This window comes from Vulpes lagopus, chromosome 1 (genome assembly GCF_018345385.1).
Source record: "Vulpes lagopus strain Blue_001 chromosome 1, ASM1834538v1, whole genome shotgun sequence".
In the NCBI taxonomy this organism is placed as follows: Eukaryota; Metazoa; Chordata; class Mammalia; order Carnivora; family Canidae; genus Vulpes; species Vulpes lagopus.
Genome location: NC_054824.1, coordinates 94744857 through 94889035, shown reverse-complemented (window position 1 = coordinate 94889035; position 144179 = coordinate 94744857).

Genomic DNA, 144179 nt, shown 5'->3' with positions numbered 1-144179 from the left:
TTAAACCTGTAAAAACTAAAGAAAATGTGTTTGTGGTATGTTCTTAATTTCTGTTGTTTTAGTTTTCCTAGTGTAGGGAAGGAAAATGTCTTCCCCAAAACTCTTAGGGTCCCTAGCAGGCCCTGAAAATTAAACTGACAAAGAGATTGATGGAGAAAATGTGACACGGGAGCTCTCATTAGGAAATGAAGACCCAAAGACACAGGTAAACCTAAGTATCTTTATACCAGGCTTGATGAAGAGTGGGTAGTTATGGAGAAATATGATAGGGCAAAATATGATGTAGGTATAGTAAACTGTGGAAAACTTAGCAAGGACTGTTTGGATTCTTCTCAGAGTCCTGTCTTCCAAGACAAAAATGCTTCTCTCCTCTAGGTGTAGGGAGGACACCTCACACAAGTCTTAACCATCTGCTTCAGGAGGAAAGGGTTAGGGGAAAACTAGGATGATCTTCCTACTTATGCTATTTTCTCAAACTTTTTCATCTTAAAATATTCAACATGCTAAGCTGCCATATTTTGGAATAGTAGTTCTGAAATCCCATCACCAAGGGATTGCATATGATTCCCCCAAGGTAAACTAATTTATCTTGTGGCATTTGGTTGCTTTCCACAAGAGATTCAACTCTAAGCCATTTATTCCATAATATAATTTCAAAACATTGGAGGTGATGGGTGGTTGATGTGGCCATTGTGGTTAAGCGGTATTAAGAAGCAGCGTGAATAAAATGCAACCACTAAACCTTCCTTGTGGAACTTGGGAGGATAGTTCATCTTTGGATTTTATGCCACCTGCCAACACTGACTTTATTCATTGTAGCTTTTGCTATCCATTAAAGCATCATTAAAATAAATTCTATGGGAAAGCACTCTCATCTTTGCCTCTGATTACAAAGACTGAAGACTGTATATCAATGCAGATTTTAAATATTTGTATCATAATTGGACACAAGCTGCTCTGAACATCTGCTTGTTATCAAGAACAAGAATGACGTATCTCTTGCTCTAGATTTGTTTAATGAACAAATTCAGAAATTATGCCCACAATATGCTAAGACATTGAGCCAGGCCCTCCTTTTTTTATAAGAAGAAGTTGTAGGAACTTGATCAGTGAGAAAAAGATGCTGCCTCTAGCAAATATAGCCAATTTCATTCTACGAAGTTATCATTTAGGACAAAATTTTGACTTTGAATGTTAGTCCATGTTTTAACACATTTAGTCACAAAAACCATGTTGGTATTAATGCCATGTGCAAAACCACTCATTATTATCCTCTGCATCTATTAAAGTTGCTGCTATTAATTCATTTTATTGTTTATTTTTATCAGTTTTCCATGCCTCAAGTATTTTTTTCATTGCTTTAACAATTCATCACTTATTACTTAAGATGTATATTAATCAAAATACTCTTTTGAAAGTCCCAACTATATATTACAAATAGATTTACCCCACCATCAGTGCTATTTGGAAATTTGTTATTGCATAGTCTTTTAAAGTATAATTTCATTCACTTATTCAACAAATATTTGCTAAACATTTGTGCATATGTATGTGTGAGAAACATGTTAAACATGAAAGAATCAGGGATAAACAATGTCATGTCTCCTCTTTCCACTGTTGTTTCATGTATTATCCTTTCCAGGCAAATGATTTGTTACCTTAGTCTGATATTGATATGATTTGCCCTTGGAACACTATAATATTTTAGTATACACGTTCCCAAAGTGAGCACTGGCAAAATATAATAGATAAGTAAATTCCTTGCATTTTTAGGGACACCATAGATAAATAGAATGTATTGTTATTATATTTAGTAAGAAATGTAAGAGATAAAGTGTCCCTGAAGAGTGCAGGGGTAGCTCACTCAGTTGAAAATCTGACTCAATCTCAGCTCAGGTCCTGACCTCAGGGTTGTGACTTAAAAAAATAAATTGACAAAAAAAATTAAAAAGGTCAAATGTCCCTTAAAAATTTCACCCCTGATGGCTTATTAAAACACCTGTATTTTTTCCTGTAATGATTTCTTGCTATGAATTTAGATTATAGAATATTTGTAAAATGTGCATTCTATAATTGTCAGAACTTTGAACTGTGAGTTCCTAGTGGTAACTATGGTATTGATATGTCATGCATCTGGTAAATCATATAGATAAAGTAAAATTTTATAAACGAAAAAGTTCTCAAAAGAGACAAATATGATAACAGTCAACAAATCCAGTGCCTAGCATATGCTCATGAGAAGGGGCAAAAAAATGCCAGAAGTCTCTGTTGGACAACTATAAATAAAGACAAATTTATAAAAATACAGTGGGGAGAATTCAGGTGACAATAAACTCATCTTTTGCTGATAACCTCATATTTTCACACCAACTCCAAAGGTTGAATTTACCAGTTGTTAACTTTTTTTTTCCTTCTCTTTGTCAAGAATCAGAAGATCAAAAGGCTGTATTATTAGTAAGGTCTGGACTGTTGGAGAAAGTATCTCTCCATCACCAACAGATTATGGCTCATATTCAATGTTCTTTTTTCATTCTTTCTCAAGACAGTCACTGCAGTGAGCATTTATCAATAGAGTATCTAGATTTATTACAAAAGAACAGTTCCATGGCAGTCAGCTAGTTAACACATCAAAGAGCCCATGATATGTGAAATTCTGTTTAGAAACAGATAACTATGCTAAAGTAAAGGGGTCCTGTTTTGTGTTGAGATGAGCCAATTCTGCTGTTATGCCATTCAGGCATCCCATTGTGCTCTAAGAGGGAAAGTTAAATCAGAAGTATTATATGAAGTACTATGTCTGTCAAGTACTGAATCTTAATTTGCTGAGTTAGCTCAAAACTCTGTAACAATGTGGGAGGTCGGTATATATATATATATATATAAAATATTTGTTCATTTGACTTCCTCACTTTACTGAGAATAGCTACTGAAAATACAAGAAAATATTGCTTCATGTGTTTATCTGTTAACATCTTATGTAACAGATGTTAGCACCATAACCTTTTGTTGGCTTTTATGTCTTTCCAGCCAAGAATCCTATATCCTCTGTATTAGTCAGCTTAGGGCTACCATGACACTACCGTGTAGACTGAGTTCCTTAAACAAGAGAAATTTAATTTCTCAGGTTTCTGGAGCCTGGGATTGTAAGTAAATGGTGTCAGCAGAACTGGTCACTGGTGAGAACTTTCTCCTTGGATTACAGAGAGTTATTTTCTTGCCTGTCCTCCTCTGGCCATTTATCTGTGCATGAACACTCCTGGTGTCTCTTCCATTTGTTATAAGGGCAACAGTCTTATTGGATTAGGGCCTCACAATTATGATTTCACTTAACATTAATTACCTTCTTACAGTTACCATCTCCAAATATACTCACTTGGGAGTTAGGGCTTCATGTTTGAATTCTGGGGAGATATAATTCAGTATACAACATTCCCCAACCCTATCTCAATTTTTTGATTGAAACAGAAGTCATTCTTGAACAGAATCCATAATGGCAGCAGAAGGAATATTATCTCAGTGTTTGAAAATAAAACTATGAAAATTATACCATGAATTTCATTATATCCTTTCTGTTTTTCCCTTTCAAACAATTCAAGTATCAATTCAATATCCTGTGCTTTCTAAACGAAGAAGTACATCTTCTTCAACATTTACATATTTTTAACAAAATGATAAAGCCACGTAATAGACGTGAATGGTATGAATCTCCCTTGGAGATCCCTAACTGTCCATAGTTTGACCAACCTTGGAGGTTGAAGCTTTTTTGTTTGCTGTTTTACCTCTAAGAGCATCACACAGATTTAAGTGAAAGCCCATACCATACACGGCCACAGAGATAAAATGTGCTCTTTCTCCTATGTGATAACTACAACTATGTAATTTTTTGATATTTATTTATAGATCACCATAATCAGGCACACTTAGGAAAAAACCCACAATTTACAAAAAGACAATTTCAATAAAATAAATGAAAAGCAATATATATTTCATAGCTCATAAGTAAAAAAAAAATAAGTTATTTGAATTGCTATAAGTCCCAAGTCCATCCATTCACCGAAATATTTGCCATTATTAGGTAGATTCTTTTATGCTCCCTAGATAATTCTTCTCATGACAGGGGTTTTCTTGTCTTACACACACACACACACACACACACACACACACACATACACCTTTAGAATATTATCTACTGATAGATTTAACTTTTTCTGTAATAGGAATACCTATATTAAACATTACCTGGTTAAGAAGTCTTCCTAAGTTCTGGCCATGGAAGGAAGAAAGTCCCAAGTACTGAATATATTCCTCACTCAAATTTTAATGGCTTGTTTAAAAACATAAAGACTTGGTAATCTCTTCCACAAAAGGACAAGTCACATTTGAACAGGACCTAAATAATACCTCAGTTGTGACCCCCAAAACTCACTTTGGGTGCTTTGGGCAGGATTCAGTCAGACATCCCTGTCAGTGGCAAGGGTGAGCACATTACTTTGATGATACTGTGCCTTCAGCATTCATACATTTACCGGGCTTTATTGTATGCTCCTTGAGTTTTACTAAGCAAAGGGAAAGATCAAAGATTATAATCCTTGCTCCAGGTAAACTTATTGCATAGACTTCATTCTAGGCCCCAAATTTTCTTTCCTTTGAAGACGAAGGCTTACAGTTACTATTATTTGTCACACACTTAAATATTCCTTGTCAAATAACATTACTATTACAGTAATTTTAGATTCCCTCAATTTAATAACAATTTTCAAGAATGACCAGTTTGTTTTATGAAAACCTAAAACTTCAAAATCTCCATACTTATTTTAATTATGGAAAGGCACAGTTTTGAGTAACTACTAAAATAATTAGTAATTTTAAGCAACCAATATTTAAATAATATTCTCAGAGACTCATGATTTAACAGAATTAAATTGATTTTTTAATTAACCATAGTGAGAAAATATTACTAAGTTTAAAAGCACTTTAAAAAAATGAATAGAACCTTACATCAAAATTTTCAAATTCCTTTATGTATAGTCCAAGAAGCACATGCCAGAGAATAACAGAGAAAATCTAAGGTCATATGAGCAGTTGACATGAAATTGTATTTATATCATTTTAGCAAATTACAAATTGAAGACTATTTCCAAGGCTCTAGAACATATTTTTTGAAGAAAATATATCATAGAATTTTTTAATGTTTTAAAACATTAAGTAACTTAGTTTATATTTCCCTACCGAAGCATTATTTTTGTAAGTTGTGAGAATTAGAAAAGACTACTAGATAATTAGAATTTAGTTTAAAACTATTTACAGAAAACTTTCAGGAAAGCATCCTTTTTATCTATTTATAAAGGCAAAGGGATCAAAAGAAGAGCAGTATACAGGAATGACAGGATCATATTTTCATTTAGAAATATCTCTCTGGAGACAACACAGAAAGTGAGTTAGAATAAAAATCTATTGAATACAGGCATAGCAGTTAAGGTTGTGCACCATTCATAAAAGAGTCATTCTTTGTTGTTTTTGTGTTGTTTTCCTGAAAATAATTATATTTAACATCTACTGAGATTTTTCTTTCTGGCATAGTTCTAAGCACTTTGCCAACATTATATCATATCATCCCACATAATGTTGTAAGGTGTCACTATGTCTAATTTGCAGATAAAGAAACTTAATAGTAGAGAATAAAGAGGCTAAACTGGTCAAGATTACAAACAGTTGGTTGTGGTTTCTGAACTGGAACCCAGAGCACCAGATTCTCATATCCACTGTTGGGATCGCTGCTGTCTACTACCAGTGAGAAAAGTTTTCTGATCTTTGCCTGTAACAGTCCCTGTAGGAGGACAGCACTTCATGTACTGACATAATGCATTTATTTAAAATTCATTCATACTCCTGAGGTATACACTATTATAAAATTATGACAAGTATAGCATGGACAATGGAAGTGTATTAACTGGGTATTTTTGTTGTTTATGGACAGCCATCAGTTATAAAGAAACTCTAGTTTTAGATACAAGTAGGACATGTCAAAATAAGGTTTAAAAATCATATGATACATTCTTATCAAATATAATAGTAGTTATTTCTTAATACTGCTACCTTTTTTAATTTGTTTTTCAGGAAAGATAAAATAGCAATTAGAAGACAAAGACAAAACAAAACTACTTGTAACTATAGGGATCCCTGACCAATAAAATTACCAAATATTAAGCCATATGATACAGGTTCTGGTAGAGTTATAAACCAAATGCACATGAAAGTCTTCATACCATCACGATAACAATACAGATATATGTTTTGATCATCCTTCTCTTAAAAACTGTGGGATGGCTATGGATATGAAGAAATCTAAAAGAACTGAATTGCATAGGAATGAGTCATTCCTAGATGAGCAAGAAATGAACAGGCTTTGATACTTGGAGCCAGATGATAATGTTGACTGCTGAGCAGGAAAAGCAGGCCTAGCATAGAAGAATACTTTCTGCCTAGATTAGGAAACCCCAGCAAATCCTGACAAATCAGTTGGTTGGCATGTTGGATCTAGAGTAGCCTGAAGCAAAGACTATACTTTCTGTAAGATTCTCCTACATGGGAATTTTGCTGAGAAAGCAGAGACCCCCAGACAGGCCTGGATGGTAGGAACAAGTCATAGGATTTTGTAGTCGCCAGTCTTCTGACATCTGTATCTCAGTCTTATACCATCAACATCTAGCAATCTCTAAGTTACATGGCACTGCAAGTCAGCTATCACTTTCTTTTTTTTTTTTTTTTAAGATTTTATTTATTCAAGAGAGACACACAGAGAGAGGCAGAGACATAGGCCGAGGGAGAAGCAGGCTCCTCACGGGGAGCCTGATGTGGGGCTAGATCCTGGGATTCCAGGAACATACCCTGAGCCAAAGGCAGATGCTCAACCAGTGAGCACCCAGGCATCCCCAGCTATTACTTTTAATCTGTACTCGTCTCAAAATATTATGATCTCATATTCTTGAGGTCTGCAGTTTCCAAGTCTAGCATCCTGATAATCTTACAGTTTTGAAGTCCAACTGATTTGTATTCTTACTGTTTCAAGATCAGTCAGTTCCACAGAATTTAGTAAGAGAGCTTTCCCAGAAGAAAAGTCCTAACTCATCCTTAAAGTGCAGATGAACATAGGGGAAGTGAAGGAAACATAAAATAAGATAAAAACAGAGAGGGAGACAAAACATAAGAGACTCTTAAATATAGGGAACAAAATGAAGGTAGCTGGAAAGGAGGTGGGTGAGGGATGGGCTAAATGAGTGATGAGGTTTTTTTTTTTTTTTTTTTTTTTTTTTTTTTTATGAGTGATGAGTTATAACGAGGACATTTGCTGGGATGAGCACTGGGTGTTATATGCAAGTGATGAACCACTAAATTCTACCCCTGAAACTAATACTACAATGTCGGTTAACTAATGTGAATTTAAATAAAATCCTAAAAGAAGAAAGAAAGTATTTGAAAAATGAGGTGTGCTGTCTAACCAAAGTTGCAATGATAAGCAAATCCAGATCAACTTTCAATATGATCAATGATATTAACCCAGCAGAGGTAGAAGAAATTGCATACTGAGCTGAAATTCAGTCTTCCCAAGTTTCCTATATTCTGAAGTCCTGTTTTAACTGCAACCTCCAACCTCCATTTCTGGCCACCATGATCAGTCCTTCATTCTAACTGCTTAGAATAAAGAATGCTGACTTTTGGAATAAAAGGAGAGAGAGGGAAAAAAATATGTGTGTGTGTGTGTGTGTGTGTAAATGTATAGATATAGATATAATTTTGACATCTACAGCTCTTTAAGGAATAATGGTATGTATAATATGATAAAAATTATAAGACATACAAAGAATCAGGGATATGTAACCCACAGCCAAATGAAACTTAGACACAGCCACATTTATTACCTTAATTTAGTCTAATTTCTATCACCTGGTCTCCATAAAACATCCCTATGACCAGCGTACTATGATTACATTCCAATTCCTGGGGACTGGCATTTGCTCAGAGCCAGTGTCTAGTGGTCTATTCTTTCTCCAGTATTCAGTTATATTTTTAGATGGACTTTGATCAGTTTAAGGAATGCTGGGTGGAAATATTAGAGAATATATTTAAAGCAGTTGTAAAAGAGCCCTTTCTCAAGACATACAGTTTCTTCTTCACTCCAGGGGCCAGGCTCTATGAAATAATTCTAACAATTAGATCAAAGTCCATGATTACCACTGGAGTGAATCATTTCAGAACTCTATTCAGAAGTGAATTTTACTTTTAGTTTTATAAGCAAGTATCCCTTTAGTAGGCCTATCACCTATTTCAGTCCTAGGGAAAAATATGATCAAATAGGTAAGATGAAAGATGACTGAATATAAAAATGTTTTATTCACCACTGTGTACCAACTAACCATTTTGATGATCAGCCCCAACCGTACTTGCCCTCTGTTATTCTGGGATTACATGACCCCCATTATAATCAAAGATCCTATTTCAATAGCAGTATTCATACTTTTGTTTCCGTTTGCAGAGGACGGCTACAGCATCTTGGTCTCCTGAAGGGAGTGTTCTCTGGATCTTCTTGGAGATATATTTATCAAAGAGGTGAGCACATGACAAATCTCTTCAGCAATGCTTTCAGCCTGCCTTTGGACTCTTTCCTTTTCATTATAGCAATGAATTTCTGGAATCTCCACTTCATTTGGTGTAGTGCACCACTGGGTCCAAACCTCTTGCCAAACAGCTGAGCAATCTGTTAGAATCTTTCCCAGAATCTGAGTAAGTATACCCACACTAATGGACTTGGCTTAGTTTAAAGTTATATATTTTTTTTCTATTTAGTCTAGCAATATTAAAATATATTGGTGTACATAGTTATCAGGTTACTTCCTAAATAAATTATCAACATTTAACACTTACTTTTCTGTATATGCTTTTGCCTCCTGGGTAATTATTCTACATGTGCCTTTAGAGCAAGCTTAAATCTGAATCTAGTTATTTATTTCTCTGAAGGAAATAAGAAGTGGCAGAGATTAGCCAGCAGGAAAATTGGGATCAATTTGCTAAAATGAAACAAGAAAACAATTAAAGAACAAAAATAACAATAGAACACTGCATGATCAGATGAGGTCTCAAATATACAAGAATAAATGTATCAGGCAAGGAATTAGGCATTTTGGCTAGTGTTACTCAGTGTTTTGTGAAGAGGTCAGGATGTTCAGAATAATTTGATATCACACAAATATCTTCATTCCAATTAGCATGCCATTTCCAAATCAATTATTTTAACTTTCTCATAAGGGTGAGAATTCCACCTATAATAAAGCAACACATATGATTAGGCTCTGTTTCTTCTTCTATTTTTTTTGTATTTTCAAGTTTTTATTTAAATTCCTGTCAGTAAATGTACAGTGTAATATTAGTTTCAAGTGAAGAATTTAGTGATACATTACTCACATACATCACCCCGTGATCATCACAAGTGCCCTCCTCAATACTCATAAGCTCCTCAAATATGGCCCTGCCCACTTCCCTTCCAACAACCCTCCTTTTGTTCTCTATAGTTAAGAGTCTGTTTTATGGTATGCCTCTCTCTCTCTCTCTTTTCCCCATATTCAATTGTTTTGTTTCTTAAATTTCACATATGAATGAGATCATCTGGTGTTGGTCTTTCTTTTAGCATAATTCTCTCTAGCTCCATCCACATCATTGCAAATGGCAAAATTTCATTCTTTTGTATAGCTGAGTAATGTTCCATTATATATCCATCCCATATTTTCCCATATTTTCTGCCATATTTTCTTTATCTATTCATCAGTCAATGGACATTTGGGCTCTTTCCTTAATTTGGTTATTGTTGATAATGCTGAAGGGAGTGTTCTTGGGGTGCGTGTGCCCCTTCAAATCAGTATTTTTGTATCCCATGAGTGAATACCTACTATTGCAACTGCTGGGTCATAAGGTAGTTCTATTTTTAACTTTCCGAGGAACCCCCATACTGTTTTCCACAGTGGCTGCACCAGTTTACATTCCCACTAACGATGTGAGAGAGTTTCCTGTTCCCTGCATCCCCACTAACGTCTGTTATTTCATATGTTGTTGATCTTAGCCATTCTGACAGGTATGAGGTGATATCTCAGTGTGGTTTTGATTAGCATTTCCCTGATGATGAGGGATGTTGAGCATCTTTTCATGCGTCTGTTGGCCCTCTGGATGTCTTCTTGGGAGAAATGTCTATTTGTGTCTTCTGCCCATTTCTTAACTGGATTATATGTTTTTTAGATATTGAGTTTAGTAAGTTCTTTATGGATTTTGGATACTAATGTTTTATTATGAGGTATGTCATTTGCAAACATCTCCAATTCCATAAGTTACCTTTTGGTTTTGTTGATTGTTTCCTTCACTCTGCAGAGCATTTTATATTGATGAAGTCTCAATACTTCATTTTTGCTTTTGTTTCTATTACCTCAGGAGACATATCTAGTAAGAAGATGCTATGAGGTCAAAAAGGTTACTGCCTGTGTTCTGCAAGATTTTCATGATTTTCAGTCTCACATTGAGGTCGTTCATCCATTTTGAATTTATTTTTGGGTATGATATAAGAAAGTGGTCCAGTTTTATTCTTCTGCATGTTGCTGTCCAGTTTTCCCAACATCATTTGTTGAGGAGACTATTTTTCCCCATTGGATAGTCCTTCCTGCTTTATTGAAGATTAGTTGACCATATAGTTGTGGGTCCATTTCTAGGTTTTCCTTCTTCCCATTGATCTATGTGTCTGTTTTGGTGACAGTTCCAGACTGTCTTGATTACTACAGCTTTGTAATGTAGCTTAAAGCCTGGAATTGTGATGCTTCCAGTTTTGCTTTTCTTTTCCAAGATTGCTTTGGCCAGCTGGAGTCTTTTGTGGTTCCATAAAAATTTTGGGATTATTTCTTCTCTAGAGCTGTGAAAAATGATGGTGGTATGTTGATGGGGATTGCATTAAATGTGTAGATTACTTTGGGTAGTGTAGACATTTTGACAATATTTGTTCTTCTAATCTATAAGCATGGAATTTTTTCCCATTTCTTTGTGTCCTTTTCCATTTCTTTCATTACTGTTCGATACTTTTCAGAGTACAGACTTTTTACTGTATCTGATGGGTTTTGGCACAATTGTAAATGGGATCAATTCTTTGATTTCTCTTTCTGCTGCTTCATTATTGGTGTAAAGAATGCAACATATTTCTGTACATTGATTTTGTATCCTGTGATTTTACTAAATTCATAGGCCAGTTCTGGCAATTTTTTGGTGGAGTCTTTTAGGTTTCCTACATAGAATATCATGTCAGAAAATAGGCTCTCTTTCTGGTTTTTTGTTTGTTTGTTTGTTTTGCTGTTGTTGATCGTGTTCCTATAAGAACTATGAGTATTTGTCCAACTGGCTTCACAGTGTAGTTATACCAAATATCTAAAGAAAAGTTAATAGTATTTTTCTCAAACTCCCCCCCCCAAAAAAAAGAGGAAGGAGAACTAACAAATTCATTCTATGAGGTCAGCATTATCCCGATGCAAAATAGCAGAGAAAAATGGAACTAGTGCCCAATATAACTGATAAATAGGGATGCAAAAATCCTCAATAAAATATTACCAAACTAAGTCTAACAACACATTAAAAGAATCATTCACCACAATCAAGTGGGATTTATTCTTGGAGTGTAAGGGTAGTTCAATATTCACAAATAAATTAAGATGATATATCATATCAATAAGAGAAAGGATAAAAAACATATGATCATTTCAGTAAAGTATTTGACAAAGTATAACAGCCATTCATAATAAAATCCTTAACAAAGTAGGTTTAGAGGGTACATACCTCAACATAACAACTTCATATGAAAAAACAAACAAACACAGCTAACATCATACTCAGTGCTGAAAAACTGAGAGCCTTTCCCCTTAGTTCAGGAACAAGATAAGAATGTGTACTCTCACCAGTTCTATTGAATGTAGCACTAGAAGTCCTAGCCTCAGCAAACAGAAAACAGAAAGAAATAAAAGGCATCCAAAATCAGTAAGAAAAAGGAAAACTTTCAGAATTTGCAGATGACATGATACTATATATAGAAAACTCTAAAACTCCACCAAAAAACTACTAGACCTGAGAAATTAAATCAGTAAAGTTGCAGGATAAAAAAAACCAATGTACAGAAATCTGTCGCATTTCAGTACACTATTAATGAAGCAGCGGAAATAGAAATTAAGAAAATAATCCCATTTACAAATGCACCCAAAATAATAAGATACCTAGGAGTAAACCTAACCAAAGTGGTGAAAGACTTGTACTTTAAAAACCATAAAACACTGAAGACAGAAATGCAAGATGACATAAAAAAAATGGAAAGACATTCCATGGTCATGGATTCAAAGAATTAATATTTTTAAAATATCTATACTATCCAAAGCAGTCTACACATTCAGTGAAACAGGTATTGGCAAGGACATGGGCAAAAAATAACCTTTGTGCACTGTTGGTGGGAATGCAAACTGGTACAAGTCACTGTGGAAGACAGTATGTAGGTTCCTCAAAAAATCTAAAATAGAACTACAATCCAGTAATATCACTATTGAGTATATACCTAAAGAACATGAAAACACTAATTCAAGGAGATATATATATACACACCTGTGTTTATTGCAGCATTATCTACAATAGCCAAACTACAGAAGCATCCCAAGTGTCTGTCAATAAATGGATGGACAAAGAAGATGTGATGTGTATACACATGGAATATTATTACACCATAAAAAAGGAATGAAATTTTGCCATTTGTAACAATATGGATGAATCTAGAAAGTAAAATGCCAATCAAAAAAAGCTACTCAGAAAAGATCAATACCATATGATTTCACTCATATATGGAATTTAAGAAATAAGTCAAATGAACAAAGAAAAATAATTAGATACCAACCCAAAAACAGATTCTTAACTATAGAGAACACAGATGGTTACCAGAGGGGAGACGGGTGGGGAGTTGGATGAAACAGGTGAAAGGGATTAAGAATACACTAAAACTTGGTAAGCACTGAGTAATCTATGGAAGTACTGAATCACTATGTTGTACACCTGAAACTAATATAACACTGTATTGTTAAATATGCTGGAGTTAAGAGAAGAAAAGAAAAAAAAAAGATGATGAATGTGTGTGTGTGTGTGTAGTCACAAAAATATTGGTATAATTTTTTCTTTTTTCTTTAAATATTTATTAATTTATTTGAGAGAGAGAGAGAGAATGCAAGCAGTGGAGGAGGGGAAGAGAGAAAGGGAGAGAATCTCAAGCAGACTCTGTGCTGAGCTCAGAGCCTGATGTGGGGCTCAATTCCCACTGAGATCATGACCTGAGCCAAAACCAAGAGTTGGACCCTTAATAGATTCGGCCACCCAGATGCCCCCCAAACACTGATATTCTGATCATATTTTGATCTGTTAATTTAAAACTCTAAACTTGGGACACCTGGGTGGCTCAGCGGTTTGGCGCGCCTGCCTTCAGCCCAGGCCGTGATCCTGGAGACTCGGGATGGAGTCCTATGTCAGGCCCCCTGCATGGAGCCTGCTTCTCTCTCTCTGTGCCTGTGTCTCTGCCTCTCTTTCTGTGTCCCTCATGAATAAATAAATAAAATCTTAAAAAAAACCTCTAAACTTTGTCTTTCCATCAGGTTTTCAAGCTTTCAGGTTCTCCTTTCATTCTTGTCTTCATTACCCCATCTTCAGTATCTTTTAACTATCCATCAGGTCTACCAAAGACTTGCCTTAGGTGCTTTATGCCAAATAACTCTAGATTATAATTTAAGTAGCTATTTTGCTTCTATATGTGATGTATTAATACTATTCCATTTTTAAGTCTTAAGAAATACTCCCTGCTGTCTTACCCACCCAAGGTTCCAATTATTAAAGACTGGTACTCAGTTATAGTATATTGTAATCAGTCAAAATACAGTATAAGAAAAAGAACAGAACAAAAAAAAAAAGAAAAGAAAAAGAACAAAACCGGGTATTCTAATCTAGATGAAATGCAGAGAATGAAGTATTTACAGAATTACTAGAAGGATTGGATGAACAGTGGGCCTTCCGTAGTCTCACACTCCAAGAATGTCTCTCAGAACTGACCCACCAGGAAAACTCCTCTGACAACCAGAACTTGAATTCAAGACTAAATAAACTCCGTGCCCATAACTGTAATCCAGAATAAAAAGCCATTACTACTACTATTCCTATCTTTCAATACCTAGAAAGCTGGAAAATAGACACTGGGATGCAATTTCAGGGAATCTTAATATTGATAAAATTTTTCTTAGAAGAAGGAAAAACTAAGAAACCAAACAAAAAGTAGATGGCTTCTTTTTTTCATCTACCTCCATCTCTCAAGTTCCATACAAATGTATTTGATAGGTATAATCTAATTTACTCTTTGCAAAAGAATAGGTTGATGCTGAGTTACCCAACCTAGAGTATCCACCACTCTGCATAGGAAAAATCAAAGCATCTAATCAGCATTCAAGCCTCTGTGCTATAGAATGATAATTAGAAAATGTATATAAATGCACAGGTGGATGTATAATATATATGTAGATTTTTCCAATTTGTAACCTTGTAATACAGTGTTAAAATATAGCTTCACAAAGACATTTTGCATATATAGAAATAATTGAAATAATATGAAGATATTGTCATAGCATTCCTTTGAAGTATGTCAATAATTTCATCTGTATGTCACTAATAAGAACATATGAGTGAGTTCACCTACCAGCATGTTAAGTAACTTTTAATTAAGCCAGAATTCTTATTTATTTACTTACCTAGGCACAATATCAGATGGGTAACTTCTCTATTTTAATGAGAGAAGAGCTGAACTTCTACATTTTTATACTCATGTAAATTATTTCTTTATAGTAGAATTTATGTAGCTGTTATCGACCTCTAGAGAAAAAAAAAAAAAAAAAAAGGTTCCCTACCTACTGTCTTATAATCCCTGAGGTTCTGGACACCATGATTGTTTTATAAGAATCTACTTAACTGGGATGATAATAGGTGGATTAGTTTATTGAGGTTTTTTTCTACAAAACATATCACTGCTTTTAAGAGATTTCAAGATCTCAAAGAACAGAGATTATGGGTAAAATATGGGATAATGAAGATTTAGGATTCTGGTTTTGTGTCTGTATGACAAGGGTACTTTAGAAGAGACCTGTTATGGCTGAACTATGTCCCTCCAATAATCATAAGGAAGTCCTATTCTCCAGTATCTCAGAAGGTGGCTGCATTTGGAAATAGAGGCAATTAAGGTGTAATGAGGATACTATAGTGGGTCCTAATCCCATATGATTCATGGCCTTATAAGAAAAGGAAATTGGGATACAGATGCACAGAGAGGATTCTATGTGAAAACAGGGAGAAGAAAAAAAAAAAACAGGGAGAAGATGCTCAGCTATAAGCCAAACAGAAAGACCTCAGAAGAGATCTATGGTCACCTCGTCTTTGTTGTGGCAGCTCTAATAAACTAATAAATAAGTTTGAGATATATACAAGGGAATTGGGAATTGAAACAGCTAGAACATTGAGCAAATTTTTCCTTAAGTTATTAGTGTAATGAGGCTGAAAGAATCAGAAACTTTGCATTTAGCAAAATTAAGGTCAAGTCGACTTACCTTAGGACTATTTGCTTAGATACCATATTTAATATACAATGTAGCTTATATTTCTTAAGTTCATCCAATAAATTATATCACATCTAAAAGAATTTCAATACTATTTTCATTACTATTCCTCCTAAAAAAAAATACTAGATTTAGACACACACACACACACAGGTTCATACAAGTACAGACAGATTTACTTAAAAGCTGAAAAAATTAAACTTCAGGGCTATCATACCTTCATGATGTTTTCAAGACTCTATACCTAATTTTGCATTTGTAATTTTATGTTATTTTCATAAATTAGTACCAGTTCTCCTCCCCAAAGTGGAATGTCCCTCTATGTGTTTGCATATGTGTTTTATCACCTATGCAAAGAATGACAAGATGACTAGTGTTTACCCACTCCTTCCAGGCTTCTCAGTGGTTGACTGAGGATAGCAAAAACCATGTCATAGGCATTGTTTCCTCAGGGCCTATCAGAATACCTGACATATAACAACATTCCATAATTATTTGTTAGTGAAAGGGAGAGGGGAAAAGAAGATAGCATAATCAAAACAGACAAATAATTTCTCAGAAATAAAGGTGCCATAAACTTTTAAATTAAAGAAAAAGAAAAAGAAGAGTTACAAAAATGCAAAATAAAGGTTTAAGTACTAGTTAATACTATCTACTATTTGGACAAGAGGATCTCATGATGGAGATTATATAGTGTCACTTATGACACTGAGATTTTAAATTATTTACTTCTAATAAGTAGAAAAAGCAATATACTGAATCTGTTTTGTTCAGTCACTATTATTTCATATTTAAATTTTAGGCAGATTTCATAGAAATACCATTAAGAATCAATATTTATTGTCTTTCCAATATGATAGAACATTCCTTCAGGCAAAAGCTAAAGATATCCACTAGCTTCACTGATGCCTGCTTCTGTGTGCACTTTATTTGATTTTGTCATCACATGAGAAAGAATCAAAGAGACATATATCTAAATTCAGGAGATCATTAATGGAAACCCAAACCTGGCTTACCATGTTACAGTCATAAAACTTGTGTGCAAATTATAGCTACATCTTTTATGATTCAACTAATAAGTCAGATGAGGAGACAACCATCGAGTTCAACCTTGATAGAACTCATATTTCCTGAGCATAATAAAGAACAGACATGAAAATAGCATATCAGCTGCCAAGAAAGACTGGAAAAACTTGGCATGTAAGAATTATACTTTGTAAGATTATCTGCTTCCATTCCCTGGTCTCGTTTGATAAGTAAATAAGTAAATGAATAAATAATCCCCAAAACTTGGTTTCTGCAATCCTATTTTTTTTATTTTAAAAAGATTTTTTTAAGAGATGTAAAAAATGTAATCTTAATTTATGAGCATCTGGAAACAAGGATCAGAATGGAAAATGTTCACTTGTCAACAGAGCTATTAGATTATACTGGTTAGTTTTGTTTTTATTACTACTACTCTCAATATGTAGGGATGATAAGGAGATGGTGATTAGCCCATTCACTTATTTTATTTATTATTTCTCTGATCCAGAAGTCATGATATAAAATACTGGGGCTACATATGACATTTTATGTTCCAAGCCTATACTTAGCCTTCAAAAGAGGCCGAATTACATGATTACTAATAAATTATGTTAATTATTTTGATTTTTCAACAAGGACTTTCTCACCAAAAGGGACTTCATGGAAAAAAAAAATGTGGGTAGCAGGCAATGTGGTTATCCAACCAATTCCTATTCTAGCACAGAGCTGGATTTGACCACTCACATGGGAGTGAATTACATACTCACATATAAATACACAAGCATTACTACTGTCTCTTTTTTTTCTACTTACTTTGCCTTTCCACAAAATAAATTTTCTATGATATAAACTGGTGAACATTTTGAAGAATCATCAAATTCTCTGCCAGACTTCAAAAGTTTAGACTGTAAGAGGTAGAATAAGGGGCATGAACTTTGAGGGAGAGAGAGAATGGTAGACTGTTATACCGGCCTGCATCCTACACTCAGGATAGGGCTGACTATTATTGAAGCAACAGAGTTACCAAAAATTCAAAAGGTGGAGTTACACCCAAAGTTTTAGGCTAAATGAAAGCAATAGATACAGGAGAATATTTGAGGATGTTAGTCTACAAGAGCACGCATATCTCTAGACTCTCAGCAGGAAAACACTAGGGGTGAGGGTAGATTTCAAAACATGTAAGAAGGAGCAGAAGTCAATCAATCAAACAGGAAAGACGTCTATAGATGGACTTTACCTTATGTTTAAGCCATATCACCAAGAAAGTAGTATTATCACCAAACATAAATGTGTAGATTAAAATTCATTCCCTTTGATAAATGGAAATGCCAACCTCTTCAATCTTAAACTTTATTTACCTGGATTAATAAAAGATTCTGAATTAAGTAGTTCCAAGTAAGCTGTCATGGTATACAGAACGACTTACAAATTTTAGAGAATTTCTCAGAAAAATCAAATCTAAAAGAAACTATTTGAGAAAAGACAGCATAGTTTGAAAAATGCTTTATTTTTTTGAAAAATACTTTAAAAGTTATTTTTTGAAAAATACTATTAAAAGTTATTTTTTCACTATATGAATGATATACAATTGTAAAATATTCTTTAAAATTTTATTAGATTTATTTCATTTTAATTTATTAAAGTTGATTTAATTTTAAGATTAAATTGAAATTTAATGACAATTTAAGTAAAATTTTTAAAGAGGTAAACCTTCTATTTTTTTTATTCAAGATAAATTAATTTAGGCAATGTGAATGAATTCAAATGGACACTAAATCTATTCATAATATGTTTAGAGATTTAAGAGTCAAAGATACTCCCATATGGTATATATTTCAAATAAAGTATATCACTTCATGTAATTTATTTGTCTAAGCCATTAATCTGAATGCTATTACTGACAGAGTATTATTTTTCCCTCTTATTTTCTTATCAAGCTAGGGGGACTATCACAAACAAAGCAAAATGAAGACATAATAATTCCACCCTGTATTTTTGCCTGCTCTTGCTCCTCCTGATTCTCTCACATTTACTATTCCATTTTACTTTACTGGCAAATCTCATCTATTATTTGATTTTATTCTCCTACCAGACTTGTAATAGAGAGCAAGTAATAGCTGCCTCGCTTATAGACATTACTGACACACTGATTAAAACAAAGTTTACATCTTTTATATGGATAATTTCCTTAACATGGAATAATTCTTACAACATTTTAGAAGAATATGGAATTGACTACTGCCTCCATCCCTGGAGGAAAAAAATATACATGTGCGTGTGTGTGTGTGTGTGTAAAAACACACACACACACGCACATGTATATATGTATACACGTACACATGCCTGAAACCCACAAATTTGACCTTACTTGAGAAAGTGACTTTGCAGATGGAAGTAAGTTAAGGATCTTGGGATGAGTTCATTCTGGATTTAGGGTAGGCTCTAAATCTAATAACAGGTGTTCCTCTAAAATATTGTAAGAGGCAGAGGGAGGTTTGGGAGACAAAGATATAGAGAAACAAATCATGTGAAGATGTAGGCACAGAGATTGTGGAATTATGCAGCTTCAAATAAAAGACCATAGAGAGCCACCGGATATTGGAGGAGGCAAACAAAAATTTTCCTCTAGAGCCTGCTGTCAGGTTGATTTTAGACTGTTGACCTCCAAAACTTTTAGAGAGTAAGTTTCTGCTGTTTTTAAGTCACCTAGTGTGTGCTAAGCTGTTACAGAACTTAGGAAATATGAAGTGAATTACTTAACATGGAAATTTGTAAGTCATCATATATCATCATTTTTTTCTGAGGATATTTCCCCCAATATTTGTACAAATAAGTCTTCTACTTGTCTGGGCTAAAATCTATAGCATTCAAAATGTTGGATAGAAAAATTGTCCATATTCTACAAAATATGCTTATTTTTCTTTTTTTTTTGCTTATTTTTCTATTACAAATAATTTATCATGTTTATTCTTATATTCTGAAATACTTAGTTTGAAAAATCAAACTAACGCTCATAGGGCATGGATGATCATATTTTGCATGCAAAAATGGATATTTGAAACCTAACTGCAAATGAATATTAGACAATTTCAACCCATGTGTGTAATTACCTGCTTTTGTGGTTCTGAGAAAGCAACTCTGACTTAGAGTATGTCAACTTTCAGCCATTTCTCCCGTAAAATTTTTGCTCTAGCTGGAATAGACAGGGCTTTCTGAATAAAATTTGTCACACCATACTAGCATCTCTCATCAATTGTCTTCATGTGGTCAAATTCGATAAAGGCAATTATAGCCTGAGCAATGATAATCATTTCCTATCTAATAAAACAGAGTAAGTGAACATTACGACTCAACAATAATTTATAGCATTGGGCATAATCTGTGAGGTCAGGTGCAGGGGACACTTCTAACTCAGGATGATTGAGTGTTCAGCTGGAGCCAAGGAATACCATTTATAGAGCCAAATTCAGGTAGCAACTTGAATGTCCTGAAAATTGAATCTTTCTTATATTCAGTGTAAGTGTTAATGATTTCACAGAACACTACTGAGCAGAATATCAGCAACAAACACATACTATATTGTATTTCATATAGGTTAGGGTACCTTGATCATGATTTAAAAAGTGATTGTCTTAAACTTAATAGATTCTTCCACAGGCTTCACTGGAGTGCAGAGGTTTACTGGTGTCCCCTGAATCGATTTTATCAGTCTGTAAATTGGTAAGAACTGTCTCCGAGGGGCATAGAGTTGTGCACAAAGCACTGTTTCTATTTTACAGAAATACTGTAGACCTGTACATGCTATAGCCTTGTAGAATTGAAATATGATGAGGTCAGTTAACTTGTATTCATTATTCATGCACTGCGTACTCCTAGAGAAGTTTTAAGCTTCTAAAGTAATTTTAAATTGCATTTTTGCATAGTTGTCTATGCTGAACTGGTGTCTAATTTTTTGAAGACTAATGTTTTTATCTTCCATAGTGTACTTCTGCATCCTAGACTATTTTTGCTTGAGTATCATCTCTTTTGATCCTTATAATTACTCTGTGAAAGAATATTTTAAAAACTATTATAATCCACATTTTTCAAATTCGTAAATGAAGACTAGAAGTTTATAACATGCCCAGTAATATGATGAGACAATCTCATCTCTGATGCTCTGTCTTAAATCCTACTTTCCTCATTAGAACATTCTGATGCGATTAAAAGATATCTCTGGAGTTTAAACAAAAACTGACATGATGCTTGGAATTACCTGGAGGGATTTTTATTGGCTGCCCAGTCCTTTGATACAGATTTTTATATATTAGGATTTTAGATATTCATATTTAGATATTAGGATATGACAGGAAACATGCACACTCCTACCAAATCTGAATATAGGACCATAAATTATTTATTTTAAGATTTTATGTATTTACTTATTCATGAGAGACAGAGAGAGGCAGAGACACAGGCAGAGGGAGAAGCAGGCTCCACGCCGGGAGTCCGATGAGGGACTCGATCCCAGGACTCCAGGATCACGCCCTGGGTCAAAGGCAGGCGCTCAACTGCTGAGCCACCCAGGTGTCTCCATAAGTTATTTTTAAAAAGAAGATAAAATAAACTTCAGGCAAATACTATGTTGATCAGAATAAGTTAGTGCAGTTAAAATAGATAGATGATAGATAGATAGATAGATAGATAGATAGATAGATAGATAGATGATAGATAAATAAATAACCCTCCAATGTGGTGGCTTAAAACAACAAAAGTTATTTCTCATTCACCAAATAACGTTCAACATGGGAAGGAGGAGGGACCAGTTGGCATTATTCATTGTCATCATTCAAGGTTTCAGCCTGATAGTCTCTACTTTAATATATTGTTTCCATGAGTGTCATGGCACAGAAAGAACATAGCTAGAAGGTCTCTCTTCTGCAATTAAATACTTCGTCATGGAAGTGATTTGTATCTTTTCTCCCTATAAGTCATTCACCAGAACGAGTCATACTGAACTTCAAAGGTCTGGGTAAAGTACAATACTCATGTGTGACTAGGAGAGAGAGGCCAGATAGCATTTAGCAGTTGAAATGTATGATATAGATGTAAAGGTAGTCTTTTCTTAAAAGGTTACACAGTTAGTCTTTTGGAATGTAATGTGATTCAAAGTAAGATAATACTTGTAGGATTTGAGAAGTGAAAGAGGCCTTGGCATTTATTGGGGTTTGGCATCTCTAATCAATGCAGAACTTCCTTCTTAAATACTCTTCATGAATTCTCTCTGAACATTTCCAGTGTTAAGATGCTATTTGACCTAGTAGTTGTTATTCTACTGGAAATTCTACTGGACTTTATTATTGAAGCTTATGTATGTTGCCCTAGGCCTAAATCTATGAAACTGAGGCTCTCACTTATCAGCCCTCGTTCTGCCTTCTGAGCATCATATAACATTACAAATGGATTTGCAAACAAATCACAACACTAGCTGAAGTAGTATTTCAGGAACTGCAGACTGTAGAGCTAATCCTTGACAGCTAGATAAAACATCTGCAAAATCACAACTGGATTTTAAGACCGATCTTATTTCTCTACCTTATCACCTCATAAGGTCTGCACTCCTCACGTTGTTAATTCCACAAAGGAATGTTTAATTTGGAAATACAATTTATCTTACATCTTTATACTCTTAAAACCCAATTCTGAAAGCAAAATCAGATATCACATTACAACCAGTAGGGTGGCTATCAAAAAGTTTAAATAAATAAATAAATAAATATCTTGTGGAAAAACTGGAACTCTTGTACATTGCTAACGGGAATGAAAAATGGTGGAGCCTCTGTGGAAAAGAGCATGGTGGCTCCTCAAAAAATAAAATATAGAATGGCCATATGATTCCACAATTCTACTTTTATACCTAAAATAATTGAAAGCAAAGATTTTTTTAAAAAATTTATTTATTTATCCATGAGAGACACGCACACAGAGAGATAGAGAGGCAGAGACACAGGCAGAGGGATGAGCAGGCTCCATGAAGGGACTTGATCCCGGGTCTCCAGGTTCACGCCCTGGACTGAAGGCGGCGTTAAACCACTGGGCCACCCAGGCTGCCCGAAAGCAAGGATTTTTAACAAATATTTGCACATCCACGTTTACAGGGACACTATTGACAATAGCCAAAGATGGAAACAAACCAAATTTCCATCAAGAGATAGAAAATAAAACATGGTATGAACACACACATACATACATATGTAGTGCATATGGTATATATATATGTGGTGTATACATATATGCCATATATATTTACACACACATACAATGTAATGTTATTCAACCTTAAAAACGAAACCCTTACATATGCTACAACATGAAGGAACATTGAGACATTATGCTAAATGAAATAAGCCAGACACACACACACACACACACACACACAGACATATATAGTATAATTCCACTTTTCTGAGTTGTCAAATTTGTAAAAACAGAAAGCAGAAAGTCACCAGGAGCTAGGAGGACTAGAAAATAGGGGGTTATTATTTGATGAGCATAGTTTCAGTTTGGGAAGATAAAAAATGTTCTGAGATGGATGGTGGGAATGGCTATACCACAATGAATATACTTGGTGTCACTAAACTATATACCTAAAAGTGGTTAAAATGATAAAAATTATGTATGCTTTCCAACAATAAAAAAGAAGAAAAAATGCAAGTCTGGTTCATACTGAAAGTTATTTTTAAAGGCTTTAAAAAGCAATTTCCCAAGAGACTTAATCAGATGTGCTTGATTCACACATGCAAAATATACATGCAATTAAGTAGAGGTCCAAAGAAACGTCAGCTTAAAAATAAAGATCTAATAAAATAATTAGTGTTAAATTCCAAAGATACTTGATCATCCATGACAGAGTGGGAAATGGATCACCTATTGCTAGCGTATGCAAATAGATGTTTATAGGGTCTACTCAAATTAGGCAAGCTTCTCTAAATTACTAACATATGCAGAAAGAGATAACAAGGATAAGGTTTACTTATTAGATTATTTATTTAGAGTCTATCAGTTTCACAATATCTGTTAAATAAGAATATTCAATTTGAAGTGAAAATATTGCCCACAATACTAATACTTTACCAGATAACTCAGTTCTAATATTAACACACTCATCATTTCCTCTCTTGACTGAAAAATGCTGCTGTTATCTATCTTTTTTCCCCCAAACGGTGTACTGCATTGGTATTTTATTGCTTCAAGAGGTAGGAATCCAAGAAATGAAGCAACCTGCAATCATCTGTCCATACAGAGGATTGATATTTCATATGACCCCAATTTGCCCTCATCTCTGGCTTTCACTTTCAAAGTCGAGATGCCTGATACTCTTGGATTCATGCCTGATACAAGTTTGATTATCGCCATCAGGAAAGCAAATCTCTCCATTCCAAAAACACCAGAGTGAGAAAGAGCCACAAGGTGAAGTGATGCTGCAATAAAAGAAATGCTTAAATCCTCCAAAAGAAATGTTTGTGTAAAATGGTAATTTGGAAAGGAGGGAGCAAGGAGAATGCAGAATGCAGACCCAAAGGCTCAGCCAGAAGGCTTACAGATTCTCCATGGAAATTATTAGATAGAGAATGTTTGGAATTAAGGGTTATTTCATAGGTGGGTTCTCACAAAAGATTTTCCTTCATCAGTTATGCTTATTCCACTTTTGGTCTTTTATCTTTACACTGTATTTCCACCCTTTTATTCATCTTTCCTTCCTTTCTTCATTATTCTTTTTTATCTTCCATTCCTTTGTTCTTTTTAAAATCTCCCTTTTAAATTATTTGCTTTCATTCATCATTATGCATGTTTCCCCTTGCCCTGATGTTACATTAATTCTACCCTCTACCTCCCACCAACCCAACTCCATGACCCACTGATTATATTGTCTTTCCCTATTCCATTACACCACCCAGTCTCTGGTGTTCTACAAAGCTCTTCATAAGCATGGCCATTTGGGGATGCCTGAGTGGCTCAGTAGTTGAGTGTCTGCCTTTGGCTCAGGTCGTGATCTCAGGGTTCTGAGATCGAGTCCTACATCAGGCTCCCCACAGGGAGCCTGCTTCTCTCTCAGCCTATGTGTCTGCCTCTCTCTGTGTGTCTCTCATAAATAAATAAATAAAATCTAAATAAATAAATAAATAAATAAATAAATAAATAAATAAATAAAATCTTTAAAAAATAAGCATGGAAACTTTACTAACGCTTTAATTTGAACTTACCTTTAGTGCCTATATCATGTGCTTTCATAAGTATTTTTTTCAGTCTCACATGAGGAATATTTCATAAACCTGATGGTTATTTTTCTTTATGTGCCATTTCACAATGGTGGCTTCAATTCAAAGGAATCCATTCTGTATTAGTTTTCTATTGTTAGTGTAACAAATTGCCAGAAAGTTAACAACTTAAAACACCACAAATTTATCATCTTACAGTTCTTTAGCTCAGAAGTCTAACATTGATCAAGCTAAAATCCAGGTATCAGCAGGCTGCATTTCTTCTGGAGGCTCCAGTGGAGAATCCATTTTCTTGCTCATTCAAGTTGATAGAATTCAAGTTGTTGCAGTTGTAGAACTGAGATCCCCATTTTCTTGCTGGTGTTCCCCGCTTTTAGAGGTTACCACATTCCTTTGCACGTTTCCCTTCCTTCATCCTGAAAGCCAGCAATGGTGGTTTGAATGGTGGTTTGAGTCCAAAACTCTTCTGCCTCTTTTTTCCACTGTTGCTTTTCTCTGACCTAATCTTCTACCTCCCTCTTCCAGGTTTAAGGACTCAAGTGATTAGACTGGGCCAATTTACCTAATCCAGGATGGATTGATAGCTCTCCTTCAAGTATCTCAAGTTTCTCTGCTCTACTTATCTTCATTATAATTTTTATTCTAATAAAGTATATCATACTCAAAGACTAGCAAGAACTGTCAGGCTTCATGATTGTGTCAGTCAGGAGCCAGACAGAAGAGGGATTTTAAAGAAAACCCGTTGAAAGAAACCAAGATGTGAGGTTTCAAAGAATGCACGAAAACCTCGGGCCTAAAGAAGGGGAGAATGACGTGCTTTAGGTGAAGTGGAAAACTTGGATGAGGGGCTGCTTAACCTGAGCTGTTACTGTGGGCATACACAGCTACTTTTAGAATTATGGCAACAACACATTCTGGTGGGAGGTAGAGGGGAGAAAAGGTATCTCCACATCTCTCTCTAGCACTCTGATATTGTCAGCTTATTCCTTTAGCCAGATCATATCAGAAACTAGAAATAAGAAAGTATGGCAATGAAGCCTATGAGGGTTAGAAGCTCTTTTGCCCCAGGCATCCTATAGTAAAAGGATGGAAACTACATACGTGTGAGAGTGGTGGACTGAAGGAAACAAACAAGATTTTTTAGCCTAAGATAAAAGGATACATTTTTTTTCTATAAATGACCTTACAGTACATACTTAGGCCTTAGTGGACCACAGAGTCTCTGTTTCAACTACTCAACTATGCCTCTATAAAGAAAAAGCAGCTCTAGATAATACATAAGTGAATAGGTGTGGCTGAGTTCCAAAATGATTTTATTTACAAAAAACAAAATGCTGGACAGATTTGGCCCATGAGCCATAGTTTGCAAGACCCTGATTTACTGCACAGGCATTGGACTGAGGTGGAAAGTGTTAAATCCTTGTCCCACAAATTCATACATAGCTCGGACTGTTTATTAACACCAAATACCTATTCTCTCCTACTGTCAGGTAAAGATGATATTTTCTAACTTTCCTTCTATAGAGGAATAGTTTTGTGGCTAAGTTCTAGCCAGTGGGGTATACAGAAGTGAGATCTACAACTGCCACATGTTTTTCTTAAGAGAAAAGGGTATGCCTTCCTTCCTCTTTCCTACTAGTTTGATTTTGGATTTAGTAGATGTGATGGTGACTCATCTTCGACCATGCAGAGAAAAACAACTTCCTAGAGGATAGTGGAACAATAACATATAAGTGGGTGTTGCTAGCATCTTGGAGCCACCCTGCTAGTCCCATGGTTAGTTATTCTGATTTTAGAGAAGTTAATGTGTCTCCTATTTAAGCTAGAATTCTTTCCAGGCTTTGATTCAGCAGTTACTTTTATCATTTGAGTTGTCTCTAAGACTTTGTTTATTCTCCTATAAAATAGGAGCATGACTCTCATATTAGGTTGTGTGCAGCCTTAGTAGCTTTGTCAAGGCCATGGGAACATATCAGACATTCACTGAAATATTCAAGGAAAATGATATTAAGAGCTCATTATTATATTAGGCATTGTGAGAAATACAAATTAAATATTGGAGACTATAATCTAATTTGGAATATGATTCTATTATTATTCATTCTTGTGCCCTCAGAAGAGCTCCTTATAAGTTATCTGGAAATCAAACAGGAGGGCATATAATTAGAAATCAAAATTAAATTGTATGTTTTACCAAATATCCTTGATTTTCTTCATGATAGGGTTCTGGAAAACATGTTACAAGAAGATTATCACAAAGCTAATCACACTCCAACAAATAAATAATTGGAGTGTTTAATCACTGCCAAGGACTGAGAGTAAAATAAATCATAAATGTGATCAGCACATTTTTTTCTTAACATATAGTCCAAGACCTGTAAGGAATAAAATGACTTCTACAAATCAAAATCTTCACAGGCATTAGAAATCTAATCTATACTCCCAATCTCACAAGTGAGAAAACAGATCTAGGGAGTTTGATAAGCTTATATACTTTCCAACTGAGTATCAACTCCCTTTCAGAGTAAGACAGCAATTCTCAAAAAGCAAAAATGGTCTTGCAAAGGAAGATCTAGGCAGAGGAGTAACAGATGGACTACGTATGCAGGTTGTTGAGTAAATTTTCTTTTCCCAGCTCTGCAAAGAATCTTGAAGCTACCCATTACTTTATATTTCCAAATCACTTTTAATTGCATCTTCCCTAAATCTATTGATCTATATTGGTATAGTATTAGAATAGTTTAAATGAACTTTAGAATACAATGGTTAAATAAATAATAAATTCTTTAATCATTCCTCATAGCACATGAGAGTACACTAAATTTTTTTAATATTCTTTCCAAGTATACTGTGAACAACTTCAGATCTATCTCATTGCACTCCCTTTCTTTTTCACAACCCTTAGTCCAATTTGGTTTTGCAAATAGATGTACTTCTCTGTAGTTTTTCTTTCTTTCTTTATTGTCATGCCCCCAAGCCTTTGATAACACATATATCTTTTGCTAAAATGTTTTAGCCTCCCACTACTCCCCTGATTCATTTCTATCTGCTCCTAAGGACTTAGTTAAGTATCTTTTTCTGGTCCTTCATTTTTAACTAGTAGATTAGGTGCCCTTTACATATTCTACTGCAGCATAACACTCTATGGTATGATAATTTCTACTTGTCCCCACTACTGTCTTTTATCTGAGTATTCTCAGATAAATAGCAGATGCTTACCCAATTTTCAAAGGCACAGCTCTAATTAGAGATTAGAATCAAGGTGTTTTTTTTTTTTTTCATTTTCATCTACTTTTCATTCTGCGACACTGTCTTATTGGAGCTCTATAAAATAAAAATAAATGCCTTCTCAAGAGAATCGAAATGATATGCATAAAGAATGTAATTCTATTTCATGTCTAAGCATTTTAATGCTAGCTATAAATCAACAATAACTTCACTTCACTTAGACTTCAGCAGAAATTGGGGTAACTGCCCCATAAGTCAGTTAGGGAAATTTGCTATATATAAACGTATAAAAAGTAACTAATGACTTAGGGCCATTAATAATAAGTTAAACAAGTGGAATAAGCCAGTATGTTCTATAGTATACAAGGAAAGAGAGAAAAAGCTTCAGCTGTGATGAGTGGGAAAGACCTAATGGAGAAAGAACCACTGATTTAACTGAAAGCTTTATATACTTTCAAAAGCTCACAAAAGGGTATACAAGTTTCAAGAATTTGGTGGTTCCAAAAAGAAAATGAATAGAAGAAAAAAAAGGTGAGAGGTAACAAAATCTCTTTTTGCAATATACTTGATCTGAAAAATGTTTAAATCATTGTGGTAAATAATACCACACTATGTTTTCATTCAGTTAATTAATATGTGTTTACTGAAGACTTCTTTTTGGGGCCTGGGTCGGGTTTTGCATTGCAGCATGTTTGTCCATAGGGCTTATGCAGAAATAAAGCAAATGATCTTAACATTATCCTGGCATACTCCTTTATCTCCAACTATTTTTGATTTCTCTAAATTCAGATAATCTCTTTGACTCAGATTTATCATTTGTTATAAAAGATAAGCAGTTATCCTTTAAACTCAGAGGTGGTATGTTAAGATTTTATCCAATCCAAGAGAAATTCTAGGAGACATTTATTCTGAATACTGACTTTAGGACACATCCAAGCTGGGGACATTGAGCATCAAATAAAATAGTACAAAGGCAAAGCGATTCATTTGAAATCACTGTGGTGATGAGTCAGAGGATTCAGTAAACTATACTTAACCCATATTTAGTGAGCACTTAATATACGTCAGTACTGTGCCTGGTTTAGAGATGAAGAGGGCAAGCAACACAAGCCCCTGCTTCAACGAGCTTACAGTACAGTTGGTGAAAACCTGATGTTAAAATAGTGAACAGGCATGGGTTCAAGCTTCAGGCTATACATTTAGTTGCACTCTGGGCTTTAGCTAACCCAGTAGAACTTTTCTAGAAAAAAAAAAAAAGTACCATTGATCACAAGGCTGCTGCAAAGTAAGCGTGCAGTTAGTTCAGTTTACAGAGGTCATTGTCAATACAATGGCAGAGGAAATAGATTCATATCTGAATGAGTCTGACTCCTTATTAAGTTTGGCACATGATAATCCAAAAATCAATCAGATTTTTTCTAGGCCTGGTTAAAAAAATCAATTCTGCCACTGAGGTGATCTAATATGTTAAAACAAATATTGGGCTGGGTGACAGGAGACTGGCTGTCTAGTTCTGGGGCTGCTTTGACTCAATAAGTGATTTGGAGAAGTATAATTAATCTGGATTTCAATTTCTTCTGAAAAAATGGTTAAGGGTTTGTTATATGAATTCCTATCTTACTTCTTTAAAAAATATTGTAAACCTTGAGATTTTCCATGTTATTCTCTATCCCAAAGGTCTCCTCTGTTTAGGAATTCTTAAAAGTTTTTGTTAATCTCACAGTAGTCCTTTTATGCTTATAGAGGCTACTACGTGTTCGATTTCAGAGTACAGCGGAGGTATTCTGAGACTGGTCTTTTTACATCTCCCATTGAGCGAGATGAAAAAACAGAGGCTCTTTTAAAAGGGTAAAGAAAATGCAGAAAACTTTTTTTTTTTTTTAATTAATGATTGAGTGTCTTGACTCATCAATAAAACAGTAAGCAACTAGAGGTCAGGGACCCTGGCTTTTACTTCCTTTTATTCTCCATAGTGATGAGTACGCTAATGGAAGTAATCAAATCTTAGTAGAGTATGAGCTACTTAATAACATTAAGAGCTATTAAAGATAACTCTAATAAAGGAGTAGGAGATGCCTGAACCCTTAATGAAATAAAATTATTTTTAAAAATAAACACCTACTGCCTATCTCTAATATGCCAGAAGACTGTCCCTATGATATCCTTTGTCTTCATTCAACAGTTGGAAATACTTACACCAGAGCCTTTAATGCATTTCAAAATTGATTTTTAAAGAATGGACCTATGTAGCAAATCTAAGTCATATTTTGCATGAGCTGTTATTATTTTGTTTGTGAGAATCTGGTTGGTAGAATTTATCTGGAACAGATGCAATCTTAACTTTGAAATCTTTTTAATCTCACATAACCAGAAAATGTGTTTGTTGATTCAGTTCTACAAGATATGTTCACTGTTATCAACCTGTATGTCTGATCGTGATGTCTAGAGAGTAAAACCTTAATCTGCAGTTACCTTTGGGGTGCAAGAAATTGAGTGTTGAGGTGGAGGCTGCACCCAGAGCCTCTAGGTTGGTGATTCAATTCAGTGACAGGAGAAACTCCGTGTAAGGTTATGTGTCACTGTCTTTTTCTCATGTATGTCTTATTGTCATTATAAGATACAGAACTAAAGTGGTGCTTATTTCCACAAGAGATTCAAGCTCAATTTTTAGTAAAATATGTGTCAATTTGGAGATTAAAGGAGAAATTCAACATACACTGGAAAAGCATTGTGCAGCCTGTCAAATGCAGATCTGTTTAAATTCCAAGTGACCCCTTTGCACCTGAATTTGCCAATCCACATGATGCCATGATTAAATTTTATAAAGAGTTCAATTTAAATACTACATTAATGCAACATTAAGGTTGACATTTTTAATCATTAATAGTTCTAAGCCAAATAATTCAGAGTTACCTTTCACAGCCACTGTCACCAAGGCAAATTTATACCTCACTTATTTTTCTAATCAATTCAGCACAAAAATTGAGCATATGCACACAAACCAAAACAGTTTTTCTCCTCAAGAAGCATGTAATTACCAGGGCTTTTCAAGTATAGTACAAAGCAAAAGGACAATTTCACATTTATCAAGTTCATTTGATGAACACAGATGAATCCAGAAAGCAGATATGTGGGAACCTGATTTCATTTCTTAAATTTACCAAATAATTAATAATATTTCCGTATTTTACTAACTATGGTGACATAGGTTAAGTAACCCTTGTTTTGGTTAATTTACATTTAACTGGGCAAGGTAGTAAGACATAGGTTTTAACATGGAAATAGAAATGATTAGTATATGCTTATAATCTATTTTTGAAAGTATTAGTTACAGACTATGGAAGCTACAGGGTGATTGGTTCTCAGTTCTTAACCAACTGATCATGAATTCATTTTCAAATTACTTTTGAAACAATCCATTTTCAGTAAATTTACTGAGTATTATTGGTTGTTTAGCCATGATCCATTTGCCCCAGAGTTCTTCCTAAATAGTTACTGAATTTTGAATGTTTTCCTTCTCCAAGTAGTCTACATGCTTTAAACATGTGCTATGCGATGCAGTAGCCACTAGCTACATGTAGCTATTAAATTTAAATAGACTAAAATTGAATAAAAATAAAAAATATTAGGCACATTTCACATGCTCGATAGCTACATATGATTAGTAGCTGTCCTACTGAGCAGCACAGATATAGAACATTTCCATCAGTGTAGAATACTCCATTGACAGTGACAATTTAGATCTCAATGTTAGCTCCAAGGAAAAAACTACATTGAATTAAGTCATACATATTCTCTCTCTCTCTCTCTCTCTCTCTCTGCCTCTCTCTCTCTCTTCCTTTCTTTCCCACCTTTACATACCAGCATCAAGGTAAACGTTAGAATTCTTGCTAGAGACGCTGGCAAGGTAAAACCGAGTCCTTGATAACATCATTGAGCATTCTGAACCAATAAACCCTGAAGCCTGCCCAAATGTCTGGACTTTCCAGAATGATGACTCAATCAATGCCCGGTAATGTTTAGCCAAGTTTGAGATTTGTTTTGATTTTAATTACTTGCTACAATTAGACATTTCAGTGGTATAGTCTGTAACTACTTACGTAATACCTAATTTTATTATCATTGTGCTGGACAGTGTTGAAAATTATAAATGTAAAACAGGCATAGATATACTTTCAAAGAATTTGCCCTTTATCTGTAGAAGAAAGATATATTACATATTTAGATATTAAATTCTATAGAACAGGGTATGAGTACATTTAAAATTCATAAAGAAAGGTCACTGGGGGCTGAACTGTTCATAAATATCTAAAGATTGAGGTCTGGCTTCACTCAGCCTTGAAGGATGGCATGGGTTGGCTGGGAGCAGATGAGCTCATCTAGTCCACTCTCAGTTGGCAGTTCTGGCTGATAATTAAATGGCCTGTTATGAGCGCCACTAACAGAAAGCATTACTTCTGTATTCATTACCAGTTCAAATTTCAAAAATATGAAACGTGTGCTATAATTACTCACCTTCATGTTAAATGTGAATGTATCATTAAATATGATGAAAGCAGAAAGAGAATCAAGGTTCAGAAGTGGAGAAAATGCAAATAAAAAATCTTTTTTTTTTTTCACTATCACAAATCTGTGTATGGTGGCAACCATACACAGAAAGAGCAGCAGTATTAACATTAGTGATAATACCACTATAATAAAATGTAACATATATAATAAATATGAAATATATAATATATATAATAAGAACATTTTAAAATAGTGCTCATTGCTTAACAAGTCTTATTTAATTATGAAATATATCCAGAGAAAATATCACAGATAAGGAGACTGAGACTCAGAGTTTAGTAAATTGCCAGAGACCACACTTTTAATAAGTGACAGAGACAAAGTTTCAATCATACTTATGGCAACAAAGCAAACATATTGAACTATTATGCTATAAAATTCAGATATTTCATTCTTTGTTATGAAGATTAAAGTGTCTACATAATGAAAAGTAACTTCAGTAGTGGAAATATTAAGAAGTTTGAGTATTTAGAGCTTTTATTCTACTAAACATATGTTTGAGTCAAGACAACTTTACTCTGAAATATGATTTTAAAAATTTATACTTTGATTCTTTAAAAGCTTATGCAGCACTTTTACCTATATCTTTGTAGTGGACAGACTTTAAGGCAGCCCCAGTGATCCCAGTCTCCTATGTTGACTTGGATAGAAACTTCCTTCTAAATAATATGTTATAGCAAAAGTGGCCGGATGTTACTCCTGTGAGTAGGCTACAAGAGTTGTTAATTCTGTTTTGCTAGTAGACTCTCTCCCCTGCTGGCTTTGATGAAGTGAGCTGTCTCATGGGGAGGCCCATCTGTCAAGAAACTGAAGGTGGTTTCCAGTCAACAAGTGGCAAGGAGCTAAGGCTCTCAGTCTTCAAGAAATTGAAACCTACCAACAGTAATAACCACATCCTACAGCCACAGTCTGGATGTGGATCCTTCTCCACTTTATTCTTCAAATGAGATCTCAGCCCTAAGGGACACTTTGATTGCAGCCTTGTAAAAGACCCTGAAGCAGAGGATCCATCTTAGTCACGCCTGGAATTCTGATGCACAGGAACCATGAGATAATATGGGTGTTGCTTTCAGTCACTAAGAGTGTGTTAACTTACTATACAAAAATAGATAGCTATCATTATCAGTTTGATTATTAACAAAACATGGGAAGCAGGTCAAGAAATACTTTCTATTTAACAAAGGAGAAGACCAAGTTTCTGATAAGTTATGTTAATCATCCAAGATGTCAAAAATAAGGTTATGATTAAACCCAGAATTATTTTTAATATTCTTTCCTACTCCTGTCAATAAAGCAATGCCTTGCACTAGATTTACACGGTTAGAAAAGTAGAAGGGTATGTTTTACCTTGCCTTTGGTGGAAAACATCTTTATTTGTATGACCTAAAAAAAAATGCAAATGGTTTGATTTGAATATCTGATCTTGGTTTTAAATTGGTTCATCATAGTCATTTCTTTCAATGTCCAATCTCAGTGATCAGACATTCAGATAAACACAGCTGCAAGGTTTAAAAATGGATTTTACAGATAGTCTTGACTCCTCTCATTGCAGTCTTCCACCTCAACACCTCAGACAGCTAGCTGCCCACATTATAATGGATTTAGGCCCATTGTTTAAAAAATCTAGATCATGCACCAACACAGAGTGGGTAACATGCATATATAAAGGCTAAGGGATGGCAGTCTGGATGCCATATTTGTGTTGGCTATAAATAGGAATGCAAGACTGATTATTTCATATATATTTTCTTTTAGTAAACAGGATCTTGCTAAGTGGTAGAGGGGAAATATATCTTTGTAGTGGAGCAAAACTGGATAATTCACAGTGAACAACATAACCTTGCAACCTAGCTTAATCTGGCTGAGCCATTAGTTAACTACCTGGCAAGTCCATTGGGTGATGGTTTTTGACATCATGTTCTAGCTATGGTGGTCAGATACTATATTAGATGTGATTTGGGGGTTTACTTTTTTTGCTGAGGATTTATCAGCATTAATGTCTAATATCGTGTATGCTACCACACAGCATGATTGAGAGAAATCTTAGAAATTATCTTATAAATAATATATTCTTTACATTTTAAATTTTCACACAGGCTTAATTTATGCCACTATGATTAGAGTATGGTCACAGCTAATTATTACAATTTGAGTCTTCAAATCATCCTTTCACTAACCCCTTGCTGGTGCCCTGTCTTAATCTCTTTCTGCCTGTAAAGGTAGGATGCTTCTCCCATCTATCAACCCTTCAAAAAGGGCAGGGATATACAATTCTTCAAATTCTTAGTGCAATCAGAAGCAATCTATAATTACTATCATGTGCTTGTTTGTTTATCTAAAGTGCTTGTTCATTGTTGCATTTGATCCTATTTTTAAGTAATGATGAAATATTCAGATATGCACGATTAAGAATCAATTAGTGATATGAAGGTACCTATAGTAAAAACATTCGAGATATTCCAACCATGTCCTTGAAGTCATTCTATCACTAACTATAAGTCATGTGATAATTTCGCTGTTTTATGTTTTCAATTGTAAAGTGAGCCTTAATGTGCTATGAGCCTGTGAAAAATATTTCTTTCAGCAATATATAGCCTTTCATAGTAAAGACTCTGTCCAATTGACATACATTTAGACAGTTTGTGAAATAGATCCATTGATGCCAGTAATGGATGTTCTAACCTCGTGTAACCACCTAGTGTAACTTGGTTAAATAGTATGAGTATTCAGAGGCACAACAATGCAGTTATCCCCCAGTTTTTTCCCTAAGTAAAATCTTAATGTAGGAATAAATGATTTTTCTTCTTCATATATACTAGTATGAACTTGTACTTTCAGTCTTAACAGCCACAACAATCTGACCGAAGGATACACATGCACACGTAGTTTGCATGCTTGTTTGTTTGTTTAAGAAGAGCTAAACAGTTATGGCTATCCACGTCTTTTATCTCTCACTAACACCTGTTCAGTCCCTGGAATGGCTTTTGAAAAGTATTCACTAGCTTCTGTTTTCCTAAAACCAACATTGTTCATAATATCTTAGCAGTTTATATTTGAGTGTGAAAAGCAGTATAATGATACTTCTTTTCATAAAAATGGAATAATATAAATGAAAAGAAGAGAATTGTCACAATTATATCTAGAAGCACTGAAATGGAAAGCAATAAAACAATAAAATGGCCATTTCAATAAAGATAAATAGCACTATAATTTTGAACTGATTCTATGAGATAAAAGAAAACTGAGAGTTTATATCAGTATATCAATACACAAAGTTGTAGTTACAAAAAGTCTAATGATGGAGATTTGCAACTTCCTGATTAATGCAATCAACCTATTATCTCAAATTCCATTATTTAGTCCAAAGAAGCTTTTCCAATTAATGAAATTAACCAAGCAGTTTCCAAATGCAGGGTTTATGTATGAGCTATCCTATACTGATATTCATCTACAGCTTATGTATTAATGTATATGTGCATATATACATAAATGCTTAGGTTTATAACACTTTACAGGATGATTTCATTGGCTGAATCACCATTTAAGTATGTTCACTCAACTGAATTAACTATTTCCCCTAGCAATCCCCAGTGAACATAGAACTATTGATTTCCTTTTTCTCATCATTGTGAATTATACCTAAACTCTGTTAAAGACTTGCTGGGTAAGTACCCATTAGTTTAATTTTCAAAATTATTTGGAATTCTTAAGATTAAAAGATACTGTAATATGCATTAACTTATCAGTCATGTGATATAGATCTTACTAAACAACTTTTTCATTCAGTAATTTTGTATTTTCAGGTACAGTGTTAATCACAATTTTGCTCTTGTTCTGAGTACCTATGAGTGCTCAGTAGTATTAACATATAGCAGGTTATTAGCTCTATTCCATATAAGCGGAGAGGATGGGACCAGTGAATGAGGAGTCAGAATCAAATGCACAGACAGGTTTCTCATACGTAACTTTGACAATAGTATATTGGACTAGTAATTCAATTATAATGGAATACTAACAGCATTGAAAAAGTATATAACATGGTTAAATTTTTTCTCTTCATTACCATGTGAAAAATATGCTCTTCTCTTCCTGTATGACTTGTAAACAACAAAAGAAATCCTTTGGGATGAAATAGCATAAAATAATAAAAGGCTTTCTTAAATATAACAGCTTTTGGGATGAATTTCTCTGATTTAGTCTCCTTCTAGTTCTAATGGATATGCAAGGCAGGTCCAGAAGCCGAAAAGAAAAATAAGGTGAAAAATTTTATTTGCAGAAAAGTCATTTTCTCATGTATCTTTTGGTTATCTAAAAAAAAAATGTTCTTTTACCTTCACTTTCCTATTCTGTCAGGTTGCATTTTTGCACTATTTCCAAGGGGATAGAGCCCACAAATCTAGGCTCAATTTTGCCAACTGAAAAAAAAAAAAACAACAAATTGAATCAAAGACAGCTCATTTTGAAGCTTGTAAATATCCCTTCATTCCCACACACTTGAATTGCTTTCAAGTACTTTGGCAAGGGTTCAATCATATATACTATATAGGTATATATCGGTCTATAATACATATGTAATACCGGTATGTTTATAATATCTATGATATATATGTATATAGTTCCATGCATATATGTAGATATAGATATATATTTTATCTATAGCTCTAAGTATGTCCAGAGCAGAAGAGATACCATCATGGAAAATTCCTGGGATTCAAGAAATAAGAAGTCATCAGGTTTCTTATGTAATAATCTCCTAAATAACATCGCAAAAATAGGCATTACTAAAGTGCTAAATATTAAAGCAGCTTCATTGTGTGGCCAAGTGCTGTTCAATCTTGCCCTTTAAATGAACTGAGGAGATGTTGATAGAACCTAAAATAATACCCTCACCCTGGTTTGATTTACTGTATGATTTGAAGGTTGCCATAGATTTGTTCAATGGACCTTGATGGATGTTTCCAATCATTGCTTCTTTTCTAGTTGTATCAAGGCCAAGGTCCACCAGATGTCAGTACAATATAAATAATCCAAATTCTTGTATTTAAACATCAAATATAGAAGACTAAAAAAAATGAACTGCCATAAAATAAAGTCATTTCATTGAATTTTAAAAGATGTGCCTATATTAAATAGGAAACTTTGAAAAACTGTTCAATATAATCTGCAATATGATTTTTAAAATATTTTTTCTCTTCCTAGGAGCTTTCTGTTAATGTAATGTGATAAATTTTTGGCTTTACATTTCTCCTCCTTCTTCTTGTTTCATTATAATTCAATTGTAGTCTTTGCCAGATGACTTCTTTATTCACTGATGGTTTTATGTATTAACATTTCCACAGTACACTTTCTCTTGATTATTTTTTTCCATTCTAGAAAAAGGGTTAAATTATGACAGCAGTGTATTCCCTAAGACATTTATATAGTATAATCAGTTAAGCTAAAGGTAAATGTGTCTAACACGTGTTGGCAATGAGTTGAACTCTTAGATGTATAGATATACCAATGATTTTTTTCCAAGTATTTTTATAATTACAATTTTGGTTGTTGTTGAGAAAATTATTAATTTGCATCATTCACACACACACAAACACACACACACACACACACACACACACACACGCACAATGTGCTTAATGAAAAAGACTCAGTAGGCATTGAAAGAAAAGTATAAGTCCATCTTTGCCTCTCTTTGTTCATGGATTATTTCCATGGAAAGTCCATAAGAGACGGTTTGCTCCTACTGTTCAGCAAAAAAGGAACTCTTCTTCTTTCTGATTTGTTTTCTTTCTTTTCAAATGATGCCACTCATAGTGTCTACTTCACTTTCCCACTGCTGACACATATATTTTATTATACCTACTGTCACTATGGCATAGAGATACATGGTAACAGAATATGAGAAATGGACAAGGTAATTTCACCCTTTATGCTTGCAACTCTTAATGATAAGCTTTTGCCAACTTGAAAATTACCCCATAGGCAACGCCTTCAGCTATTATTATATCCATGCACTTAACACAAAGCCATCACCTCATTCCTTTAAGGATATGGCCAAATCAGTGCTTTTGTCTAATAGTTAGGTAAATCTTTCTATGCTCAAACCTCTTTTTATATCTCTTTTCAAATTAAACATTTATTTATTTTTATTTAAATAAATGAATTGCCTGCTTTTTGTGCTATATTTTGTGAATTCCATTAATTTATAATCTGGTCAAAAGGACCATGTGAACAAAGAATAAAAAAAAAACATGCTAGAACTGTCAGGATGTAATTCTCTACAGAAACAGAACATTTACAGAATATAAATGGCTCAAATCAACTTGAGAGCAGCCATATAGTTGGTCTGAACCCAATAAAGGCAAGAAAACTCAGAGCTCAAGCACCTGAGGAATGATGATCTAGATCCCATCAGTAAGGTCAGACAAACCAGTTAAAGTGCTGGCAAAATGTGAAGGAAAGGCTAAAAAATTCTCAACAAAATATTAGTAAATAATATTCATTAATCTGTAGGAAAAAAAAACATAAAAGATATGGCTTTCAAACATATCCCATTTGTTAAAAGGAAAAAAAAACATAATTATTTAAATAAATTTGGAGGGTTCCCCAAGAAGCCAGAATATTTACTCATGCTTCCCCAGGTCCTACAGACTTCTTGGTCTCACTTCTTGTGGGGAAAAAAGGCCCAGCCAAGGCTGTAGAGACTATAGACATGCCCTCTCAGACATAGCACCATGGTCAGTTGGTACAGGATGTTGTTGGTTCCCCCATCCTCCAAGTGCACTGGGAGGTCATTGTCCACCTGGGTGGTAGGGTCCTCTGACTGGAAAAATATGATTTTTAAAATATGATTTAAAATATGATTTAACATTCATGATTTAAAATAGTATAGTAAATAAAAATAAATAAAAATTTAAAGTAAAAATAAAATTAAAAATAAAATAAATTTTAGGGGATCCCCGGGTGGCTTGGCAGTTTAGTACCTGCCTTTGGCCCAGAGTGTAATCCTGGAGACCCGGGATCGAGTCCCACGTCAGGCTCCCTGCATGGACACTGCTTCTCCCTCAGCCTGTGTCTCTGCCTCTCTCTCTGTGTGTGTGTGTGTGTGTCTCTCATGAATAAATAAATAAAATCTTTAAAGAATAAAATAAAATTTAACCTAAAGAAAGGCAAAAACAAAATACCTATGGCAGGAGTTCAAACCCTTCTGTAAAGGTCAGAGAAAATAGAAAGTTATCTGGGATCACCATCATTCTTATTTTACTACAATCTGCACAGAAATCATTCAATTTCATCTTCTTCCCACTGTCCTCTCCCCATGTATCTTGTTCATCTTCACCACTTGCTCAATGTGTCACTGTCATCTTCCTGTCCCTTAATTCCATTGGCTACCACTATCCTTCCCAGGATTAGATGTTTATCATGTAGTTTCCACAGGAACTATGGGAGATTTCACACCTAGGATCAAACTGGCTCTGCCATAGAAGTTCTAGTTTCTCCTACAACATCTGGAGCCATATAAAGTCATAGAGTACAGGGCAGAAAATCTAGCTTCTAGAAAAAGGCTGTCTAGAGGCGGCTCCATAGCTCAGGGGTTAGAGCACTGGTCTTGTAGAAAAAGGCTGTCTAGAAATGTCTAGTAACACCACGAAAAATTTTAGAGGAGTCAATCCCTTATGGGACAAGATGGCAATGGAAGACTCAAAGATGGCACAAAATTCTACTCCCTTCTTTCTGATGACAAACTGCTTGCTGTAAGATGCAGTGATTACATATAGTCTATTCAGAAACTTTCCATATGACAAAGCAATTTGATGTTTTCTTCTTTGTTTTACTAACAAAAATTTTAACTTAATTTAAAACGTTAATTTTGTAAACAGGTAGGTAGCATAGTATTTTTTAAAAAGGTTTATTTTGGAGAGAGAAAGATAGAGAGAGAGAGTGAGAGTATGAGTGTGAGTGGGGGGATGGGCAGAAGGAAAGGGAGAGGGAGAGAGAATCCCAAGCAGACTCTTGGCTGAGTGTGGAGCCAGACACAGGGCTTGATCTCACAACCCTGAGTTCATGACCTGAGCTGAAATAGAGTCTGTCGCTCAACCAACTGAGCCACCTAGCCACCCAATAGCATGTAGATTTTGTGATTATTTTCCCTCATTCCCTGTGTCCTCTCTCTTTTCCTTCACGTTTGGGATTGCATTCCTCTTCAATAAAACCAGCATATATAACTATTTTCTCAGTCTCTACTTTCTAGAAAATGTGGATTAAACAAATTACTACTCAGGGTAATAAGGAAAATAAATTAAATGGGGAATGATTCAAAAATAGAAATCAAGACACCATTAATTGTTGATAAAAATTGTCTATATAAACAACATATAAAGATTTGCAGATTAAGTATACAATTTGAAGAGTTTAGTAATGGCTTCTGAATACAAATGCAATATACTCAAATGATTGTTAGTAATAGAATGAATAGATTTTGCTGTATGAAGTGGAATGCTTTATGACACTGAACAGGAATGAATTGCAGGTCAAAAGTGTGTCTACATCTGAAAAATACAATGCTATCTGAAGGAACCAAGTCATAGAAAGACACTTCAAGTATACTTTCATTTGCATAACTTTCAAAAAAAGGCAAATATACCAATCTATCCACTTACCTAAGTATATATATATCCAGAAAAGCAGGAAAAAAGATTATGACAAAATTCAGGCCAATTATTACTTCACAAGGCAGGAGTAAAAGGACAGGATGAGGATAGTTGTGTATGGAGCTTCTCAAAAAATTAATAATACTGTATTTCTTAATCTGAGTGGTAATGGCAAGGAAATTAATTTGATACTGGTTTAAACACTATCTAAAATAGATATATTATTATATTATATATACTCTTTATTATATACAATATAATTCATATTAAAATACTGAGTCCCTTTAGAGTTTTTTTTTTAATCCAAGTTATATCAAACATCTCTCTACATAAAGTGAGGTTGATTTTGAGTAAGAGTGGTAATTCAGAAATCTATTTATTTAGGTAATCTCTAAAGGTAAATTCTGACACTCAGTTTTAGGAGGTACCAAGTTTAAATAACAGAGCAACTTGATCTTCAGTTACATTTTGCTTTCATGAGTTAGCCTGGAGATCTAAGCACTTTATTGAACTTTTATTTCCTCACTCTCTGTGGGAAAATGTGTTTCTCATTCAAAATAACCAACTTATAAACCTTTAGTGCAAAACTCATACATCTATCTGGGACTGTCTGCTTATGGAATAGCAGTGAAAAGGTGTAAGGTATTATTTTCATTAAGTTTTATTTGAATAAATCAGAGTTCCTACAGTGTGAGGGCCTTTGAAAGAGTCAAAAATAGATAATATTGCTTAAGGGGGAAAATTCAGGATTTGAAGCTGGCAGTAGTACATAAGGATAGATTTTTGTTGGAATTTTCTACTCTGATATTTTTAATAGAGGATACTTTTCTTTAATCTCTTAAAAGGTTTGCCGATAACTTTGTGTCTTCTGCATGGAAGATGAAGATTTCAAGAACTTTCATATGGTATAGCCAAGAATTCAAAGCCTACCACAATGTACAGAAGTATCTGAGTACATAAAGCAGATGACTGCCACAAAAGGAGCTAAAGGGAGAAAGTGAGGTAGCAATAGACATTATGTAAGTGCATTCTGCAAACTGATGGTGTCTAAAACAAGCCAAAGGCTTTATTATAGCCTCGCTTTAGGCAGAGCCCAACCGTTTTACATTTCTGATTTTCATATTGTATCACATTGTTCACTCAAATCGGACTTTTCCTTGATGTTACGTGATGTCTCAGAATGGTATAGGCTTCCAAATCTTAAGGAAAATCACTCCCATCTAGATCCAAATGGATCTCTCAATGTGATTTTTTTTCCAACAAAACTAAGCAAATACCTTTAACTTCCCTGTAACCTGAAAAGTTAGATCACAGAGTAGAAATTTTTCCTTTAGGAAGCAATGGTCAAATGTATGTATTAATTGGTATTTGAATTAATGGAATGGGGATGGAGAAAGAGACTAAAGTGAGAAAAATAATTAGTAACAAACACAGACATGCTGAATTGATCCCTCAGGAAAAACATACACATGGACAATAAATAATAAAACAAATTTTAAAAAACAGCTCCAGTTAGAGCGCTATACTAGTAGCAATGGGCACCTGATCTGTTGAAAGCCCCACTTTGGCCTTTACTCAGCACAAACACGTAATTACAACAGCTAAAATTACAGGAAAAAAAAAAAGGAGTGAAATGATTCAGCTCTTGGGAGTTGAATACAAACAGCAGCTCTGACCTTTAAATCTGTAGTCATTGAATGAGCAGTGGTTCATCCCAGCATAATAGGTTTAAAAAGATTAGTAATCCGTTTTTTTAGAAAAAATATATATTGTAGGTATGTGAATTGAGTGATCATTTGCAATTAATAAATAAAAAGTCAAAATTGACTTTTATCCACCTGCTTGATAGGCATGTTGTTAAGGGTATGGTGTCATTGAAAAAAGTATGTAGAAAGCACTAAGCTTTTTACAGGGAAAAAATGTTTATTAATATTTCACCATAACTATTTCCAAGCAGCTTTTAACAACTGTTAAAAAAGGAAACAGCAGAATTAAATGAATACAGTATGTGCATCATGGGATGTCCATCACAGAGACTGAGAAAGCACTTTGAGTTCATGCTTCCTTTTCAGTGTTAATATATACATGAGACAACTACTAATACTCACTGACATTAAAAGACTGCAAAATGGAGAAAGAGCCAGGTCATCAGGCCTAGGATAATAAGTAATGATATTTTATGTGAACAAGTATTACCAGAACGGAAAAGAATGAAACCCTCTCCTGCTGTATAACACACACTAAATATGTAGTTTATGGGATGCCTGGGTGGCTTAGTGGTCGAGCATCTACCTTCAGCACAGGGCATGATCCCGGGGTTTCAGGATCTAGTCCCACATCAGGCTCCCAGGAAGCCTGCTTCTCCCTTGGCCTTTGTCTGTATCTCTCTCCATGTGTCTCAATTGAATAAATAAATAAAATCATGAAAAAATAAAAAGTATGCAGTTCATGACTACAATAAGAATAAGATCATTTCTAAATAGTCAGGATCCCTGGCCAAACTCCAGGCCAAAAGCATGTATTGATGGATATTTGACTCTCCTCTTTGGCAAGCTGTGGAAAACTAGAAACAAAACTAAATGGTAGATTTAATTTTGGGATTAAATTTTGGGATTAAGTCTTTGGAATTCCTATTGCAAATGTTTCTTTTAACCTGAAAGACACACATTCTTTTAACCTGAAAGGCACACAGCTTTTGAGCCATACTACATAATAATACATATATTACATATTAAATTTAAATAGTCTAAAGTTCCCTTGATATATCAGATTTATATATGAGACACAGAGAAAGGCAGAGACATAGGCAGAAGGAGAAGCAGGCTCCTCTATCATCAGGATAGAGTCCTGATGTGGGACTCTATCTCCGGGCCCTGGATCATGACCTGAGCCAAAGGCAGACACTCAACCACTGAGCCACCCAGGTGCCCAATAAAAGGCCCTTTAAACTGGCTTTTGGTTAATTAACAGAGAATGCCATGATAAACTTTATTACTTTTGTTTGTTCTTCCTTTTAACAGGCAAAGGATCAAATATTTGTATTATCTATAGCCATTCCTGGTAATTCAAAGATAGTTTTAGATATAAAGGATGTTTTACTGTTTTTTTCTTTTTTTACATTCTGAATTGAGAAGTGAGTCTGAGAAAGGAAACATCAAGAATTGATAGAGCAGAAAATACTCGAAAATAAGTCATAATTTTTTAAGATTAGCAAATAGTTTTAGGCAATATTTAAAAAGCACATGACAAGAAAATGAATTATTAAGAATTTGACTTTTTTCAAAAATAGAGACACATGAAATGATACATGAGACTGTCAAGTAGAAATAGTTAACAAAATATTTTGATAAGAAGTTCTGTGGTCTGGAAACAGAATAATTTGATCACAGAAGGAAAATCTAAATTTTTTTCCTATTTTTCTAATCATCCATGTGAAAATTTGGAGAAAAATCATTAATAAATTTTCTTTCTGAGTAATCTTAATATTCAACTAATTTTGTTAAACATTTAAAGATATTTAACTGTGGAAGGAGCCTCGGTGTCCATCGGAAGATGAATGGATAAAGAAGATGTGGTTTATGTATACAATGGAATATTCCTCAGCAATTAGAAACGACAAATACCCACCATTTGCTTCAACGTGGATGGAACTGGAGGGTATTATGCTGAGTGAAGTAAGTCAATCGGAGAAGGACAAACAGTGTATGTTCTCATTCATTTGGGGAATATAAATAATAGTGAAAGGGAATATAAAGGAAGGGAAAAGAAATGTTGGGAAATATCAGGAAGGGAGACAGAACATAAAGACTCCTAACTCGGGGAAATGAACTAGGGGTGGTGGAAGGGGAGGAGGGCGGGTGTTGGGGGTGAATGGGTGAGGGGCACTGAGGCGGACACTTGACGGGATGAGCACTGGGTGTTTTTCTGTATGTTGGTAAATTGAACACCAATAAAAATTAATAAAAAAAAAGATATTTTATTTTTTTAATTTGATTCTTACTACTTAAGAGCTTTTTAAGTAATTCTAATATACTTCTATGCATGTAGTTAGACATATACAAAATATAATTACATAAGTAGATAAAATTAGAACTTTTATATTTAGTTTTAAACTTAATTAGCTTTGTTGACATAGTAAATGAAACAATGTATATATTACATTTAAATTCCAAACCTAATTAAATGTAACATTCTCTAACTAAACTGCTATACCATATTCATTAATTTTTATGATTACTCATATCTTTCTATATTTATTATACCTGGAGCATTCTCAATCATATTAATTATCACCTTTAACAAAGTAACCAGCTTTTGCCTCCTGATACAAAGAAACTGGAAGACAAGAAACAAAGAACGACATAGCTGATTTTATTCAGAAGCACACATTTCATATCACCATTACAAATTTCAAATGGCAAAAACTCCTCCATAACCAACATTACTCAAAGTCATTTACATACCTTCCAATTCTAACCATCTTAAAATGTGTAAGAACTAATTTTAGTGACCAAAGCGTTATACCAAAAGTATTAATTACCCAAATATTCTTTATTAATTTACTAAATTTAAAATTTGTCATGATCTTAAAGTTAACTAAAAATCTGTAAAATATCAATTCATTCAGTTAAACAGTTTTATGTTTATAATCTTAATATGTGAAAGCAATGATAATTTATTTTTTTTTATTCTTTTTAGTAATGATAATTTAAATGGCTTTTAGAACCAATACAGGAATCTAGAAAGTTCAAATCAGGAGGAGTTTGATCCTAGTCTCCCATAATCTAAAATACTGTTTTGGCTTTAGTTTTATACAGTTAAATGAGTGAAAGAAAGACAAAGAATGGTCTTTAAACCGTAATCATTAACTCATTTTAAATTTTCATTAACTCATTTTAAATTTTCGTAGATTGATCTATTTATCATGGCTATTACGCAAAGGTGTTTTAAATTTATAAACTCATGTGTTCAATATTTTTAGACTTTTAAAATAGTGTTTAAAATATCTCCATATTTTGGACTTAGAGCTCTTATTTTAGCGAGTGAACAAAGATATAATTCAATTATATTTCTTAGCTGAAATTTTAGCAGGAATGATTCCTTACAGAGCCAACATTTTTTTCTTCTTTTTAAATCTCAAGAAACGAGAACTAATTGTTCTTATTCTTTTTGAAATTCTTTTTTTTTTTTTCTTTTTTCTTTTTGAAATTCTTAACATCCTATCTCTAGGGTTTCTAGTATGCAAGAATACTGACAGCATTTTATCTGACTTATTTTTGGAAGTTATCCATGAAATGGGAAAAGGAAATAGAGGAATAGAGAGAGATAGAAACATAGAGATAGATGGATATAGATAAATACGGAGATGGAGAGAATCCATTATAGCCAGGTTAAACAATGCCCTAGGGCCTCAACAATTAACCAAACCACATGATTAAAAAGGCATTATTTATTAATCTAGGAAGCATAGTAAATTGGGGTGGAAGGGAAGGGTTCTTATACTTAAGTCTTTTAGACAAACAAAATCTTCTCATGTCATGAATATGTATAAACATATTGCTTTTTTTTTTTTTTTTGGTTTTTGTTTTTGTTTTTTGTCTAAGGAATGAATTGTGTTTATGTCAAAAGGTTCCCAATGTAATCACAGAAGCTCTTGATTTTCCTTGGTGAAATTACACCCAGGTGCAAATATTTGATACTATTAGTTTCATGAAAGATAACATGCATAAAACCAGATATTAGATTGGAGAAATATTATACGATTGTATGTTCCCCATAGTTTTTAGGGAGGCTAGAGATAGACGCACCTGGGTGGCTCAGTCAGTTAAGTGGGTGACTTCAGCTCATGTTAAGATCCCAGGGTCCTGGGCAGCCCGGCTGGCTCAGCCATTTAAGCACCTGCCTTTGGCCCAAGTCATGATACTGGAGACCTGGGATTGAGTCCCACCTCAGGCTCCCTGCATGGAACCTGCTTCTCCCTCTGCCTGTGTCTCTGCCTCTCTCTGTGCCTATTTCAACAAATAAATTAAATATTAAAAAAAAAAAAAAGATCCCTGGGATCCAGCCTGAAGTGGAGCCCTGCAATGGGCTCTACTTTCAGCATGGAGTCTGTTTCTCCCTCTCCCGTTGCCCTCCTCCCCCCAGCACTCGTGCTCTCTCTCTCTCTCTCTCTCTCTCTCTCTCTCTCTCTCAATCTCTCTTTCAAATAAATAAATAAAACCTTAAAAAGGGAGGGGGGCTGGAGACAAAGAATGAGATTTCTCAAATGCTATATCCCATCTTCCACTGAGTTAAAGAGTTCTAAGAAATGGAAGAAAGGAAGAGGAAATAATAAATATTATCACCAGGAACAAATGACATTAATTAATTGACTGATTAAGGATTAATTAATCTTTTTCAATGCTCAAGGAAAACAAATCGAAGAATAGATATAGAACAGGATTTACTTCAGACTCTGGATGAAAGAAATTTGAGGATATAGCAACAGACCTCCAGCATTCATTACTTCTCAAGTCCCCTGATACAAGCAGTAAGTCTAGTCAGATGGAATTTCTATATTTTTTGGAGAGCTTCTAATAAGAGCACCAGACAGAAAAGGAGAAAATAGGAAGTTTTATATCTACCATAGCAGGAAAGATATTGGGAAAAATCAGACTTCTCTAGACTTTTGGCACTTAAAAGAAATTTTATACATTAAAGTAATTAGGTGGATGAAAGAGTAAATCTGAAAAGTACCTTCTGAAATCTCAGGTTTTTCAAGAAAATTGGCTTCAGAAAGGTTTTAGCATTCCATACTTTTTCTTTAGAGAGAAAACAGGGAGGGTAAAGTTTTTTTCCACAGTTACACCACTTGCAAATATAAAACTAAGACTAAAATTCAGCAAGAGAGCTAGGCAATGAGAGTTCAAGATCCTAACTGAGTTGTTTCCCAGAAGTCCAAAAGTGTAGGAGAGCAGGAGGCAGGAGTGCATTATAGGATGTGAAGGTGTGAGAAGTTAGACTATGTAGTGCTACACAGCACTACATTTGGTGTACAATACTATTCTAGTGAAATTAGAGTAGTGATGTTGACTATAGCAAAACTACAACCAAACATTCTCTTAGAATGTACCTGCCCACTCACATCATCCAACAGTTTGCATAAATTGTTTACAAAGAGGTCCCTGGAACCCAGCTATTATTCTTATGCTAGTGCTGAAAACACATATGTAGTTCCAAAAACAGGTATGTTCAATCTTAGGACAGTTTCATAAAAAGGCCAACAAGCTTGGATCCAATGTTCCAAAAGGTCTGACACCAGAAATTAAAAAGGAGAAATCTAGAAGCAAGTATATCAGCGAAATAGGAAAGAGTCAAGTCTTGCTAAGTAATCTCTACACCCAAGGTGGGGCTCAAACTCATGACCCCAAGATCAAGAGTTGCACACTCTACCAACTGAGCCAGCTAGGTGCCCCCAAGGGTCAAATCTTTTAATATGACAGGAACTCTGAGTGCCTGGGTATAAGGGGCTGATTTATTTCCTCCTAAGACTCAACTGCTGAAACCCTAACTACCAGGATACTCAGAATGTGACCATTCTTGGAGATAAGCAGTTAAACTAAAATGAGATTATTAGAGTAGACTCCAAGCCAATATGATTGATGTCCTGACCAACTTGGACACATGAGAGAGACACCAGAGATGCTTGTGCACGAGGAAAGATCATGTGAGGATGCAGTGAGAAGGTAGGCATCTTGCAACCCATGAAGAGAGGCCTTAGGAGAAACCAAACCTGCTAACACTTTGGCCTTAGACTTCTAGCTTTCAGAACTGTAACAAAATAAATCTCTGATGCTTGAGCCACCAGCTGTGGCATTCTTTTATTATGGCAGCCCAAGCACACTAATAGATTGGGTAACTCAGACAGAGTCAGCATTAAGACTCTTAGTTGTGTTTAGTTCTTGGTTTACTTATTTGTTTTCTCTCCTTGTCATTTTCCTGCATCCGTGGATCTGTGGCTCCTTTGGTATAGATAAAAATTACTGAAAAAATGTGTAAAGTTTAGTTTCCTAGACCAAGCCCAAGAAATCTTATCTCTAAAATTTAAGAGAAATCTAAGAAATCTGAAAATCTTAAAAGCACCCAGTGTGCCTGTTGTTGGAATACTAAGAACACACTTTTCAAGATATAGTTCCATGGGGGCATCCGGGTGGCTCAGTGTTCAGTTCAGGTCGTGATCCTGGGGTCCTAAGATCGAGTCCTGCATCAGGCTCCCTACAGGTAGCCTGCTTCTCACTCAGCCTATGTCTCTGCCTCTCTTTCTGTGTCTCTCATGAATAAATAAATAAAATCATTAATAATAATAAAAAGTATACATTTCCATGGGTGTTTATGGGGAATATTTGCATCTAGGGAAATCAGGTATGTAGAAATTATCTGATCAGTTTAAGGCATGTATAGGAGAATCAGGAGTATTGAGTTGCCTTTGCACTTTTCCTTTACAATTACAAATGCCCAGAGTGTTCCCTTTCTTCATGATTATGTGATGTCCAGTTTGGTTCATTTAATAAACTGATATATTGTATTGGCTGATATTACACAAGGATAGTTTAAGATCAAGATTCTTTAATGCTGGAATTATTGCCCAATTTACTTACAGATTGTTTATCATTATGGTACCAATATGGCTGGTTTCATAGTTAGGTGTCCTGCACAGCCACTGTGCACTTAGGAGGGTTGCATCCATCTGAGGTTTAAGGCTCTGCCATTTCCATATTGGAATATCCAGTAATTTTTTAACAAAGAGCTTGTCTTTTCATTTTGCATTGGGCCCTGCAAATTATGTAGCTGGTTTGGGTATCAAAGCAAGTTTAGGACTTATTAGAAAGACTTCTATACTTCCCTTGGGCTTCATTTATGTTTCTTGCCTCAGAAGTAGTCAGAGTTGAATAAAAACCCCAATAATAAGAGTCACTCTCCATGTTTCACTGTTATTAATGACACAGAAAATGTAGCTGAAGAGTTATACTCATCTTTTTTGTATGTTTTTCACTTCATGCCTGCATTCTCTGGCCCACACAAAGGTATATGAGAATCCCTGGGGAAGATAGAGTTTTAAAAATCATCAGGTGAATCCGGTATATATTTTCTTATTCTCTATTTGCCAACTACTTTAGAACTCTTTAATCAGAGGTTTATGGCACAGCTCATCTCTCATACTTTAAATATACTAAGGAAAACCATACTAGGAGTGTCATTTCTACATTTCAAACCACAAAACTTCTTCTATCTTTTGTTTTCCTTTCTGTATTAAGTATAATTATAGAAAATAAGATTATTTTTTCTTTTCAAAATGATATGTTTAGAGAAGAGTTAGAGGAGCTCTTAAAACAGTCTTCGAACCTTTTTTTTATTCTTTCTCACTTCACACTTGTTATACTCAGAGAAACAGAATTATATATGATGATTTAGAGAAAATTACCTCCTGCAAATCTATATTCTACAGATTTAATTCCAGAAAACTGATTAAAGCTTAAATATGGGTTGGAATGTGTATGTAGTAATGAGAACTACAATATCAAATATATATATATATGTATATGTATATGTATATTTATATTTATATTCGTTAAGTGCCAGGCATTTTTCTAAGAGCTTTGTATATATCAATCCCTTTGATATTCACAAAAACTGTATGAGTTAGGTATTATCAGACATTTTAGATGATGAAGCCAGGTCAGATGGAAGTGCAGTCACTTGTCCTGGCATCTAAGGTTATTCATTATACAGAGGACATACTTAAACCACAATATTAGATAGAATACAAACAGAAATCTTCAAATACTCTGCTTTTTGTTTTAATTAATAAAGCTACTGATTCGTTTATGCATTTGGGGCCTTCCTTATAAATCCCTAAAGTAGTAACATATGGGATATCTAAGTAGCAAGATCTAACCAGCATTTCCAGAAATCCTATGTTAATATATGTTTTTAATAGTTTGCTGAATAAATGTGTACTAGGGGCCATTATTCCTCAGCATGGATTGTTAACACTCAATGGATGTTTGAAATAAAGGGGCATTTGGAAAATGTATGAAATACCTGCATTGTGGTCCTTTAAATACGCTAATACCCCTCATAAGAGATCATTCTCAAAACATCAGATTGAATATAAATTACATCAGATCCATGAGCTTAACACTTATGCTGCTGTCATTATTGAGCAGTAGGTGGTTGTAATTATGAAAAACAAAGTATATGTGAGGCTTTGTCCTAGAAGGATGACTTTATTCACTCTGTCATCAGATAAAGTGGCAGAATTTGAGAGCTTCGAGACTCCCCAGGAAGAATTTCCAGGATGCCTGGCTCCTACCCAAGTCACCTGATTTTGAGCTCAGCACCACGGTTCCCAGAAGCTGAGGGAGTAGAACTAGAGAAAAGAGGAAAATAAAGTACAAGATCAGAGTCACATAGATGGTCCAGGATGATTTTGCCAGTTGATAGAAAGATAGCAACAAATGGAAAGTAAAGATGTAAATGAGACCAGGAGACTGGAAAGGCTGGATAAACATGAGAGCACATGTCAGAGTATCATGTCAGAGTAGGGATATGGCCATAGAAAAATACTTGGGACAATCTTCTCGAAAGACATTTTCATTTTCATATGATAAGCTGGACATAGCTAAAGTCAGTAACGAAGCAGAGGAGTGACAGATTAGGGTAACAGGTGGATAGACAAAAGTCCTTTATCTCAGTTACAACCTTAGGTACAATAGAAGAAAAATGAGGTATTATCTCCTCACTCCTATTTCTTGTGTGCACGGAAGCATCACAGCATATCTTAAAAATATGCTTTTGTTACCTAAAATTCAAAGGACCTACGTCAAAGAGAGAAAATCATTTTTTTAAGAGTCAACAGATATTTACTGAGTACCTACTCTGTGCCAGTACTGTTCTAGGGCTCTGGTGATATAGCAATAAATCAAGGAGACAAAAATCAATGCTCTCAGAGACTTTACATCAGTTCTGACTGGTTGCAGTGGGTGCCTGGGGTGCTGTGTTTGGAAAAATCCTAAAGCTATCTTAGCTCTCCAGAGGAGACAAGCAGACATTTATACACAGACAGTTTTTGGTGTTGCTAGTTCATGACACAAGAAGAGGCATTTGGGAGATTTGGAATAAAATCCGTTGCATTTGTTAGGTCAATGGCTTAATGACCAGCAAATGCAGAAAGCTAATTATACGTTCTAATCAAACTCCTTCCAGTCCACATCATCCCATTCCACCTTATCTGGTCATGTGTACAGATGAAATCTCTTTCCTTTTCTGAATATTTTAATCCAGATCCTAACAAGAGTAGCTGGCACTAAATACTTCTATACTATTTACTTGTCCAAACGCTTTACCTGAATTAATGCATTTAATTTTAAAATAATTCAGTGGGGGTAGATACACATCCTATGATTACCCTTATTTCATAGACAAAGAAATTGAGGTACAGAGAGGTTATGTAACTTGCTCACGTTGGTACTTAGCAAGTGTAACAGGCAGGATTTGAACCAGGCAATGCTCTCTTCTGCTTTCAGAGTCTGTTGCCTAAACACTATGCAATGTGCCATTTTAATTTTAATTTTAAAATTAAATTTTAATTTTAAAATCTGCCATTTTAATTTTAACTGTACTTGCTTACTTCTCTTTACTATAGTTTGCAATGTTTCCATGCTTCCTGATGTTGATCAAAATGAAGAGAAGGAATTAAAAGAAAAATATAGCGATGAAACAGTTTAATTTGTTAAACAAATATTTATTTTGTGCCTACTATGTCATGCGTGGGCTACTGGGTAAAAACAAACAATCAAACAAACAAACAAAAATCCCTAAGTTCCTATTTGTAAGAAATATCATTTTAGTGATCAAAATAAATAAAGAGATAAATGATAGTTTCAGTTAGTAAAACGTGCAATCAATAAAAAATAAGCCACTATGAGGGTATGAGTCTAACAGGTGGCCAGAGAAGGCTTTTCTCTGAGAGTTGCTGAATGAAGTAAGGAAGCAAGTCATGAAAATGTAGGCAGGATTTCTTGACAGAGGGAAGAGCAGGTACAAAGGCTATGAGGAATAATAAGGAATAATAAAGAAGACACTTTGCAGAGGGAAGGCAGAGCAGATTGATAGAACTTTATGTCAAAGAAGTAGCCAAGAGCTACACAAACTCCAGGGCTTGTAGGGCACGATAACACTGAATCTTATTCACATGTCAAACAAAAGTCTAGAGCAGGGAACAAAAGGGCCTCTGCTATGAAAAGGTGGAACTTGAAAAAGAAAATTGCTGGTGTGAAAAGCTGCAGTCATGTGTTGAAGATTAAAAGTCTTTATTTACAGACTCTGCAGCTAGGAGTTAACTTGCCAGGGCCTCTTGTGATTTTGTAATCCAGTCTCATCATCAGGAAATGTGGTCTTATTGACTAAGAGCTTGAGCCAAGGAGTCTACTTCAGATTCATCACGGCCCCAGGCCATGTGTATGAAAGAAAAATAGGCATGTTAAATTTATACATGACTGACTACAGAAGGTAACTAACAGCAACCTTTGTTAAAATATTCATAGATTTCACATAGTCTTTGTAAGCCTCTTTTTTTTTTTTTTTTTCCATAAAGAACTCTTGTCCTCGTTACCTGAACACATTGGTAAGATTTTGGACATGATTAGGAATTGTGATGACTGTGCATATCTACCCCCAAAAGGCAGGCAACAAAAGACTCCATTTCACTGTAATCTGTGAATGCCAAAGACAACTAGAAACCAGAATATTTACTTTTAAAATGGTTATAGATAAAGTTACAATAAAATTTTTGAAAACTGTCAGCATTTCCTTTGTGTATATTGGCATTCTGGGGAAGTATTCATAAGAAATCATAAGAAGACATACACTACCTCAGTCCTCTGCTGGTGTTTTCTTAATGACATATAAAAAATTATAATATATAATCCTAACCTCTAATCATTAGAAAGGATCTTTAAAATCATACAACATAGCTCCATGCTCTATTGAACTTGGAGTTATAAAGGACTTTTAACTCACTGAATTTTTTTTATCTAGCAACAACTGAGAAAACAATATTTATTGTCAAAGAGACGTTAGCCAGTTCAAATACCTCAGCGACTTACTGTTTCATCAGAGTATTTCCTGTGATTGGTAGAGGAGTGGTTTACTAGCTGCATAGAAGTTATTATAGTGCCACTGTTCATAATGTTTTAGGTTGAGGCCACATCAGCAGTTTTACTATATACTTTTTTTTCAGCGTTTTATAGTGCTATAGTCAAACAAAAGGATATTGGGTAAGTAAACAGCTTCCAAAATCTTAGAAAAGAAATCATGACTCCAGATCCTTATTTCCTCTTTCCAGACATCTAATGCAAGAGAGCAAAGGTAGCAGTAAATTACAAACCAATCTTTGGGTACCAATAAAGGAAGCATAAAATCTGACTGCATATATAGTTCCACAAATACAAATCTGCCTCCAGATTTAAAGTTAAAAATTATTTGTAGCAACAGCAAAAGATTTCTCTTTGTTGGTTGGAAGGATTCGGTCACCAAAGCAAAGCTAATGAAGAATTTCTAAGGTTTATATTTCATAAGCTCTTCATTGCTGAGTCTTATATGAGATACACGGTTTTTGATGGTATCTTTCATTCCTTTTCCATGGTAAAATGTAGCCATAAGAGAGGTTTTTGCTACAGGAAATGCCCTGCAGCAAAGAAAAAGAACACAATAAATATGATCTTCATATTGACCATGGTGATAAGTTCTTTTACCTTATCACAGTCATGACTGATAAAAAAAATTCCTCAAATAAAGCAGAAACCCCCCATGCATGCATACTAGTTCAAAGTATATCAGGAAGTGAAACAGAAGCAAACTCCTTTCTCACCCCATGTGATGGCTAATTTATGCTCAAAAGGTACAACCCATTTTACCCAGTAAAACTACTGTTGTTGTGTTTTTGTTTTGTTTTGTTTTTTGTTTTTTTGTTGTTTTTTTTTTAATAGGATTGAGGCCATTCTCCCACTATGTATCTACAATCTGGCCTGCAATGAAACATTTAAAGTCAAGAGAAGATGAATATAAAGAGGTGAGAAACATAAAGTGGACTAAAACCTTTTATTTATTCTGTCTCTAAAAATGGAAATGCTACATGCCTCAGTTATATCAGATAGATTTAGCTGAATAAGCTCCCGCAAAAGGCCTGGTACAAAGTACTGAAAAGAACACTAATGCCAACATAAGTCACTGGTGCTTAGAAGCTTAAGCCATATACAGTTGATTCTCATTGTTCGAGTAGTTGTTTTCTATAAAGTTACCTATAATGTTGAATTGAAGAATACTGAATCGCTGCCCCTGAGGAAAATACGGGGTTAGGTACTTTTGAGCCTCTGGTCCCAACTTTTTCATCAACTGATCAATATAAAATCCTATTTTATGTGTTTCTGTTTAAAAGACATATCATTTTAAATATTATTGATCCATTATACTGAACTCACAACCAATAGCACTACAGTTCATGCCTGAAGGAAGCTAATCTTATACGTGTAATTTCTTTATAAGGTACATCACAGCCTTGTTGAGCTTCAGAAAATGGGATAGTATATCAGCACTACTTGGAAGACACTGTAATAGGTAAAATTACCAACAAAATGCACAAAAATACAGAAAATGTAACTAAATAGACTGTAAGAAGGACATTGTTTGTAGTGTGAGAACTGACACAAGAAAGCAAAGCTATACCTTTTATGACCTTAGAGCTACACTGAGCAATTCAAATTTTTGCCTCTCTACATATGTGCATGTCTTCAAATGATTTTGAAAACACCATGAGTATTGATTTTGAGGTTACAAATAAAATTTAGCAAGTAGGCTAATTCACAAATATGGAATCCAGGAACTATGAGTATCAACTGTATTCCAATTGATTAGTTTGTTAGGAAAGAAGAATTCAATGATTAAAAAAAGGAAAGAAGAAAGAAAAATAAATAAATAAAGAAAGAAAGAAGAAAGAGAAAGAAAGAAAGAAAGAAAGAAAGAAAGAAAGAAAGAAGAAAGAAAGAAAGAAAAAGAAAGAAAGAAAGAAAGATTAACTTATAAAATTTATTCAAAAGGCCCAGGATTACCTATATTATTATTATTTCAAAAAATCAAAACTGATTTCAAATTAAAGTGTTATTTAAGTTAAACTACACACACTATTTAAAGCAATACAGAATTGACTTTAATATGTCCATGTTATTTATTTATTTATTTAGTTAGTTAGTTAGTTAGTTAGTTATGTGAGAGAGAGAGAGAGAGTGTGCAGGAGCAGGGGGTGGGGGGAGAAGGAAAGAGAGAATCCCATGCAGACTCTGCATAGAGTGCAGAGCCTAGTCCCACAACCCTGAGATCATGACCTGAGCCAAAATCAAGTTAGATGCTTAACTGATGGAGCCACCCAGCTGCCCCTAAAGTGTCCATTTTAAATATGTAGATTATGTAAACTATCCCCTCAGGCTGTTTGTTAAATTATGAAAAACATTGTTACTCCCCCAAATGACTAAATACATTTGTACCATACATACAATTACAATTGTACCATATCATATTTACCCAAAGGATACAAACTACAAACATAATGATTTGAAAGGGCACATGCAGCCCAATGGTTAGAGCAGCAATGTCCACAATATTCAAAATATCCATCAACATATGAATGAATAAAGAAGATGTGATATATAGATACATAGAGATAGAGATAGAGAGAGAGAGAGATAATTCATCCAAATTATCTTGCCATTTGCATTTGCAACCATGTGGATAAAACTCGCGGGTATTATGTATGCTAAATGAAATAAGTCAGTCAGAGAAAGACAAATCCCATATGATTTCACACATATGTGGAATTTAAGAAACAAAACATGAACATGAAAGGAGGGAAGGAAAAATAAAATAAGATGAAAAGAGAGAGGGAGACAAACCACAAGAGACTCTTTACTATAGGAAACAAATGGAGGGTTGCTAGAGGGGAGGTGGGTGGGGGAATGGGAGTAACTGGATGATGGTCAATAAGGAGGGCACATGATGTAATGATCCTTGGGTGTTTTATGCAACTGATAAATCACTAAATTCTACCTCTGAAACTAATAATACACTATATGTTAATTAGCATATAGTGTTTAATTAGTTTAAATTAAAAAATAAAAGATGATAATAATTGTACCATATCCACATACTCCCTGTAATGAACTATTAAAAATAAGAACTTAATGTGCATACACACGGATATACCTTTTTAAACAATAACAACTTTTTTTAAATCACCCCCCCCAGAGTGTTTCTCAACATACCTTCTGAGTCAATTCTCCTAAGTATAAGACATGGTGGGGGGGGGGGGTGTAGAATAACTGGAAATACAATTTGTGCTAGATATGTAATCAGTTAGAAATGTCAAAGTTGGATTGTGGTGAAATCATAACCATTGCTAGTTGGGAATAGGGTGAGTGGGAGAACTCTAGATAGCTCTTCCACAATTTTGCTTATTTTAGTCAAAGCTAACCTAAATAAAATGATATGCTATATGAAGAGTAACTTTTCTCAGTCTTTTGTCAAGTGATAATAAAAAAATCTTTAGAAAAATGTTGTTATTTTTAAAGTGATATGTACATGTGTTCTAAGTAAAAATAATGTGCTTTCCCATATAAACATAGCTTTAAGATAAAATCCCTACATCCTTGCTCCAACTAGATTTCTACCCCCTAAAAATAACATAAAAATCCTGAATAGTTCATGAATTGTCAGAAATTATGAGAGAAGCTGTGCTCATTTTTAAAGGAAGTGAGCACCCAAAGGTTTCCTTTAGCCAGAAGCATGTGATAAATTAGAAACCATGATGTGATTTTTAAATAAGCTTTTCAAAAATATATTACAATGTGTATCATAGCCTGAGGAAATGTTATTTGATGGAACATCCTAAGTACATATTTAAGTCATGAAAGAGAAACAGCTTTTGTCAAGTAAATAAAGCAGCCTATACCACCTCATGCATCCAATTACTACAAAAGAATAAAAAGGAAATGAGCAAATTAAATAGAAATAATTACACTCTCAATTGGGAATTCAAGGTCATAGCACTCTACCTTACTTTGAAGGCGGGCAGCCAGCTGACTTTCTACTGAGAGTGGCTCACGTGGAGTCAGGGCATCTTTAATATGGATGAGGCCCTCCAGAGTTTGTTGGACAAAAATCATTACATGAATCCAATCAGGATATTTAGTTTCTATACATAAGTTGCACTTTTGCTTAAGGCAGGAAGAAGTCATATTATAAAAACAAGCAACTGAGCAAGAACAAATGCTAGGTGTTATAAATAAGAAGATTAAATCTCAACCGAAATGCATTTCTGATATGTAGTATTAGTTCTGACGTTAAATTCAATTTGCATTAAGTAATAAATAACATTTCTTAAACACCAACATCCCTTTATCATTTATATCAATGCCAACAATAAATATCTACTGCTATATGAGGGAACCATCTCAAGAATATTCATTTTCTTGATGGAAAACCTTGCTGTTTATAAGAAATGACAAGCTAGCTGTCAGGGTAAGCTAGCAAATGGGAGGCTTAGGATATACAAATGATATAGTTTCAGTTTTGTATGAGAGGATTTTCTGTTCCCAAAATATTTTTTGAACTGCTAAAACTGAGCTCTAAATTTTGCCTCTGGGAATTCATCAGGGTCTCAAGAGATAGTTATTCTTCACGAATTATTCATTAAACTATGAGGAATCTTAATGTAATATGTGAAAACACAGAGAGGACAATCGGTTAAGTCTCTTATTCTAGGAGAGTGATACAGAACATAAGCACCTGGAGGGAAAGGGGGTAAAGGAGAGTTTCCCTTAAAGAGTGCATGGACTTTTAAACATGGCCTAGAGTTGTCTCAGAAGGATGTGAGCCTTCTTTTCAAATATCACACACACACACACACACACACACACACACACACACACACACAGTGGGAAGTTGACTTGATTATATGATCATGCTACACAAGGGTATTCTAGGAAGAAAGAAGTCTGTATGATTTTCCAAAATAAATTTTAGGAACAAAATATAATTTCACAACATTGTTAAATTAAATTATATCCACTGTATTTTAATATCTCGGGGAATTTTCCTTCTCTACTAATAACAGGCTGAAACTCTAAGAAATTAGGCACTAGGGCAGAAATTATCTCTGTATTTTCACATTCTTCTCAGACTTAAAAGAACTAGAGCTGCTGCTTCTAGGTCACATACCACTCAAGTAGAGGAAATTTTATTACTTAAATGAAAGCCAAGCCTATCTCTGCAAACACCCTTTACTCCTACCTACCCTATGCAATCTAGGCTTACCCATAATGAGAGCAATTATACATGTAGGTAGAGAGCATACTGCTCTACAGCACACATTATCTCATTTGATTGTCATAAATCATTACTGAGACTGGTTGGGCACCTGTTAGCATCCAAGAGAAAACAAGTCTCTAAGAGGGCAATATCTTTGCTTAAGGTCATTTAATTCCTAGAATTAAATGTAAAGTAATTAAAAGTAAAGAATATCCAGGACCAGAACTAGACCTATTATTTTTCTTCTAATCTGATCCACCACACTATACTGTGTCATTCAGATATTTGTAAACCAACCTAGACTTCTTTTACCACCACTCTGGAGACTTTTCCATCTTTTCTTTTCTTTTCTTTTTTTTTTTTTAAACTTTTATTTATTTATGATAGTCAGAGAGAGAGAGAGAGAGAGAGAGGAGGGGGGGGGGCGCAGAGACACAGGCAGAGGGAGAAGCAGGCTCCATGAACCAGGAGCCCGATGTGGGATTCGATCCTGGGTCTCCAGGATTGCGCCCGGGGCCAAAGGCAGGCGCTAAACCGCTGCGCCACCCAGGGATCCCTTTTCCATCTTTTCTTGTAATCGCCTTTACTGGCTCTTTCTTCAGCCCCAAGCTATCAGTGTTCCAACACCATTTTCCTATTGATGTGGTGAATCAATCCTTGTAAAGCAAACAATAATAGTAAGAAAAAAAGATGCAAATCCTATTTACCTTCAATGAATTCATATGGCCCTTGATCTGAAACCACCTGAGTTACAGGAAAGATTATAAAAAAAATAAAGAAAAAGTTCTACAAACAAGAGAGTGCAATAACATGAAAGGAAAATCATGGTTTAAGACCCACTCTGGAAATAGACTAGTTTATAAATTTTCAACCTATTAAAAATTCTTGTTCTACTTAGCTAGTTATTTAAATTCCATTTAACCAACTAAATAATTGGAAGTTGTCTAGGGACACTGATGATGGGATCAGGACAGTCATCAAGGGCAGACTAGCTAACAATATTTACAGTCCACTTGGATTTAGACTTGGCCCCTGCCTGGTCCTGGTTATTTGCACTGCATTCCACAAAACCTCCCCACCTCAGTTCTGTACTTGTCCAAATAATTACTCTTTCAAGTGCCTGGGAAGATCATGATTATCTTTTCCCACAGTGACTGGGGAATCCATCTATATGTTTAGTTAACTGCTTCCTCCTTTTCCCAATTATAGAGTTTATTAGTCAGGTCCTACAATAGAAATGAGACAGGAAGGAGGAGGTGGAGGACGCTGAGATTTGGAGAGCAGTGAACTTCACCCACATGCTAATTCTCTGCTGAAGAGGAAGCTGAGGCTTTCAAGCAGCTGAAACTTTGGATTAATTCTGAGTGGCTGGATACATCCAGGTGAAGGAAAACCCCAGTAATTCAAAGAATGATGTAATATTTCTTGTTATCAAAATGCACACATACAAAAAAAAAAGAAAAAAAAAGAAAAAAAAAACAAAATGCACACATACACACAGAGTATGACTATAAACTGCTTGCGCTGTCATAGTATCTCGGTTTTTGTAAAATACACTACCAAGATATTAACTTTATACCAGAAGCACCTGCTTCCATTTAGACTATTTCTGCAATTTCCAGAATTTCTTTTGGAGATATCACATGTTGTTGTTCTTTATTTTACTTTTACTCCATTGCCAAAAAAAATTGAAAAAGCCTAGCTTTGAGTGATGCGAAAGGAAAGTGAAACAAACAAATCAGGCAAAATAAAATAAATGAAAATAAGAATCTGTTAATAGTATTAAGAAAGAACTCTGCCTTTTCTTTTCTCTCTCTTCCCCCCCCCCCGCCCTAGGATTTACCACAGCATTGGGCCCTGGACTAGGCACAGATTAAACACTGAGAGAATGCTTGACAATAAGAACAATAACAACAGCCAAATAATCCTCAGATATTATAGAGATACCCTTCCTTTACTCTTAGCTTTTATTTTTATTCTGAAAAATGAAGCTGTGTCATTTTCTAAAATGCTGAATTAATAAGGCTGAACATGATGCCACAGTAGGAAACTATTTCTAGCTTCTTCCTGTTGTGGTCTATGTCAGAACATAACTCTAACTGTTTAGGATAGAACCGTTCCATATAAACTACTGAGAAATGGCTACCCATATTGAAGAATGGAATCATGTACTATGAGGTTATAAATACCGTTCCTGGTGAGTTCAGCAGGCAATGAAGAAGGAACACGGTACAGTGAAAGAATAAATATCTCTAAATGTTGGTTGTGTCCTGACTGCCTTTCAGTACAGCTCTGAAAGCCCAGAAGTGTCCAGTGTCATCAGAGAGCAAGAGCCAATCAAGTGAATGTGTATTATCTAAGAGGTGCTCTGGTGTTGCATATAATACCAAGACCTGTCACTATCTCTAACTCTAATCTATTTTTTAAAGGGCAGCAAGTAGCCCTAAATATATACTGATGAAGAATATGTGGGCTGACATTTTACAATTCAGAAAGAATAGCTGTGTGATCATCTTAAATGAAACTCAATGTCTTAGAGCTTCTTCCAAATGCCATTGATATTATGCTTCTGAGTGTCCTGGAGTCAAAAATGAGAAGAAAAGCCACCAAAATTTTCACATTAAACTGACTTATGTTGGAAGATCCCTTAGAGACAACTGAATCTGGGAAATGGGAAAGCTAATTATATGTAATCCCAGTATCCCGGTGATCTCTTTTGGAATCCCTATTAACCTTTTTGTCTCTTTTTGTAAGTGTGTGTATATATATATTTTTTTCAACTTGACTCTTCCACTGCCCAATACCCAAACCTTCATTTTCAGAGACCAAAAGAGTTAATAAAAACTTACAGCAATATTTCAGAATTCCCTGATACTTAACTCAGTACCTTTGTAAAAAGTATTTTCATGCACATTTTAAATGGGATCAACTTCAACAATCCAGTATATTTTGTTGTTTTCATTTTACTGGGAAGAAAACCAGGATTCAGATGAGTTAGAAAATTTAACCAAGGTAACCTAGTGGCCTATAACAGCAAACTCACTCCTTACTTCATGTTGCAAATATCTTCAGTATTTGTTTGCTTGCCCCTCTAGGGAAATAGCAATGTATATTCCCCAAAATAAGAGACATAAGGATATATAAGTTCTTTTTCTTCTTGGTATTCTTAAGAGTGACTCTTTAAAGCAAATCAAACTGTTACAAAGTCACCAAGAAGGCACAGTTAAAGAGAAGAGCACTGACATAGAACATTTTGACAAAACATAACAAATTGCCCATTTTTTACAAGGAGCACAGAAAGCTGTGATAGAACCTCCAACTCAATATCACGCCCAGGCTTGTAGGAATTTTAACTGGATGAGCAAAAGTAATATGATGTGCAGAAATGCTAAGCATTCATCAATTTCCTGTTGGAAGTAAGCATTTTAGAACAGCAAAGAACTGTTTCAAGAAGCAGATAATCCTTGTAGACCATGGTGAAGTTTGCAAGGTATTAGAAAAAAATAATAAAATAGAACTGATTCCCTATCCCACCTCCTCCCTGTATGAGCTTCTTATTGAGGGCATAGGTTTAATTGAAACCGATCAAATACTCCCTCCCCCCAGACTCTGGTGCAGACTATTTTGTTCAAGTACCTTGAGATGCAAGTAAAAGAGAGGCAATATGATAACAATATGTTTCAAAGGCTGAGGACCATGCTCACAACAAAACCAGGCTTGGAATTATCTTATTATCCCCACATAGCTTGACAACAAAAAGTCACTATTTCCCAAGGAATATTTTATAATTCAATATGATTCCAGCAACAAGATAAAGTTTCCAAGATTTTGTAAAGAGTTCTCACTAGGTTTTGGGAAAATGAACTGCATTTAAGTGACTTCCAGGCCTTTTTCAGAAGCATAATCTTCAAAACTATGAATGGCAAGTGCTATACTTAAGTTAAATTTAATTGCATACATTTACATACACACAAAAACAATAAAAACAGGTTTCCAAGAATAATACTGAACTATGAACTATATAGCAAATAATAATCCACAGTACATAGTGGGGAGAGTGGTAGGAACTTACAGATCTTTTTTCTCAACACTTACTATGATTTCTAATTACTTGTTTAGTGCCTAGCTTCTCCAAAAAGCATGGAACTATGTCCTTGTTGGCTAACTGCTGTAATTTCAGTCCTTAGCATCAAGTCAAACATATGAGAGTTATATAATGCCTGACAGATAGATGACCACAAAATTAAAATAAGGAGTAGTAAAGCAAAACAAAACAAAACAGAAAACCAAAACAAACAAAAAATATTTTAACAGGAGTAGCTGTCATTTTGCATATCTATTGTTCGCCTTCATTACATAATAACCCATGAATTTTATACTCAGCAATTGCAGTAACCCATGACATTGTAGGAAAACTAACTGTCTAAGCATGAGGAGACAAATATGTCACCAGCAGGTTTTGTTTAAAATTTTAAAATAATAATAAAATATTGAGATATCACTTTTCACCCATAAAGATCTCAATTTCTGGATTCTTGTGGAACAAACAGTTTATAAGGTAATGCTAGTCCTAAATTGTAACATGGCAAGAATCATTGAACATGAGTTTTGGACTTGTGTTTTTGTGTAATTTCTCTACAACCCTATCTTACCTCCTTCATCTTACTTGATGCCTGACTCCTGGAACCATTTGACTTTAATACCCCCACCTATAAATAAGATTAATAGAAATTCAGAAGCTGTCAGGCCTAATTGGGCAGGAAAAAGTTTGATAAGATATAATTAATTAATTTAAGTCTCCTTGAATTATCTTTGAATAAATATAAAGAGGATATTTCCATTCAAATAAATAAATAGATAAATTTAGTAAATAAAGGAAACACGGTATGTATGATCACTATAAGCTTTGCAAAGAATCTCGTCATATACATATAAAGAATTACAACAAAGTCTGGCCTTCTTTTGGTTTTTAGATAGCCATTTTCACTTAATATTTAAAGTGATTTAAGTATGATATATCTATATTTTTATTTATGTAAACTAAAATATATAACAATATTTCACCCATTTATTCCACCCCCAACCTTCACCTGTGAAAGCCACCAATCTGTTCTCTGTATCTATGAGTTTGGTGGGTTTTGCTTGTTTTTTTCCTTTGGGTCTTTTTATTTGTTTTAGGTTCCACATATAAAAGAGATCATATGGTAATTTTCTTTCTGTTTGATTTATTTCACTTAGCAGAATGCCCTTGAGCTTCACTGATCAGGAGCAATTTAGGCTGAAGCAAAGATTTCTTCAGTAACATTCCTGTACAGGGTAATTATGTGTCTTGTTTATTTATTTTTTTTTTTAAGATTTATTCATTCATGAGAGAGAGAGAGAGAGTCAGAGACATAGGTAGAGAGAGAAGCAGGCTCCCCATAAGGATCCCAGTGTGGGACTCGATCCAGGATCCCAGGTTCATGCCCTGAGCCAAAGGCAGATGCTCAACCACTGAGCCACCCAGGCATCCCATGTCTCTTGTTTTAATATATACATATACACAGAAAGTTCTGTTTCATCCTCTGGCTATGGAAATGGCATAAAAAGCCTAAAAAAAAATAAGTTGTATAAAGTAAAAGCATTAGAAGGTTTCTAACTCTTGTTATTTAAATGAGTATGATTCTGGTAGTTCAAAAATTGATGTAATACTGATCTTTTTAAAAATTATGCTCCTTTACCCCTAAATGAGACTTAACCATTTTAACCACTCTCTTGATATAAGACATATCTAAAGAAATGTTATGAAATACTGAAAAAATTGGAAACGTAAAATGAAAAAAAGATGAGCCACCTCTTGTAACAAATGAGACATCTTGAGGAGGAATGGCACCCATATATTAAGAAATATCTAAATATTACTGAATCACTTCAAAAATCTTCATAGGAGAATCACTTTTCAAGTTCCTTTCCTTTTGCCACCTTTGGAGCTTCTATATGAAATTTTAAAACTCCAGGAAACTCTCATGGGACAAATACCTCATTTTCATTAATCATGTTAGAAGTAACACATCTTCTTATGACAATTTTTAATGAGTAGCGTAATCTGATAATATTCCTCTTGTGTAATGCACTCTACCAATATGCCAAATTGAGTTTGACATTTGTTTTATTTGTCTGAGTTATATGTTCATGATAACCCCTTCAAATGTTTGAATCAAAGTATTATCTTTCAGGAACATTTTATGATGATAACTATAGATATTTTGAATAAGGAGGCTAAAAAGTAAAGCAATTATCTGTACTGATAAATCTGATTAAATGCATAATGCAAAATGAATTTAGAAATGACAGGTGTTCCTACAAAACTTGCAGATAAATCCAGGCTTCCCTATTAACTGTATTAAGAGATTTAAAATGAGATTGAATTTTATCACTATCATTGCAAACTATGCTGCGTGACTTGTGGTATACACTTAGGTTGTTGTAAAATGTTGTTATTCCATTTATGTTTTACAACTGCCAACATGTAGAAAAATGGAGAAATGAAAGATAATGTCCACATAATTATAATGAAATGAGAGACGAAACAAAGGTGTAAAGTTAGGATTGTTATTAACTTCAAATTTGCCTTTACACCCAGTTGTATGAAAAAAGCCAACATGAATTTTAGCAGGATAGATATGAACAGGACTGGAGTCTGAGAAATATTGTCTAATAATATATCTTGCCTTCGCTCACTTCTCTATTCCTATGCTGCTATCAGAGTTTAGGCCATTATTACCTATTACCTGGAATATTTTAATATCTTTCAGTTGATCTCAACTCCAGTCACTTCCTGACCTAGTTTATTTTTCATACATTGCTCTACTCAACACCGTGAAGCACATTTGTGTTCATAGCTCATCTCAGCTCAAAAATTCCAGGGGCTTCACTTCCCCACAGCTTAGAATTGAAATACTTAGGCTGAATCATTTGTTTCAAAATACTGATACAAACATACTTGTTCATCAATATTACCCAATGTTCCAAAGACCCCACTTTTCAGGCAAACCAAACTAATCACCGTAGTTCACTCTTCCATTCATTACTGATATGGCTTTCTCTCCATCAAGACACGTGCAAATCCTACCTATCTCCCAGGGCCCAACTAAGTGCCAATTCACATCCTAAAATTCACATCTGTTCTGGAAGCAAACTTTCCCTCCTGTGAATACAGCTAAAATTCTGCCTGCCATTATTTAATAAAAGTGCTTTCTTCCTTAAAATCTGTTTAGTCAATAAATATTTATCAAGTAACAACCAAGGGAGTGTTTATTTACTTGGACCATTTTTATTATGTAAGCAAAAACAAAAACAAATACAAAAACATTTGTGTAAAGCATCTAGAAGAATATATCTTATTTTATTAGGTACTTAGGCAAGAGCATTTTCCTTCCATCATTTCCCCCTACTTTATGGTCCATGACTGGTTTATCACTATAAATTTCCACAGCAGTTAATCTATTACCTACTACATAATGAAAGCTTAATAAATAATTGTTGAACTACAAGATGATTTTTTAAGGTTCTTTCTTCATTTCTTTAAAAATTGTGACATTAATTGCACTAAATGATATTTTATTATAGTTCATTTTATAAAAATGTCCATTTTCATGGACATAAACCTGGCTATACTATAATGCACAGCTAATAATACTTTTGCTTTCTAAGCTCAAAGAATCATCACAGATAATTCACAATTAATTAGTTTTAATAATCAGGATAAATATTTTCAAAGAAGAAATTAAGAATATCTTCCTTTAAAACAAGAATATATCAAAGCTGAAAGTGTCACAAGTACCTGGTAATACATACTGTCTTTTATTATACTTAACAAGGCAGATCCTTCATGTTGATATTCTTTTTTAAAATATTTTATTTATTTATTCATGAGAGACACAGAGAGAAAGGCAGAGACACAGGCGGAGGGAGAAGCAGGCTCCACACAGGAAGCTGGATATGGGACTCAATCCCAGGACCCCAGAACCAGGACTTTAACCAAAAGCAGGGGCTCAACCTCTGAGCCACCCAGGTGCCCTCATGTTTACATTCTATACCCTTGTGTTAAATAAACCAATTAGCCAGGCAAAATGAGGTATATATGTCATTCTGAACTAAGAAGTGGGTAGGGGTCTAGGACCTCAAACAGAAGGAAAGCAATTCATAGGAAGATGAAAAAGAAGTAGTGTTTGTTAAATAAATGTTGGCTGGGCCAAACAGAAACATTGGAAGAGAAATTGTAACAAACAGATTTTGCTAAATTCCTTCCTGTCTATTGTACCTAATTCATATTATAAGGTAGATATCTATGTCGATGACTCCCTTCCTGGAGCAGGTTCTCCATCTAAATTATTTTAGGAAGTTGAAAGAAAGTCAAAATTTCTTCATGAGTCTTTTGGGCCTTTATTGTTTTCAGCTCACAATATCTGCATGCTACCGTGACACAACTTGGGACAATTCATTCTGAATCCCTGCATAACTATAAATGAATTACAATCATAATTCAGCATATAAAATCATTACCTTCAATGATGTATGAAATCGAGTGAAGAAATTAATGAATGATCAAGTCTTTTTCTACACAGGATATATATAACAAGTCAATATTCAAGAATGACTGATAATGTCAACATACAACAAAGTATACAAATGTAAAGAAATACATCATTAAAATATATACAGAAGCTATTGATACTCTTATACATAGCTAATCCTGATGTTTTAGTAAGCAGCATTCTAATAATTGAATAAGAACCAACTATATGTTTTAGAGAACATATAAAAGACAAAATAGAAGGAATATGATTATTTTCTCCAACACTCAACAGACACATACTTGGGTATAATGATATTCTAATCTATTTTTACAGTATTACATGGAACATATGATTTTTTGTAATATTTGGTTGTTTTAAGTGATATACAAAATATAGGAAGGTATCTCCCCTTCAGGGAATTTATAAATTAGCACACACATGAAGCAGATGGTATTACACAATATTTAACTAAAGACTATATTAGCTTATATGGATTGTATTGTTAATTAGTTTTGAGAAAGTTCATAAAACAATTTTGGATTAGTTCTGTGCATCTTGACTGACTGGATTATTTAGAAAGCTTATAATGACTATTTATTCATGTTGTGTTTCCTAGAACATACCTATCAAGCTTTTTGTTTGAGTAAAACTGTGTATCCTATATGTATTCAAAATAATTATAAGATACATAAAAGATGAATAAACTACTATACATATTTTATTACCATTTTTTGTACTCAAATTTTACAGAAAAATTAAGAATTTTTGGTTTTGACCTGAAAGTATCTGGAAGTCATCACTCTTGGATGCATCAGAGAACTAAGGTGAAGGAAAATTGCTACCTGGAAACCTAAAGAAACACACACACAGAAACATTACAAACACACTGTAGCACAAATAAATAAGTCCTTTGAGGGACTGACTCCTCAGTAGACTAAACAATGCCAAAGAAAGAACCAGTGAGCTTGAAGATAGATCAAAAAAACTTTCCAAACTGAATAGCAAAAATAATTAACACTGTTTTTAAAACAATCTCTTCCAGAATATTGAAGATGAAAAAAATCTTTCCAAGTAGTTTTATTATGCTAGTAGTCCCCTGATATCAAACCAGACAAAATATGAAAGAAAGAAAGAGAGGGAAAAATAAAAGAGAGAGAAATATGAATAAAAGAAAGAAGGAAGGAGGGGGGACAGAAGAAGGAAAAGAAAGAAAGGAAAATTACTAGGCCATTATCTGTCATGTACTTAGACACAAAAATCCTCAACCAAATATAAGCAAACCAAATCTAAAATGTATAAAAATAATTATACAACATGACAAAGTGAAACTTACTATAGGTATGTTAGGCTTGTTCAACATTTGAAAATAAATCAATGCAATCCATCCCATCAATAATATATTGACACAGAAAGAGCATTTGAAAAAAAATCCGACACACATTTACACTGAAAATGTCCAGAAAGTTAGGAATTAAGGGAATTTCCTCAACTTAATTATGAATATCTACAGAAAACCTACAGCTAATCTCATACTTAGTGGTGAAAGACTAAGTGATATCCTCTTCAGACTGAGGACAGATGGCTCGCTGGTTGATGGCTCACTGGTTGAGGGGTTGTGTTCAGCTCAGGGCAGGATCCTGGGATCCTGAGATCAAGCCCAGCATCAGGCTCCCTGCAAGGAGCTCTTTCTGCCCTCTCTGTGTCTTTCATTGATAAATAAATAAAATCTTAAAAAAAAAACAAAACAAAACACTGAGGACAAAGCAAGGATGCCTACTTTCACCAATCTTATCCACATAGTAGTAGGATTTCTAGCCACAGAAATAAGGCTAAATAAATAAATACAAGCCATAGTGAAAGGCAAAACAAACTAAAGCAAAACTCTGTATTTGCAGATGGTGTAACTGTGTACATAGAAAAAAATTTTTTAAAAGTAATAGTGATTTCAGCTAGATTGCAGGATATACGGAGCACAGCAAAATCAATCACATTTCTATACACTGAAAATAAACATGCAGAAACTGAATTTAAATACAAAATGATATTTATAATCACACTAAAGAAAAAATACTTAAGTATATAATAAGCAGAACATGTACAGGATCTCCATATGTAAATTATAAAATATTAATAAAAGAAATAAAAAAGACAAGTAAAAGGAGAGTAAACCTTGTTCATGCATAGAAAGGTTCAATAAGGGAAAAATGTCAATTCTTTTCATAATTGACTATAGATTTAATATAATTCCTACCAGAATCCCACAAGATTTATGTATACACTTATAAGCTTATTTTACAATATATATGAAAAGGCACAAGATTTTTAATAGTTAAAAAAGAAAGTGAAAAGAATCTCTCCATCTAAAATTAAAGCTTATTTTACATGTATAGTAAGGTATTGGTAAAGGGTTAGGTACATAGATCAATGGAAAATAATAACACAAAAAAAGATTTACACCAACATATTCAGCTGATTTTTTCCAAATTAACTAAGTAATTAAATGGAGGAAGAATAGCCTTTTCAACAAATGGTGTTGTTGAACAATTGTGCATTCATAGGCAAACAACAACAACAAAATAAATAAAACCCCCAACCTAAATCTCACATCTTATACAAAAAATGTATTCAAAATGGGTTATGAAGATAAATGTAAAGTATAAAACTGTAAAACCTTTGGGGAAAAAAAGTATGTGATAAATCATTGGCATTTATAACAAGAGTTCTCAAAATTGACATCAAATGCACGATCCATAAAATGAAAACCTGATAAATTAGACCTCATGAAGATTATAAACTTTTGCTCTATGGAAATCCATGTAAAGTGGATAAAAAGACTGGAATAAAATTTTTGAAAGTTACAGATCTGACAAAGAACCAGAATCTAGAATATCTAAAGAACTCTTTTTTTTTTTTTTTAATTTTTATTTATTTATTTATGATAGTCATACAGAGAGAGAGAGAGAGAGAGGCAGAGACACAGGCAGAGGGAGAAGCAGGCTCCATGCACTGGGAGCCTGATGTGGGATTCGATCCCGGGTCTCCAGGATCGCGCCCTGGGCCAAAGGCGGGCGCCAAACCGCTGCGCCACCCAGGGATCCCTCTAAAGAACTGTTAACACTATACAGCTAAAAAATAATCCAATTAGAAAATTAGCAAGAGGCAAAAACAGACATTTCACTAAAGAGGTTATACAGATGGCAAGTAAGTACACGAAAAGGTGTTCAACACTATTAGCCATTTGGGAAAGGCAAATTAAAACCACAGAGGATATCACCACACACCGATCAGAATGGCCAAATAAAAAGTAATGACAATACCAAATGCTGTCTAGGATGTGGAGAAACTGGATCATTCATGTTAGTACAAATATAAAATATTAAAGCCTGGAAACTTTACATTGTGGAAAACAGACTGGCAGTTTCTGAGCAAACTAAACATGTAATTACCACATGATCCAGCACTCTTGGACATTTATCTCAGAAAAATTTAAGCTTATGTTCACACAAAAATGTGTACATGAATGCTTTTAGTAGCTCTGTTTGCACTTAAAATTACAATCAGGTTAGATGCATTTCAACAGTTGAATATAAAATAAACTGTGGTACATGCATACTATAGAATACCACTCAGCAATGAAAAACAATTGTCTAGTGATACACGCAGCTTGGACGAATCTGCAGAGAATTATACTGAATGAACACATTATTAACCAAGATACCGGCTTCACTAAGGGGTTCAATATAGGCTCTCATCTTCAAGCCCAATTAAAATATGAATGTTTTTGGGATCCCTGGGTGGCGCAGCGGTTTAGCGCCTGCCTTTGGCCCAGGGCGCGATCCTGGAGACCCAGGATCGAATCCCACGTCAGGCTCCCGGTGCATGGAGCCTGCTTCTCCCTCTGCCTGTGTCTCTGCCTCTCTCTCTCTCTCTGTGACTATCATAAATAAATAAAAATTAAAAAAAAAAAAAAAAAGAAAAATATATTAAAAAAAAAATAAAATAAAATATGAATGTTTTTTAATCCATAAGCTGACAGCACATGTAGAAGAAAGCCACAGACATTAAAAAACATGTTTGTTGGGATCCCTGGGTGGCGCAGCGGTTTGGCGCCTGCCTTTGGCCCGGGGCGCGATCCTGGAGACCCGGGATCGAATCCCACGTCGGGCTCCCGGTGCATGGAGCCTGCTTCTCCCTCTGCCTATGTCTCTGCCTCTCCCTCTCTCACTGTGTGCCTATCATAAATAAATAAAATTAAAAAAAAAATTAAAAAAACATGTTTGTTATTATAATTTTCATTCATATTGAATACTAAAACTCATGTGGATGAAAAGTTTAAGTCAAATATTTTATAGAGTCTTGCTATTTGAAATATTGTTCCAAGATTAACTGCATTGGCAACACTTGAGAGCTTGCTAAAAATGTAGTAACTCAGCCCCCAAACTTAATAAAAATCTTCATTTTTCAAGATCCTTCCTCTGTATATAAACTTTTTTATATAAATTTATTTTTTATCGGTGTTCAATTTGCCAACATATAGAATAACACCCAGTGCTCATCCCATCAAGTGCCCCCTCAGTGTCCATCATCCAGTCACCCCCACCCCCGGCCACCTCCCCTTCCACCACCCCTAGTTCGGGAATGTATATAAACTTTTGAGCATCATCATCCTGGAGTAATAGGTAGCTATATGGTGGGTGATTATGCAATATAATGAAAATTTTTTTGTAGCCACTGTGGTTTCCTTTTAATATGTGAGGTGAGCTACCATATAAATACCATATCTTTGTAAATTAAAGGACACACTCCACAGAATGAAAAGGCAACCTATCAAATGAGAGAAAACATTTATAATCCATATATTTAATAAGGGGTTAATATCTGGAATAAAGAACACCTACAACTCAACAACAACAACAACAACAACAACAACAAAATCAAATAACCTGATTAAAAAAATGGTCAAGGGACTTGACTGAGATATATCTACAGATTATTGGCAAATGGCCAATAAGCACATGTAAAGATCATCAACAACACTAATCATTACGGAAATTAAAACCACAATGAAATATCTCATACCCATTAGGATGGTTTCTATTGAAAGAAAGGAAAAGAAAAGAAAAGAAAAAGAAGAAAGAAAGAAAGAAAGAAAGAAAGAAAGAAAGAAAGAAAGAAAGAAAGAAAGAAAAAAAAGAAAGAAAGAAGAGAAAGAAAGAAAGAAAGAAAGAAAGAAAGAAAGAAAGAAAGCAAAGAGAAAATAACAAGTGTTGGCAGGATGTAAAGAAATGGGACCCTTGTGCACAGTTGGTGGGGTTGTTAAATGTCACAACTCTATGGAAAACAATATGGAAATTCCTCAAAAAGTTAAAAATAGAGCTATCGTATGATTAAGCATTTCCACCTCCGGTATATATCCCAAAGGATCAAAACAAAATCTCAGAAATATATTTTCATTCCCATGTTCATTGCAGCCTTATTCACAGTAGCCAAGACACAAAAACAACCTAAATAGCTATCAACAGATTAATGGATAAATGTGGTATATATGTACTATGGAAAATTACTGAGCCTTAAAAAAAGAGGAAAGAAATCCTGTCATATGTGACAATATGGATGAACTGAAGAACATTATGCTAAGTGAAATAAGCCAGTCACAGGAGAATACATACTGCACGATTCACTCATATAAGGTTTCTAAAATAGTCAAATTCATAGAAACTTAGTAGAATGGTGGCTTTCCGGGGCTATGGAAGGGCGGGAGAGGGGAGTTGCTACTCAGTAAATGTTAAATTTCAATTATGCAAGACAAAAGAGTTGTGAAGGTTTGTTTCATAATAATGTGAATATACTTAACACTAGTGAAGCATACAGTTAAAACTGGTTAAGATGGTAAATTTTATTATGTTTTTTAGCACACACATACACAACTCATCTCAGAATAATTTTGCATAGCATTTGTTATGCTAAAAAAGGAAAATAAAAACAAAAAAGAGAAAGATAAACTAAAACATCCTCCAAAATCTGACCCTAACCAACCTTACCTATTTTATCCCCCAACACTTACATATTAACATTTCATTTTAGCCAATATTTTATATATTGATATACAGCTACACTGAATTCCTTCAACTTAATAGATAAGATGACTCACAACTTGACTATGTCTTATTCATTGCCTCCATCATAGCACTTTTCTTACCACAATATATTATAAATCATTGTGTCTGAATTAGTATTATCAGATCTGATTAATCATTATAGGCACAGCATTTAGCATGAAATATGGAATCCACTAGGTTTTCAATGCTCTCTCCATTTGAAATGAACACATACAAAGACACCTACTCCACATTCTTTACCCAGAAAAATCTATTTTTTGAATCTGATTTTCTTCCCTCACAATTTTGGTCCATAGCTGTTTCTCATTTCTTCAAACTCTTACTATTATTGTGACACTAATTTCAAGTTGATATTACTATTTCTTTCTTTAGTACAGTTTCTCTTTAAAATGAAATGGTCAGGGATCCCTGGGTGGCGCAGCGGTTTGGCGCCTGCCTTTGGCCCAGGGCGCGATCCTAGAGACTCGGGATCGAGTCCCACGTCGGGCTCCCGGTGCATGGAGCCTGCTTCTCCCTCTGCCTGTGTCTCTGCCTCTCTCTCTCACTGTGTGCCTGTCATGAATAAATAAATAATAAAATGAAATGGTCAAAAAAGTATTCTTTATAAGTCTTTGTTTTCTTGGGTCGTAAAGAATACTTGGAACCAATTAATTTTTGATATATAGTGATCTAGAAGGAGTTTAATTTAGAATTAAATTCATATGTTTAGTTTAGTTTTCTTTTAGTTTAATTTTTCATTGGTTAATTATTTGACTATTGAAGAAATCTTTCTAGTATTTGTATCTCTAATGCAGCATTTTCCTATGAATTTATTATATTTTGAAACAAACCTACTGAAATGGTCTATTTATGGGTTCACTGAAACTCTGCTCTAGTTCAGGGCTCAGAGTATTATGGCCATTATATTTTTCTTAGGCTTTTATAAAGTTAAGAAGCACTGCTCAGAGATGCAATTTTCTAAATAGCCTCTAATGCTCTCATCTTTGGTAGTGGAATAATTTCTCAGAAGAAATCCCAAGTAAGGAATTATTTTCAGGAAAACAAACAACGCTATTGCGTTGACAATTTATTGTCCCTCAGTCCCAAAAGCATAAAATATTTACTCAATAAAATGGGAACACTAGTATAAAAACTCCACAGTATTGGGGTGAAATATCAAAGCTAAAAGGTTCAAGAGTGTAACAGCATTTAAATGAGGACAAGGCTTGGATGGATAAACTAAATTTATAGCTTTGCCCTTTTCCTATTTTTGCATGGTTAATTCTTGTCAATATTGAATTATGTAGGCTACTGTGCTTAATTAATGTGAGGATAAGCTCATCATTGTTTCCACGAATAAACCCTGTTAGAATGGTGATTTTCTGACATGAGTTTAATATATGCTGATTATAGTAACATTTCCATAAATGGTTTTTAAAAGTCACTAATAATGATTGTAAAATATTTTATTATGAGTTACTTTTTGAATTATGAGCAAATATTTGTTTGAATCATGAAAAAGTATATTAATAAAGCACAAAATTTGTTATCCACTGTGGAAAGTTAAATTTCCATGCTTTCATAACTGAAAGCAGCAGCAGCAGCAGCAGCAGCAGCAGCATCTTCATCTTATCTCCAGCATCCTTGCTGTTCAAAGCATGGCCTTTGGACGAGTAACAGTAATAATACTTGGAAGTTTCAAAAAATGTTTAACTTCAGGTCCCATCATACCCTTTTGAATCTAACAAAATTTCCAGATAATTTTCATTTACATTGAAGTTTGAAAAGACCTCATTATCATCATTATCACCTTCATTATTACTATCGTAAGAATCCCTCAGATTGGCATCTTAGAGCTTCAATGTGTGTTTTAAAAAGTGTGTGTCTTTTATTTTTTTTTTGTTTTGTTTTGCATCCACAGTATCCTACCTCTCAATACCTACCCTGCCCCCTCCAGGGGGCAAACAATGTGTGTCATTTATATAATAAAGTGCATTTTACTCATAAATATCAAATTTTTTTTACAAGTAGGGATTACCTATTCTCTGGACCACAGCTTCTCCAACTTAAAGCATATATATGTATATATATGTAATCACTTGGAAAATTTGATGGAATGCAAATATTGGACAATAGGTTTAGTACTGGCCTGAGATTCTGCTGCCTTTTCTGTGTTTTAATAGATCCAATATAATCAACCTGATTTGAATTATCAGGCTAGTTCCCCCACTGCAGAATAGAATTATTTCAAGGTTTAATGTTACCCTGAATTATACATAGGTTGGGCATTTAGCAGTGCATTAAACCAATCAGATTTGGTTAGGGGTAATCTGTGTTGTTGAGCTCATGACTAATTTGCCATTTCTGCTACCATGACCACTTGATACATAAGTCCACTGAGAAAGCACCGAAATGTCTGGAAAAAAAAAAGATTGATTGATTAAATAAGTAATGATAGTACCTTCTGTGAAGAATGAAGTATTTTATTATTTAACTTAGACACATGCATTCTCACTCTCCACCAATTTTGAAAGATTCATCTACATACATCTTCTCTGACCAACCTGTTACCAATTCTCCAGTCCTATAATTTTCAAATCCATGATCATACCACAAAATTATTAGCCACTGTCCACATATACATATATGTGTGTATATGTATATAGCTATATATCTGGTCCTTTGTATATTCATACAAATATACTGCATGAAACACAGCTATGCTCTCTCCCATAATCTTTAAGGATTGTAATTGGAATTAATTATACTATCTTGGCAATCTATATTTGGCACCAGAAGACTGGGCAAAACCACTTGTTAGGCAAAATAATGGTTCCAAGGAAGTCTGTCCACACATTAATACCTGGAATCTTGGAATATATTGTTACACAGCAAGAGAGAATTAAAGTTGCAGATAGAATTATATTTCCTAATCAGCTAACTTTAAGGTGAGAAAAGTGCCTTTGGTTGACCGTGTAGGTCCAATGTAATCACAATGTAATCCTTTTCAGAGAAAGGGTGATGCAGGACTATCAAACTTGGGAAGAGGTTTGAAGACACTATGCTGCTTTTCTGGATTTGAAGGTGGAGCAAGGGGCCATGAACCAAGGAATGCAGGAGACCTCTAACCTGGCAAATGCAAAGAAATGCAATTTTTCCTAGATCCTCCAGAAACTATGCAGCCCTGGTGACACCTTGATTTCTAGTCTAGTGAGAACCATTTTGGACTTTTGATTTCCAAAACTACAACATAATAAATTTGTTTTGTTTTGTGCCACTAAGCTATAGGAAACTAATACACCATCTCTTTTTCTGCTACCTAATCATAGCAAACTTCTCATGAGGATAAAAACCAATTGAAGGAGGAATGGCAATTGGTAGAAATAGTTACTGTGGAAATATGAAAAACTTGCTCAAGCAATTTACTTGAGTTTTCATAACCACTCAAATTTGATATCAAATATAGCTCTTCTTTAAGATTTGGCTCTACTTTTTCACTGAAATTTATCACCTTGTGGATTGTTAAAAAGTTCAGTTATTAAAGGGCAAATCAATTGTCCTGATTACTTGGTATTCCATGGTTAATAATCAGTTTATAACAATGCCCAATAACAAAACAAGAGGTATTATCAAAGAATTATATTAATTGCAACAGAAAACATGAATTTCCTTCAACACCCTAAGGTGTTCTGTAATTCTCTTATTTATACAAAATCCCTGTTATTTCAGCAGAAGAAAAGAGAGAAGCATAACAGAAACCACCATACACCATTTTGATTCATAAAGCACAACCTCTTTACCCAGTATTCTGGAATCTGGACAGTTTCAATTATCCTCACCCTTATGCAACAGCTAGGAATTAGGGGGTAAGGTGGCTGAGTGGAACGATCTCATAAAAAACTCCCTTCCTTATCCACTTTAATATAATATTCAATATTGAGAGAAAGACCACACAGGCCATTTACAAAGGCCATTAGATATTTTTTGTTTATGTTAAATTTGTTCATCACAACTTTTTTTTACCCTGTTACAAATACAATGATTTTGTATGACTTGGTATTTTTTGAATACTAGGGTAATAATGATAAATTATTTGTTATGAGTACATAAATACAATTTTTAAAATATGGTACTGCTTTGAAATTAGACATCATTTGCTTTTCTCAGGTATTCTGTGTTCAGAGTGTGTGGTCTAATTTTGAATAGATATCCTCTGGAGTAAGACTGACCCCCTTTTTTTTTAGATTTTATTTTTTAAGTAATTTTTATACACAACTTGGGGCTTGAACTCACAACCCCTAGATCAAGAGTCATATGCACTACTGACTGAGCCAGCCAAGCACTCTCCCCAAGACTGTCCTTTTTAAAAGGTTGTCATGACATGTAAAAAAATGATTTTATAAGTTATAAATACTATTAAACTATTGAATAGTTGATGAGTGAGAAATATTTGATTTTCCACCTTATTTTTAACTCTTATTCCATATCAAAAGCTTCAAATAAGTATTTCCTCATTTATAAAGATTTCAACTGATAGCCCTCAAAGAAAAACATTTGTTTCACACCACAGCCATCTTTAATCTTTAAGTTATTTAGTTGACTTAGCTCAAATCATAATAATGATTAGATTCTTTAAAAGTCTGAATGCAACAGGATTAAAAAAAAATCCTGCAAATCTTCTGTAACTAGAAAGAGAAGATCAGTGACCACAATTCAAAGAAAGCTTTAGCAGATTGTAACACTAAAGAAAAATGCATTTTGTACAAGGGATTACACTTAATGAGAGTGAAATGCATGGTTATGGTATATAGAATGGTAAAATTCAATGGAAAATTTAAAAGTAGGATCAACAGTAACTCTTTGGTTTAGGGAGAAAATACAATACAGTCAAGAGGTGATGTCAAAGATAAAACGTAACCAAAAGTGATTAGCTAGGACTTTCTTGCCTTTCCCACATGAGAGCCTTTGGCAAAGAATAAGCTTGCAGCTGACAGCAAGCTGGATATAAAGAGATTAAAGCTCAGGCAAGAAAAGAAGCTGGACTCAGTGTTCCTTACACTTAAGACATGTAGATGAGTACAAAGTAATGGAGAGAGGCTTAGGATCAAAGAAGACATTCAAATGGCTAATAAACACATGACAATGTGCTCAATAGTAGTAATCCTGGGAAAGCAAAATACAATCATGAGATACTATTTCATAACAAACCAGAAAATATTAATGAAAAAGAAAATACAAAATATTGGGGTGCCTGGGTAGCTCAGTTGGTTAGGCATCCAACTCTTGCTTTCAGCTCAGGTCATGATCTCATGGGCTCTGTGCTCAGTGGGAAGTCTGCTTGAAGACTCTCTCCTTCTGCCCCTCCCCGCCACCTCTCTCAAATAAATAAAAAAAAATATTTTTTTAAAATTTTTATTTATATTTTTTAAGAAAAAATATTGAAGAAGTTTTAGGTCTCAGAAAGTTTATACATGGCTTAAAGAAATATATATTTGTACAAAAACTTCAGAAAGTATAATCACTAAAGTTGTACACATACACATACTTTGCTCAGCAAATCCCTTCTGAGGGATACACTTGCATTCGTTTGCTAAGTAAGGCTGCCCAAACAAAATACCACAGACTAGGCTTATGTGCCAAAACAAAACAAAACAAAACAAAACAAAACAAAGTATATTTTACTCACAGTTCTAGAGGCCAGAAGTCCAAGGTAGATGTTTTGTTAGAGTTTATTTCTTCTGAAGGTTTTGAGGAATCATCTGTTAGGACTCAGGTTGGCTTATAGATGTGATCTCCCTGTGTCTTCACTTTGTCTTCCCTATGGCTGCCTGTCTAGATTTCCTCTTCTTATGAAGACACCAGTTATTTTGGATTATGATTTACTCATATGTCTTCATGTTAACCTAATCACCTCTCAAAAATCCTATCATCTCCAAATAGTCACATCCTAAGGTACAGGGGTTAAGACTTCAATACATGAATTTTGGGCTGTATTTTACACAAAAAAGCCCATATTTCTCAACAGAGATACCTATATATATTTATAAAAGAATCTACACAATGATTATTGTAGTACTATTTATTTGTAGTATTATTGTAGCACTATTTATTGTAGTACTATATTCATAATATCTCCAAAATATAATCTACCCAAATGAGCATAAACAAAATGAGTAAATAAATTTTGAATTTTTCACACTATAAAAGCTAGTTTTTATCAATGAGAACAAAAATATGAATCTCATAAGCATAAAGAGATGAACAAAAAGCAGCACAGAGGGGCTACCATTGTTGGCTCAGTGGTTGAGCATCTCCCTTTGGCTCAGGTCATGATCCTGGGCTCCCTCTGCCTATATCTCTGCCTCACTATGTCTCTCACGAATAAATAAATATAATCTTAAAAAAAAAAAAAGAGAAAGAAGCACACAGTGTATTATTTTATTTATATAAAGTAGAGGGGATCCCTGGGTGGCGCAGCGGTTTGGCGCCTGCCTTTGGCCCAGGGCGCGATCCTGGAGACCCGGGATCGAATCCCACGTCGGGCTCCCGGTGCATGGAGCCTGCTTCTCCCTCTGCCTATGTCTCTGCCTCTCTCTCTGTCTCTCTGTGACTATCATAAATAAATAAAAATTAAAAAAAAATAAAAATTATATAAAGTAGAAGAACAGGAAAAACTAATCTGCAATATCAGAAGTCAAGACAGAAACTATTCTTGGCTGTAGGGGTATAGAGACTATGACTGTGGCAGGGGAGGTGGAGCATGAGGGCAAATATCTCATTATTTCTTTTTTTTAATTTTTTAAAATTTTTATTTATTTATGATAGTCACAGAGAGAGAGAGAGAGAGAGAGAGAGAGAGAGAGAGAGGCAGAAACACAGGCAGAGGGAGAAGCAGGCTCCATGCAGGGAGCCTGATGTGGGATTCGATCCCCGGTCTCCTTTGGCCTGGGCCAAAGGCAGGCACCAAACCGCTGCGTCACTCAGGGATCCCAATATCTCATTATTTCATTGTGATGTCCTCTTTGTGAAAATGGTAGGCTATTCACATAAGAATCACAGACATTATTGAGCATATTTTGTAATACAAGATTAAAAAAAACCCAATAAATTAATATACTGGCTGACTGAAATCACTAATGTTAGTTTTAAAAACAGGACATACTGGGGCACCTGGGTGGTTCAGTAGTTGAGTGTCTGCCTTCGGCTCAGGGTGTGATCCTGGGGTCCTGGAATTGAGTCCCACATCATATTCCCCGCAGGGAGCCTGCTTCTCCCTCTGCCTATGTCCCTGCCTCTCTCTCTGTATCTTTCATGAATAAATAAATAAATCTTTGGGGGAAAAAAAAAACACAGGACTTATTATTCCACAATATTTTAGGGAAGACTAGTGTAATGATTCAACAAACATCCCCAAACTGAAATCTTGATGAAGTGTCTTGTGTTCCACCGCTGATCCTTATATTTATGACTTGAAACATTTTTTTTAATTCACTAAACCCTCAATTTCTCCCTCTTAATGACTTCTATAGTAACTTCCTTTAAAGTTCACTTTCAGCGTTAGAATTCTATTTTGTATTAATTTAGGAATTGAATTGTTGAATTGGAATGAAAATTATCTTTAACATTTGAGTAAAAATAGGGTAAGTTTCCCTAGAGTGAAAATAGCAACCTATTTCTTACTTCATTGTCACTGGAATATTAGGATTAAGTTTCATTATAGAATTCAAATTATGGGGTTATCATTTTTGTTATCAATTTTGACAGACTGTGTTTCCAAAGGAATTTTTATTTAAATAAAAATAAGATGACAAAGGTTTCCTAATTATAATTTAATGATTTTAAATAAAGAATATTCACTTATTGATAAAATGTTTACCCTTTATTTTAAAAAACATTCTAAAAACTAAATTTAAAAATATTTTATTTTAAAAAATCTGTTAATTTTCTATTGAAATACAATTCCTATAAGTGCTTTATTATCAGTGTTATAATGATTCAACATTTCTTTATTTCTTTATTATTTATTTATTTTTTTAACGTTTCTTTTTTTTAAAGATTTTATTTAGGGCAGCCTGGGTGGCTCAGTGGTTTAGCACCACCTTCAGCCCAGGGCCTGACCCTGGAGTCCCAGGATTGAGTCCCATGTTGGGCTCCCTGCATGGAGTCCGCTTTTCCCTCTGCCTGCGTCTCTGCCTCTCTCTCTCTCTGTTTATCATGAATAAATAAATAAAATCTTTAAAAAAATATCAAGCACATATTAAAAAAAATTAAAAGATTTTATTTATTTATTTATTTATTTATTTGAGAGAGAGAGTAAGAGAGAGAGAGTGTGCACAAGCCAGAAGGAGGGCAGAGGAAGAAGTATACTCCCCACTGAGCAGGGAGTTGGATGATGGGCTCAATCCCAGGACCCTGAGATCATGGCCTGAGCCTAAGGCAGATGCTTAACCAACTGAGCCACCCCCGATTCAACATTTCTGTAATTATATAATTACTCAGTGCTCATCATGATAAATGTACTCTTAATTCCCTTCACCTTATTTCACCCATCTTCCCACCACCCGTCTGGTAACCACCGTTTTGTTCCCTGCATTTAAGAGTCTGCTTTTTGGCCTCTTTTTCTTTATTTGTTCATCTATTTTGTTTGTTATGTTCCACATATAAGTGGAGTGGTAAGGTATTTTTCTCTCTATATATGATTAATTTTCACTTAGCTCTATACTCTGTAGCTTCATCCACGTTATTATAAAGGGTAAAATCTCATTCTTTTCACTTATGGAAAAGATTGAAACTCAGCAAATACTTTCTAATAGTATACATTCTTATGTGATTGGAAACCTTGAAACTATTGCTAAACACATGAAAGCAAAAGAAGTCTCAATGAAATATGGGTTAGAACCATTTCAAAAGCCAGATAAAAAAGTATGCCATGAGTTGCCGAGGATCATGACTAAAGAGGACTAGTGGTGATATGAAGCCAAAGATTGACACAGTTAAACCAACTGAAAGTAATGATGGGTTGCTGTGTAGAGGTGGGGAATCAGAATATTTACAATCAATCAAATTCAAAAGAAAATGAAGGAGAACAGAAATCATACCAATAGGTAGGTAAATATTAGATCTGTCAGGTGCACATACTGAGTGATTTCTGCAGCTAACAAGAAATAAGAAATTATAACATGTTGCCTCCTGCACTGCACAGTAAGACTCAATATGAAACAGCTTTATTGAGCTTTTGCTTTTGGTACCCATGTAATAGTATTTTATATTGAGGCCAGCTATAAAATAATATCTATGTCCCAAAGCAAGAGAAGTAATAGGAAGGAAGATAAACTGAAGTCACCCTTAAGCAGCAATTGCCTGGACTGCTATACTTGCTTTCCAGAAATATTTGTAGAATACAACTGATGTTGCACCCATCAGGATTATTGTTTGAAGACAAGTAGAGAGGGAGAATATGAAACATAATGAATAGCCTTCTGGCTCTAAATGCAAGCAGAGGTTTGTTTTACACTTCCTTTGAGTGGTCATGCGGTAACCTTTTCAAACTTGATGACAAACAACCTCACAGCAGGGCAATAATGTTGCCATGTGAAAAATGCCAAAATATCTAAAAAAAGACAAAACCTATTTCCCATATTTCAAATCCTGAATTTTTCTCACATTTTAACTTTAGTTTATCTTTTACATATTAAAGCAGCTAAAATAAAGAGAGAATAGAGGTATAAATACTTATAACGGTCTTAAAAACTACACACAGTATTAAGAGATTTGAGATGAGGAAAAGAACTCAGAGTCTCACAGATGTAAAAACTAAAAACAAAACAAAACAAAACCCTTTTATTTTATTTCTGAAGCACTCTATTTGTCCTTGGATAGATCATTTAATCTTTCTTACATGATTTTACCACTATATAATTAGCTCAAGAGTACTAATAACCAACTTGGAAATGATATGAAGAAAAATTATTGATGGCATAAAAGTCAGTTGTTTAAATAACAGTCATAATACTAGGGGATCATTGTATTAAGTTCAGCTCAGACCAATTCAGATTTTACATTCACTTGTGACATACTAAGACATTAAACCTATTTGATGTTTCTTTTAGAGATCAATAAATGAATAAAATTATTTTGTTAGTGACTGTTATTTTCTGTTACTAACAGTAGCCAAGGTTATTAAAATAGCTTTTACTACATAATGAGGGAAAATCACTCCTTATACTCTGTTCTTTATTCCTAGTGCTTAGTCTTATTACTTACATACCCATGGGCCATGTGCAGATTCCATCATCCTGAAAAAGTTGTGTATGACCCAAATGTTCACTCGTCCATACTCTCAGTATGTTATAATGTTGAGGTGAATGGTAGTCTATGGCACTATTAACTGCTGCAGCATATTACATTACTTTTGATGCAAAAGAGATTGATGTAGGGGAGCCTAGGTGGCTTAGTCGGTTAAGCATCCAACTCTTGATTTCAGCTCAGGTCGTTGTCTCAGGGTTGTGAGACTGAGCCCTGTGTTGGGCTCATGCTCAGTGTTGAATCTGTTTGAGATTCTCTCTCTCGCTGCTCCTCCCCCTGCTTGTGAAAAATAAATAAATAAATAGTATTTTTTAAAAAGTGATTAATGTAAAAATTATGATGTTGAAATGTAGAAATACAGACTCCTCACTGAGCAGGGACTTGGATGCTGGGCTCAATTCCAGATCCCTGAGATCATGACCTGAGCCTAAGGCAGATGCTTAACCAACTGAGCCACCCCCGATTCAACATTTCTGTAATTATATAATTACAGAAGTTTCATAGAACTACTGGGAATTAATCTTTTTACCTGTATATGGATTCATTCATTTCTTTAATTTACTGTCAACAAATATTCACTAAGCACTTACAATATGCCAGCCTTCTCTTTTTCTAATACTTGGAATGGTCAAAAAATATTTTAGACAAGTATTTGTATTTGTATTTTAGACAAGTTGTATTTGTAGAATGCAATTTTACATCCATGTAAATGAAGATACAAAATAAATATCATGGTAATTATATAGCATTATCTATTGATAAGTGTCTTGTTTTTTTTTTTTTTTTTTTTTTTTTTTTAAGTAGAGGACGAAAAAGGGAATTGGCAGTGCAAATTGGTCCAGGGTGGAGGGGAAAGTTGCAATTTTAAACATGGTGGTCAAAACAGTCTTCGTGGTAACATATCTTTTAGAAGACTTGATACAGACAAAAACATTAGCAATGTAGATATCTGAGAAATAAATGTTCTCATAAAAGTAAACAATACAAAAATCCTGAAGTCAGAGCATGTGCGCTGTGTTCAGATACAGCAATCAAACAAGGATAACTGAGCAGGGCAAGGGCAAGAGAAGAGGTATTCAGGTAATGGGGGTCAGTCCATATAGGACCTGGTAAGATATGAATGAGATGGTTAATTTTAAGTGTCTAGGTGTTTGGTTAACATTATTTCTAGGTGTGTCTGTGAAAATACTTACAGATGAGATTAGCATTTGAATGAGTAAAGCAGATTGTTCTATCCGATGTTGGTGAGTATCCTCGAATTCACTGAGGGTCTGAATAGAAAAAAAAGAAAAGAAAAAAAGCAGAAGAAGGGAGATTTCATTCTCTCTGCCTGACTATTTCAGTGGGACATCAGTCTTTTGCTCTCACACTGGAACTTAAACCATCAGGCTCTCTGGTTCTCAGGCCTTCAAATACGGACTAGAACTATACATTCAGCTTTCATAGGTTTACAGATGGCAGACTGTGGTTCCTCTCAGTCCCCATAATCACAAAAGCCAATTCTTTAGAGTGTGATGTAGATACAGACATAATTAAAACACATAGATAAAATCTCCGATTGATTCTGTTTCTTTGGAGAACCCTGTTTAACACAGGCATTTTAAGAACTTTGGCTTTTATTTTCGGAAAAATGGGAAACCACTGCAGATTGATGAGCAGTCATAAATCTTTGACTTTGTTTTAAGAATATATTACAGATAAATAAAGTAACAATTGATACTACAGATGGGGATAGCTTGGTATACAGACACAGCAGAAATGATGAGAAGTGGTTGGTTTCTTGATATATCAAAAAAGTTCCTCATGCAATGTATATGAGGTGTGAGAGACAGTGGTCAAAAATGTCACCAAGTTTTTGAGCAGAGGAATTGGAAGGATGCAGCTGCCGTCAGCACAGATAGGAAAGACTATGGCTGGAGCAACACCATTTTAGAATCTCTCAAACCCCTATTATGAGTTTTTCAGAGTAATGTGACTCAGATGAAAATAATTGCCTTGAAATATGAGAATAATGCCATGGTACAAAGATATTTGCTTTTAATTTATTTCTATACAAATGATCTTTTTGCAAAGAAAAAATATCAAAGGAAAATAAAAAGATGAGCAAGATGAAAACTTTTTAGGTAACTGCAATGATACTTTTAAAGGAATTAGAGATAAACCTCCCCTTATCAGTGGGACAATACTGCATATATTTTTATACCATTTCAGTTTGCAGAATAAGCAGAAAATAACTTAGTTACTATTCTACTACAACAAGTAAAAAAAAAAATACTTTTTAGAACAGTTGTTTTCAAATTGTTTTGTACAACGCGGGTTTCTCAGAGATCAAGGTGTGCAAAGGAATCCAAACAGGCAGGGCATACTTCACTTTTATTGAGTTTTCTACATTAACATTGAATAATTGAATTTATATACAGAAATATAAAATTTTGGGTACTGCTGTCTTTTATTGAATTGTGAAAACCACTCCTATAGAGGAAGGCCTTTAATTTTACTCCTCTACTGAAAATGTGAACTTACTTTTTTCTTAAATACTATCATGAATTTTGTGGGAACACAGGGCTGATAACAAGAAGTGCATGCATATGTGCGAAATATTCATGAAAGTATGTTTGATTACTTTTGTTAAGAAGGATGGTCAAAATCCAACAATAATTATTTTTTGCCCTTATTGAAGAAATAACTTTATATAAATATTATGAAATCTAATTGTCATTCTATTACTTTTAACTTATAAAGTATTAGAATTTGAAATTTCCCAGCTAAGAGCTTTGAGGTATTTTTCCTAACTATACATGATGTTTGCTTCATAGGAACCTTGACTATTGTTATAGAAAATGTAAATGACAGGTATATGGTCAACTGCCTTGCGTTCATGTTATTTGCTCATTTCATAATCCATTACATAACTTTTAATTTTTTTATGACTTTTAATTTTAAAAAATATTTAATTTATTTATTTTGAAAGAGAGGGAGGGAGAGAGAGAGAGAGGGAGCAGGAGTAGAGGCAGAGGCAGAGAGAGAATCTCAAGCAGACTCCACACTCAGTGTGAAGCCCCATGTGGGGCTTGATCCCAGGACCCTGAGACCATGACCTGAGCTAAAGGCAGAAGCTTAACTGAGCCACCCAAGTGTTCCAGAGATAATTTTTAATTTTAAAAAGGGTTTTCTTTTTCTCAAGGGTAAAAACTAATGTTGATTAGGAATATTATAAAATAAAATATAAATAAAAATATAATAGTTAAAATTTCAAATTACATAAAGCTTATATTATGCAGTGTTTCTTTTTTTCAGTATTTATTTTAAAATAGAAAACCTAAGGATCATCCTTAATAAAATAGCTCCATAAAATGCTATTTCTCTTTGCATATTCAGATCCAGTGATTTTAGATCATTTCATTTAAAGGAAATACTATGAAATTATAGATCAGTTAATAAAAGTGGCCCATTGACTAGCAAGAAAAACGATTTGTTTCAGTCCAACTAAGAAAATTCAGCAGCAATAGCATTATTCTCTTTGGAATGCATTGCTCCAGCCTCAATATACTTACATTTATATTAGAAATATCATCACGTTGGGGCACCTGGGTGGCTCAGTCAGTTAAGCCTCTGAATCTTGATTTCACTCAGGTCATGATCTCAGGGCCCTGGGATCAAGCTCCAGGATAGGCTCCCAGCTGAGCAGGGAGTCTGCTTTTCTCCCTTTTCCCTTCCCCCGCCCTGCTTGTGTTCTCTCTCTCCTCTCTCTCTGTCTCTGAAATAAATTTAAAAATCTTCCCAAAAAAAGGAATACCATCTTGTTTTTTGGTAAAAACAACAAAATATAGTTTACCATCTTGGGTCAACAATTTGTATTTTATACATTGGCTATTTGACAGCAGCAGTAGTTCTGTGTAACTCTATATCTTAATGAAAATCTGCCTTCTGAAAATCTCATGGCCCTAATTTTTAATGACAATAAAATCTGTATGTATCTAAATTTTACATCAGAAACTGCAATGTAATGTATCAGTTAACTTTTCATGGTAACTCTGTAAAGAACAAATTATTTAGTAATTCAGAATGAGAGTTTTGCAATTATTTTCTATAAGGATATAAGTTAAGTATAAGTTATTAAAAAAGATAATCTTTTATAGAAGGGAATAAGGTATTCCCTGGAGGATTTTCACTTCTACAGTTTCATATTATGAATTATGGATATGCGGTTTATTTCAGGATAGTCTTATCACTTGATACATTAAGATATGATTATTTATACATTACTTGTATTATTGTTGCTTTGATATTTTTATTTGACGCAATGTAGCACATATGAAATTTACTTCAACAATACATATATAAAACATTTAAAGCAAGAAAAAATGCATCAAATATTATTAGAATCCATTGTGCTCAATAGTTTTTTTCACTTCATTGAAAAAAACAAGAATAATTAAGGGTTTGAAGAGGAAGCACTGAAATTCAACATCAAATATTATAAGCTACTATTGATTAAAGAGAAGTAAGAAATCAAGGAACCTCTCATTGGAGGTTCCATTGGGCAGACAGCCAAGGAAAGTGAGAAATGAGATGGCTTAAACCATGGAGTTGAGCATAGGGCTAGGTATGGCTGGGTACCTTTGCCAAGTTTATGCAAGCATGAATATATAAATGGCCAGAGATATCTGTTTCACAGCTATATTAAGAATTTAGGGGGGATTCCTGGGTGGCTCAGCAGTTTAGTGCCTGCCTTCGGCCCAGGGAGTAATCCTGGAGACCCGGGATCAAGTCCCACATCAGGCTCCCTGCATGGAGCCTGCTTCTCCCTCTGCCTGTGTCTCTGCCTCTCTCTCTCTCTCTCTCTCTCTGTGTCTCTCATGAATAAATAAAATCTTTAAAAAAAAATTTAGGCTTTATTTTGATATGTGGCAAGGATCTATGAGATTATTTTAAGAAAGGTCATATGTGATTAGATTTTACTGTAATGTGGTCACATAATGTCCAGCATGGTGACTACAGTGAACAATACTGTATTGTATATTTGAAAGTTGCTAAGAGAGTAGATCATAAAATTTCTTGTCACCAGAAAAATAAAATTTCAAGTATGTGAGTCATAGATGTTAATTAAAATTATTATGATAATAATTTGCAGTATATACAAATATAAAATCATTATGTTGTGCACATTAAATTAATAGTGTTATATATCAATTATATCTCAATACAACTGGAAAAATATGGTCATTCTGGGTTTTTAAAAATGAAAAGAGAATTAAGTAAAATCTGATGTTGGCAGAGAAGTTGGATACTGCTACATTTGGTCAAAATGAGATATAGCTATAAATGAGATATGACTAAATATATATATGTTACATATAATTCATATATACTTACTTATATATGTAAACATATATAAATGCATTTGCACATATGTGCATATACATGTGTCTTAATGACTGCTAATATAGAGATACATTGGAAAGCACACAAAGGTATGTGATCTAAAATATAAATATGTGACCAAAACACACATTTCTTAACATTTTAACACATTCCTTTCTCTTTTTATACATAATCATGTATGCACTTAAACATTAAAAAATCAGCTATCTAGTGCATAACATAAAACAATGATATACTTCATATATATGCATATGAATAGAGAAGAAAAATAAGTAAATCTTATTTTCTTGGTGTTTTTTGATACTTTCCTTATAGTGTCCTACATTATTTAAACTTGAGTTCATAGCCTATAAATTATTCCCATATATTTTATTCATTCTTTTTCCTTAGAAATTCCAGTAGGCTCACCAAGTTACGTAAAGTGAAAGTTTTGGTTGCAATTAGAAATAGATGTAATTGGGCATTGGGGTTAGAGAAAAGAAGTAAAGACAGGACTTAAGAACTGATTTTGCAATTCACTTATCACACATCAATAAACCTGAGTCAAATACTTTTTTGGTGAGCTTTAGAAACATGTTCCCATTTGCTACTAAAGTGTGAATAGTGCTAACACGTATGTCTGAGTGTACTGTCTTCTTTGTTTCCACTGGGAATTTTCTTCATGGAATTAAAATTACAGCTCTCTGTAATTTGGGAAGGAGGTGAATAAACAACCTGTCATAGTGCTATTATCTTCTTAGTAATGCTGGGCTACAGAAGTTAATTAGGTGATGTGATTTTTACCTACAAAAAAGTGTGCAAGTCTCTCCATGTTTGTAGTGAGTAGGAAACAAAAGGCATGCATTCTTTGTAGGTACACAAAAATAGTTCGTGCTCCTATTTAGTAGAGTTAAGATGAAGTATGCTAATCAATTTTCTAGGCCTCATCTGTAAACTGGCATGCCAATATCTGTCCTATAGTATCATTTTCCTATAGGAGTAATATAAATGTATGTAAAGTCCCTGACAAGTAACAACAATGCATGATAAGCACACAGTGCTTGGCAAGTACCGAGTACTCAGTACATGCCATCACCTTCTTTTCACACTTGCTTTACAAAAGAACACTAGAAAGAATGAGAAATAAGTCTGCAAAATACTTGGAAGATCCAAGAGTTAAAATTCCAAAACACAAAAGGAGAGAAGGCCCAGATCTTTGGAGGGTCAATGTAAGCTGGAGTAAGTTGAGTAACCTGGAAAATTAGTGAACTCTAACATAGGTAAGGGCTTTTCCATATAGCACTGATGGTGCGAAGCAAATATTACCAGAGTAAATATGAAGAGCATTTTTACAATTTTATAAAAAGTTGTAGTAGAAAGAAACTAAAGGTTTATAAGATTGATAGAAAACTAATGAAGTGATATTCCTTTGAGGACAAACACATGAATTGAATATTATATTTATGGACAGAGACTCCTCTCCCACCAACACAGCGCTGACAACTAGAGAACAAGGGGGGAGAAGAAAGAGAGGAACTCTGAGAACTTCTACAACAGCATCTGCAGTTATGGGAACAAGGAACAGATATAAATGAGGCAAAGATAGCAAAGCAGCAGCAGCAGTAGCTTTGATCCTGGGTGCCAGAAAAAAGCCATAGCAGGAGAGAAGTAATGGGACCCAGGCAGAATGATGGGACCTCCAGGACACTTATGAAATGAAACCAGGCAAGTTGTAAGATTTGAAAAAGTGTTTTCTATGGAATGGGACTTCAGAACCATGGGGGATATTCACTGACATTTCTGTGATTCACTTGCTGTTTCAAAGATAACTAATTCCCAGCGATGCTGAGAGATGAACTGGTAAATCAAAGAACTAATAGTCATCAGCCTAAATATGCAAAAGATCCTTTCCTAGTTTTCTAGAAGTAATAGAACCCTAGGGACAAATCACCTGGGCTAGAATATGGGCCTTCCCATTATTTTTTTTAATACTTCTGTTTTTCAGCTACCATTTCTATAGAATGGAGCTAATGAGATTTTAACAAAGGTTAGATGCATTAATATATGTAAGGCATATATTAGTTCTATAAACTTAGCTATCATTATCTTTAACTATGGTTGTACTTATTATTTATTATATTGTTCAAGTAAGAACAGTTACTCATTTCATTTTTTTTAAAGATTTTATTGATTCATTCATGAGAGACACACAGAGAGAGAGAGAGGCAGAGACACAGGCAGAGGGAGAAGCAGGCTCCCTGCAGGGTGCCGGATGCAGGACTGGATCCCGGGTCTCCAGGATCACTCCTGGGGCTGAAGGCAGTGCTAAACCGCTGAGCCACCGGGGCTGCCCAGTTACTCATTTCAAATGGTAAGTCTGATCTTAGTTCCTATATACTTTATCATTAGTAACCTTTTGTTAGTCATTTCCCAGATTTCCTTTTCATATAAAGAAGGGAAATATATATTCAAGCACCATCCAGTTTAAATGTAGGGTTTTATCCTTGAAATTCACACATTATAGTATTTAAAGTACCTGGGACGGTGATACAAAATTAATATGATTAAGGGCAAAAAATTACTAATTATTTATACTAAACACAACAAAATATGTATTTATACTGATTATTTCTCTTAACTGTAAGTAATTCTGCCCTTATTAATAAGAATAACTTGAGTCATTTATGTGCAAATGAAGCATCACTTATGTATAAAAGAGAGACACCATAGCTAGTTAACTATCCAGACATTGTTTTTGTCCAAAATGAGCACACATGCGATTTATATAGAAAAATGAATACATGTAAATTTACCCGGATAGTATTTTATTAATAAACTTTGTGGTATATAGTGCTTCAAGAAAAAATAAAGTTTTTCACATGCAATGTTTTTTTTTTTCCTTAATAATACAGTAAAAAAAACAACAACAACAACAAAAAAAAAAACAGGAAACCAAAGCCCAGATCCACATACTGCTACTATAATAGCCTTTTTGATTGTGGGACATTCTAATACAGATGTTCTTTAGGAATCAAAATAAAAAAATATTACATAATATTTACATCTTTCAAATTTATAATTATTTTAACTTTAGAACAATGTTAGCCTCCCCAAATTTGTGCATTTATACTGACTTCTGAAGTCAATTAATCTAAAGTGTAAGTGAAGATCCAAAAATTGAATTATTCAGCCTTGTTTTGGATTAACATTTTATAGTAATATATGGCATAATATGGCCATTCTCAAATAGAATATGGCTTATACTATATCAGGCATTTATTATGTCTACTAATCACTCTCCAACAAGGTTCATTAGTAGATACTGGAATTCCTATAGTTTGAAAATAAAAAGTAGATTCAACAATACCATCTTTAGTTTGTATACAAATACTCTTCCTTTTCTATAAATAGAATCGTTATAGATTACACAAGATAGGAATTATCTAAAATAAATTCAATGACAAATAGTGTCAATGGCTGTTTTTATGATGCGCCTTTAGGTTCTGATAAGAAATCCAAATCACAGAACTCCAAATATGTTTCCACCTATTCTGTAAGAGATGGTAATCATTTCCTTTGCTTATCACTCCTTCCCACACTCATATCTCCTTCTTCAAGAACAGGGTTATGCCCTTTTCAGTCTGCTCTGAAAACTTTCCAAGGAAGCCCCTGATACCACCTTCTGGTAATTACTGATATAACTACGGGCGTTCACTTGTCCCAAGCCAAGACTATTGAGATTCTCTTTTCTATTAAAAGACCACATACAGTCACTGCACTCATGCTCTTTTAAGCATACAAATATAAAGGCAATATAATGCCGGGCAGTCATTTTCTACCATGTACCTTCCCCAACCAATAAAAAAAGAGACCATGCGGCGTGATAAATACCAAATAAATGAGTCTTGACTTCTGGTAGCTTTAATCTTCCTGGTGTTAGTCCTCTGGATGATATTTTCAAATCACATTAAGATTTTGGATCTCAGTAATCCTCTCAAATTCTTTTTAATAATTACGGTAATTTCATTGGTTACTTATAACCAAACCAGCATTTAAAAGTAATCAATCCTAGATTCTTAAAACCAAATACTCCTAGATTAAGACACTACACATTAGAAATTGCATGTATATTGAATAGTTTTAGGGTAGGAGACAGAACAATCACATAAAAAAGTAAAAGTAAAGAAACTAGAATTGATAATGGCTAAAACTGTCAGGAAAACTAAATGAAAGTACATAATTTCAAAAGTTTGCTTTCAAATCATCACTCAATCATGAACCCATTAACAAACTCTACAATGGGTAAGTGGTTACTATATTTGTCATGAATATATTGGTGGCATTGTTTATCTAATTTTCTGAAAGATCAAATAGCGAATAAGGATCAGGGATAGCAAACTGGAGTTCTGATGTTTTAAAATAATCATTTTTGATACATCAGGAACATATGTAGAGGTACCAATGGAATAAACTTATCTCAAATTTAAAAGACAATTTGGATAGGATATATTCTTTCTGGAAATCATTAGATGTATACACATATTTTCTAGGGAAACTATGAAAAAAGGTAAAAGAAAAGACAGTATCTTCAAGAACTCAAATATTTAAACATGAAGTAAATAAAGATGAGCTGAAAAACCCTAAGCAGAGGCTATAAAAGAAAGAATAATGCTTGAAGTATGTGGTGTCATGGAAACCAAAAGAAATATAATCAAAGAAGGAAGATAAGGTGCATTGAGAAATCTGAAGGCTAAAACACATCCATTGGTTTAATGGCATTGACAAAACATGGAAAATACTGTGGAGTGACAAAAGATGGTAACAGAATGGAATGAGTTGGTAGGGGGAATAAAAGCAGCATAAACACCACTTTTGAAAACTTGGCAGTGATAGAGAAAATGAGTTAATATGATAATATTAAAAAGAGAGTACAATTAGGAGCATTTACAGTGTGCTTTTAAAAATATTTCACTAATAGAAACTGTGTGTGTTTAAGGGAATTTTTTTTAAAAGATTTTCATTATTTATTCATTAGAGACACAGACAAAAAGAGGCAGAGACAGAGGCAGAGGGAGAGGGAGGAGCAGGCTCCCTGTGGGGAGCCTGATGTGGGACTCCATCCTGGCACCCCGATATCATGACCTGAGCCAAAGGCAGATGCTCAACCACTGAGCCACCCAGGTGCCCTAGGGGAACTTTTGAATTTTTTTTTTTTTATTCTTTATTTATGATAGTCATACAGAGAGAGAGAGAGGCAGAGACACAGGCAGAGGGAGAAGCAGGCTCCATGCACGGGGAGCCCAACGTGGGATTCGATCCCGGGTCTCCAGGATCGCGCCCTGGGCCAAAGGCAGGCGCCGAACCGCTGCGCCACCCAGGGATGCTAGGGGAACTTTTGAATGATAAGAACGTTTTTATAGAGTAGGAAGGATAAAGATATAAAAGAGATAGCAATAATCAATGTAGTCAGGTTTACTGGAAGAAAATACATGATGTCACATACAGCCCTAGAGGAAAGATGGGCATTAAATGGATGGCGACATTTTGATTCTTAAATTAGGGTTTCCAAATTTAGCAAAAAGTATACAATTTCCAATTAATTTTGAATTTCAGATAACCAATGAATATTCTTGTATAAGTATGGCTCCAAAACTTGTACTAAAATGATATTTATCATTTACCTGAAATTCCAATTTTAAATTTTTTTTTAATTTTTTTATTTATTATTTATGTATTATAGTCACAGAGAGAGAGAGAGAGAGAGGCAGAGACAGGCAGAGGGAGAAGCAGGCTCCATGCACCGGGAGCCCGATATGGGACTCGATCCCGGGTCTCCAGGATCGCGCCCTGGGCCAAAGGCAGGCGCCAAACCGCTGCGCCACCCAGAGATCCCTGAAATTCCAATTTTAACTGGACATCCTACTTTTTTTTTTTTTTTTTTTTGGTAACCTTAAACCAGATCCAAATGAAAGACACCTCATCTACTTTTCTTGATATTATGTTTAGAAAGCCCATCTTTGGCCCTTCTTTGACCATATTTAACAGCACGAAGTGAATACTTTGGATCAACAGAATATGGTCATCTGGAATCCAGGCTTATCCCTTCTAAAACCAAAGATACTATAATTCCCTGCAAATATGGATGAAAACCTACTTCCGAGGCTGCTTCTTCCTCACATCCTTCCTGCCTGTAAGGGACAGTACTACTAGTGTGCCCCTGCATATACCACCCAGTACATAAGGTATAGCCAAGGGATGGGACCTTGTGGGGATATAGAAATATCTTGGATTTGCAGGCATCTTTCCACATACACGATTTTCAGGTGAGGAATTAATGCAAGTTGGTACAAAAAAGGGAGTGAGAAGACAAAGTTGGTGGGGCAGCTTTAAGAACATTCAAGGGCTTTAGGGCCACTCTAGCTGTATTGCCAAGTTCCCCAAAGGGATTCTTAGGAGTGTGATAAATTTTGATTCAAATCTGGTTTCCTGGTTTTACTAAGGTTACATTTTCTGAGGAAGAAGAGGGCATACTTTGTTTACCAGTTTTCTAGTGATTTTGTCTTTCCTTTCCCTGAGTTCTGGAAATGTAAGGAGTAAACCTAGAGAAAGGTATCATTCCCATTGCAACCATGTAAAAGAGTAGAAGAAATCGTAATGTGTCCTCGTAAGTTTATAGATGTGCTGGTGGGATATTGAGGGAAACACCCATTGATATATGAATGGCAATCATAAATTTGACAAGATCAATACAGTTCATGAAAGGTCAAAGTTTTACCAGGTGGTTGTAAAAGCAAGAAAGTCCAGGATACTTGGAAGAGGACAATTTAAATGGTGTATTGTGATATCTAAGCTACTTTTAGTGGAATAAGGAAAACAAATTAGGAAAAAGGGGAGTTGGTGTGTCAGTGCGCTAATGGTGCTGAAGAGAAATATCTCTAAGAGTTGTTTCCTTTTTTTAAGATTTTATTTATTTATTCATGAGAGACACAGAGAGAGAGAGAGGCAGAGACACAGGCAGAGGGAGAAGCAGGCTCCATGCAGGGAGCCCGACGTGGGACTCGATCCCAGGTCTCCAGGATCACGCCCTGGGCTGAAAGTGGCGCTAAACTGCTGAGCCACCTGGGCTGCCCCTAAGATTTGTTTCTGAAGTTTACTTTACTTTCATATTCTCCTCTCCAAAACTCTTATAATTGAATTGACTAATAGCATTCAAGTCATCAACTATTGATTTTAATTTCATGTTTCAAACATATGTGATCTTAGGAAAAGCATAACCTATTTGATCCTCAGTTTCTTCATGTATTAAAAAATTGCATTAATACTTGTATCATAGTACTATTGTGAGATATTACTGACATACATATCTAGTGCTCAGTTGATATCAAAATTCTGTTTCTTTTTCTCCCCCTGTGTGTGTGTGTATATATATATATATTATATATACAGTATATATACTTGTATCTCAACCATCTGTGAATTATTAGGCCCCTTCTGATGTTTCATGGCTATCTCAAATTCAAAACTGACGCATTATTTATTTCTTCCAAATCACTTGTATTCCCACAAGCTAAGCTTCAGTTTTATAAAAATTTTGCACTGACATAAACATGCTGCAACATCACACCTCCAAGTCTTAGTATGTTCCTTTTTCTCTCTTTGACTTACTGGTAAACTCAAAACAGCTTGAATGCTTATTCCTCTGTGATGCTTCCCATGAACATCACTGTAGACATCCTAGGTGAATCGGTTCTTTTATTTTCAGTGATTCTTTAATAGATACTTTAATCCTTTCAGAATTACACACGAAGAAGCTCAATTAAGCCAAAACAAAACAAAACAAAACAAAATTTGCTTTTAGACCTAAGAAATCTATTCAGGCCATTTTTCTTAAGCTACGCTTTAAATCATATCTCCAGAAATCTGCATACACAACCTATTTCCTTATACTACTTATAGAGTACCTTTCTCCAAATTCTCACAAAAAGTTTTACTTAATCCAGTTTCATTGGTGGGCAGTTTTGAGTAGCCAGCTCTGCACTGTGCAATTTGATGCCTCACTCCAGGTATTCACTTCTGATGAGGTTCCTAGGGCTCTAGATAGAGACAGAGCTCCATGTTGCCACCTCACTAACAAGGATGAGTATTTATCAGACAGTACATTAAAAATCACGTTTTTACAAGTCAATCTTCCCTTTAATTCTAATTTTTAAGTGGCAGTGGATACACTTAAAGCATTTATTTTCTAGTAATTATGATAATGCCAGTGATGTCATGATTCTTAAGTAGTAACTTTTTAAATAAACAGGTAAATTAAAAAAGGCATAAAACTCATGTGTTAACTTTTATTACAACTCTTCTGGCAACAGTTGTTCTTGTTCTGTTCCTGGCTTTATGAGGTAGTTATATACCCACCTGCCTTGCCCTTGCCAGTGGGTTCAATTCCTTCAATTGCAGATTTCCCTTTAGGACTTAAGGGTTGGTTACTCCATGGCCAGGATGTCTTCCACTTCTTCTCACTACTGGGCTTCCTTCTATATTTCAAACTTGTAATCCTTTTTAACAGCACTGAATGCATGGAGTGGAAAGGGAGATTCCAAATTTTTTTTCTGTTCACCATCATGAAGGATATTTCCCACCTTCTGTCTTCAATGATGGTTGGGCTAAGTAGAAAATTATAAACTCAAAGCTAGTTTTTCACATCACAGTTAAGATATCCCTCTTCTTCCTTTAACATTTGGTACTATCAATGGTAAATTCACTGCCAATTTTAAAATTTTTTCCAAGAATCTGATTTTCTCTTGGTTTAGCTGGTTTTTTTTTCTTTTACATATTATTTTCTAAAATATGATGGTATATCTAGGTGTAGAGGTTTTTGTTTTTTGTTTGTTTTTTGTTTTTTTCTTTCTTTTTTCCTTCATTTCAATCCTACTTGGCACTTACTGGGTAATTAACCTCATTACTCATTCCTTTCTCTAGTTCTGGGAAATTCTTAGTAATCTCTTTAAACAGTAAGTATCCTACTATCATTGTCTTTCTGCACTAATTTTTGAACCTCTCTTAGTCACATGTTGAACTTTATGGGTCTATCCTCTGTTCTTTAAATTGCATTTGATATTTTTCAACTCCTCTGGTAATTTTCAATAATGTGTTCTTTTACTCTACCTACTTGCTCTTCAACTGAATATAATATGCTATTTGACCCCCAAAAGATAACATGGACTCCAGGGCTAGAAGTCCTGGCTATAAAACAACCAGCAAACTACTTAAATTCTGTATACTTTTTTTTTTTTATTTAATTAATTTTTATTGGTGTTCAATTTACCAACATACAGAAAAACACCCAGTGCTCATCCCGTCAAGTGTCCACCTCAGTGCCCGTCACCCATTCCCCTCCAACACCCGCCCTCCTCCCCCCCTTCCACCACCCCTAGTTCGTTTCCCCGAGTTAGGAGTCTTTATGTTCTGTCTCCCTTCCTGATATTTCCCAACATTTCTTTTCCCTTCCTTTATATTCCCTTTCACTATTATTTATATTGCCCAAATGAATGAGAACATACACTGTTGTCTGTATACTTCAGTTTCTTCCTTTTAAAATGAAAACAATTATAGTACTTACTCTGTGGTATTATTCTGAGTTAGTAGTTGCAAAGTACTTATACATGCATACTCCTTTCCATTCTTCTATGTATGTAATTATTCTAGACTTCCAACTTCTCAAAGCTGGATTATTCTGATTGTTTTCCATTGCGTCCCTTGGTAGAAAAAAGGAATTTCCCCTAAAATTCACGTTCATCTTATATATCACTGCTACATACACATTATTAATTTTGCATATGATACATTAATGTGCCAGATTTAAAAAAAAAAGAAATTCAGGACTAACAATTATTTGCTCACTATGAAGTCTACATGTCTCAGGGAAGATCCTTGATTAGTCAGACTAATTTCTACTGATTTACATTTTCCTTATGTCCCCACTCAACACTTCTCTTAGATGACTGTTTCTACTCAAGTCCAACAAATGTGTCATAACATTCTGCTCCACCTTTGTCTTACTCATTAATTATATCATTTAGTTATGTATGCAATCACTATTTATGATTTCATATTTTATTACAGCTGTTGTGCATACAAAAATGAGTAAGTCATGATTTCTGCTGTATTCTGAAGTCACAGACATGAGACCATGTAAATAATTTTAGTACAAAGTGATATGTCCTGTAATTAAGGTTTTATAACCTTGCCTATATCCTAAAACAAACTTACACTTCTTTTTAGTAATTAGTTTTTTCATAAATACAAAAAGTACAAATCGGGATAAAACAAATGCCCTTTCAACTACCACTTTGGATTAGCAAATTTTAATATTATGTTACATGTGTTTCAGATATTATCATTCTGCAATCAACTTAGTTGGCCCATTTATCTAGTCACTAGAAATAGCCACCATTATAATTTCCATGGGCATTTTAAATTTTTTCTTTTACATGTGCTACTCTAAGATATAGAAGAACATTGTCATAATTCCCTACACTACAGCTGAGTCCAAGTGTCAGTAATAATGACATTTTTTTTTTAAAGTCTGGTAATAGCTAAAACCATATCGGTAATCTTCAGGTTGGTTCTGACTCCTTTACATCCTGAGAAATTTCCAAGGTTAAATGGTTCCTTATGTACACTTAATCTTCTAAGACCTGCTACATTTTTTTTTTTTACAAAATAATTAAACTCTACCAGAATAACTGATTTAATGAATTTATTTCCTTTAGAAGAGAATTATTTTTCTCTCTCCTAACAATGTGTTCTGCCTCCAATAAGCCTGACATATAGCTCAACCATTAAACAATAATAATATGTGCCTAGGATTTGGGATAATTCTATTTCAAATAATATAGCATTGATTTATCACCATCTTTCCTTTGGTAAAATGCAAAATAAAGTGTAAGTCTAAATATCCTACTTGTTTTTAGTTCAGTTTTTTTTTTTTTTTTTACCAATAACCTCTTAGTAATTTTCTGATCCAAAAACACAATGTCTAGACACATATCTATGTATTTACATATATTAAAACAGTGGGGAAAATAAAAATAAAGCAATACAGCCCTTTTCATGAATGTGGTGCTGACGGACAAGAAGGAAGCCACTGCCCCTCCCAAGCCAAAGACAAAGCAAGGCTTTGAAAGCTAAAAAAAGTGGTGCTGCAAGGTGTGCACAGTCACACACACACAAAAGATCTTCACATCACTTACATTCTGATGACCCAAGACCCTACATCTCCAAAGGCAGCCTAAATATCCTTGAAAGAGCTCCTGCAGGAGAAACAATCTTGATCACTGTGTCATCATCAAGTTCCCCCTCACCACCGAGTCAGTCATGAAGAAAATAGAAGACAACAACACACTCGTGTTCACTGTAGATGTCAAGGCCAATAAACATCCGATCAAGCAGGCTGTGAAGAAGGTCTACGACATTGACATGGCCAAGGTCAACACCTTGATCAGGCCTGATGGAGAGAAGAAAGCATATGTTTATCTGGCTCCTGACTATGATGTTTTGGATCTTGCCAACAACATCATCTAAACTGAGTCCAGCTGGATTTATAAATCTAAATATAAATTCTTTCACCATAAAAAATAAAGCAATACATTTTAGGCAAAGTACTCTCAAAAATCAAAATATGGCATAGTTTATTTTCTAAATAGAATATTGAACTACTCAATCTAAAGCATTCACATTTACTAGGTTGAGCCACATGAAACTAAGATATAGATTTTTAATTTATTTTCCTCTTCATTGAAGTGTGATGGTTAGTTAATTCCATGTGTCAATTTGACTGGACTAATAGATGTCCAGATTAAACACTGTTTCTGGGTGTGGGTAAAGATGTTTCCAGATGAGGTTAGTATGTGAATCAGTGGACTTAATAAAGTAGATTGCCCTTTCCAATATGGTGAGCATCATCCAATCTGTTGAGGATCAGAACAGAACAAAAAGGTGGAGAAGGGGAAAAGTTACCCCTTTTGCTTCTTGCCTTACTGCTGAGCTGAAACACTGGTCTCCTCCTGTCCTTACACTGAAATTTAGACCATCAGCAATCTTGGTTTTCAAGCCTTTGTACTTAGACTGGAATTACACCATTGGCTTCCCTGGGTCTCCAACTTCTGGAATATATTATATATTCAGTATAATATAAAATATTACAACCATCTCTTTTCTCTCTCCCTCCCTCCATCTCTCTCTCTCTCTCTCTCTCTCTCTCTCTCTCTTGCTTTCCCCTCCTCTTCTCCCTCCCATTCTCTCTCTCCCCCCACCCCCCACTGGTTCTATCTTTCTAGAGAACCTTGACTAATATAACAGCCAAATAAGACTATTTCATATGGTTTAATCTAAGAATTGGATTCCTTCATGTATCCAGGGCTTTCTTGAGAAGAAAAGTTGGGAAATGGTTCTCTTTCTGAAAAAAAGTATTGGAGAACAAATCTACCCAGAACAAAATTGATATATATATCATCTATCTTAGAAGACAGAACATGTGTTTAAAATTTTGAATGGATTATTTTATTTTTAAAAATTATTTATTTATTTTTAGAGAGAAAGGGGGGGCAGAGCAAGGGGGAGAATCTCAAACAGACTCCTTGCTGAGTATGGAGCTTGAAGCAGGGCTTGATCTCAGGACTCTAAGATCATGACCTGAGCTGAAATCAAGAATTAGATGATTAACTGACTGAGCCACCCAGTTGCCCCAGAATGAATTATTTTAATTTTTTTTTTTAATTTATTTATGATAGTCACAGAGAGAGAGAGAGAGAGGCAGAGACACAGGCAGAGGGAGAAGTAGGCTCCATGCACCGGGAGCCCGACGTGGGATTCGATCCCGGGTCTCCAGGATCGCGCCCTGGGCCAAAGGCAGGCGCCAAACCGCTGCGCCACCCAGGGATCCCAGAGCTTTAAAACCTAAATCATGTCTTTGTAAGTATTCTGTTACAGGCAAATATACAGGATACTATGGGAAAAGTGCATTCCAAGATATAACAATGATAGAATATATTTAAATATGAAATGTATATAGTAATGCATAAATATAAATACATATATATACTATATATAGTAATACATAAAAGCATCTATGTGAATCAAAATGAAATTGAAATGCAACATAATAAACAGAGACTAAGGCCAAAAATCTACAGTTTCCAGGGTAAGGATTTAAAAACTGAATATTTTGAATGAAAGTACCCAAGCCAGATTTAAGACAAGAAACTAGAAAAATTGCATATATGAAAACAAAAAAAATAAAATGTACTAGGCACATATTATGTAAGATGAATTTACAGTCATATTAACATATGAAAACTAGAATGTAATATAGAAGATGGCAATAATAAAAAAAAGAAGATGGCAATAATAATAAAGGAGGGACAAGCGTGTTAGTTAAGATTATATATTCATAAATATATATAAGAATCACTAACCTAAGGCATTTAAATACAAACTGGATAGATACAAAGCAGAAATGATATAATTATGTAAAAAAATTAAAATTCATAAGCACTATTGAAGCTTTTAATGTGCTAGTCTCAGAAGCATTTATGCTTCAAGAAGACCAAATTTTGAAATGAGTTTGAGATATATAGAAATCATCATTAATAATTCTATAATAAGTAAGATATATTAAGAATTTATGCTGTAGCAAGTACAGATCCACAAAAATCTTTTTTAAAGATTAATTGTTTAGGCATACCTGCCAAATGACTAATAAAGAACAATACGGGATATACAAGTAAAAAACGCAAACATCAATGTACACACATGGGACACCTGGGTGGCTCAGTGGTTGAGCATAAGCCTTTGGCTCAGGGTGTGATCCTAGAGTCCGGGGATTGAGTCCACATCGGGCTCCCACATGGAGCCTGCTTCTCCCTTTGCCTGTGTCTCTGCCTCTCTCTGTGTGTCTCTCATGAATAAATAAATAAATAAATAAATAAATAAATAAATAAATAAAATCTTTAAAAAAATGCACACATGCACACAAATACCAAAACCTTAAAATCATTACAGTATAATATAATTAACTGTACCACTAATCTGAAAGTGTAGATTAAACGACCAATTATTGAAGAAAAATGGATTTTCAAATTGTTAGGAAGAAAAAAATCATGAATATAGAAATGACCATAGTAACTATGAAATGGCTATCAAAATTAGAAAAAAATATTCCTCTTACTCTTGTGAGAAAGACTCCAAACTCATATGATTTTACCTAAAGTTTAAGAAATTTCAAACATCTTAATGTAAAAAGAATTGAGATATGTATGCACCTCATTTTATGAGGTTTGAATTTTAGTGGTTTGAATAGTGTCCTTCCAAGATCCCGTGACCACTTAAAAGCTTAGAATGTGGACCTATTTGGAAATAGGGTCTTCGTAGATGTAATTAGTTAGGATTAAGTCATACTGGATTAGGATAGGCCCTAAATCCAATGACTAGTGTCTTTACAAAAGAAAGGAAAGGGACATCCAGGCACAGAGCCAGCATAGACACACAGAGGAAAGAAAGCCATGGGGTGATGGAGACAGAGATCAGAGTGATGCAGCTACAAACCATGAGCATAGGATTGCCAGCAACCTCTAAAAACTAGCAAGAGAGGAGAAGAATTTTTCCCTAGAATCATCAAAGGAAACATGTCTCTGCTTATACCTTGACTTTAGATTTTCACTTTCAGAAGTGTAATGAAATACATTTCTGTTGTTTTAAGCCACTCCAATTGTGGTAATGTTTTATGGCAGCCATAGGAAATAAATAGGTGACAGAAGCAAAGCTATGATTCTAAACCAAGGTAAGGATAAAATGAAAAAAGTTATGCCAATCTTACTTAAGATCCTAGATTTAAATTTTTTTCTGAGGTATCAGTCGACACTAAAACAAAGTGGATGTTAGGGGTGCAAACCCCTCCATACACAATAGAAAATCATATAGCTTTTGGCTCCCCAAAACTTAACTACGAATAGTCTACTATTGATCAGAAAGCTTACTAATGTAACAGAAACTGTCAGTGAATACATATTTTGTATATTATATGTATTATATATACTATATTCTTACAACAAAGTAAACTAGAGAAAAGGAAATATTATTGAGGAAATCACAGAGAAGAAAAAATACATTTACAGTACAGTACTGCATTTATCTAAAAAATCTACATATAAACTGAACCCTCACAGTTCAAATCCATGTTGTTCAAGGGTCAACTATATATTTGAAAACTTTATGACCACATGGAAATGAGGCAAAAAGTTATCAACAAATATTGGCTCTCAGAATGACAGACTGGTGGACAAAAGCTGAAATGGTTATCTCAACAAATGTGGAAGAATAATTCTATTAAATCCAACATTTACTCATAATTTCAAAAAGCAATCCTTTGGCAAAATAAAATTAGAAGGCAAATTGCTTAGCTTCATAAAGCATAACTACCCAAAACTCTTGCATACGTAACACCTATAGTGAAGATTTAAGGACCTTGTCAGTAATACCAGAAACAAACCAAGAAACTTCTCACATCACAATCACTTAACAACTAGATACTATGGACAATGCAAGATGTCTACAAAAGAAATAAGGTCTACATAATTGGGGGGGGGGTGGGCTTGGCAAAGTCGTCCTATTTGCAAAGAATACGATTTTCTAAGGACCAAATTATCTCTCACAACATCCTCTCAGGAAATCTAAGAAAATCTATTTGTAGTATTAAAACATTAGGCAAAATTGCCGAATATAGGTTGAAAGCACAAAAATTAGTATCATTCATATAAAAAAGTAGAAAATTGAATATTTTTAAATGACACCATTAAAAATAGCCAGAAACCAACCTTTCAGAGTTTCTTGGAATTAACTGAAGAAATTTGTCAGAACCTATTGAATACACTAAAAAATATTGTCCATAGATGTAAAAGACCTAAGTATTGAAAGAAATACTAGACTCATGCATATATGAAAATACAATATTATAAAATGTAACAGTGCTTTATAGCCAGGAATAAAGCTATTGCAGTTTCAATTATAATCATCATTATTTTTCATAGAAATCAAGAAACTATTTTAAGTCAGTATAAAAGTATAAAGACATAATTCTCAAGGAAAGAAGAACAAGACAGGGAAATTGTTCTTATCATATGTAACCATGTTTGTAAAACTACACGAATTAAAAAATAATGGTCACTAGTACAGAATTAGACATACAGGTCAGTAGAACAAAACAGAAAAGAACATATAGAAACAGATATAAACACTTAAAACCAAAACCTAATAAAACCTGTATAAACACAAAGGATACATAATAGACAGACACTAATAGAAGATATTTGTGATCCTAAAACAGAGAAAATGGTAAAAACTGGAATATACCAAGAGGAAAAGAGTAAGCATTTTATTGAAGAGAACCTATTTTTGAATAATACATATATGAAAATATTTTCAATCTGACTAATAAAGAGATGTAGATTAAAACTATTATTGCACAGCTAAAAAGAGAGTCAAAAATTAAATCTCTCATAGCAATTATCTAGAAAGATTGAAGGATATTGGTACTTGCATACACTTCTAATAATATTATAAACTTTTGGCATTATTTTGGAAAACACTTTTGCCAAGTGAAATATATATATATTTGATACTTAAATATATACAGTTTTAATATTCTAATGTCTAAAATATGACTAGGTGCACCTGGGTGGCTCAGCTGACTAAGCAACTGACTTTTGATTTCAACTCAGGTTATTATCTTAGGGTCCTCGAATCCAGCCCTGGGTCTGGCTCCATGCTTACTGGGAAGTTTGGTTGAGAATTCTCTCTCCCTCTCTAAAATAAATAAATCTTTAAAAAATATTTATCCAGCAATTCTACTTCCAGGAAGACATTTTCTTATGTATGTAATGTATGTATGTATGTATGTATGTATGCATGCATGTATGTATATATGTATTTATTTATTTATGTTTAGACTCAATTTAATTAATGTATACTGTATTATTAGTTTCAGGGGTAGAATTTAGTAATTCACCAATTGGATATAACATCCAGTGCTCTTTCTATCAAGTGCCCTCCTTATGCTCATCACCCAATTACCCCATCTCCCCATTCACCTCTCCTCCAGCAATCCTCGGTTTGTTTACTTGGCGTTAAATGTCTCTTATGGTTTGCCTCCTTCTCTGTTTTCATCTTATTTTATTTTTCCGTCCCTTCCCCATTTTTATCTGTTTTGCTTCTTGAACTCCACATATGAGTAAAATCATACGGTATTTGTCCTTCTCTGACTGAGTTATTTTGCTTAGCATAATATCCATAGTTCCATCCACATTGTTGCAAATGACAAGATTTCATTCTTTTTGATGGCTGAGTAATATTCCTGTGTGTGTGTGTGCATGTGTGTGTGTGTGTGTGTGTGTGTGTACCACATTTTCTGTGTCCACTCATGTGTCAATGGTCATCTGGGCTCTTTCCATATTTTGGCTATTGTGGACATTGTTGTTATAAACATCAGGGTGCATGTGCCTCTTTGAATCACTATTTTTTTTTTTAATTTTTTATTTATTTATGATAGTCACACAAAGAGAGAGAGAGAGGCAGAGACACAGGCGGAGGGAGAAGCAGGCTCCATGCACCGGGAGCCTGATGTGGGATTCGATCCCGAGTCTCCAGGATCGCGCCCTGGGCCAAAGGCAGGCGCCAAACCGCTGCGCCACCCAGGGATCCCTGAATCACTATTTTTGTAAGGGAGACATTTTATATTTACACAGGAAATGTGCATGTGTGTTAGTGTCAGAATCAATCTTGGAATATAAAACTAATTATGTATATTGATACAATGGAATACTTATTACATGACAGTTAAAATGAATGTACTATATTTAAATAGATTGCATTTGTATATATCAAAGAATATATATTTTAAATTAAGATTTGAATGAGAAAAATGTATTTTTTAAAATATATTATTTATTTATTCATGAGAGACAGACAGAGAGAGAGAGGAAGAGACATAGGCAGAGGGAGAAGCAGGTTCCATTCAGGGAGCCTGATGTGGGATTGGATCCTGGACCCCAGGATCACACCCTGAGAGAAAGGCAGACACTTAACGGCTGAGCCACCCAGGTGTCCTGAGAAAAGGGTATTTGTGAACAATACATACAACTTGTTATTTATGTAAATTTTAAATATTGATGCATTTTATAAGTTATATATATATTTGAGTGTATATATATATATAGAGTGTGTGTATATATATATATATATATATATCATAGGAAAAATGTATCAAATTTAAATTAAATAGAGAACTCCAGTTTATAGTAATGGTTTCTTCCAATGTGAAAAAAGGTAATAAGATTGTATTGGAGTGAAGTAAGGGAAAAATCAAGTTAATTTTCTACATAAATTCAGAAAGTATGCTCAAATTTTATGTTATTTCTTGATATAGACATTTGTTTTCTATTTTTTCATATTATACTTTTATATATATATTTTTAAAAGTTTTCTCCAACTTATTTTAGTCATATTTCCTTCAATTGACTCTTCATTTGATACTCTGTGACACATTTATATTTTTTTGTCATTTCTCTTTGATTTCATTTTAATTTTCTCCTGTGAGTTTTTTTTTCAATCTCTTGAGTATACACTGTTAATGTTATTAAATTCTCTTTTCTGTTTTCTTTTAGATTTTTTAATTTAAGTCTTTATTGAATTTCTTCTTAAAATATCAGGAGAGAAAAATAAAACCTGGGATAATTTTCAAATTAGTCACACACCAGGGCTTACATTCATAAACTTTGAGAAAAACTGCTTATGATAAATCATTTAAATTGTATCTTAAAAGAGAGACAGAAAGTACATAAAAATTGATAATATAAGTGTCTCTTCCAATAAGAAGTAGGATACTCAATTGAAGTTTACTTTTCCTTGGCACAAGTGTATACATCCCTATAGACTATGTTTTCAAAGTCATCTGACATAAATTAGGGCATTCCTTTATGTGGTGCAATAGAAATACAAAAAGATTCCAAAATTATAAACTATCTATGAATTTACGTTTTAATCTTGAAAATCCTAGGAATATATTTTCTTTTTTTTTTTATAAATGTCAAGCCATTTGTACATAATCCTTTTCCCAAATTGTTTTTTGTTGTTATTGTTGTTGTTGCCAAGTCCCTGGACTTATTTCCTGTATCCAAATATCTGCGTGACATCTTTCACTTACTCTTTGAAAACTGTAACACAAAAGTAAAAACTACATTTTTGATGATCCAGGATATATTTCTTACCAATATGACTGACCTTAGTATATTTTCAAAGTGTATATTTTAGTGCATTTTCAAACAATATGATTTACTCATTAGACATACATTTAATAAAGTAGAGCCATTATTTAATCTTGGGTTCTGACAAAATATCAAATTAACTATTTAAGCCACAAATCAAATAAAACTACCAATCCTTTGTTTTCATTATCAAAATTTCTTTAAAACTTTTGTGAAAATCCCTTGTACTTTCCCATTTAGGCTCCTACTTTTTTTTTTTTTTTTCAAATTTCCTTTAAAAAAATAAAGATACCCTCTTGGCTTTCTCCTTCTATTTTTTTCTAGAATGATCCCCAAAATAAAAGCTGGGATATTATTTCAGAACAGAACTATAGTACACTGTAAAATAATTCTGCCAAATCTTAATTCTACATAAATTCATATCCTTTCCACAATGCATCTATATTAAGCATGTCACATTTAAGTATGACTCAAACATAGATTTGTTTCTTTAAATAAGATGTTCTTTAATGTTGTATCCTAGTTACAAACATCATTACCCTAGATCTAGGTGATACCTATAAAATTCTACTCACCTTCTCACTTTAAAATATGTACTTCTCTCCTTCTCTCTAGCACTCACAATTAATACTCCTGGTTTTCATTCTCTAAGTTTTACTACTAAAAATCATTGTCCTTCTTCTATGGCATTCATGTATGCATGTATGCATGTATTCTATGGCATGCATGGCATGCATGTAGTATCCATTAAATGTTTTTTTTTTTCTTTTAAGTCTAGGTATGTCTTACCTTTCTACTCAAATACATGTTTCTAATCTTCATACTTACTACATAATCCATATTTTATATGGAGCTCGTTTTTTTGATATCAGAATCTATGGAATCCAAACTTATTTATAGAATCATCTCATGCACTATTTATGTGTTTTCATTTCTGAAAACATCAATCAGGGAAGAGAAAAAAATACTACATGGGTTTCAAAGTCTTCTGATACATAAGCAGGACTTCAAAGTTTGTCTGGTCTTGATTTTCATACAAAACAATAACACTGGTTGTGTTCAAAAAGTGTGATGAGCTCTAGCTCTTTAGCCTTGTGTTTCTGATGTGTAGTGTCTACATTACTGACAGATCTATCTTTCTAAAACTGAAGTCTGATTATGTCCAAGCTTATAGAGACATGCATATGACAACAAATATTTCAAATATCTATCTTACTTTGCTCTTATTTTATGCTTTTGTTTTTTCTTTACCAGTTTACCTAACTGCAAAGTATTTTTGTAATCATAAATTATGCCCTACTCTAATTTGTATACCCCTCAGTCTCAGAACATACTAATTATTACTCAAATTCTATGGTCCTTGAAAGTCAATATGTCATATCAGGATCTCAAGTATTTCTTTATATTGTTTTTAGGATGTGTTCCTAAATGCATTCCTAAAATGCCGCATAAGAAATTAAATCAATATTGCCCAATTATAGGTTCTGGTCATGGCCACAGTTAAATCATTCTATGCATAAAATAGTGTCACTAACGATAATTTTCTCCATAGAGAATAGTAACACAGTTCTTTTTCTGTCAACGCCTCTTTTTCTGTGTCTGGCACAGAGTATTGTTGAATAAAGAAGCAAATTAATGAGTGGAGTAGAATGGAGTGAACAAATGGGAAGAAGTGAAGTACATGAGAGTATGTTTCTTTCTGCAAAAACCCCAATTCACTATCTACAAGAAGTTGCTCATTTACTTTGTATTACTCTGATCATGCAGGATTTTCTGGTTTTCTCTTCTTCTGTCTTTTGTTCCTTTTTAATAAACTTTATGACACAAAGAAAAAAACAATTAAAATGATATGACTTCAAAGTTTCATGATTCTTGTAAGTGATTAAAATATGGCACAGACACTACAATAAGGAGCAGCAGATGTACACAGCATTGCGATGTTAAAGATTACCTGGTGAAGGCCAGGGAATGCTTCACAGACAAAGGAACGCTTAAGTGCTATCATTAAGACCTTCCCAGGCAATTCTGAAAGAGCAGATATTCAATGTATACCAAAGAGCATGTGCAATGGAGTGGAAGGGGGACATATTCAATGACTACATCAGTTCTGAATTGCTAGAACCCAAGACAACAGTTGTGAAATAAGGGGAGGATAGGCTCCAGAGATGGTAATGGGCAAGCTCATAAAGAAACTAAAGAGTTTCAGTATTACTTTATAGGTAATTAGGAGTTATAAACATTTTCCAAGCATGGAGTGGCATTATTAGCTTTATATTTTAGAAGATAACTCAAGGAGAAGTACACATGGTGGAATGGAGAGTGGAGAGGTTGAATGCAAATTACTCAGACTGTACATTATAAAAGCTTGAACAAAATGGGGTCACTAAAACCAGCTGACTAAAGTTTGAGAACTGTGTATAAATAAGTGCAAGAAGACATTGAGAAGAAAGCATAGATATTGTGATGTGTTTTATCTATAAACACATAAGAGGCAGTTTTACTAATAGCTTCAAAAATAAAAAAAGGAACAAAAATGAGATTACATTTTATCCCCTTTAAATGTGACTTTTATAGTAAAACATATTCTTTTTTTTTGTTTTTGTTTTTTTGTTTTTTTTTTTTGTAAAACATATTCTAAATTTTTCTTGAATCCTTATAAATTTACGTTATCCCCAAATGTGTTATTAAAATTATTTCTTACTTTAGTTGACCCCCGTCTACTTCACATAATTATTAATTGACTATTGAAGATACTTCATTTGTTCAGGAATCACATTCCCAGCTTTTTTGGGTTACTAAGAAACAAAAGCAATAAATACCGTTAGGAATTTAGGAGCCAAAGAAGACATTCATAGAGACTGGGAATGACCATGAAATCTGTGGGCTCTGGGGTAAGATTAGTGTGTCCTATGTGCTTGCAAAGCTCAAGGTGTGGCATAAGCTCATACCCTCCTACAGAATGGACACATGGTGTTCTCAGGTAGATTTCTGATAGCTAAGCTCTCAGCCTGGATGAGACTTGAAAGTCCAAATTACTAACTCATCTTTCTCCCCATCCAAATTTGCCAGAGAGGTGAAGATTAAAATAACATAGATATGCAGCTATTTATCCTGGCATTTGTCTCCAGAAGTAAACTTATTCTCTCAGTCTCAGATGAAACCTTTTGCTGACCTTGAGCTTACCCCTTAAAAGCTTACTACTCAGAGAAATGGAGAAATTCGCTTAGTGAGGACAAGATACTCCAAAAGAAAGAAATCAAGAGAGTGAATAGTACATGATCAGTTCATTGTCCAACCCCTTCTTCATTAAGAAGGGATGAGTGAGATGGGAGAGACAAGGAGAACTATTCATCATTGAAGCTTTGAGGAATAGAAGATATGCACATCCCTTCATAGCTGGTGATTTTCAATCAAGTTTAAACCACATCCCCCCACCCAGAGAAATTCAGATATAAGCAAGAACAATTTATAATTGTCATTTGACTGGGGATGCTACTGTATTTGATTTCTGAATTAGGAAATATTGCACACCTTCCCACATGCAGTATCAACTGACAAAATGAAAACCTATCCTGAACAAAACGCTAAGTTCTATTGAGAAACACCATTGGAACCTAACTCTGAAGGGCCTGTTAGGCCTCATTAAAGACTATAAACTTCTTGGTTATTTCCTTAACAAAATATTATGTATATTGTATCAAATATTTTCCTATATTTGGCGTCCTGTTTCAACTGTCTTCTGTAAACTAGACATGTTACTGGAGACATCATAGAATCTTACAATCTATTTATTTAGAAGTGTCCATATTCTATATCCATAATTAGGGTCATCTCAGGTATGTAAGATGATTCAGAATTTTGCTTCTGAGATGTGGAAGTTTTAAACATGAGTTGAAGAAGGCATAATATGAAATATAAAGGGATGAAAAGGAGAAACACCAAAATTGAATATAATTATAGTAAGCTTTGCATAGTCACTTTAAACATCCGGCCCCTCAGCAGGAATCAGAATAAGTATTTTGGAATTCTCTGTGATCAATTCTACTATCCAAACGACTAAAATAAGGTTGTTCTGTATATCTATTATTAAACTTGCATCAAGCAGAGATAATTAGCCGTTTTGAAAGTAGTAATAATTTAAAAAATCCTCTTAAGAATTAATCTCCTTTAATGGATATAGTTAAAATAGTCAGATAAACTGAATTAACTGTTCTTTTCTATTACTCCTATTCTCTTAAGCTTTCTACTGCAGTTGAGCACTTGCTTCTTTTCTGTCTTTAAACTGATCCCAATTTTAAATGCTTTCTGAGATAGGAAAAGAGTTCTCTACTCTCCACACAAAATTTAAAAAATATTTACTACTCTTGTGTTTCACATTTCTATTGATATTGACTTCAGAAATATAATTTGAGATAATTTTAAATTGATTTGAAGTTAAAATGCCTACTAAAGTTTAGGATTTGGAAAGAGAATTAATAAATGTTTGAGAGTTCAGAAATTGTACTTAATTGGGTAGATAATAGCAACATAGAAGTCTGATATATCTCTAGCATATTACTTAAAGAGAGTTACTCACAAAAACACCTTTACAGGTTAATGAAAAGTTCACTAGTCAGTAACTGAAAGCACATATCAAAGGTATCACTATAAAGGGAGAAAATAATTAAAAGGTAAAAGGGTGAAAGACGTGTATGTACATATATCTAAAGCTTAAAAATCTCTTAATAAAGTTAGAATATATGAATTTGTAATAAAAATATAGTTACCTGAAAAGAACAATAAAATTTCTATAATTTTGCATACTTTATCTTTTTCTCTATTTCATTTTAATCTCATATACCAAAAAATATAACAATAGTAATAAAAGTTAAAATTCGTTTTACAAATATATAACATATGTGTATGTATGTATGTGTATTATATCATTAAATTTGCCATATTGTAGACAGAAAATTGATAATTCTTTTTTATAAGATTTCTTTATTTATTTTAGAGAGAAAGAGAGAGCACAGGGTGGGGGGAGGGCAGAGAGAGGGAGAGAGAGAGAATCTCAAACAGACTCTCCGCTGAGTGGGAGCTAGACACAAGATTCAATCTTACAACCCTGAGATCATGACTTGAGCTAAAATCAAGAGTCAGACACTTAATTGATTAGCCACCCAGCACCCCTTGAAAATTGATAATTCTAAAATAATAAATAAACATTTTGATAAATGTTAGAAAAAGTAGTATTAAAAGAATGAAACTCTTAGGCAGTTTCTACTATTTAAAGATTTCTGGATTTACTGTTAGGGTATAAAGTTACAATTCATGACGAATTGATTGGTTTAGAAATTTTGTTAGACTTAAAAATAATTCTATGGATTGAGAAAGCCCTATATTTATATGTATACATATATATTTTTAAAATATCTAAATTAATTCAGGATAGCATAAAAAATATCCATCAAACAATCTTCTAAATGAAATATTATCAAATGTTTCCAAGAAATATGATCAGATATTTGCAATTGATGCCCATTCTCTCTTAGAACTAACCTCCTATTATTTGTCTATAGGATCTGTCCCCTGCAGGGGGATAAGCAGTCATCTGACTATTCTCCACAGTGTTCATATTTGTTATTGCAATTAGCCTTGCATTTGAGGAATATATCTGCTGCATTTTTACTTCTTTATCTGTTCTAAAATCATTACTAGAAATTATAACAGATATTTATACTTCCACAATTATAATAGTACTCATAACTTATTCAGTTTTTATACTACAAATAAAAGACAAAAATATAATTCAATATAAGTTTCCATGACCAGAAAATTAGAAAGAAATAAAATGGCATCATTTTTGTAAAAATAAACCTCTTTTTGCAATTTAATCTTCTGTGATACAGAACAAAGTGTAAAAGGCTCAAGGAGCAGTAATAGATTTAATCTATCTATATGTGTTGGTTTTGGCTTTCTTAAATTGGACACCTTTAAGAAATCTACTCCTCAATTGAATACCATTGAAGTAGTTACTGACAGACAAGCTCTGCTGATATGCTGGGACAGCTGATCCAACATATGTTGGATCTGGATGTTCTTACGCTGGCTTCAGCTTTCTCATTTTTTTTTTTTCCCTCAATTTTTTGAGTAGGTATCATTTTACTTATGGTGATTTAGGATAATCCTCATATATTCAGATTTTCTATTCTTCACACCTGGAGAGGTACCTTTTCATCATGTAATTTCAAAGATATCTATTTATTCCACAAACACAGAAAATTATTTTATACTCACTGTATAAGTCCACAGACCTACCATGGTCATAAGGATCCACTAATATGCTCTCTGTTTCTAACAAAATTGGTATAACTCAAAGTGTCTACTGCCCTACTACTTTGAGATAGCTTGGATCCCAAGAGAATAATTGAAAACCCCTCTGGGGATGCCAGTGATTTTGCACACATGAACACATCCTTTAATTATATCACATGTCTTTAGCTGTTACTTTGCCACAGGGCTTGGAGGGGTTAGGTTAGATAAGAGAATCCACTGGAACCAGGGCTGTTCAAAGACTATGTACTGTTTATTACCAGCCCACATTACAAATAAATAGAAAAAGTTACAGTGATACTTGACATATTGTTCAACAGGTTACTAGGCTGGCTGGGTCTTACAAAACTTGGTGGTAGGTTTATGAGGCAAGGGGAGAATGGTAATAGTGGCTGTAAGAACGTAGCAAGAAGGATCCTTGTAACAGAACTTTTCTGCATCTTGCCTGCAGTGGTGATCACACAAATCTACAAATGTGACAAAATTATGCAGAACATACAAATGGTTCATATACAACTTAGTAGATTCGTGAAATCTTAGTAAGATTGATGGACTGTATCAATGCCAATTCTTTGACAAGCATTTACAATTTGGGGATGGTTATACCTGGTTAGTCTACATTATTTCCTATAAGTATATGTGAATCTAAAATTACACTAAAGGGTCAGGGCACCTGGGTTGCTCATTTGAGCATCCAACTCTTGATTTCAGCTCAGGTTATGATTTCAGAGTGGTGAGATGGAGCCCTGCATCGGGCTCCATGCCGGATATGGAGCCTGCTTAAGATTCCCTCTCTTCCTGTCCCTCTGCCTTCCCTATCTCCTATAAAAAATAATAATAAAATTAAATTAAATTAAAATTAAAATATAAAATATAAGGGAAATGATTTTGTCAATTTTTGCAAAGTTGCCAAGGGATGAAAAGAAAATGGAACCCATATTTTGTTATTTCTACCCTGATCATCTCTTTCTTTCACAATGGAAAGGGATCAAGGCAAATGACATAAAATTTAAAAAAAAAATCTTGCTACTAGGTATTTGCCCAAACTGATGTTAATTTTCTGAATTCCTATAAGTAACTAAAAAGGCATAAGGGATATTATAAAAGTATAAAGAATTATCTTTAAATTAAAAATGTAAAAATATATTTAATTTGAAAATGGGAAGAAAAATCATTTATGGAATCTGAGTGTATTCATTTTCTATTGCTACTATCATAAATTTACCACAAACTTAGTGGCTTCAAAAACAGATCTATTATCTTATACTTTTTATGGTCAGACATAGGTCCTATGGGCTAAAATCATGCTGGTAAGGCTATAGGGAAGAGTCTATGCTTCTCTTGTCTAGCTTCTAGAATTTGTCTGTATTCTTGGACTCATGGTCCCTTCCAGAAACGGCACAGTTCCAACTTTGGATTCTAGTGTCATATCTTCTTTAACTTTAACCTTCCTGCTTCTTTAAGAGTCATTTTGATTACATCAAGCCCAACTGGATAATCCAGGGTAGTTTTCCCATCTCAAGATTCTTAATCACATCTGCAAAGTTTCTTTTGCCATTTAAAGTAACATATTCATAACTTTTTGTAATTAGAATGTGGACATCTGTAAAGGACCATTATTTTGTCTACCATGGGTAAATGGATACTCAATAAAATCTCATTTTTAAATATATAAATTCAAGGCCAGGTCATCACTGAGTCAACACAGTAAAATAAACAATGCATGACTTTGAGCATATCTCTGTAATTCTGACAGAACTCAGTATTATGACCCCTCAGTGTGTGTGGGGGTCTCCATTATAGAGGATATGAATCTGAAATGACAGGTAATTTTTTTAAAAAAAGGAGTTATGATTAAATCATATCTTTATGAAGTGGATATACTGATAAGAACTCTGCAGATGTTGAATAAACAGCAGGAATTTTCATAATGTGAAACATTTTGTATTAATTCTTATATTTTGAGAAAATAAAGTGCAAGACTGTGCATAATCTAGCATAAATAAACATATATGGATGAATATCCTTGCATAGTAGTTCACACAGGATAATTTCTCATTTTGAATGCAATACTGCATAACATGTTTAATAATTGAATAATAAAATATTTTCAACCTGAATGATGAATGTGGTAGTTGCAGTCATTAAAATTCAAATTTTTATAAATGATTCATAATTCTAATGATAATTACTAAATCTCACCCTCTTCCTGCATCAAATAAAAAGAAACCATGGATTCTCTTCAATGATAAATTGTTCCACCATATTCCTATGTATCAAATTTCAAAACCTACTATGATTGCTAATTCTCCTCTGACCATGTGGCTAAAACTAACGATTTATGGAATATGGGTTTTGCACTTTCATTTCATTCATAATTAATAATGTGAACCAAAAAAGAAAAAGTCCCTGATGTGCCAGCTGTAGTGGTTTATAAGGTATTTGCGTAACTAGAGATCTGTTATACAAATAAGTTGCATCTACTTGTAATACTTTAAGCTTAGGTACTACATAGCATTTGCCATTTCACTCTACCTCTTTAACCCCACTATTAAAGTACTGCAAAAAAATTTGGTTAGCGAGGCTCCACACTGCTATGTACTTCTGTCTGTAATTCTATTTGAAGTCGGAAAATTTCCCAGAGGAAACTGGGATTTTACCCCCATGTCCAAAAGAATGCATTTTGATAGTTTGGTCACTTACCTAATATTTTTATTAGAATTAACAGTGAATATCTGGTCCTGTTTTAAGTGTTTTGAGCTGCATAGAGCCAAATTAATTTATAATTTTATTGAAAATGATAGGTATTTACATAGGAAAGTAATGAATGTACATAAAGGACCTAGAATGATTTACAAGCATTTAAGTCTAATGGCAGTTGGAGAAACACTAAATCTATGCCTTTGGCTTGACTTTTTTTTTTTTCTATTTCTCATTTATAAGATAGAAATGAAATTAGTTGTGAAATATTTTGTATTGAGGCTCTAACCCTCAGACAATCAAATAAACTTAAAGATCGCTTATAAAAGCAATGAGATTCAACCTTGGAGCACAGAATTGAAATGTATCTTATTTTCTCAGGTCAATCCATGATGTTGAGGCAGTTCATGATTTTGTATTTTCAGAAAAATTGATAATTAAAAGTACAGATGGTACTAGATAATGACTGTGGCTCTGTGTTTTAGAATGTTTATAAAAAAAATAAACACATGATCCTACATCCATAAATATTTTAAATGGATGTCTCCACACACTGCACACACATAAAAAGCACTAGCTCACCAGAATGAATGACAAAATGGCATACAGTGAAATAGACTCACCTCGAGTTAAAACAATTCACATTCTAGGACATTGAACATTTTTGCACAAAAGAAGAATGCTATATTTGCTGAGAAGTAAGCACTCTCTGGACAAGACTATAGCAGTATTTAGTGTGTCCACACCTAACTTGCTATCCTTTTTAACATTTACTCTTTGAGGACACTTTTAGTCTTTGAGTTAATACTACCAATGATTGATTAAATTGATTCTCTATGGAGAAAAGATTCCACACTATTCAAAAGGAACGTAAATTGTGCCTCTGCTTTATCCTTCTTTCAGTAAAGTACAGCCTGAAGCAATGTGGCTACTATCCATATCCATTTTGTTCAGGGATATTAACCTTGGGATACTGACGAAGCAAAGAAAGTAAAGCATAGTAAATTTGATATAGCTGAGGATACAGTAGAGAATTTTTTTAAATACAAATTATACCTTTTGGGGATTTTTTTAGAGAAGGAGATGTCATCATTTAATAATTTTGTATACTTACAACATTGGTAGCTTCTGTATTAGAATTATGACAACATCATTATAGTCTAGTAGAAAGGGGAAGACTTCTTGTGGTCTAGCAGCTAAAGACTTAAATGAACTTCCCCTCTAAAAGCAGACATTGGCTTACCTTCCTCCGTTCTTGCCAGCCTGCCTGACTGTTTGCTTGCTTTCCTTCTTTCTTTCTTCTCTTCCTTCTTCCCCTGGCTACTCTACCCTATCCTCTTCCACATCCCCTTTGCCCCACTTCTTCTCCTTTTTTATTCTGAGAGGTTCACATTCCTCTCAATATGACCAATATTTTTATTTCTAAACACTCACCCAAATGTTTTTGATAGGCCCTAAATGTGAACACTGCAACTCTTGTGGTGAGTCACGTAGGGGCAAGACGAGGAAATTCAGTAGGCAAATTAATTGTAATTTTTTAAGCTACTTCACATCCTTTACTAAAATATACATATGATAACAAGAGTGACTAATTGTTTTTTTTTTTTTTTCTGGGAAACTACTGGTGCATTAAAGCTATGATGATATACACAACTGCTTGTTAAAACTGCATGTTTATAAATAAGTATTTCTAGTTATGCTACCTGGATAAAATAAAACCTTTATAATATTGGAGCAAATTGAAGAATTAGATAAGTATACATGTTCTATTATCTACTAAGTATAGGAGTAAGAATACCTATTCAATAATAATATGCAGATAATGATATGCGAGAGATATTATTGTATTAAAAAGAAAATTATTTCAGATAATCAGAGGTATACGTATAACCAGATCATGTAACACACGTATTGTTAATCTAAAATGTCATTGGAAGGGTACTTTACTAAAAGTTTATCTCTGGGGTGCCTGGGTGGTTCAATCAGTTAAAGCGTCTGCCTTTGACTTGGGTCATGATCTCTAGGTCTTTGCATCAAGCTCCACATTGGGCTCCCTGCTCAATGGGAAGTCTGCTTCTCCCTCTGCCTCTCCCCTACTTGTTCTCTCTCTCTCTCTCTCAAATAAATAAATGAAATCTTTAAAAAAAACTTATTTAAAACTTTGATCAAATATCTAATTCTATCTACCATTTTTCAGACTCAAGCAATAAAATCTTCCATTAGTTTTGTTCCATAAAAGTTAAGCAAAAAAAGAATCACTTCACATCTCTTAACCTGGAGATCCTCAGACACATCAAACTTGAGAGAAGCAAAATGAACGATTTGCTTATAATCGTATTAGGCATTATAATCCTATTAGGGATCAAACCAGTTTTCTCTTTAGAAAACTAAATTGGATGCTTATACATTTAAGATAAAAAAGGGGGCTGACCCACCATTATTTACCTTTGACTTTATATAGATAATCTGAAGTTCCATGTTTCACAAAAACACCTCTTTAAATGCTATTTAAAATCAAATAGAGTTTCCTTAAATCTATAAATGCAGTTTGATATAAATTAATGATATCATGTAAATGTATAAAGGTCATTTTTTTCAACAGATTAAATGAATGATAAATAGATCCATATATATGTATATACACATGTGTAAATAGATCTATATCTCTCCATATATATCATGTTAATAACTTTATCTTTATTCAAAAATAATAGGATTGATTTTCATTTAAAAAGGGAGAGTAAGTAAAAAAAACTATTGCATAGTAGGCTATCCTTTCTGCTGTATAAAACAGGATAAGCCTACTTATATTCTTCCCACTTCAGCTCCTATCACCTTACTTAAAATGTAAATGATCCTCCTTCAGGAGGACAGAACACAGACTAAATGGGATGGTGATCACCGTCATTTTGAAGACATATTACATGGAAGCCAATCTATTAAAAAATATTTCCCTGATCTAGTTTCCAAGATATATGAAATCTCAAAGAATATACAATTGATTTTAAAATCAGAAAAAAAAAGATAATGGCATATTACACTTTACTCATTTTGAAATAAAGGCCTGTACGTGATAACTCTCTGTTGCCTTATGGTGGGGAAAACAAAAACAAACAGCAGGAAAAAACAAAAACAAAAACAAAAAAAAAAAAAACTGTGATATGGAAAGTAGGAGTACCTAAAAGAATAGTCAACCTGTCTGTTGTATAGTAGTAATATAGTATGTTATATGATAGGCTGTGATATGTTTACATATTTATTTTTATTTTTTTAAAGATTTACTTATTTATTTGAGGGGGAGGAGCAGAGGAGAGGAAGAAAGAATTTCAAGCAGACTGTCTCCTGAGCACAGAGCCTGACACGGGACTCAATCACACAACCTGAGATCATAACCTGAGGTGAAATCAAGAGTTGGACATTTAACTAGCTCTCCCATGCTCTTCTATATATTTATTTTTAATATTCCTGTGAAAGAGTGAAATAAATATATTTCTTATATTTTTGTAGAATGGGCAGTTTGAACACACATCATAACTTCTGGTCCAAAGCCCTTTTTTTAAAGGAATCCATAAAGGATACAAGCTATACTTTGCATAAGACTTATATTCCAGGGACGTCTGGGTGGCTCAGGGGTTGAGCATCTGCCTTTAGCTCAGCGTGTGATCCTGAGGTCCTGGGATTGAGACCCACATCAGGCTCCTTGCATGGAGCTTGCTTCTCCTCCCTCTGCCTTTGTCTCCGTGTCCCTCTGTGTCTCTCGTGAATAAATAAATAATTTTTTTTTTAAAAAGACATATTCCACACTTCATGGTGCTTAGGAAGTATTTAGAAAACATTCACTCCAGGGAAATTATTGAAAATGGATTCCATGCACCTGCCCTGCTGCATGTGCTTCCTCACACTAATTTGGTCATTGAAAGAACAACTTTCTTATTATTGTATTTTAGAAAATCACTACAAAGTACGGGTTCCCTAAAAATCATCAATAAACTATTAGGAGAGAACATGGTGAATGTAGAATAAAAACTGTTCTCTGAGTCTAGTAGCTTTGTTTTGAAGTCAGTTACTAAAAGGAGCTCTAAAATTATTTTGAGCAATAATATTACTATTAAAGTAAATTCATGAACACTGAAAGGGAATACTTCAAAAAGCAATTTAGTAGGTTCTCTTCCATTAATTTATAAGAAGGCCATACTGTTTTATTTATTTATTTATTTATTTATTTATAACTCTATATTTGACAAAGCAACCACTTCTCAGCATTCTGGGCAGGTTTCCATAATGGCACTTCTAAGAACTCAAAGGACTATTGACAGCTCTGGTGAAAAGTACATGGAAAGACTAGGGAATTAGGGGGGAAAAAAGAAAAAAAAAACTAAAGAAAACATTTGTTTGATTACACTGAAGAATGTAAAAAGAATTACCATTTTAGGGAAACAGGTTATTAATATAAAAGTATGTTGTCAATTATATATGATAGAGGCATATAATTATACCCAAATATTTGCATGTATACTGCATTCAACATATTGATCACATTCTCTCAAGCATTTTATCCCAATCCTTCATTTTTCAAAGATTACCTATTTTATAATTTTGTTCTGACTCTTCAAACATTGTTATTGCAAATTTTAATAATATTTTCCTAAAACACAATTTCTTAAGACAGTAGGTAATGGATGCCATAAGAACCTCTTAATAAAAGATAAAGCCTATGTTTATTGGAGAAGAGTAGTTTTAAGATACTGTGAGCTGTAAGAGCCATGCAGAAAGGATGTTATATTTTTCAGGAATTAGAAGACCTTATCAGAGCAACTAGTTAGTGAACGAAAGGGTCAATTTATGCTCACAGCTGTATACTCTCATTTATCCACCATGCTCTGTGTTTGCTCTGTGAACATCTGGAGCAAAAATGAGAAACCACTTTCAAATAAAACAGTAAACATTTGAGCAGAAATCGGAGGGCTTTTGAATGCAAACAAAATAATTCCTTGGAATTGTAGTTCCAAGCAATCCTAGGGTGTTCAGAAACTAATGTTAACATGTCTCTTTAGATTTAGATGACATTTAATATAAATATTAATGACAATTTCATTAAAATCTGATTTCCTACACAAGTGGATTATTTCTTATTCATATCTGCAATTTGAGACTGCTGTTTCCTCTTGAATATGGACAGCATCATTCAAAACTGCAATGTGTGGCATATAGTTTATTACATGCATGGAAAAACAAACATTTTTCAAATTATAGATATTTGCAAGCAGGGAGAATAGAGTAGACTCGCGTTTGATATTATGAGTGTCAATATGTTCAGGCAATTCTGTAAGATACTGTCATGAGTAAAAGAGTCAGAACAGATGGGAGGTCAGATAATTTCTCAGAGAAGCAGACACAGATCACGTCTTTAAGAAAATATTCCTTCTGATTTCCTTCTCCATTATACCAATTAATCCACACTAATGTTCAATACCCCAAAGAAATTTCCTCATCTCATAACAAATCAGTCATACAAAAGGATCTCTCCTAATTGTCTCAGTTTTAGTGATCATACTTCAGTCAGTGTAATAGTCTTACTGTAAGTGATCCCTTTACAGAAAACATATAAATATGATGGTTCCCAGCATTATGATATCATAGCACCTATAAATACAGGGGAAGAGAAATACATCCTTTTAAATTAAGAGTTTATAGTTCTCTTGTGGATATCGTCCAGCTGAAGGATGAGCATCTATAATTCTTCTTTGACAGAATAAATTGGAATTCCATGACTCCTATCAGGTATCACAGAAAGTTCCAGATGTCCTAATCCATATGATACACTGTTGAAGAGCTACCTGACCTAATTTTTATGCCCTGGGGAAATTTCTAGACTAATATTGTTAAATGCACATGATACTAACAAGATGATAAGCCCAAGCTAGTAATCTCACTGGGTAATTAGCGCCATTCAAACACACTATGGTTTTTTGTTTGTTTGCTTTTACATTTACTCATCTATAGTTATAAATAGCAATTAAAATCAAAGTTTGTCTCCACGACAAGGAGAAAAAAATAATGGAGTCTGAAAATATGGCTACCACAGACTATTTTTTTCCCCTTCTGTAGAAAGCCACACTGTTTTTATCACAGGCATGTCACTTGAAGCAAATTCATGCCATGTATACTGCCATTTTCTCTACATTCTAGCAAACAACAACATTCTTTGAATTTCCCATCTCCCCATCCGATAATTTACTTTTTATGATGACTATTTCTGTTTTACAAATGTCACATTAATAATCTGATTATACCTTTAAAATGTCAAGCAGCTAAATTTCATGATTTTTGCTATATATTACATATCTTCCTTTTGTATTTTAAGTGTATAGTGGTTATCGACTAACCTTATTAAAGGCTATTTCCACAGTAACCTGTTCTAGTTCATGAGTGATCCATGGATGATCTGCTCTTGTAAATATGCCATTCTATCACTCAGTTTTGTTAGCAACTGGCTATAAAACAGTCAGCTGACGCATATCTCTAGTTAATCTTAAGTTTTACTAAAACAGCTCCTATTCTTAGACCAAAAATATAGGTGGAGGCTTACATTCTTTTTAGAAACTTTATTTAAGAAACAACTTTTAGCTTAAAGAATTTTGAGAGTTTTAAGATAGAGATGGACTTGAATCCAGTTCACGGGACTCATATGAACTTCAATTTGGATATGAGTGTATGTCACACCCAGCTGCTGAATTTTTCAAACATATCCATATGGTACTACTCTCCAGTTTTTATTTAACTCCATTCATTTTCTTTGATTTTAGAATGATCTTTTTCAATTGCACTTTGTTATAGAAATTAACACTTTAAAAACAAGCAAAACTATTTTACAGTCTCTTTATTCAAGGCTTCTCCTTTTGAAGGAAATTTCAATTGCTGTTTATCACTATAGATAAGTAAATACAAGAATGTTGTGTATATGAATGACAGTAATCAGTAAGATTACTGGCTCAGGTTTATTATCTTATTAGTGTCATCTAAAAAAAAAAACAAAATAGCCAGTTATTTTACTAGCAAAATGAGTTGATTTGGGAAAATCAGAGGAACTGCAATTTGGGACGAACAAGCTATGGTGAACCAGGAAGGTCAGCTATTTATTAAGTTTTCGAAGGAAATCGGGGCGAGGGCTGTTTCAAAGAAAAGTTCGTTGGAGAAGAACAAGAGTGTAGTCAGGTAGTGCATTGTTGCTGAGGCAGAGAGGGATCTTCCTCCTTTTTTCTTTAAAGCAGGAGATGAAATGCCCTCCCTTGGCAAGATAATTCTTTCCTGGTTATGCAGGCTGCACTACATGGTGTGTGTGAGAGAGCTCTCCCTTCAGGGAGAAGTTTAAATGAAGTTTGCTTTATTTATTTTCATAGTAGCATTTGCATTTAGCAACCTTACCAGTCTTTAACAAAGATGTTGATTAGGCAGGAATTTTGTAAAAGATAGATGCATTTGAGATATAGATAGATACATAGATAGATAGATAGATAGATAGATAGATAGATAGATATAGGTATAGATAGATATACAGATATAGATATATAGATATATAGACATAGTATAGATATAGATGATATAGATATAGATAGATAGTGTGCTTGTGCCTTAAATTATGGTGATAAGTCAAAATATTAATTCCTCCAACATATCCTTCGGGAAGGTGTCAAAATACCAATTTTTCAAAAGACAACAGAGGTTTGAGGTATTGGTATTAATGATTCCATGTGCCTTTTATATTAACTGATTCCACATCAGTTCCTTCTTCGTTTCTGTAGTCAGCTGTATCACCTCACCATCATTTCCTCCTCCCTTTCCCACCAGGCTTTGTCAAAAGCCAAAGGATTTCTACTTTCATGGCTTGGATAGGCAGCTGAAAATGAGTTTTTAAAAAAGGCTATAAGTTGTGAGAAGCCAGTCGTACTTAGCTACTATGATGAGTGGTGGTATTCCTAGCAAAGGGGCGTGAAGCAACAGAGGGTTAAAATATCCCCAATCTGATTTTCAGGAGGGATTGTCACAGTGCCACCTTTCTTTAGTTTCTTACTCCTAGATTCTCACTTTTTATCCGAGAAGTATAGTTTCCGATGCTTAGTCTCATTTCCTTACTGACGGAGAAAAAAATGTACACATACAGAAAAACAGAATTGGCATTCACATTTTATAGGAAGGGAACTGACACTTACTAGGTCCTCTTTGTTTATAGTACGTTTTGTATCATATTTCATTTATGTCCCATAACGCTTATAGTATTATTACCTCCCACTTTATGGATGTAAGAACTGATTCTTATTCATGTTATAAAGCTTGCCCAAGGGCGCCTGGGTGGTACAGATGGTTAAGTATCTGACTTGGTTTCGGCTCAGGTTGTGACCTCAGGTTATGAGACTGAGCCCCATATCGGGCTCTGTGCTCTGTCAGTGTGGAGTCAGCTCGAGATTCTCTCTGCCCCACTTCCATGTTCATGCTCTCTCATGCTCTCTCTCTCTCTCTCAAATAAAGAAATAAGTCTTTAAAAAACAAAACAAAACAAAACAAAACAAAAAAAGCTTGCCCAAGTTCACTACCTCTTAAATATTGCTGTTTTCTTTTATTTAATTGTGCTCAATCTAGTAGTTATATAACTTCTTTGGTCTTCTGTGTTCTGATTACTACTTTTAACATGGAAACTTCAAACACACAATAAGAAAGAAAAAAATAATATATTGAACTTTCATCTACCTTCTCCTAACCTCAACAGCTATCAAATCATAACCTCTTTTGAATTCTTCCCAGATTATTTTGAAGCAAATTTCAGACACATTATTTTACCCATTAATAATTTGGTGCATAGGGAATTCCTGGGTGGCTCAGCGGTTTAGTGTCTGCCTTTGGCCGAGGGCAAGATCCTGGAGTCCCGGGATCGAGTCCCACATCGGGCTCCCGGCATGGAGCCTGCTTCTCTCTCTGCCTCTCTCTCTCTATGTCTATCATGAATAAATAAATAAATAAATAAATATTTAAAAAAATAATTTGGTGCATATATTTCAAAACACTAAACATGTTAAACAAAAGCATAATATTATTATAAAAATATAATAATACCACACTTTCAAATATCCAGTAAGTGGAAAAACTCCCAGTTGTCTCATAAATGTCTAATTTTATAGTTACTATGATTCAGGATCCAAAGGGGTTCCACACATTATGACTGGTAGATAGTTTTTTCACTTTTTTTGATCCTAGGCTCATCCTCTATGTTTTCTTTTTTTTCCTAGAAATCAAGTTGTTGAAGAAACTAAATAATTTGTTCAGTAAAGTTTCCTACAGTCTGAATTTTGCTCAGTGCTTCCCAATGTCATAGTTCAACATATCCCTTTATCTCCCATATTTCCTGTACATTGCCATTAGAATTCAAGGCTTGAACTGATTCAGATTTTAATTCTTTTTTAAAAATTGTAGGTGGTATGTTCTTCCACCAAGAAACACATTATGTCTGCCTGATTCTGTTTTTTTTTTTCTGTTAGCAAGTATTGATAATCAACACCTTGCTCCATTAGTTTAATCGAGTTACAAAACAATGTTCCTTATTTTTACCATTCCTTTTATATTTGCTAACTTGTATATTTCTACAATAAGAAACTTTTTTTGTTTACTATTTAGTTACACAGTGGTACAATATATATAGGAAAAGCAAGAATAAATGCTTGATTTTTTCCCATTAATTACTAGTTTTTGAAACAGTAAGTCATTCCCTCACAGGCTGCAATTATAATAAGTTAGATTTTTTTTAATCCTATTAGAGCCAGAAATTTACATGTCTGATATGTTTAATCATTCACAATTTTTTATGCTAAAAAAATACCCCATTTTTGACCTTTGGGATCTCTCCTAGTTGGTTCCTGAGTCTTTAGACATGTCCCCCATGGACTTTGGTAGTTCTCTGCTATCTGAATTGACAATGTGTTCCAGGTATATATTATACTATTTAATGTCCCAGAGTTGGATTCAAACATTTTTCTACCAAGTCCTAATTGAGTAGGAAATATGATGGTATTTTAATGATTTCCCAATCTCTATTGCTAGTCCAAGCTAGAACCCTAAATGGCCTAGCAGTATAAAAATTCATATTGACATATGCTCATATATTTTGAATTTAGTTTCCAAAAGTCAAACGATCTTATCTCCATGAAATTATAACTGTAACAAACACAACGGATATTTTATTTTCTATGTTCCTTTTTTTAATTTTCTATGTTCTTAATATTAACTGATGCTACTAACTTACACCCTTAGAAATCATTCTAGATAATCTTTCCTTCCTCTATTCAGTCCTTAAATAAAATTAATTTCCAAAACATTTCATAATCCCTCCACTATCATTTCATTCATTCTATCATCTTATTCACCTGTATATTTGGACCACTTTTATAGTCCCCCTGCCCTCAATGGGACTGGAATGCAGAGAACATTGAGAAGTGTAGACCTTTTTTATATAGGAAGTAGAAATATGCTTAAGGGATATACAGCCCCTAGTGTCTCTCACTTTTAAATTAGCTCCCACCTTGTATCCAGACTACTTGGACTAAAGTACTAAAGTCCAACAGTTCCCTAGAATAACTCTTTATACCTTTATTGATTCCCTGTGTCCCCACAATGACAGTGACATAGACATTTTTCATTCCTTTTCGGGTCTTTTGGGATGTTTCTGCTCCAGAGATGTCTCATGAGTAATGTAAGTCCCTTCAGCACATGTATTGGTGTAGCCTAGAAGTATGGAAAGTTAATGCTCTCAGAATCAGACTTTAGTTAATGAGAACCAAAGACTATAAATTTGGGTCATACCCCTGTAATGTGGAGGGGCAATTCTAAGGTACATTCTACAGAAATCCTCAGATGGTTCCAAGTAGAATTGAGTCCTAATTGTCTGCTACAGTAAGCAGTTCATTTTCACTTTTCTTTCCCCTTCATCCTATTCTCTCCTCTCCACCCCACCCCCAATAAACTATCTGCTTACCTCTCCACTCTATCTCTTTGATATACAGACTTTGCCTGTACTGACATATGGGTTCTGCTTTTGAGAGAACTGAAACTAAAACAACAGTTTATCTCCATGGGCACAATGTCTGTAAGTAGGCATTTCTTCCTCCTTCATGATTATTCTGCTCACTAAGGGAAGGTATCTATTGCTGGCCAAAGCTTAAATCATGGGTCTGTAAGAACGCACTTAGCTCTTATTGAGATATAGGCTTTTAGATAAAGGAGCATTACCCATTTAAACTTTAAAAAACATTTTATGAATGATAAAACAGACAAGAAAAAGTTAAATGATTCCTCTAAGATTACAGAATCAGGTATGGAGGATTGGATCTGTGACTCAACATTATTTCCCCTAATATGAAACAGTTTTGAGAAAAAAAAATAATGAATAAAATGTAGATGAATGAACAACACAAACTTCCCTGCTTAAAATGTTCTTTCCACTGTCCTTTGCATAAAATACCCAATCTTTATAGTGGCCTGTAAGACATTTTGCCTTACATGTGGCCCACCTATCTTCTCACATCATTCCCCATTTTGCCCTTCCTTATTAGAATTCTTCTGTTTATTTAAATACAACATTCTGCTAACATTGTAGGAACTACCCCACAAGCTTCTTCTGTTTGGATGGTCTCTCATCTTACTACACCTAGGTAACTTCTTCATAACTTTTAGATTTGAATTTTAATGTTCTTTCTGTAGAGAAGTCTTTCTTGACCACATAGATTAGGTTATATTGAACTAAAGTACTTCCTGTGTGCTCATTGCGTGCCTGGCACTGTTCTACATTGTTGTGTTATAGAGCACACAAAACAATCTCTAAACTCAAGTAATTTACATACAACTAAATAATTTGATTAAGATGTGTCTTTTGGCAAGAGTCTAGGCTCTAGCCTAGGAAATCATGTCTGCTTACTAACCACCTGAATTGCTCAATAAAGAGCTGCTGAACTTTGTTGATGCCCATAAAATGTTTTGAAAATTAGGGAAGCTTCAGCATTTGTATTCTGAAAGTCTTTTTTCTTTCTTGTCAGTGTATGTAAAGGCACACATATTTAAAAATACCTGAGAGAGTATCACATACAGGGTGATATGTGGGGCAAAGAGCAAAATTCTTTTTTTTTTTTTTATTTTTTGCAAAGAGCAAAATTCTTGAACTGCATATTTACCTTGCTCAAAAGGAAGGTGTTATCCTTTACATGTCGTCTTGTCAGGGAGTTGTGATTCTCAGGTTAGCTGATTATGACACTCTGCTGGAGGAGATGCCTTTCACTGTTTTTTAATAATGGTTATTTTTTTTTTCAGTCAGTGTTTTTAATGGTTACAATTTCTAGCATGCGATAGCACCAAGTTTATGTGGGGAAAAATGTTTTTAGGTGGCAAATGGAAGATGTAACTTACAGGAAAGACAAATAGCTGAGAAGTAAAATTATATTACTCTGAAGTGAATGCAGTAGTGGAACCTTTTTAAAATTATTTTTTTCTCAAAATAACATTTTAATAAAATAATAAACTTGCTTTTAATAACTTATTCTGAAATTTCATCTTTTTTTAAGTCATTATTTGGTTGAGTCAGTGGCTTCCTTGATCCCACATGCTCATACAACAAATAAATAAGTAAATAAATAAATAAATAAAATTAAATTAAATTAAAAAAAGAAAGCAACCTATATCTGCTTCACTTTATGTCCTTAGGCTATAAGGAAAGAAGTTAGGCTTATCAGAATTTTACAGGCAATCTGGGAATTGGCCTATTTTGCAACACTGAATCTGTTCTTTCATGAAGTGTACTCTGGCATATAGAAGCAGCTGCTAGATCACTCTCCTGAGTCCTGGCAGCAATAGGTAAGCCACCATTTGGCCATAAGCAATAGCCTGAAAAATGCAGTTTTCTCATGTGTGTGTTACTCTTGTAGGTGTGGACCCTTAGAAGTCTCATTATATCCAGTGCTCCCAGTTCCTGGGTAAGCCACCCTGGTCTCATCTCTGAGGAGCCACACTTCCCTGAAAACTGGATAAATATGCTATAGTTGCTTCATGGCCTCTGAACTACTAAATCCTTAAACATGGCAGGCTTAGTTTGCTATTTAAAGACTCGCATGGGCAGCCTGGGTGGTTTAGCAGTTTAGAGCCTGCCTTCAGCCCAGGGCCTGATCCTGGAGACTCAGGATGGACTCCCACGTCGGGCTCCCTGCAGGGAGTCTGCTTCTCTCTCTGCCTGTGTCTGCCTCTCTCTCTCTCTGTGTCTCTCATGAATAAATAAATAAAATCTTTAGAAAAAATAAAAAAGACTCACATTTTGAACAATCCACTCGGCCATCAGATGTTCCCTGAAGGGCACATGCTTCTAAGGCATTTTATAATTATGTTACATGATTGATTCAGTAGGTGTTAATTATCATAAATTATCAGTAAATTTTCTTTATTAAATGAACAATAGCAATAAGCCCTACAATAAATAGACTTCTATCCTGAATCTGCTATTTCTATTCTGGAAAAAAAAGGCTTATTATTTTTATTGTATTCCACAAATTTTATTTTTTGTTTAATAAATACCTTTGAATTGGTTTTCAGTGTCATCATACAAAAGTCCTACAAGGTCACTCAGCTACTTTTCCTCACACACAGAGAAGGTAAAATTTCTTTCTATTGAATAACAGGAAATAACTTAAAGCACTTCTTCAATCTCTCAGAAATTCCAGAAATGCAAAGATGGGTAGGTCATGATGCTAGCTTTATTTTTACAATTTCAAAATTGGGTGTTTAATGTTTCCATGAGGTTAACTTATCTTCACGTGAAAAGATTAATTCATATAATGTATGGAAGAAACCAAGACCTTAGGACCCCTGAGATCTGAGTTCCAATTCCATTCCATATCTACAACCTATTTGACACTGAAACCTGAGCATGCAGCTTATCTTCTTCTAGTCTCATTATTCTCTCTAAAGCCTATAGGGTTAGATTATAAAGAGTATAAGAAAATGCTGGCTTATTATAAGTTCTTGATAAACAGGAGCCATTATGATATCGTATATTAAGGAGTTTTCTGGGAGGATTTTGATAAATTGCACTAACAAATAAAATAAAAAGTGAATAAGTGTAGAAAGTTGAGTATATAAGGGCTGTTTCAGCTGCTCTGCCATTCTTGCCATTCTCTGGGTCAAATACACTATTCTAGTTTCTATATCTTTCCACCAGTCGACAGGAAAAAAGGACTAGAGTAGGACATACCTAATTCTTCTGTGGACAAATTCTAGAATCAGAAATCATTCTATCATATGTATCAGAGTGGGCAAAATCGATTTACATGACCACACCTAGCAACAAGAAAGAGTAAGAGATGAGCATTTAGCTGGGTGACCACATGCTTACTAAGAAAAGGAGAAGAATGGCTACTGGCAGATAACTAGCACTCTGCTAAGCTTGGATTCTTCTCTTATTTTCTCCATTATTCTCTCAAAACAAACTCTGGTTTGTAAATCATGGTATTCCCCTCCCTGTGACAGTCATATAGCCTTAGGATAATCACTAATGTTATAATTTTATGATCATGCTGCAAATGGCATCTGTTATGACTAGTGACGCTGGTTACGGTAAGTGTGCGCACTTAAAATGTTTAGCCTTAACTAGTCACAGGATGTCCTACTTGTCCATCTTATTCCAGTCTGTGTTCTGACAGACTGCAGAGTTGGTGCTGGTATAAAGATGCCATACAATTAAAATAATAATGAAAATAAAGCTTAATGACTTCCATTTCATGAATCAATATATTCATTTCTATTCACTTACTTTTACCCAATAATATAAGGAAAATAAAACAATAGTCTAATCTTGTCCAAACTACTTAACTCTAAATAATATTTGAAGGAATAAAGTTTTCATTATATATAGCTTTAGAACCTCTTTCATATTTTAGGATACATATCTCTCCTATCCTGAATTTTTTTGCATTTCTTTTAGTATTTTTCTTCCCACCTCATCATGTATCAATCTCTCCCAGCATCGCAATTAGTGTGCAGTAATTTTCCTTCCTTTACTGGAAGAAAACTATGTTATGGCTTTCCTTTTCTCTCAAAGCTTCCTACCTTCACAAGTTACTGATTTCACTACAGAGTAGAATGTCCTCACTTGCAACCTCTAAAATTTATTCTACTTGTATCCGCATATCCCTGTAATCTCTTACTTTTCTTCCTTTGGTAATAATCCTACTTTTGCTCTTCATATACTTTTACTTTGTCTTTTTTAACAAACCCCATGTCACATAATCAACTTTGGATTCTCTACTGGCTCATTCTCATCCACATGAAACCACATTTCCCTTCAGCTATTGCCATTTTGCATATTATATATGTGTATATATATATATATATATATACACATATATATTTAATTTTAAACAAATATATAGCAGTATAATTGGCAAAAAATAAATTTTGTATTTTGGAAGTGTTCAAATCATGTTGTATAATATTCACATGAAATCATGACTACAATCAAGATTAAAAAAACAAATATTTTCCCTAATTTTATAGTTTTTTTTTTGCTGAGTTTTGAGATTTCTTTATGAATTATGGATACAAGTTCTTTATTAAACATATGGTCTCAAATACTTTCTCCCAGTTTATGATTTGTCTTTTCATTCTAATCGGTTCTTCAAACGCCAGAAGTTCTTAATTTTGATAAAGTCTCATCTTCTTTATGGATCATACTTTTGGTATCATAAATAAGAAATATTTACTTAGTCAAGTTCACCAAATTTTCTTCTATGTTTACTTTTAGGATTTTCACTGTTTTATGTTTTACATTTGGATTGATGAACAATTTGGATTAATTATTGTAGATATGACATGTGTCAAGGTTCAGTTTTCTTCACTGCATATGAATGCCAATTGCTCCGGCATTATTCACTGAAAAGACCATTCGTGGGGCACCTGGTGGCTCAGTCGATTAAGTGTCTGCCTTCAGCTCAGAGTCCTGGGACCAAGCCACACATTGAGCTCCCTGCTCAGCAGCGGGTCTACTTCTCCATTTCCCTTTGCCCTTCCCTCCTTTTGTTCTCCCCCTTCTCTCTCAAATAAATAAATAAATAAATAGAATCTTTTTTAAAAAGACCATTTTTCCTCCATTAAGTTACTGGTGAACATTAAAAAAAAAATAATCAGGTAACTATATTTGATTGAGTCTATTTCTGAGCTTTCTCATTTGTACCATTGAGATATTTGCTTATCCTTTCACCAATACCACACTGTATTTATTTTATTTTATTTTATTTTATTTTATTTTATTTTATTTTATTTTATTTTATTTTATTTTATTTTATTATTTTATTTTATTTTATTTATTTTACCTGACAGAGAGAGAGCACAAGTCAGCAGAGTGGCAGGCAGGCAGAAGAAGAGGGAGAAGCAAGTTCCCTGTCAAGCAGAGAGCCTGATGTGGGGCTCGATCCTAGGACCCTGGGATCATGACCTGAACCCAAAGGCATATGCTTAACCGACTGAGACACCCAGGTGACCCCACGCTGTCTTTATTATTGCAGTTTTATAATACCTTGAAATTGAATGCTGTGACCCTTCACTTTGTTCTTTTTCAAAATTGTTTTGTTTTGTTTTTATATCTAGTTCCTGCATCTTCTGAATAGTTTCTAAAATCAGTTCCTCAATATCTATCAAATAAACCAAAAACAACAAACTTGTTGAACATTTCATTGAGATCATATTGAATCTATAAACTAAGTCAGAGAGAATTAATACCATAATAATACTGAGACTCTGGATACAATATATGTCTCCATTTATTTAAATCTCTTTTGATTTCTCCCACCAATGTTCTGTACTTATTAGTATACACATTCTGTAGAGATATTGTTAGGTTTGTATGTATGTACTTCATTTTTTTCTGTAATTATTATTTTCTTTATTCTGTGATTTTTTTTCATTTTGTTTTGTTTTTACTGCTGGCATATAGGAATATTACTGACTTTTATATACCGACCTAAATTCTTGCAATCTTCCCAAAGTCACTTATTAGGAGACTTTTTTTTTTTTTTTTTGTTAAATTCTTTAGAGTGTTCTATGTAGACAGTTATGTCATTTGTGGATACTGAGTGTCTTATTTGTTCCTTTTCAATCAGTATGCGTTATTTTTACGGACATATTGTAGGCACTAGTTACTTCAATACAATGTTAGTAGGAGGGCTAAAAAAGGACACCTTTTTCTTGCTCCTGTACTTGAGTAAAGCATTTATTTTCTCAGCATTAAGTATGATCATACTGTAGATTGTATCAAGTTATCCTTTCTTAGGTTAAGGAAGTACATTTCTGTTGCTAATGTACAGGGAGTTGGTTTGCTTCCATACTACTGGGTGTGGAATATTCTTTACATATTCAGAATGTAAGTTATTATACATTAATTAGGTGAGAATTAAAGTTTATTTTTTGCATGCATATCCATTTTTAATAGGACCATTTATTGGAAAGACTATTATTTCTCAACTGATCTGTCTTTAGACCTTTCTCCAGAATTATTTTTTCCTTTCATGTGCAAGTCTACTTCTCCTTTCTCTGTTTTATACCATTGATCTATTTGTCTGTCTTGATGCCAATACCACATTCTGTCAATAACATGCCTTTATAATAAGTCTTGATGTCAGATGGGATAAGTTCTCTGTTCTCTTTTGAAGTAGTTTGTATTTACAGGTCCATACGAAGTCTAGCATCATCACTTTCTACAAAAGACTGCTGTCACTTTGATTGAGATTATATTAAATATATAGATTAATTTAGGGGAGAATAAACATTTTAATTATTATTTCCTTTCCAATACTTATATACTATATGGAAAGTTACAATTATAAATACATGACTGGACACTAAATGCATACTCTAATTCTCCATTTATTTAGGTCTTTAATTTCTTTTAGGACTGTTTTATTGTTTTCAGTGTTCAGACAGTACACATCTTCAAACTAATTTAGATAATGGTATTTCAAATTTTTGATGCTATTGTAAATCTTATGGTTCTTTTTATTTCAATTACTGATTACTGTAATGTAAAACTAAATTTGTATTAGCAACATAGAATTCAAGTTGATTTTTGCATATTCGTCTGGTGTCAAATAGTTATAGTAGCTGTTCTGTAGACTTCATCACATTTGTTTTATATAGACAATCCTCTCATCTGCACATACTGGTACTTTTATTTATTATTTTCAGTATCATTTTTTAAATAAAATTTACTTGCCTTTATACCTGCACTGGCTAGAACTTTCCATCAAATGTTGAACAGAAGTAGTAAAAGTAAATATCTTTGTCTTCCTCCTTATCTTATTCAGTCTTTCATTATTAAATATGATGTAAGTTACAGGTTTCTTTGTACATGCCCTTCATTAGGCGGTAAAATATGGTTGCAGTGTTAGTTTGCTGACAAATTTTTACCAAGAATGGACATTAAATTTTGTTGGTTGAATGGGTCTGCTTCTCCTTCTGCCTGGGTCTCTGCCTCTCTCTGTGTGTCTCTTATGAATAAACAAAATCTTTAAAAAAAAATTGTTAGTTGTTCTTTACTTTCTATTGAGATAACTTGGCTTTCATTTTCAATCTGTTGATATGATATTATACTTTAAATATCTGTAGAACCTGTAGCAGTGTTATCTTTCCCATTCCCATTTTTTGCTGCTTATGACTTTTTTTTTTCTTGATTTGTCTAGCTGGAAGTTGTCAATTTCATTTTTTCACAATGAACTAGCTTTTGGTTTCATTGTTTCATTGAGTTTTCTCTATTGTTTGGCTCTTTTCTGTTTCATTAATATATATTTCCTATTACTTTCTATCTTCTACTTTTTTACACTAACTTTTTTTTCTAGTTTTTGAAGGTGGAAGGTGAGGTCATTGATTTAAGATCTTTCATAATTTCTAATTTAGCCATTTACTGCCATAAATTTCCCTCTAAGTTTTATCAGCATACTATAAATTTTCATATCTCATGCTTTTGTTGCCATTCAGTTTACAATGATTTATAATCTCAATTTTACTTCTTTGTGGTCCCCTAAATCATTTACAAAAATATTATTTAGCTTGTAAATATTTGAAGATATTCTATATATCTTTTTGTTATTGGTATCTAATCTAACTCCATTGTGTTCAAAGAATATACTTGGTATGATCAAAGCACTTAAAGGTGAATTAAGACTTGTTTGATGGCTCAGAAAATAAATCTTTCTTGATAAACACTACTACACTTATAAACAATATGTATTCCACGTTGTTAGGTGACCTGTTTTATAAATGCCAATAGGTCAGACTGGTTGACAGTATTATCTGAGACTTCTATATCTTTACTGATTTTCTAAGTTATTGAATGCAAGGTTCTGAAATCTCTCAGTATAATTATGGTTTTGCCTATTTCTCTATGCAGTTATAGCAGTTTTTTGCTTCATTTATTTTTAAGTTATCTTATTCAATGCATAAATATTTAGAAGTATTATGTGCCTCATGAGTTGATGTCTGTATAATTAAGAACTGACCCTGTTAATGTCTGGTAATATTTGCTCCTCTATTTGAGATAAATATAACCATTCCAGCTTTCTTTTTAGTTGTATCACCGTAGGATATCTTTATCATTTTACATTAACCTATTTGTGTTTTTGTATTTAAAGCAGTTTTCTTTTAGGCAGCTGACATAGGGAGGCTTCAACTATTGTATTCTTTTTTTATAGATGCTAATTCCCTGGTGAGATTTTTCATTTGGAACACATTAATCAATTGTCTTTTCTGACTATCTTTCTCTCTTTCTCTCCTTCACTCCCTCTGTCCCTTTCCTTCTCCCTCTCTCCCTACTCTCTCTCCTTTCCTTTTTATCCTTGCTAATTTGTTAGTGAACGTTGGTCTTTTTTTTAATATAAAAATTGTCAAGGCTTTGTATTGCAATATCCTTCTCCATAGATAATAATTCACAAAACCCTTTTCAAGGAGCTACAGCAGGGGTGCATCACCTCACTACACTTAAGTTACAAGCATATCCAGCTTTGTCCGGTGTGGTCTACCTATTTGGGTTCCAAAAGAGATTCTTCCTATTTTCCAGGCCTTAATTCTAATTACCATCTTGCTAGTACTGACAGATTTCATTACCTTCTTTGCGGAGCTTTCCACCTGTTTTCTGCTGATCTTATTGGCCTCTTGCCTCCTAAGTTTAAATAATTGTTAAATGTCTCAAGGGTAAATCCTAACACAATGCTGGGCCACTCTTCTACAGCTCTACTTATTAGGAAACTTTGATCCTGGAGGCTGGCTTCCCTGACTGGTCTAAAATTCATTTTTATATGAAAAAAAAAAATAATATAATACAGGATTCTGTTAATGGCATTTGGAAGTCACTTTTCCCCTAGATATAGGAACCTTCTGAATAAGATGGCTAAGAGTCTGAGAAACTCAGCAGTGCTTTGGATCTTCCCTGTACTGTTGGAAATGCCTGTTTCCATCTTCTCTCCTTTCTTCTTGAGACTCCAAGTGGATATATGTTAAATGTGCCACTTGTATCTGTTTATCTCTCTACTGAATTTATTTTTTTCTTCATCATTCTGAATGCTTTCTTCAAACCATCACACACTTTACTAAATCCTCCCTTTAACCTATCTGATGTTCTCTTAAATTTATCTGTTCTATTATTTAATCTAGCCATTAAAGTTTTATTTCCAGAACTTCTATTTGTTTCTTTATATAATATCTTTTTCTTTTCTATACTTCTCACTTAAAAAATATTCCCTTGAACATAATGGCTACTTTCCAAAACTGAAGAGACATAGCAAGGCACAAATTGAAAATGTTCTATGAACTCAAAGCTGGATAAATAAAGAAACTCATACATAAGCAAATCATGGCTAAACTGCTGAAACTCAAAACAAAAGAAATATTAAAAATAGCAAAAATAACAACAAAAGTCATCTCCCATGGTGCAACAATTACACTAGAAGTTGACTCATAACATTTAGGTATAAAAAACAAAGGTATTCTACTAGGACAGTGTTAACATGTTCTGCAAGATGTACTCACGAAGAGAGGACACTCAAAGGTGCCTAAATCTGGAAGAGGTAAAGCGTCCATTCAGAGTACACTGAAAATAGCAGTTCCAGGTTCACCACAGAGATTGGTTTTAGACAGTGATGGTCAAAGTTATAACTGAACATCTAAGAAGACCCAAAAAGGAAAGGCACATCTGAAATAATTTTTGTCAAATTTCAAGAACTTAAGGCATTTGCCTCTTCACAGAAAATGTCTTCGGATTTGTAATAAATAAGAATGATAATCCCCAGTATCATCAGCTTGGCATTCTATTAATACTAAAAGATTCTGTAGTGTTGATATATGGTATATCATATGGATATATATTGGATATTATATTTATTTACATACACACACACATATATACACGTGATTCTAGATATAAAAGCAATTGAGGTTAAATAGATTTATTTTTTTTAAAGATTTTATTTATTTATTCATGAAAGGCACAGAAAGAGAAAGGCAGAGACATAGGCAGAGGGAGAAGCAGGTTCCGTGTAGGGAACCCAGTGTGGAACTTGATCCCAGTACTCCAGGATCACGCCCCGAGCTGAAGGCAGATGCGCTTAACTGCTGAGCCACCCAGGCATCCGAAAGAGGTTTAATTTTCAAATATGAATTCTTTAAAATAACCTGTTTCCATACTGTCCTCATATTCTTTTCTAAAAAACTCACGTTTACCCTTTCAATCTGTGTTTACCAAGTTTTAAAATTGTGTAACTTTTCTGTATAATTAAATGCATACTTTAGATTGTGAAATGCATAATTATAACATGAAGTATGTATGTCCTGTGGAGTAATGTGCATGCATCATTTACTACATAGTGAAGCAGATACACTTTTAATTAAACTCTATAATGTACAATATATGACCAGAAGAATTATGCTTTGAAGAGCCAATTCTATAAACAGTCATAAAGTCCATTAAATAAGTGCCTATAAATCATGCATTGAACATTCCCTAAAGAGGAGCAAGGGGAAGAGGTGTTTGATTTTAATACCAATTTTATGATACAATTTTCTTTTTGTTTTAAGCAGTGCAACAGTTGTGCATTCCTCTAAGGATATAGCAAAACTATTGATAATAAATAAGAAGGCAAGGACGATCTAGCTCTCCACCTGCTGAGTAACATACTGTTCCTGGCACTATGGAATGAAAGCATAATAAATGAAAGAAACATACTTCTTAGTCCTAGATTTAGGTACTGGAAAGAGCTTCATCTGCACACAGTGCAGGACACCTGCTGTTGATTCCTTATGGACCAGCTACATAGTCATTTCCAGGTGTGATTCAAGATGTTAGCCACCCAGGGGGCTGTAGATGTTTAAAGAAGCAATTCTTACACTAAGGAATGAGCAAGAATGATGAAGATTCTGTGGCTATATGGAGAACTACTCTATCTGGAGACTAAAAATCTGAATGTTCACAATCTACCAGGTGGCTCTGGTGTAACTGACACAAAAGGTCAGGACATGGTGAAGTTTAGATCATTTCTACATAGTAGGACAATAATGTAGGGCCAGCAAGCAGCATGTGCATGGGGTATATGATGGCTTTTGCCTTATCTTCCTTTATGTTTATTTTGGAAAAGGATGTCATATCACAGCTTATTAGAGAAAAACTGGGTTTTCAATTGCACTATAAAAGATGCCCATAGGGCAGTCCGGGTGGCTCAGCGGTTTAGTGCTGCCTTCAGTCCAGAGTGGGATCCTGGAGACCTGGGATCAAGTCCCATGTCAGGCTCCCTGCATGGAGCCTGCTTCTCCCTCTGCCTGTGTCTCTGCCTCTCTCTCTGTGTCTTTCATGAATAAATAAATAAAATATTTAAAAAAATAAATAAAAGATGCCCATGTGTATATGTCTCATTGGAACCCTACTCAAGAATATATTACAGTTCAGATATCAGGCTGCATGTTCCCAATATCTTCCAAGTTACAGAATTCTGAACAGGGTACCAGCTATGTGGCAGTGAAGTGATTTTCATGGATGATTTGTCTACGAATTAATCTTTTTTTTTTCTCCATTGCTCATATGACTAAATCCAAGCCTACCTGTGAGCTTCAGAATATCTGACAGATGTCCCTTTCTAAGGAGAAAAACTTTACTCTTTTTTTATATGGCTTCATTGTACATAAACGTGCAAATGAAAATAAAAATAATTTTCTAAACAGAAGTAAATTAGTAGCAAAAAATACACATTTTGAGAAAAAGATGTCTGCCTTTCACTTGAACAGCAAATCTTGAAATGGCAAATTTGAGGTAGTTCTGAAAATCAAGAGACAGATCATTATACAATTTTAAAGAAATCAGCAGAGTATATTCCAGAATTACAAGTTACTGGTATTGATATAATAGGGTGATTTTAGGGGACAGATAGAAAGAACTGTGACATTTTCATTATTGAGTGCTTCAGGAATTATATTTCATGCTTAAAGTGCTATGACATAGTAAGTAAACAAGCTTCCATTGCTTCGTGCATGGAAGAAAGTTGAGAAGATTATTTAATTTTTTTCTAAAACCATTTTAAAGTTACTATTCAAATGTCCATACCCATAGATTTTGATCTCGACAGAAATTGTTATATCCTCTTACTACTGAATCTATCTTGGACTTTGAAAGAAGCCAAGAGATGTTTTCTTTTTTGTTCTGGACTTAGAAGAATGATATCATAGTAATAAATTCAGAGCTCCTGATTTCCAACTAATCATCCTCCTCACCCTAGATATGAAAGAGTCCTTTCAGGCAGAACAAGCTTCTTCAAAGTGGTCATGTGGAGAAAGGTAGCAAAGGACTAGTATTAAAAATGTATTTTTTATTTTAATTTTTTATTTTAATTCCAGTACAGTTAACATATAGTGCTATATTAGTTTCAGGTATACTATATGGTGATTCAAAAATACATTTTTACATATATACGTAAAATGTATATTTATATCTATATAAATATATATTTATATGATATATGTTTTTATATATATGTTAAACTTTGCTTTTTTCTTAGACATGAAGGGTTCAGAAAATTTTTATTGGGGTGCAAGGGTCAACTGTCAACTTGCTCTTGCAAAATATTATCTTATGCTTTATGAGAAATGGAGCATTATTTTAAAGATGAAGACTATATCTTACCTTTGAATTATCAGTACATATTATCTTTCATTTCTAGCATCTAGTTCAGTGCCAGATATAAAGTAGCTAAAATTAAATGGACATATGTGCATGAGAGAGAGAGATGGACAGAGAGAGAGAGAGAGAAAGAGAAAAGAAAGGATGGAGGGAGGGAGGGAGGGAGGATTATATGATTTGGAAATTCTTTTCATTGTCTAGTAAAAGCCTTATATGGTCCAAGTCCCCATCCTATTTAGATAGCTTAAGGAAAGCAAACATCCCATAGAGAGTGTTCAGTGCAGGGGTTCCCCTTGGTTTGTTTATAAAGCCATTGTACTTCCACGTCTGCCCTAACAGATGCTTGCTTTTCCATGAAATGACAACATGAGAGGAAATGATGCTCTTTCTAAGTCCCAATGCACTGAAGCACACGGACTGATGTTTACTAGTCTTTCTCTGACAGTCTGATCATTATGGAGCCCACTCAGCTCCCCTGATGCCAGGCCCTTGGAATATTCTCCACTGTTGTGCTGGCAGGTGACTGGGAGTGCCAGTGACAATAGGACCTATTATGTGACTACGTCACAGACAACTCTGGCTGACCAAGTCACTAGACCTAGTTAATAAAACCGGTGTGGTGCAGGGGGTACAGAACTGAGGTCAAGAACAGAACTTTGAACTGTGGCATATCACTGACAAATAATCTTGCAAGCCTGTGCACTCTGATACTGGTGAAAACACTTCATGCTTTTATTTCCTTTAAAGAGAAAACTTTAAAGATCTACAATAGTGATTAAATAGCCTTGATTTCTAATTGCTGAACATATTTAAATATAGACGAGACAGACATTAGTTGAAGAAGATGATTTATGCTGATCAGCATTAGCAAATTTCAGCAAAATGATTCTTCATGCATTGGACTGTGATTTATCTTCACATATATTTGGGGGGAAAGTTTGGCAAAATATGTATATAGATAGTCATGTTCATTATACTTCAATGGAAAATAATTTTTAAGAACTTGAGCAGATGGATTTTAGGAATGAAAGAGTTGTTGCTGAGTATAACTGAATTTTCTCTGTTATCTATAGCAAACCCACGAAGACTCCTTTAGGCAAATGTGTATTGTCAATTAAGTCACTGTACTAATCCTTTCAAGTGTCATTTTTTTAAAAAATTGCTTACTCTAAACTATATAAATATATTAGTATCTTTACCACTGTTCACTCCTAGATTCCTTTACTGTGAAATTATTTACTGTTGAATACACATGTTTGCTATCTGGCTGAGTTTAAAGTTGCCTCACTCCAGAGAATTTTAACCTAAGCTGAAAAGTTCTTGAAAGGGTGCTGAGAGCCTTTCTGTCTTATTAAGGTTGTGAGTTTCCATTTACTTATTTTATTTGTCTTCATCCCCACTTTGTTAAACATACATGAGAACGTATATCTGGCTGGCCTCTAACACAGAGGGTTTGCTTTCCTTTTCTCCAACAGCATAATCA